This window comes from Saccopteryx bilineata, chromosome 3 (assembly GCF_036850765.1).
Source record: "Saccopteryx bilineata isolate mSacBil1 chromosome 3, mSacBil1_pri_phased_curated, whole genome shotgun sequence".
In the NCBI taxonomy this organism is placed as follows: domain Eukaryota; kingdom Metazoa; phylum Chordata; class Mammalia; order Chiroptera; family Emballonuridae; genus Saccopteryx; species Saccopteryx bilineata.
The window spans coordinates 278,291,217-278,434,346 of record NC_089492.1 but is presented as its reverse complement, the minus strand read 5'-3'; the positions used below and the strand labels follow the sequence as shown (position 1 = coordinate 278,434,346).

The 143,130-nt window shown below is 50.2% G+C and overlaps 1 protein-coding gene across 5 annotated transcripts; it reads right to left on the bottom strand.

The window, feature by feature from the left end:
• Positions 1–23,854: 23,854 nt before the first annotated feature.
• ECE1 (endothelin converting enzyme 1) lies at positions 23,855–137,688 on the bottom strand. Of its 5 annotated transcripts, XM_066270197.1 has the most exons (20): positions 137,545–137,681; positions 105,487–105,540; positions 85,372–85,458; positions 76,489–76,630; positions 70,920–71,132; positions 60,434–60,555; positions 59,700–59,846; positions 58,167–58,232; positions 56,872–57,063; positions 44,878–45,020; positions 43,742–43,856; positions 41,758–41,868; positions 40,337–40,435; positions 39,651–39,728; positions 37,832–37,935; positions 35,070–35,180; positions 34,321–34,388; positions 33,344–33,534; positions 26,954–27,049; positions 23,855–26,289 (listed from the first exon to the last, which is right to left on the bottom strand). In XM_066270197.1, exons 3-20 carry the CDS (start codon positions 85,456–85,458, stop codon positions 26,113–26,115), a joined length of 2,262 nt encoding a protein of 753 aa, XP_066126294.1. In that variant the 5' UTR covers positions 105,487–105,540; positions 137,545–137,681; the 3' UTR covers positions 23,855–26,112. The 5 variants fall into 5 exon arrangements, with proteins under 5 accessions (XP_066126294.1, XP_066126293.1, XP_066126295.1 ...); XM_066270196.1 differs by lacking the exon at positions 105,487–105,540 and having other exon boundaries at positions 137,545–137,688; XM_066270198.1 differs by lacking the exon at positions 105,487–105,540 and having other exon boundaries at positions 137,495–137,638.
• Between the last annotated feature and the right edge of the window lie 5,442 nt (positions 137,689–143,130).

Below are 143,130 nucleotides of genomic sequence, written 5' to 3'. Positions count from 1 at the left end.
TTGAAACTTGAAAATATTTTTGCAAGGTGGAGTTCTATGCCTCCATTTTTCCTCCTGGGGGACTGGCCTTCTAGCATAAAGACAAGACATGTTATGCCAACAGAAGCCATCTTTCGTAGCCACAGAGGGTTTGTGTAGGGTGCTTCACTCTGAAACGTGTAAATATCCCCCAAGGCCTGATGATGAGGAACAGTTGGGCATGGATGGACCTGGGTGGCCCAAGATCCAGATTCCAGGCAGGTAAGACAGGGATGGGAGGCCAAGAGGGTTTAAAAAAAAAGAGGAGGAGGAAGAAGAAAGACTGATGAAGGACAGACCAGAGACTGGAGGCCACCCATCTGAAGCAGGTGTAGATAGAAGAGAAAGCGAAAAGCCCCAATGGGAAATGTAAAGAAATATTTTGCCCCATCCCATCCCCTATCCTGCAGGATGTTCGTAATCTGCCATGCTCTTTAGGCTAGAGCTGTGTCCGCAGGTCCTTGCCAATATCACAGAGCCCAGTGGCATGTGGGGATGTGGTTCCTTTCAAAGGCTGTAAACTTTAAGACAGGTCTGAATTCTAACCTTAGACTAGCTACCCTACGCCTAACTTCTTTGGTCCATTTGCAAAATGAAGACAGGACTTAAAGGAATTTGTCTCTAGAAAGCATCTCCAGAGCCTCAGGCATAGTAGGTCCCCCTACAAAACCTAATTGCTCCCCTGTCCCCTCCAAGCAAAGTTGTCACTTCTCCTGGGGCCAAGTTCTCCTACCCCTTCACCCTCGGTGTGGGTTATAACCCTCTATTTTTCAGCTATTCCTGGAGGTGACCAAAGCCCTCACCAGCCACTGTGGCTGCAGCTCCAGCTTCATTCACCAAGATGCAAGAGGCAGCAAAAAGTATTATCATAGAATGGTTAAGATAGTGAATTTTGGCCTGACCAGGCGGTGGCACAATGGATAGAGCATCAGACTGGGATGTGGAAGACCCAGGTTCAAAACCCCGAGGTCTCTGGCTTGAGAGTGGGCTCATCCAGCTTGAGTGAGGGGTCACTGACTTGAGCCCAAGGTCGCTGGCTCGAGCAAGGAGTCATTCGGTCTGCTGTACACCCCCCCCCAAATCAAGGCACATCTGAGAGAGCAATTACTGAACAACTAAGGAGTTGCAACGAAGAACTGATACTTCTCATCTCTCTCCCTTCCTGTCTGTCTGTCCCTATTTGTCCCTCTCTGTCTCTCTCTCTGTCTCTGTCACAAACACCAAAAAAAAAGATGATGAATTTTGTGTTATTTGTATTTTACTACTGTTTTTAAAAAGTATTATAATAGAGTCTAGTCAGGACTATGGGATAGAAGCCAGAAATAGGAAAGGATTCTTTCAAGGTCATACAGCCAGGACTGAAACTCATGACCTCCCTTCACGGCTAGGCAGTGGTGTTTAGATAAAGTTAAGTAAGATGTGCCTGCCCTGTAGTGGCACAGTGAATAGAGCATTGACCTGGAACACTAAAGTCCCAGGTTCGAAACCCTGAGGTCGCCAGTTTGATTGCATCTGGCTTGAGTGTGGGATTATAGACATGACCCAAGGGTCATTGGCTTGAGCCCAGAGGTTGCTGGCTTGAAGCCCAAGGTCACTGGCTTGAACATGGGGTTACTGGTGTGGCTTTAGCCCCTTGGTCAAGGCACATAGGAGAAGCAATCAATTAACAACTAAAGTGACACACTACAAGTTAATAATTCTCCTCTGTCTCCCTCCCCCCCCTTTCTCTCTTGCTAAAAAAATTAAAAAAAGAAAAGAAGTAGGATGCGACCCTTCTGGTATTTTCCCACTTCAGGCATTGGCCCTTCCTCCCCTGCATGTCACTTCAGAGTCACAGCCAATCTTCATAAATCATTTAACAAGCATTTACTGAGTGACAACAATGTACTGTGTTGGGCCCCTAGAGAGGAAGATGAGACCACATCTAATGGGAAAGAGAGATAGGTAACAGACCTACAAGTTAAGTACTCCTCATAATTATTTATGTTATAAAGTTAGAAATATGTCACATCTCTGCTTGGAGCCCCCTACTGTCTCCCCTTCTCAGTTGGAATTAAAATGTCTCTTGTTATATTTAATTGATGACTTTTGGAGAGGCCCTGGGGGATAGTGGAGAGGGGGTTGGTTAGGGAATCAGGGACCCTGCAGACACTTTCAGCCTTTTTTTTTTTAATATTTATTTTATTTTATTTATTCATTTATAGAAAGGAGAGAGAGGGAGAGGAGAGAGAGACAGAGAGAGTGAAGGGGGGAGGAGCTGGAAGCATCAACTCCCATATGTGCCTTGACCAGGCAAGCCCAGGGTTTCGAACTGGCGACCTCAGCATTTCCAGGTCGACGCTTTATCCACTGCGCCACCACAGGTCAGGCACTTTCAGCCTTTTGTATAGTGCATTTTCACCAATGAAATAAAAGTTGGTTTTGCATCTCATTTGCATAGTTGAACATCTTTCTTTGACTTGTCGTTTGCTTTTCTGATGTTCTTGTTTAATAAAAAAAAAAAAAAAAAATCAGGCCCTGGCCGGTTGGCTCAGTGGTAGAGCGTCGGCCTGGCGTGCAGAAGTCCCGGGTTCGATTCCCAGCCAGGGCACACAGGAGAAGCGCCCATCTGCTTCTCCACCCCTCCCCCTCTCCTTCCTCTCTGTCTCTCTCTTCCCCTCCCGCAGCCAAGGCTCCATTGGAGCAAAGTTGGCCCGGGCGCTGAGGATGGCTCTGTGGCCTCTGCCTCAGGCACTAGAATGGCTCTGGTTGCAACAGAGCGATGCCCCAGATGGGCAGGGCATCACCCCCTGGTGGGCATGCCGGGTGGATCCTGGTGGGGCGCATGCGGGGGTCTGTCTGACTGCTTCCCCATTTCCAACTTAAAAAAAAATCAAAGCTTTTTATTGCTTCATATTCATTTTGAAATATTCTCTAATTTTTCATAGCAGTATACTTGATAGATTAGAGGGTTGGAACCTTCCGTCCCACCTACTGACCTATGGGAAGGGAATTGGGGCTGGAGATTGAGTTCAGTCTCCAATGGCTAGTGATTTAATCAGTCATGACTATGTAATGAAGCCTCCATAAAACCCCAAAAGGATGGGATTCTGAGAGCTTCCCGGTTGAATATGTGGAGATGCCGGGAGAGGGCATGGAAGCTCTTCACCCCTTTCCCTGTACCTTGTCGGATGCATCTTCCATCTGGCTGTTTCTGAGTTATGTCCTTTTAAAATAAGCCGGGGATCTAGTTAGTAACATGTTTCTCTGAGTTCTGTGAGCCACTCTAGCAAATTAATTGAACTGAAGGAAGGGGCGTGGGAACCTAGGACCTATAGCCAATTGGTCAGAAGCACAGGTCTTACCACTGAAGGAGGGAGAGCAGTCTGATAGGACTGAGCCCTTAATCTGGGCTCTGATGCTATCTTCAGATAGGTAGTGTCAGAATTGAGTCAAATTGTAGGACACCAAGTGGGTGTCTGAATTGCTTGGTGATGTTGGAAACAGAACACACGTCGGAATGCTCAATAAATGTTTATTGACTGATCAAACACGAAATAATGAATACCATGGGTGCACAGGTCATGGGAGTCAGGGGGAAATAGAGAGGATGGAGCCCAGAGATCATGCTCTGACTCTTCAGCACTCCATTCTCTGACCTGGCTTGGGCAGAATTAGCCTGTCCTGCAAGTTGAGCATCACATGCAAATGCCCATTTGGAAAATAGAATGAATTTTGTCTGGGTGTGTTCATCATCAAGACACTGCTTTTCCTTCAGCTGGTCAGTTCTGAACCAAAAATGGACAGCCTGCTCCGAGAAAGGAGAAAGCAGATCCAGGGGCTTGTCCCAGGGAGTTCTGGGGCCAAAGAGACCTGATCCTGATCCCAGCTCTGTCCCCCGCTTTTTTTTGCAATTTCTTTACTATAATAAGATAAACACAACCTAAAATTGATGGCTCTAACCATTTTTAGGCATATAATTAAGTGGCATTCACATTCAGTGGCATTTACATTGTTGTGCAGTCATCACCGCCATCTCTGGAATTTTTTCAGCCTCTCAAACTGAAACTGCATCCATTAAACAGCAGCTTCCCATTCTCCCTGCCTCCAGCTCCTGATAACCAGCATAGTACTTTCTGTTTCTCTGAACTTGATTACTCTAGGTACCTCGTATAAATGGAATCATGTGTCTGGCTTATTTCCCTTTGCATATTTTTTTTTTTTTTTAAGCAAGCGAGAGAGAAACAGACAGGAAGGGAGAGAGATGAGAAGCATCAACTCATAGTTGTGGCACCTTAGTTGTTCATTGACTACTTTCTCATATGTGCCTTGACGGGGGGTGGGGGTATAGCAGAGCAAGTGACCCCTTGCTCAAGCCAAAGACTTTGGGCTCAAACCAGCAACCATGGGGTCATGTCTGTGATCCCATGCTCAAGCCAGCGACCACAGTTAAGCTGATGAGCCTATGCTCAAGCCGAAGGAGACTTCGCTCAAGCTGGCGACCTTGGGGTTTTGAACCTGGGTCTTCTGTCTCCCAGTCTGACGCTCTATCCACTGCGCCACCTCCCGGTCAGGCTGTTGTTTGTTTTTTGTTTTTTTTTTAATTATATTTCAGAGCTTTATTTTTTTTTTTTATTCATTTTAGAGAGGAGAGGGAGAGAGAGAGAGAGGAGAGATAGAGAGAGAGGAGAGATAGAGAGAGAGAAGGGGGGAGGAGCTGGAAGCATCAACTCCCACATGTGCCTTGACCAGGCAAGCCCAGGGTTTCGAACCGGCGACCTCAATATTTCCAGGTCGACACTTTACCCACTGTGCCACCACAGGTCAGGCCCGGTCAGGCTGTTTTTAAGGTCCAGTCATATTGTAGCATTTATCAGAATTTAATTCATTTTTTAAGGCTGAATAATAATCCATTGTATAGATATGCCATATTTTGTTTATCCATGCATATGTCAATGGATATTTGAATCATTTCCACCTTTTGGCTGTTGTGAATAATGCTGTTGTGAACATGGATATACAAGTATCTGTTCGAGTTCCTTCTTTCAGCTAATTGGGATATATACCTAAGAGTGGAATTGCCGATCACATGGTGATTCTCTGTTTAACTTTTTGAGGAACTGCTGTACTGTTTCTCACAATGGCTGCATTATTTTATATCCTCTAGCTATACACAAAGATTCCAATTTTGCCACACCCTTACCAACAGTTGCCTCTGTTCTTTCTTCCTTCCTCTTATTTCTTTCTTTCCCTCTCTTTCTTTTTCCCTTTATTTCCCTTCTTCTTTCTTTTCCCATCCTTACCACTTCCCATATTTGAAGTGGTATTTGCATTGTGTGGTTTTATTTGCATTACCCTAATGATTACTGATGTCAAACATCTTTTCATAAGCTTATTGACCACTTGATACCCTCTTTTAAAAAATTTTTTTTTTCATTTTTCTGAAGCTGGAAACAGGGAGAGACAGTCAGACAGACTCCTGCATGCGCCCGACCGGGATCCACCCGGCACACCCACCATGGGCGACGCTCTGCCCACCAGGGGGCGATGCTCTGCCCATCCTGGACGTCGCCATGTTGCGACCAGAGCCACTCTAGCGCCTGAGGCAGAGGCCACAGAGCCATCTCCAGCGCCCGGGCCATCTTTGCTCCAATGGAACCTTGGCTGCGGGAGAGGAAGAGAGAGACAGAGAGGAAAGCGCGGTGTGGAAGGGTGGAGAAGCAAATGGGCGCTTCTCCTGTGTGCCCTGGCCAGGAATCGAACCCGGGTCCTCCGCATGCTAGGCCGACACTCTACTGCTGAGCCAACTGGCCAGGGCTTGATACCCTCTTTAGAGAAATGTCTACTCAAGTCCATTGTATATTTTAAAAAAATTTTTTTTAATTTATTCATTTTAGAGAGGAGAGGGAGAGACAGAGAGAGAGAGAGAGAGGGGAGAGACAAAGAGAGAGAAGGAGGGGAGGTGCTGGAAGTATCAACTCCCATATGTGCCTTGACCAGGTAAGCCCAGGGTTTCGAACTGGCGACCTCAGCATTTCCAGGTCGACGCTTTATCCACTGCGCCACCACAGGTCAGGCTCAAGTCCATTGTATATTTTAAAAATTCATTTTATAAGGGAGAGAGAGAGAGAGGGAGGGGAGGAGCAGGAAGCATCAACTCCCATATGTGCCTTGACCGGGCAAGCCCAGGGTTTCTAACCATTGACCTCAGCGTTCCATGTCGACACTTTATCCACTGTGCCACCAATGGTCAGGCCTATTGCACATTTTTGAATTGCATTTTTTATTGCTTTTTTTATTTTTTTAATGACTTTTTTTTTTTTTGTACTTTTCTGAAGCTGGAAACGGGGAGAGACAGTCAGACAGACTCCCGCATGCGCCCGACCGGGATCCACCCGGCACGCCCACCAGGGGCGACACTCTGCCCACCAGGGGGTGATGCTCTGCCCCTCTGGGGCGCCGCTCTGCCGTGACCAGAGCCACTCTAGCGCCTGGGGCAGAGGCCAAGGAGCCATCCCCAGCGCCCGGGCCATCTTTGCTCCAATGGAGCCTTGGCTGCGGGAGGGGAAGAGAGAGACAGAGAGGAAGGAGGGGAGGGTGGAGAAGCAAATGGGTGCTTCCCCTATGTGCCCTGGCTGGGAATCAAACCCGGGTCCCCCTCACGCCAGGCTGACGCTCTACCGCTGAGCCAACCGGCCAGGGCCGCTTTTTTATTTTTGTTGCTCATAGTTACATAACCCTACTGTGCCTCAGTTTCCTCACCTGTAAAAAACAATTCTTTAAAAACCCATTAACTCCCAGCCCTGGCCGGTTGGCTCAGTGGTAGAACATTGGCCTAGCGTGCGGAGGACCCGGGTTCGATTCCCGGCCAGGGCACATAAGAGAAGCGCCCATTTGCTTCTCCACCCCTCCGCCGTGCCTTCCTCTCTGTCTCTCTCTTCCCCTCCCGCAGCTAAGGCTCCATTGGAGCAAAGATGGCCCGGGCGCTGGGGATGGCTCCTTGGCCTCTGCCCCAGGCGCTAGAGTGGTTCTGGTTGCAACATGGCGACGCCCAGGATGGGCAGAGCATCGCCCCCTGGTGGGCAGAGCGTCGCCCCATGGTGGGCGTGCTGGGTGGATCCCGGTCAGGCACATGTGGGAGTCTGTCTGACTGTCTCTCCCTGTTTCCAGCTTCAGAAAAATGCAAAAAAATAAAAAATTAAAAATAAATAAATAAATAAATAAATAAAAACCCATTAACTCTCACTTCCTAGAATTGTTGTGAAGATTCAGTAAAATAGCAAATGGGCAACCTGGCCAGATATCTCAGTTGGTTAGAGTATTATACTGATACAACAGGGTTGTGGGTTTGATCCTCCATCAGGGCACATACAAGAACCAATGGCCTGGCCTGTGGTGGCACAGTAGATAAATCATAGACCTGGAAACACTGAGCTTGCTGGTTCAAAACCCTGGGTTTGCCTGGTCAAGGCATATATGGGAGTTGATGCTTCCTGCTCCTTCCCCTCTTCTCTTTCTCTCTCTCCTCTCTCTCTAAAATTGAATAAATAAAATCTTTAAAAAATTTTTTTAAATAAATATATAATTTTAAAAAGAATCAACCAATGGACCTGACCAGGCAGTAGTACAGTGGATAGAGAGTCAACCTGGGATACTGAGGACTCAGGTTCAAAACCTCAAGGTCGCCTGACCTGTGGTGGTGCAGTGGATAAAGCATCGACCTGGAATGCTGAGGTCGCCGGTTCGAAACCCTGGGCTTGCCTGGTCAAGGCACATATGGGAGTTGATGCTTCCAGCTCCTCCCCCCTTCTCTCTCTCTCCCTCTCTCTCTCCTCTCTAAAAAAATGAATAAAAAAAAAATTAAAAAAAAAAAAAAAAAAAACCTCAAGGTCACCAGCTTGAGTGTGGTCTCCCCAGCTTGAGTGCAGGGTTGCTGGCTTGAGCATGGGATTATAGGCATGACCCCATGGATGCTGGCTTAAGCCCAAGGTCACTGGCTTGAATAAGGGGTTGGTCACTTGCTCTGCTGTAGCCACCACCCCCCCCCCCCGTAAAGGCACATATATATGAGAAAGCAATCAATGAATAACTAAGGTGCCACAACAAAAAATTGATGCTTCTCATCTCTCCCTTCCTGTCTGTCTCTGTCTGTCCCTCTCTCTTACTAAAAAAAGAAAGACAGGAAAAAAACCCTGACCTGTGGTGGCGCAGTGGATAAAGCATCGACCTGGAATGCTGAGGTCACCGGTTCGAAACCCTGGGCTTGCCTGGTCAAGGCACATATGGGAGTTGATGCCTCCTGCTCCTCCCCCTCCTCTCTAAAAATGAATAAATAAAATCTAAAAAAAAACCAAAAAACCAATGAATACATAAACAAGTGGAACAACCAGTTGATGTTTCTCCCTATCTCTCTCTCTAAAATCAATAAATAGCCTGACCAGGCAGTGGCGCAGTGGATGGAGCGTCGGACTGGGATGCAGAGGACCCAGGTTCAAGACCCCGAGGTCGCCAGCTTGAGCGTGGGCTCATCTGGTTTGAGCAAAAGCTCACTAGCTTGGACCCAAGGTCACTGGCTCGAGCAAGGGGTTACTCGGTCTACTGAAGGCCCATGGTCAAGGCACATATGAGAAAGCAATCAGTGAACAACTAAGGTGTCACGATGAAAAACTAATGATTGATGCTTCTCATCTCTCTCTGTTCCTGTCTGTCTGTCCCTGTCTATCCCTCTCTCTGACTCTCTCTCTGTCTCTGTAAAAAAATAAAAATTAAAAATAAATAAATAAATAAATTTAAAAAACTTAAAATTCAAACAGAAACCAAACATTAGCGTATCTGGCTGATAAAAATAATAACATTTATTGAGTACTTCCTATATGCGAGACATTGGGCAAAGCCCTTTATATGTAATAACTCATTTAATCCTCATAACAGCCTGACCAGGCGGTGGCGCAGTGGATAGAGTGTCGGACTGGGATGCGGAGGACCCAGATTTGAGACCCCAAGGTCGCCAGCTTGAGCGCGGGCTCATCTGGTTTGAGCAAAGCTCACCAGCTTGGACCCAAGGTCGCTGGCTTGAGCAAGGTGTTACTCGGTCTGCTGAAGGCCCACGGTCAAGGCACATATGAGAAAGCAATCAGTGAACAACTAAGGTGTCGCAAAGAAAAACTGATGATTGATGCTTCTCCTCTCTCTCTGTTTCTGTCTGTCTGTCCCTATCTATCCCTCTCTCTGACTCTCTCTCTGTCTTTGTAAAAAAAAAACAAACACAAAGAAACATAATCCTCTTAACACCCCATAGAGATCTGAGTACTAATATCTCCAAACAGGGGCTTCCTTCCTCTCTTGTCTGACTGTTCACCCAACATGCTCAGGATGGTGGCTGCTGGGTCTGGGGACAAGGCAGCCTTTGACCTTGCTGATACCAGGCCTTATTACCACAACCCCCTACACATCAAATCTACTAAGCTGTCCTGTTACTGAGATCAGCCTGCACCGCCGCCAGGCCCAGCTGGGTCAAAGTTCTCTCATACCCACCTAGCAGGCCTCCAGCACTCTCTAACCCAAGTGACTTCCCACAACTACCCACGCATCCCATCGTGAATATTGAAGCCACATTTTTCTACCCTGGGTGGCCCAGCCTCACCCGGGCCCTTCTCAAACCTGATGCCATTTAATCATCCTGCCAAGTTTACTGCCTTGGGAAAATCCTGGACTCTGATTTCCCCCCTATCTGATGACTGGAAGAGGAAACTGGATTTCCAGATGCCCACAGCTGGTGCCAGGCACCAGGCTGGCTCCGATGATCTCCGTGGGAGCCAGCCCGCCCCCCTGGCCATGCCTGCCGGCACTCAGACACCTGGAAGGAGGCTGAGGCTCATTGCTACGCTTTGCCTTTCCCAGCGGCCTGAGGATGAAAATAGCAGCAATTCAGAACTAATTCTGCAGATGAACATTTTTCAGTTTCCCAAAATTGGCAATCATGCTTTCTCTTCCCTACCGTTATCACATGCCTTCTCTTCCACTTGAATAGAACACTTGAAGAAGCTGCTTGTTTCTCACCCTTAGGCAGGGGAAGTGGGGGCCACTTGGAGTCCAGGTTCCTTGGCCAGGTATCCAGGGCTCTACTGCATCTGGCACTTGCCAGTCTCTGCAAGTGACACTTGCAGATTCCGTTCCTGCCACTGACACGCGCCCCGAAAGGCCGGGTGCATGTGCGTCTCCCCATCTCCATACACTGTTCTCTCCACCCGGAGACTCTGCTGCTCCTGGTTTGCCCAGGAAGCTCCTGCTTATCCTTCAAAACCCAGCTCAAGTATCATTTTAGGAGACCAACTTCCTTTGATTCCCCTCCTTGTCTCTCAGGTTTAATTTCTGCCCCCTTCTGCTTCTTAGTGCTGGGACATTATTTCCTCGTGATTCTGTCGCACTAAATTCATAAGGGGCTTATACAGTCTTATACCTGGCACGTAGTAAACATTCAATAAATGTTCACTTATTTATCTTTTTGATAGAGCTATAAAAGGCTCAGGGTTGCCCTGGCCGGTTGGCTCAGTGGTAGAGCGTCGGCCTGGTGTGCAGAAGTCCCGGGTTCGATTCCCGGCCAGGGCACACAGGAGAAGCGCCCATTTGCTTCTCCACCCCTCCCCCTCTCCTTCCTCTCTGTCTCTCTCTTCCCTTCCCACAGCGAGGCTCCATTGGAGCAAGGATGGCCCGGGCGCTGGGGATGGCTCCTTGGCCTCTGCCCCAGGCGCTAGAGTGGCTCTGGTCGCAACAGAGCGATGCCCCGGAGGGGCAGAGCATCGCCCCCTGGTGGGCAGAGCATCGCCCCCTGGTAGGTGTGCCGGGTGGATCCCAGTCGGGCGCATGCGGGAGTCTGTCTGACTGTCTCTCCCCGTTTCCAGCTTAATAAAAATTCAAAAAAAAAAAAAAAAAAAAAAAAAAGGCTCAGGGTTAAGTATTACAACCTGCTCTCTGAACATAAAATAGAAACCTCTTTCATTTCATGCCTTAGTGTGGCCGACATTCAGCTTTAACCAAAAGCACTAAATTATATTCTTGACCTTCTCACGCCAAAGTGTCAGGAAAGTCCCCCTTAAATAAATGTGAAACACCCACATCAGTTATCAGCCCAGGCCCAGTAAGTCCCTGTCATACGTATTTGTCTCATGCCTGTTTCTTACTAGAAAGTGAGCTCCAATGGCAGGACCCTGACACATTCATTGCTGTAAATCCGGTACCCAGACTGAGACCAGCACGTAGGAGGCGCTCTATAGCCATACCTATGGTGCCACAGTGGATAAAGTATCAATCTGGAATGATGAGGTGGTTGGTTTGAAATTCCAGGCTTGCCCTGTCAAGGCACATATGGGAAGCAACTACTATGAGTTGCTGTCTCCTCCTTCTCCTCCCTGCCTCTTTCTCTGTCTCTCTACTTTCTCTAAAAGGTGAATAAATCCTGACCTGTGGTGGCGCAGTAGATAAAGCATCAACCTAGAAGGCTGAGGTCGCTGGTTAAAACCCTGGGCTTGTCTGGTCAAGGCACATATGGGAGTTGATGCTTCCTGCCCCTCCCCCCTTCTCTCTCCACTCTCTCCCTCCCTCTCTCCCTCTCTCCCTCTCCTTCCCTCTCTCCCTCTCTCCCTCCCTCATTCTTTCTCTCCTCCCTCCCTTTCTCCCTCTCTAAAAAATAAAAAAATAAAAAGGGAATAAAAATAAAATCTTAAAAAAAGGAAGAGGCACTCTAAATAATTGAGGGATGGATGGTGGTTGAGTTACTGAGTGGAACCTTACTTTGGGAGGTTTTGGGGAGCAGCCTCTGTTGGGAGGATTGGAGCCCTCCACCACACCAGAGTTCCTGAGTGGCCATCCCTGCTCCTAGGAGTACACCTGGACACCTGTCTTCAGCATCAGAACTGAGACCTGTGGAGGAGGGGCCCCAGGCAGTGCTGTCCTGCTCCTACAGCCTAGGGCTGCAGTTTTGGAAAACAACAGGTCTGGACTCAAATCCTAGTTCTGAGCCTTTTGTTAAATCATTTCACCTCCTGGGCCTTGATTTCTCTCATCTGTCTGGAAGGGATGAGAGAAGTTCCCATGTTCTAGCAAAGCTATGAGGTGGATAGACCCAGCGCAGCCCTCGACACACAGGAGACAAGAGACACATGGGGACCTTCTTCCCTCTCCATCGACAACTCACCTTTCACACATTGAGGCTTTTTGGGGAGCAGAGCATCCACATGGCTGGGCTGTAGAATCACACCCATGTAGGACTAACTCATGGACCAGAAAAGTACGGTCGGTAAGCCCCGGCCAGATCGCTCAGTTGTTTAGAGCATTGTCCTGATGCACAAAAGTTGCCAGTTCAATCCCCAGTCTGGGCACATACAGGAATAGATTGATGTTTCTGTCTCTTTTTCCCTTCCTTTCTCTAAAATCAATAAAATAAAATATAAAAATACAGAAAGAAAGGCACACTAGCCAAGAGCTCAGGCTCTGGAAGCAGGCTCCCTGAGTACAAATAGCTCATTAGCTATGTGATCTTGGGCAAGACATTTAACTTCTCTGTACCTCAGTCTCTTTATATCTGCCATACAGTGATGATAATATAGCCTCGATCTCAGAGGACTTTATAGTTAAGTAAGTGAAGAGAGTGCCTGGTGCACAGCAAACCCTCACAAAACCAAAACATAGCCAGCTCTTATATTCAAAGTGAAGGTAATATTTACACAGATTCTGTTCAGCCATACTCAGAGCCACTCGTGATTGGATCTGCTGCAGTGATTTGGGGTTTGTGAAGACTTAAATTCCTGGTCTGTCACTCCTGGCTGCCCTGCACCCCGACTTCTGGCCCAGAAGTGAGGGGAACCTGCTACGGAGAGTGGTCCAGGGGCACAATAGAGTGGGGAAAGCCCAGGCTCTGGAGTCAGGCCCCACTTGGCCTTGAACCTCAGCGTTGTTACTCCCCGGATTGCCCGCTTTTCCTCTGTAATCCCAGTTTCCTGCTAAGAACTACAATGTCTGCCTCACAGGGTGGATTCAGAGATTACAGCAGGTAACATATGCAAAGCACCCCGGATGGAGCCAGGCCCAGAGTAGCTGCCGGTGAATGGTGAATCCCCTGCTGGCGTCCTGCCCGCTCTCAGCACTGGCACTGACTACTGAGTTCAAAAGCGGCTGCTGCAGCTGTCGTGTCTGAAAATACATTCCCTAGCTGCTGTTTTCCTTTTCATCCAAGTCTTCCCCAAAGCCTTAGGCATTCCTAAATCAAGGTTTAAAAAGACAAAAAACACCCCAAGCTGACCTATCCTCACTGCTAGTTGGCAAATGTCCCAGAGGATCTTACTCTGCCAGTCACCTAGCTTGACATTCAGTTCCCTCAGTCAAATTCACTCACATCTGACAAGATCAATGAGAAAAATAGGCAGCAACGATCAAAAGGGCCAACAAAGGCTCAGGGGGTAGCTGTCCCAGCAGGATCTCGAGCCACACAAAAGTGCATGCAGGGGGTGTTCCACAAAAGCTCCTGCACTCACTGGCACCCCTCATGCCCAGAGACACCAAAAAATGGTTCCCATGACGACGCTGCTTCAAATGTTATATATAAATGTGTGTGTGTACACAGCCACACAGAGATGCACAGAAATAAACCCTTGGCACGGTGTTTTCCTGTTCCAAACATGAAATAACCTGCAAGGATTGACTGCCGGCAGAGAGGACAAAGAAGGTTTTGTACAAACGTGCTGCAAGCGGTCTGGCTTGCAGTGATGGCACCTGTTTTGATTTGGGTCTGTTCTGTTTCCTGCATCTAGAATACTATAGTAGATACTCAATAAGTAATCGGTGAATGAGTGAATAAATGATAAACGAGTGGAAGAAGGAAAGGAAGGGAGGGGAGGGAGGGGGAAGGAAGACAGAAGCAGCCTGGAATGTCAGGCTGAAATGGCTCCTGCTGAGTATCTAGTCTCATCTAACACCCTATTTTTCTGTTGGATACACTGGGACTCAGAAAAGGGAAGGAATCTTGCCAAAAGCCATGAAACGAATTACGAGCAGAGGCCCAGTCCTGGAGATTCATTAAGTCAGCACTTAATGAATGGGAGTCAAATTTCTACCTGAATAATAAACATACGTGAAGCAATTGTTTTGGACCAGCAACTGTGAGAATTTAGGAACATTCTCTTAATTTGCAACCATGTCAGAGGTGTGTGTGGAGGGCTTCCATTTAACAGAGACGGGAAGCAGGGCCCTGAGAATTAAACTCACTTGACCTAGGTTATGCAGCTAGCTCATGGTCAGAGCAGAGATTGAAGCCAGGTTTCAAATAGCAGCTTCTGAGCCCCTGCGTTACAGACCCTCTCTCTGAAATGAGGGCCCAGGGCCTGGGTCGCAAGGAAAGGCTAAAAAGGCAACAGTGGCAGGGACTGTTAGCTTTGTTTTGCAGATATTGGGGACTCCAACAGGTGAAGTAACTTGCTTAAGTCAGGGATCTGTGGCGAAGGTACTAAAACTCACATTTCAGGCTCCCAGTCCAGGATTCATTCACTTTACACACTGCCTGGTAACAAAACACCGAAGGAACTGAACGCTGGCTCCTGTCAGCCATCGAAGTGGGAAAGGGAGCAGACTCCCCGCCGGCTTCTCGGAGTCCTAGGGATTCAGTCCCAGGGAAGTTGACTCAGGGCCGATTTTGAGTGTCTCCTTAGGGTTTTGCGCCCTCTGGTGGTCATGTCTTTTTTAAAAAATTATTTTTCTTCTTTCATTTTAGAGAGAGACAGAGAGAGAAGGGGGAGAGGAGCAGGAATCATCAACTCCCATATGTGCCTTGACCAGGCAAATCCAGGGTTTTGAACTGGCGACCTCAGCGTTACAGGTTGACACTCTACCCAGTGTGCCACCACAGGTCAGGCCTCTGGTGGTCATGTTTTAAAACTGGAAAAAAAATGGCTAACTGGAACTCCTGGCAAACTCTCTCGAACCAGGTTTTTACCCTCTGTGCTCTGGAAGGAAATGGAAATGGTACACAGGGTCCAGGTGCAGGCTCCCCGCTGGCCTGGATGAGCCACCCTCCCCTTTCTCCCTGATTCCTGACTGATCTCCCTACTTCCACTCCATCTCTCCTGCAATCCGTTCTCTGCATTGGTGGCCTAACTGGGTTTAAAAACCCCAAAGCTGATTCACTTCACTACCCTGTTTATACTCTCCAGTAGCTTTCCATTGATCTGGGGATACAACCCAGACTTCATTATGGTCCAAACGATGCTGCCAATGGTTACTGCAGCTCTCTCTCTCCCTCTCTCCGCCCCCCTCCCTCTTCCCTCTTTCTCTCCCTGATCTCTAGCCTCACTGGCCTGCCTGTTGCTTGTATATATATGTTGGAACTTCTTCCTAATTCAGCTGTTCCTAACATGCGCTGTTTCCTTTGCCTGGCACACTCTTCCCTGCCCTTCACCTAGCAGATTCCTGCTTGTTCTTTGAGTCTCAGCTCAAGGGTGCTTCCTCATAGACACACCTTTGTACTCCCCTGCCTGTACTTCTGGGTTTACAGTGCTCCTTACAGTTGCAATTTCTAGTCCTTCATTGTCATATTCTTCCCGCACCCAGGTCCTCAATATTTCTTGAATGAAAGAATAAAAAATAAATAAAAATTAAGAAAAAAAAGCAACCCTGGCCAGTTGGCTCAGTGGTAGAGCGTCGGCCTGGCGTGCGGGAGTCCCAGGTTCGATTCCCAGCCAGGGCACACAGGAGAAGCACCCATCTGCTTCTCCACCCCTCCCCCTCTCCTTCCTCTCTGTCTCTCTCTTCCCCTCCTGCAGCCAAGGCTCCATTGGAGCAAAGATGGCCTGGGCGCTGAGGATGGCTCTGTGGCCTCTGCCTCAGGCGCTAGAATGGCTCTGGTTGCGACAGAGCGACGCCCCAGATGGGCGGAGCGTCGCCCCCTGGTGGGCATGCTGGGTGGATCCCGGTGCGGGAGTCTGTCTGACTGCCTCCCTGTTTCCAACTTCAGAAAAATACAAAAAAAACCCCAAGCCTTACCTGTGGTGGTGCAGTGGATAAGGTGTCGATCTGAAACACTGAGGCCACCAGTTTGAAACCCCAGGTTTACCCAGTCAAGGCACAGACGACTATGAGTTGATGCTTCCCACTACCCACTCATCTCCCGCCTTTCTTTTCTCCCTCCCTCTCTCTCTCTCTCTTTTTAACACTTTTTTGAATGTTTGTTTATTTATTTATTTATTTATTTATTTATTTATTTTTATTTTTTTTGCATTTTTCTGAAGCTGGAAACAGGGAGAGAAAGTCAGACAGACTCCCGCATGCGCCCGACCGGGATCCACCCGGCACGCCCACCAGGGGTGACGCTCTGCCCACCAGGGGGCGATGCTCTGCCCATCCTGGGCGTCGCCATGTTGCGACCAGAGCCACTCTAGCGCCTGAGGCAGAAGCCACAGAGCCATCCCCAGCGCCTGGGCCATCTTTGCTCCAATGGAGCCTTGGCTGCGGGAGGGGAAGAGAGAGACAGAGAGGAAGGAGGGGTGGAGAAACAAATGGGCGCTTCTCCTGTGTGCCCTGGCTGGGAATCAAACCCGGGTCCTCCGCACGCTAGGCCGACGCTCTACCACTGAGCCAACCGGCCAGGGCTGAATGTTTATTTTATTGACCTGTGAAAGAGAGGATAGAGACCGGAACATTGTTCCATTCCTGTATTATGTGCCCTGGCCGTGGATCAAACCCACAACCTTGGTATATTGGGTGATGCTCTAACCCACTAAGCTACTCAGCCAGGTCCATCTTTACTCCTTTATCTAATTTTTACTCTCTTGGTTGTTTTCCTGCTTTTCTTCAATGTCCTTTATTATATTCTTTTGAATCTATTATCCATGGGGTACCTTTTAGTTTTTAATTATGATACGATACTTTCTCCTCTGAGATCAATTCTCATTTAACAAATTAATTAATTTATTGGTCTCTTTTTGTTAGTTTTTATATTTCTGATTTGAAGTGTTTTTTCCGTATCTCCCTAATGCTTAATTTGAGGATATATGATTGTTTGGAGTGTTGTATTACAGTTTTCTTCAGCTTTATGCTTGCTTTTAGAGGGAGACTTTTTATCAGTTGAAATGCTCTAACAGTAGTTCTGAATACAAGAGATGTGCCTTTTTCTGGTCTTGCTTGTTCACAGACAAGACTCCCCATCCAAGTGCGCCCTCTGCTGTCTGTCATGCTGTCCTTCATGAAAGGTGTGGAGAGGAGGAGAGGCAGGCTTTCATTTCTCATTTGTTTGTTTTTTTAGCATTCTTTTTTTTTTTTTTTTTTTTTACAGGGACAGAGAGAGTCAGAGAAAGGGATAGACAGGGACAGACAGACAGGAACGGAGAGAGATGAGAAGCATCAATCATCAGTTTTTCGTTGTGACACCTTAGTTGTTCATTGATTGCTTTCTCATATGTGCCTTGACCGTGGGCCTTCAGCAGACCAAGTAACCCCTTACTTAAGCCAGCGACCTTGGGTCCAAGCTGGTGAGCTTTTGCTCAAACCAGATGAGCCCGCGCTCAAGCTGGAGACCTCGGGGTCTCAAACCTGGGTCTTCCGCATCCCAGCCCAACCTCTATCCACTGCGCCACCGCCTGGTCAGGCAGTTTTTTTTAGCATTCTTAATCTCCCCTTCTTTCCCTCCACTACCACATCTATAAGGGTACCACCTCTACTCTATCAAACTGATTCTCTCCAAGAGTTCGTGCTTCTCCATGGCTGCCCTTTCCATTCTTTCCAGAATCTTTCCTGTTGCTGGTGCTACTGGTAGCTATTTTGCCCCAACTGTACTCATTATTTTGGCATTTGATGTTGGATATTCTGAGAATGATTCTGTCCATGACCATCTAAGATTGCCTCTCCCCTTTACCAGTTTTCACAATCTCTCTCTTTTTTTTAAATTCTTTTTTATTTATTCATTTTAGAGAGGAGAGGGAGAGACAGAGAGAGAGAAGGGGGGAGGAACTGGAAGCATCAACTCCCATATGTGCCTTGACCAGGCAAGCCCAGGGTTTCGAACCGGCGACCTCAGCATTTCCAGGTCGATGCTTTATCCACTGTGCCACCACAGGTTAGGCTCTCTCTCTCTCTCTTTTTTAAAAAAGCATGGATTCTTTTTCTTTTAAATTTCTACTTAGGAAGGAGGAGAGACAGAGTGAGACAGGAACATCAACCTGTTCCTGTATTCCGATCAGGGATCGAACCGGCAACCTCTGTGTTTCGGGATGATGCTCCAACTAACAGAGCCATCAGCCAGGGCCACAATGTCTTTAAACCTCCTCTCTGTCACTTTCTGAGCACATAGGCTTGCAGCTGCATACAGTGGGATTTCTGTTGGGATTTGAATTATTTCTCTACTTCAGGCAACTCTTTGTTGATTTATATTCTTTTGGGGGGGGGCTGAGTGGGGAAGATTAGAAATTAGGAGACTATTTTTCCTCCCAGCATGGAAGTCCTGGTAAATGCCCTTTATATTTGGTAAACATTGTCAAATTGGTCCTGGCAGTGGGTGACAACACCTGGTTTCCTACATCCTTGCCAACACTTATATCAAACTTCATCATTTTTGCCAATCTGATGAGTGAAAAATATTATTACCTCATTGTGGTTTTAAATACATTGCTCATATGATAAGTGAGATTACCTTTTCAAAAATTTTTCTTTAGTCTCTTTGTCCTTTTTTCTTCTCTAGGTGGTCTGTTTAAATATTTTGCTGTGATTCACATGGTTGGTTTCTGTCGGTCTATTCCAGATCATTAGAGATGTATGTTGCATTTTATTTCTCTTCCAATCTGTCACTTGCCTTTTAATTTTACTTGCTGCCCCTTCTTTACAAAAGAATTTTTTTTCAGATTCTTTTTCAAAAATTATTCTTAACTATAACTGACATACAATATTTTATTATTATTCAGGTGTACAACATGGTGATTTGACATTTATATCTTTTTTTTCCATTTGTATGCTTTTTTTTTCAGAGACAGAGAGTCAGAGAGAGGGATAGACAGGGACAGAGAGAGATGAGAAGCATCAATCATTAGTTTTTCGTTGTGCATTGCGACACCTTAGTTGTTCATTGATTGTTTTCTCATATGTGCCTTGACCGTGGGCCTTAAGCAGACCGAGTAACCCCTTGCTCGAGCCAGCAACCTTGGGTCCAAGCTGGTGAGCTTTTTGCTCAAACCAGATGAGCCCACGCTCAAGCTGGTGACCTCTGGGTCTCGAACCTTGGTCCTCGGCATCCCAGTCTGACACTCTATCCACTGCGTCACTGCCTGGTCAGGTGACATTTATATCTTATGAAGTGATCACCTCAACAAGTCTAGCACCTGACATCATACATAGATATTATAATATTATTGACTGTATTCCCTGTGTTTAGTTTATATCTATTTTTATAACTGGAAACTTGTTCTTCTTAATCCTTTATCTTTTTCACCCAGTTCCCTACCTCCCTCCCATCTGGTGACCATCAGTTTGTTCCTATGCCTTATAGAATAGTTTGATATTAGGTAGCATGATACCTACAACTTTGTTCTTTTTTTTTCAGTATTGCTTTGGCTCTTTGGGATCTTTTGTGGTTCTATATAAATTTTAGATTATTTGTTTTAGGTATGGAAAAAATGCCATTGGTATCTTCGTAAGGATTGCAATGAATTTGTAGATTGCTTTTGGTTGAAAATAATTATTTTGATGTTGTAAAATGTCTTATGGTTTTTTTCTCCTTAGTTTATGTTTATTTTTTATTTTATTTTATTTTTTGTATTTTTCTGAAGCTGGAAACGGGGAGAGACAGTCAGACAGACTCCCGCATGCGCCCGACCGGGATCCACCCAGCACGCCCACCAGGGGCGACGCTCTGCCCACCAGGGGGCGATGCTCTGCACCTCCGGGGCATCGCTCTGCGCGACCAGAGCCACTCTAGCGCCTGGGGCAGAGGCCAAGGAGCCATCCCCAGCGCCCGGGCCATCCTTGCTCCAATGGAACCTTGGCTGCGGGAGGGGAAGAGAGAGACAGAGAGGAAGGAGGGGGTGGGGGTGGAAAAACAAATGGGCACTTCTCCTATGTGCCCTGGCCGGGAATCAAACCCGGGTCCCCTGCATGCCAGGCCGACGCTCTACCGCTGAGCCAACTGGCCAGGGCTTGTTTATTTATTTTTTATTTATTTATTAATTTTAGAGAAGAGAGAAAGAAGGGGGGAGGCACAGGAAGCATCAACTCCCATATGTGTCTTGACCGGACAAGCCCAGGGTTTTGAACCGGCGACCTCAGTGTTCCAGGTTGACGCTTGATCCACTGCGACACCACAGGTCAGATTCCTTCATTTATGTTTTTTTAAAGACAGCTTTAGCTACTCAAAGTTATAAATATATTCTGTTATACAGGGTCGGGCAAAAGTAGGTTTACAGTTGTTCCTATGGAAAATAATGCAATAGTTAATAAATAAGAATGAACTGTGTTCTTGGACTTAGAATTGTAAAACTACTTTTCCCCCACCCTTTATTTTATCTGATACTTTTATGGTTTTTACACATTTAGTTCCCTAGTATATGTAGTATTTATTGTTGTGCATAATGTGTGAAATTGTGTGAGGGAGGCAGGATCTAGATTCATTTTTCCCCCCAGGTGGGTATTCTAACACCACTTATTAAACAGTTCTTCATTTCTCAGCTGATTTAAAGGGCTTCCTTGATCCTAAATTAATTCCTACATACACACAGAATTGTTCCTGGCTCTCTAATCTATTCCAGTTGTTCAGTTTCTCTATTCTTATGCCAGCACCACACTATATTATTCACCATAGCTTTGTAACATATTTTGGTATTGCCAGCTCCCTCATGGTTCTTTTTCAAAATTATCTTGGCCATCGTGCATTTTTTCTTCTATGTGAATCAGCTTTTTTGTTATCCTGACCAGGATGCACCTGGCAACCCTGTCTAGAACCAATGCCCAAGTACCAAGCTATTTTTAGCACCCGAGGCTAACACTCAGACCAACCAAACTATCCTCAGTGCCTGGGGCCATGCTCGAACCAATTAAGCCACTGGCTGTGGGAGAAGAAGAGGGAGAGAAGGAGGAGTGAGAGGGGAAGAAGCAGATGGTCACTTCTCCTGTGTACCCTGACTGGAAATCGAACCCGGGATGTCCATACACCAGGCCGACACTCTATGCACTGAGCCACTGGAGAGGGCATGAATCAGCTTTTCAGGTTCCATGAAAAAGTATCTTGGAGGTTTGGTTAAGAGTACCCTGAAGTTATAGATTCATTTGGGGAAAATTAATCTCTTTTGTTTTATTGAACATTTCCATCCATGGATAGGGTAGTCACCTGCATTTATTCAGGTCTTCTTTAATGTTCTTCAGTAAAATTTTCTAGTTTTCTTTGTAAAGGTCTCGCCCATTTCTCAATGGGATTATTATCGTACTGGATTCTTTAGCATTTAGAACCTTCTCTAATCCCTTCCTTCCACAGCTCCTCAACACTTAGAGAGCCTCTGCTGAACCCTTTGCTTGCACAACTAATATTAGAGGTTGCCTACATTTCCCAGTAGTTCTCAAGTTGCATCTTGCAAGAGCTCTCATTCAACTGCAGGATAAACCCTGAAGGGCCAGGCTGGGGTTTTCAGTTTTCATTCCTGTTTGAGGAGGGGGTATGTATTGAGTTGGGGAGAGGGTCTGTTGCTAACAAGGGAGGAAGAGAAGAGGAAAGGGGGTGGGGGTGGCCCAGGGTTCAGAGTGGTGAAGTGGAAGGACGTGTTCCCTTGGTCATAGGGAAACAGGAATGCCAGGAAGACATACCTCTGCAGGAAGGTGGTGCCACCCTCCTGCACCTTCAGCCTGTGTGGTAACCTCCTGGCGTGCGTGCGTGCATGTCTAAGAGAGAGGGAGAGCCAGTCATGTGCACCACCCCCATCACCACTATTCCTTAGCAGCCTCTCATGTATTCCCATGCAGCTCCTTGCTAGTCCCTGGGTTCAGAACCCAGCTCTGCCACTACTCCCCTGTGATCTGGGTGAGAAAATTGCTGTGAGCGCTGGGGGGGGGAGCAGCACACAGCCTGTAGGCTTGCAATGCCTGGAAGCTCTAAAAAAATTCATAGTCACTGGTTCAGAGCCCTGGGCTTGCCTGCACAAGGCACATACAAGAAGCAGCTACTGAGTTGATGCTTCCTGCTCCTTCCCTACCTTCCTTCTCTCTCTCTCACTCTTTGTAAAATCAATCACTAAAAAAAAAAAAAACCCTTAAAATTTTTTTTTAAAAATTCATGGATTCAGGCCCTGGCCGGTTGGCTCAGCGGTAGAGCGTCAGCCTGGCGTGTGGGGGACCCGGGTTCGATTCCTGGCCAGGGCACATAGGAGAGGCGCCCATTTGCTTCTCCACCCCTCCTCCTTCCTCTTTGTCTCTCTCTTCCCCTCCCGCAGCCGAGGCTCCATTGGAGCAAAGATGGCCCGGGTGCTGGGGATGGCTCCTTGGCCTCTGCCCCGGGCGCTGGAGTGGCTCTGGTTGCGGCAGAGCGATGCCCCGGAGGGGCAGAGCATCGCCCCCTGGTGGGCAGAGCATCGCCCCTGGTGGGCGTGCTGGGTGGATCCTGGTCAGGCACATGCGGGAGTCTGTCTGACTCTCTCTCCCCGTTTCCAGCTTCAGAAAAATAAATAAATAAATAAATTCATGGATTCATTGGCAAGGGTGTGTGATCGTTCCAATCTGAGGGACAGGCAGGAAAGGGCTTAGGGGAATCCGGGGCAGGCCAGCGGGGCAGGCTCCAGGCCTCGTTGTGTGTGTGCACTGGGAGCTGGTGAAGGGGCGTGGCTTGGTTGACACGGCTGCTCTCCAGCTGTGGAAGCAGGTCACATTTGTGGTGCTGAGTTTTGGCAGCCCAGGCACTAACACTCCAGTAGTGGAGGGAAGCCCGAGTGAGCTCACCTGATCTGGACTGGAGTCCCGGAGGGCTTCACAGAGGAGGTAATGCTGAGCTGGGCATTGAAGGATGGGTAAGAGTTTATCAAACAAAAAAGTCAGGGTAGAGGCCCTGGCCGGTTGGCTCAGTGGTAGAGCGTCGGCCTGGTGTGCAGAAGTCCCGGGTTCGATTCCGGCCAGGGCACACAGGAGAAGCACCCATTTGCTTCTCCACCCCTCCCCCTCTCCTTCCTCTCTGTCTCTCTCTTCCCCTCCCGCAGCCGAGGCTCCACTGGAGCAAAGATGGCCCAGGCGCTGGGGATGGGTCCTCGGCCTCTGCCCCAGGTGCTAGAGTGTGTCTGGTCGCAACAGAGCGACGCCCTGGAGGGGCAGAGCCTCGACCCCTGGTGGGCGTGCCGGGTGGATCCTGGTCGGGCGCATGCGGGAGTCTGTCTGACTGTCTCTCCCCGTTTCCGGCTTCAGAAAAATACAGAAAAAAAAGTCAGGGTAGAGCAGTGTAAGCAGAGAACAGAACATATGTAAAACCCTGGAGGAGGCAAGAGTGTGTGTCAGAGACACTCCTAGACCTTCTTTGAATTTCCGCACTCTGGCCTGTCCTTCCCCAGCACCTGAGGCCTGCAAATCCACTGTGAGCATCCTTTGCTCCAAGATAATGGAAAAATTATTTTTACCAAGAGTCCCCTTGGGCCCTGGTGGTGACATGCATCATTCTCACCAGCAGGGAGTGCTCACACAATCATGTCTTTCATGGAAGAGTGGCCAGGTGGGCACAGGCAGAGCGACCTGTCATTTGTCAGGATCGGAGGCTTCTGTTCTGGGGAGTAGGCACAGCGGGCCCTGACGACACTGTGCGGGGTGCCCTCCCATGGCCCCACAGATCACACACCACCCTGAGAAGACACTCAGTCACACAGCCCTCAGTACAAGTACTTTATTTCAATTACAATAGTGCCACACCAAAACTACAGTAGCACAGAACATGATACAAAAAATAGATTCCCAGCTCCAAAACTCATGTCTCCTGGGCCTAAGGGGAGGGGTCTCTCTGTTCCTCCCTGTACCCCCACCCCCATAGCACACCAGGAAGCAATTAGTGTAGTGCAAACTACATTCCCTCTGGCTACACCCTCAGCCCTAGGGCACGTGCTTCTGGCTGGAGGGTCCCAGTCCCTGGTGCCAACAGACACCCTCAAGGACTGGGACCTAGGGGAAGGCTGAAGGCAGGAGGGCCGGCAGGGGTCAGGACGGGGAAAGCCTACTCTATGCGGCAAGGTGCGTGTGGCAGACTCTAACTCTAGCTCCTTGTCCGGCTCCCATCCTGCTTTGCTCTGAAGAGCTCCCAGGAGGCCTGCTGCTTGCAGGGACCAGGGAACCCACTCCCCACACCCCTGCCCCAGCCCTGGGGTTGATCTGAGGTGGGTGAGGCAGTGGCTGAGCTATCGCTGCCATTCGGCAAGGAAGATCTTGCGTAGTGGGCAGGGCAAGTCAAGGGCCTGGGCAGGTGGGGCCCAGCCAGGCTGCCTAGGCTGCCGATACGGAAAACCGTGGTGGGCACTGGCTGCTCTTGCCACGTCACAGGTGCCTGCTTCCCCAGAGGGCCAGAGTGGGGCTCCAATTAGCACCACCTGGGGGAACTTCTGCACTGTGGCCTCGAGGAAAGGATGGCATTCCTGGTCCGGACACCACAGGGCAGGCTGAAGGCTGGGGAAACTCTCCCGCAGCTGAGAGCATTTCCCAAGGAGAGGAGCCATCTAGCTAAAGGAATTGTCTTGATTCAAGCCCAGCTCCATCCCTGAGGGTGGGTGGAGCCAGGGCAAGTGCAGGAGTTTCTGACTTCTGACCTCAGGGGCACTGGCCTGCAGGCCGGGGCTTCTGCGCTGGTGTGAGAGGCAGTTGTGGGCATTGGGAGTAGGGGGCATGGCCTTATGTTCCAGACAGGACACTTAGGGGCTTCACTGAGGTGGCCAGGGGGCTCTGGGGGACAGGGCTGCCTCCCTCAGATAAGGCACTAGAGAAGAGAGGGCAAGGACTGCTGGATCCTGGGAGCCAGGCCCTGGCCGAGGGGTGGAGGGCAGAGCTCAGAGGAAGGACCAGGGACCTCTGAGACCTCTTCTCTCTTTTTCCTCCTCTGGGGAAGAGGGCTGGCAAAGTGAACTCTGAAGTGGATAGGGTAGAAGTTGCTGCAGAGGTGACGGGCCCCCCAGGATAGACAGAAGAATGGCCAAAAGAGGAGGGAAGAGAGTCCGGGAGAGTATATCTGATGGGGGCATGTCAGCCTCACAAAGCTCCGGTGGTCCAGATCCAGGGTACTTGGGCACCCCAGACTGGGTTTGAGGGCCCTGACCTGGCCTCCTGTTGCTACAGCTATCAGTCTCCTGCTGCGGCTTTGGGGATCAGACCTTCCTTGCTGGGTTCCCACTGCTGGACTCTGGGAACAGAGGCAAGTTCACTCAGAAGGGTGGTGCCAATGAGCTGGGCCTCCCTCTGCCTGGCCTCCGCGCCTTTCCTCTGCACCGGGTGAGATCGGGTATTCCAAGGGCTGAAGCCGCCCTCTGGGGACCTGCTCAATGGCCCGGGGGTCGCTGCCTCAGCTCAACCTTGCAGTGAGCGAGGAAGAGAGACGGGTAAGTCAGTGGGACTTCCCATGTCCACAGGTTATTTAGAAAAACAGAACATAATAAATATACTAAGCCTTTCCTTTAAAAAAAAAAAAGTGTTTTCAATGTATTATTTCCCTGAAGATTTCCAGTGTATTCCACAATGTTTAAAAAATAGTTTCCCCAAAAATATATATTTAAAGCATTTGACACAGTGGCATTTGTGGTGATTCTGGCACTGGATGTAGGTGTGGGGCTGTGTCCACTGCCCTTGTTGGCGTGGGGCCCAGGCCTGGTAAGCCACCAGCCTGAGACCCAAATGCCCTTCAGAGTCGGCACACGCGTGCCTGGGACAGCAGGGTCTTCGCAGGGGATCAAATCTCGGATTATGCTGAGAACCCACATCGCAGGCTCAGTTCCGGCTGAAAACCCTCCAGTGTGGGGTAGGGGTCTGGGTGTCCGGGGGGCTGGGCGACACCCTGGGCACTGGATGGAGGGAGCAGCCTGTTGGCTCCACCCTCAGGGCTCGTTCTCGGTCCCTCCCCCTTCTCCGTCTTGGCTCTTGGTGCTCTGCCCCTCACCAGACTTCACACTTGTGATGTGGGTTCATAGGCGAGCCCCGTGGGCAGTGGAAGTGTTCCGAGAACTCCTTCGAGTTGGAGACAGAACCGATGACCCGGAAGCGGGAGGGGCTGTGGGGGTCGGTGATGAGGCCCTCATGGGTGCTCTCAGGCGTGCGGACGGAGCACCAGACCTTTGTGAGGGTGACAAGGGAGAGGCCGACGTCACTGTGGGGTCCTGAGGTGGCCAGACTGGCCCCGTGCACCACAGGAGAGGAATGAGCCCCCCCACCTGGTTCTAAGACCCCCCCAGGAGTCAGGAGGGCCTGCTAAGTGGGTAGGAGAGAAACAGCGGGCTGGTATGCTGTCTCCAGTTGGGTTCCTGCAGCTGAGCGACATCTCCCTGTCCAGGCCTCTGTGCTAGATTTCATCTGAACACAGGATCCGGTCCCCAAACCACTCTGAAAATCTCAGATTGAGTCCACATCACTCACTTCCTGGGCAGGACCACTGTCTAATGTTCCGGTAGCACCAAGTGCCAAGAGAAGGTTATACGCTGAATGCCATCTCAAAGTACACCCTGGATATTGAGTTTAAGAAACTTCTAGAAGCCCAGAACCAAAAGGCCCGTTAGTGATCACCTTGTCCTCTCAACTACCTGATACAGTAATCTTTAACAGCACTCTAGGTCCTTCCTCGACTCTAATGACAGGAAGTTCACCCTCTCACAGGGTCCTCCCCCTTGCACAGTGAGCTAGAGGCTCTCAGCTGAGGGGAACGTGCCTTTGGCTCTCAAAGCTCCTGGAACACCAAGACACCAGAATGGGCCTGAGTTTGGCTTTTTCTTATTGCACTCACCTGCGCAAACCCCAGGAAGAAGAGCTGGTTGTTGGTGAGACCCAGGGTGGGCAAGGTCTGCTCGGCCCCGTTCTTCTTCACCCAGTTCTGGTAGGCCTGGGGGCAGAGAACACAGAGCTCAGGGCTCCCATGGCACAAGAGCGGGCCAGGTGGTGACGGAGGGGCTAGTGTGGGAGATCTCGGGATGTTCTACCCTGTAGAGATGGTTTCTGGGGTTTGGGCCTCAGCTCCAATGGCCCAGCTCAGCCCAGAGAAGCCATCTTCTCTGCTTCCTCTCATTCCAAACACAAGCACATTCAACCCTATGGCTCTGAGTACCATCCACATGCCGATGGCTCTCAAGTGCATGCTTTGTATACTCAACAATCCCAGCCGGACCTCCAAGATGCATCTCCAACCCAACAGCACAGACAGAATGAAACACACACACACACACACACACACACACACACACACACACACACACACTCCCCATCACAGTAAATGGCACCTAGGTACCGCCAAGATGCATCTCTAACCCAACAGCACAGACAGAATGAAAGACACACACACACACACACACACACACACACACACACACTCCTCATCACAGTAAATGGCACCTAGGTACTGAGGCACAAACCCCAGAACTCCTCTTTCTCTCCTCCCTTCCTCCCTCCCTCCTTCCCTCCCTCTGTCTTTTCCTTCCTAATTTTTCCACTGATTTGAAAGAGAGAAGAAGAGGAGGGAGAGCAAGAGAGATGACAAGGGAGAGAGAGAAGCATCCAGTCATTGTTTCACTCATTGATTGCTTCTTGTATGTGCCCTGACAGGGGGTCAGATCCACAATCTCTGTCGCTCCGGGTCGACGCTTTATTCACTGAGCCCCCCAGGCCAGGGCCCTCTGACTCTTTATTTATGAAAAAAAAAACTTTAAATTTATTTATTAATTTTTAGATTAGAAACCTACTCAGAGCCATAGGGTTGAATGTGCTCAGGTTTAGATTAGATTTAGAGAGAAAGAGAGAGAAGAAAGAAGAAGAGAGAAAGAGGGAGAAACATCGATTTGTTGTTCCACCCACTTACACATTCACTGGTTGATTCTTATAAGTGCCCCGACGACGGATGGAACCTGCAACCTTGGCACGTTGGAACGGCATTCTAACCAACTGAGCTCCCCAGGCAGGGTCTCTGATTCCTCTCTTCCAGTAAGAGCAAACAGCCCAAATCTGACTACTTCTCACACTTCCCATGGCTCCATCCCATTTCCTTCCTGCCTGGACAACCTCAGAACACCTCTCTAACTAGTCTGCTTGACTCAGACCGGTCCAATTCCTATTCCAACATAGCAACTTAAGTCATCCTCATAAAGCAGGGGTTGGCAGACTTTTCCTGCAAAGGGCCAGAGAGTAAATATTTTCAGCTTTGGAGGCTAACCGGTCTGTTTCCACCACTCAGTTCTGCCGCGGTATTGTGAAAGCAGCTACAGACATCATCGAAACGGACGGGCCTGGCTGCACCCCCCCACAAGTTTTATTTACAAAAACCGGCTGAGGGCTGGATTTGGCCAGCAGGCTGTAGGTTTGCTGACTCCTGTTTTAAAGGATAAATTGGACTATGCCATTGCTTTATTCAGAGGCGGATTAAGGTTGGTTGAGGCCCTGGGCGCAGAAGAAAATACTGGGCCCCTTACATTAGAAAAAAGTGTCAAGTTGGGGTTTTGTAGGGCCCTTCAGAAGGGGGGGCCCAGGGCACGCACCCAGTGTGCCTGCATCTGGCTTTATTTAAAAACCCTGCAGCATACTCAGAAATCAGAGGCATTTTTATACACCAACAATGAACAGTCAGAAAGAGAAATTAAGGAAACAATCCCCTTCACTATTACAACCAAAAAAATAAAGTACCTAGGAGTAAATTTAACCAAGAAGACTAAAGACTTGTACTTGGGCCTGACCAGGTGGTGGCGCAGTGGATAGAGCGTCGGACTGGGATGCAGAAGGACCCAGGTTCGGGACCCCGAGGTCGCCAGCTTGAGCGCGGGCTCATCTGGCTTGAGCAAACAGCTCACCAGCTTGGACCCAGGGTCGCTGGCTCCAGCATGGGGTTACTTGGTCTGCTGAGGGCCCACGGTCGGGGCACATGTGAGAAAGCAATCAATGAGCAACTAGGAAGTTGCAACGCACAACGAGAAACTGATGATTGATGCTTCTCATCTCTCTCCGTTCCTGTCTGTCCCTGTCTATCTCTGCCTCTGTAAAAAAAAAAAAAAAAAAAAAAAAAGACTTGTACTTGGAAAATTACAAAGCATTGATAAAAGAAATCAAGGAAGATACAAACAAGTGGAAGCATATACCGTGCTCATAGTTAGGAAGAATAAACATCATTAAAATGTCTATATTACCCAAAGCAATCTATAAATTCAATGCAATACCAATTAAAATACCAATGACATACTTCAAAGATATAGACCACATATTCCAAAAATTTATATGGAACAAAAAAGAACACGAATAGCCTCAGCAATCTTAAAAAAGAAGAATAAAGTGGGAGGTATCACACTTCCCGATATCAAGTTATACTACAAGGCCATTGTACTCAAAACAGCCTGGTACTGGCATAAGAATAGGCATATAGATCAATGGGACAGAACAGAGAACCCAGAAATAAACCCACAGTTCTATGGACAACTGATATTTGACAAAGGAGGTAAGGAAATACAATGGAGTAAAGACAGCTTCTTTAACAAATGGTGTTGGGAAAATTGAACAGCTACCTGCAAAAAAATGAAACTAGATCACCAGCTTACACCACTCACAAAAACAAACTCAAAATGGATAAAAGACTTAAATGTAGGCCGTGAAACCATAAGCATCTTAGAAGAAAACATAGGCAGTAAGCTCTCCGACATCTCTCGGAGCAATATATTTGCTGATTTATCTCCACGGGGAAGTGAAATAAAAGACAGGATAAACAAATGGGACTATATCAAACTAAAAAGCTTTTGCACAGCTAAAGACAACAAGAACAGAATAAAAACACAAACTACACAATGGGAGAACATATTTGACAATACGTCTGATAAGGGGTTAATAACCAAAATTTATAAAGAACTTGTAAATCTCAACACCAGGAAGACAAACAATCCAATCCAAAAATGGGCAAAAGAGATGAATAGACACTTCTCCAAAGAGGACATACAGATGGCCAATAGGCATATGAAAAAATGCTCAATATCACTAATAATTAGAGAAATGCAAATTAAAACCACAATGAGATATCACCTCACACCAGCCAGAATGGCGCTGTCAGCCTAACCAGGTGGTGGCACAGTAGATAACACGTCAAGCTGGGACCCTGAGTACCCAGGTTCCAAACCCTGAGGTCACCGGCTTGCGCGTGGGCTCATCCAGCTTGAGCTCGGGGTCGCTGGCTTGAGTGTGGGATCATAGACATGACCCCAAGGTCACTGGCTTGAACAAGGGGTCATCAACCAAACAACACAGAATAAGTGCTGGCGAGGATGTGGAGAAAAGGGAACCCTCCTGCACTGCTGGTGGGAATGCAGACTGGTGCAGCCACTGTGGAAAACAGTATGGAGATTCCTCAAAAAACTGAAAATCAAACTGCCTTTTGACCCAGCTATCCCACTTTTAGGAATATACCCCAAGGACACCATAGAACGGCTCCAAAAGGAGAAATGCACCCCCATGTTTGTGGCAGCATTGTTCACAATAGCGAAGATCTGGAAACAGCCCAAGTGTCCGTCAGAGGACAAGTGGATTAAAAAGCTTTGGTACATATATACTATGGAATACTACTCAGCCATAAGAAATTATGACATCGGATCATTTACAATAACATGGATGGACCTTGATAACATTATACGGAGTGAAATAAGTAAATCAGAAAAAAAACTAAGAACTATAGGAATCCATACATAGAAGGGACATAAAAATGAGACTCAGAGACATGAACAAGAATGTGATGGCAACAGGGGTGGGGAGTGGGGGGAGGGGGGGATGGGGCGAAGAAGAAGAGAGGGGTTGCGGGAGGGGAGGGACACAAAGAAAACCAGATAGAAGGTGACAGAAGATGATTTCACTTTGGGGGAGGGGTATACAGCACAATCAAATGTCAAAATAATCTAGAGATGTTTTCTCTCAACATATGTACCCTGATTTATCAATGTCACTGCATTAAATTTAATAAATAAATAAAAAAAAACCTGCAGCAGCCTAACCAGGTGGTGGCACAGTAGATAACACATCAAGCTGGGACCCTGAGTACCCAGGTTCCAAACCCTGAGGTCACCGGCTTGCACGTGGGCTCATCCAGCTTGAGCTCGGGGTCGCTGGCTTGAGTGTGGGATCACAGACATGACCCCAAGGTCACTGGCTTGAACAAGGGGTCACTGGCTCTGCTGTAGCCCCCCGCTCAAGGCACATATGAGAAGACAATCAATGAACAACGAAAGTCCTGCAACCATGAGATGATGTTTCTTATCTTTCTCCCTTCCTGTCTCTTTTTCTTTCTCACTTAAATAAACAGCCTGACCTGTGGTGGCTCAGTGGATAAAGCGTCGACCTGGAAATGCTGAGGTCACCGGTTCAAAACCCTGGGCTTGCCTGGTTAAGGCACATATGGGAGTTGATGCTTCCAGCTCTCCCTCCTTCTCTCTCTCTGTCTCTCTCTTCTCTGTCTCTCTCTCTCCCTCTCTAAAAATGAATAAAAAAATTTTTCTTAAAAAAAAAATTAAAAATAAACAAACAAACAAAAAAACAAAACCTGGCAGCAACTCCCACTGGAACCAGAATAAAACCCAAGCTCCTTGCTCTGGGTTCCGCCACTCCCCCCAACATCACCTCCCCAACTTGGCCCTGCTCTCCTCTACTCTGCCACATCCTTCTTCCTGCCCTTGAACTTGCCAGGTGCATGTGTCCATCTCGTGGCCTTGATAACATTATACGGAGTGAAATAAATAAATCAGAAAAATTTCCCACCTTTTCCTGCCTCTTCCTCATCATTTTGTTCTCAGCTCAAATAACCCTTCCAGAAAGCTGCCCCCTCCCCCCTCCCCCACTAAATGATCTTATTTGTTTCAGTGTGCATGGCCTTCCTGTCCCCTCCCTGCCTTACTACAGTTGTGACTTTGAGAGTGGGACCCCTGTCTGTCGTAACCACAGAAACTCCAGTGTCCAAACGACGCATGGTGGGCAGGTTCGCAATACATGTTCATTGGCCAGTGAGCCTCACACAAGTTACCGAAGGTCTCTGGGCTCCGTGTCCTCAACTGCCAAACGGGGGCTGTGAGGCCTCACTGTGACGTGCTGGGGGCACGGAGCGCAGAGCCCAGCACATGATGAGGCCTCATAAATGGCACGGCTCTGTCATTCTGCCCTTCCTATCGAGGTGAGGAGGAAGCTCTGTGTCGCTCTGATGGGTACCTCGCCCTTTTCTCTCGTGGCTTCTGCTATCGCTCCCACCCAACTCAGCTACTGTTTTTCTTTTTTTCTTTTTAAAAAGATTTTACTTATTGACTTTAGAGAGAGGATAGAGAGAGAAAGGAGGGGGAGGAGCAGGAAGCATCAACTTGTGGTTGCTTCTCTTATGTGCCCTGACCAGGCAAGCCTGGGGTTTTGAACTGGCAACCTCAGCGTTTCAGGTCAGTGCTCTATCCACTGCGCCACCACAGGTCAGGCAGCTATCATTTCTGAATGTCAGTCTGGTTCAGGCCCTGTGCCCCAGCTGTCACATGTCACACACCCCAGTGATGCAGGAATTAGGGACTCAGCCAAGCCTGCTGAGGCTCAAGGAAGCCAGGTGACTTACTCCGGAACCAGGACTCAACCTGGAACTGGCTCCATGACTAGTGTCCCTGTCTTCCCCTTCTGGGCCCACTGCTGCCCGAATCAGTGGTGGCTTCCCCCGCACAGGGAAGAACAGGCAGGACTTCCAGTGGGTCCAACCCAAGCTCTTTCCTGTGTCTCTGGCAGGCTGGACTCAAGAGCAGCAAGCCTTCTGTGTGCTGAGCTCTGTGTCAAGCGTTGTCACAGACACCCTCTCAATTCGTCCTCACTACACCTGGTTCACAGGTGAGGACACTGAAGCTCACAGAGTGGCTGCCACCTGCCCGACTGTCTATAATGTCCCAGACCTGGGCCTGGACCGTGTGTGGGGGCTTACCCGATAGGCTGTCCGTAATGGCCCAGACCTGGGCCCGGACCGTGTGTGGGGGCTTACCCGACAGGCTGTCCGTAATGGCCCAGACCTGGGCCCGGACCGTGTGTGGGGGCTTACCCGACAGGCTGTCCGTAATGGCCCAGACCTGGGCCCGGACCGTGTGTGGGGGCTTACCCGACAGGCTGTCCGTAATGGCCCAGACCTGGGCCCGGACCGTGTGTGGGGGCTTACCCGATAGGCTGCCTTGAGGCCCCCGTTGTCGGCGATGTTCTCCCCGAGGGTGTGCCGGCCGTTCACTGGCTCCCCATTCACGCTGTAGTTGCCATACTGCTCCACCATGCACTCCGTCTGCCGCTTGAAGGCCTCCACGGACGAGTTCTTCCACCAGGGCCGGAGGTTCCCATCCTTGTCATACTCCCGTCCTGCAGTATCACAGGGAAGCATCAAATCAAGGGGAAGAGGCAGATGGAGCCTGTTGCTGCTGCTGCTGCACCCCTCCTCCGGTGAAAAATGGAGGCATCCATCTACACCCATGACCACCCCACGCTGGAGAGACGGTGCCACTGAGTACTAAAGGGCGGGATGAATTAGCCAGTCTGGGTGGTGGTGAGGACACGCAGAAATATGATCCAAGCAAAGGACCAGCATATGTCAAGTTTCAGTGGTCAAGGTTGCTAAGAACCTCTGACCCTGAGCCCAAGAGGGGTAAGTGGAGCTGGTGGCACTAGTCACAGCCTCTGAGGTCCAGCCTCCTTCTTGGCTTTGGGGTCCACAAGGCAAGAGGCAATGGGGAGGATACTGAATGTTAGCTGCCGAGGAGGGGAATGCCCTCAACTCCTGTGACTGAGGTCAGACCAGAGGAGTCTCTGGAGTAGTGAGCAGGGGTATGTTCCCACTTAGTACCCACCCCCGAGGACTGGACCCCTTCCTGGAGCAGGGTGCTCCACAGTGCATCTGACACAGTCCTCACAGTCACCAACCGAGGCTGGGATCACCATGCCCATTTTATAGACAAGGAAACAGAGGCTTGGAGAAATGATGGGACTTGCTGAAGTTCACACCATCAGCGGGAGGCAGAGGCAGGATTTGAACCCAGATCCTTCTGTCTGAAGGTAAAGACCCTGAGATGTGAAAGAAGCTAAAGCAGAGTCAGGGGGGGCCAGGAAGCTGGTGGGCCCCACCTGAAGGGAACCCTAAGGAGCCCATACCTTGATCATCAAAAGCATGAGTCAGCTCATGGCCCACGACGACGCCGATGCCACCAAAATTTAAGGCACTGGAGAGGAGGACATGAAGGTGAATGTGATGCTATGAGGGGAGGGATCATCACTTCCCAGGGCTGGACACATGACACAGAGCAGAGCTCCAGAGCGCCCTGTGGGGACGTGGCTGCAGCCGAGCCTGAAGCCAGTCATTAGCGGGTAGGTAAGCCGGCCCCGGTCAGCCTGTGCCCACTAAATGCCAGGCACTGTGCTGCATGCTCCACAGAACTGCACTCTTCTCTTTGGTCATCTCAAAAGAGTTAGGCATGAGTGACCGACTCTATCAACGAGCAAAACAAGGCTTGGAATGGTACAATCACTGTCCAAGGGCCACCCGGTCAGTAAAGCGAGGCCCGTGTGGGTTTCCTTTCTGAAGACAGCGCCCTCACCCTTCCCAACTCCCCAGCTGTGACTGTTCTAAAACACCATGAGAGGCGCATTCCCCCACACTGGGCTCCTCCACACCTTTCCCCCAGGTTCCCTCTGTGCAAGGGCTTCTAGAATTGGGAGACGCTGGAGAGAAGAACAGGGGAGTAAGGATATTCTCTCTGCAACTTCTCTGAATGTCCGTGGGGCAGATGGTGCTCAGTGAGACTGGCTGAATCGTGTTGTCAGCTGTGGGCCACAGGGCTGGGCCGGGGGTCCGCTGAGGGGTGGGGGAAGGAGACAGCACAGGAACACCAGAAGCATCGTACTTGGGTGAAGAGCGGGTGTAGAACGGGGCCTGCAGGATTCCGGCCGGAAACACAATCTCGTTCTTGGTGGGCGAGTAGTAAGCATTCACCATGGGAGGAGTCATGCTCCACCTGCAAGCAACATGCCCGTGAACAAACAGGACAGCTTGGGGGAGGGAGGGTGGGGACAGCCCACTGGGAGGGTGTCAAGTGCCTTAAAGACATGGATTCCCCTTGACCCCAGGCCCAAGTGCACACCAGTAAAGGGACATCCACAGCAACACTGTTTTTGAGAGGGGCAACTGGGAAACACCTAAATGTCTTATATTAACTAAGGGACCGGTTAAACCTGATGTCACACCACACAACCGAACACCAAAGCTCTTACAGAGAGCCCGGTGGACTATTATACAGTATCACTGTCTCAGCTCACATTGTATCTATCCATCAGCAGTTTTCAAAACATGGTCTGTGGATTCCTGGTGGGCGGGGGTGCAGTTCAGTTCCTTTTCAGGGGTCTGTGAGGTCAAACTATTTTCATAATAACATTAAGACGTTTTTGTCTTTTCCACTGTGTTGACATTTATACCAATAGCTTAAAAATAAAAGCCATTTTCATTGAAGAACATCCTTGATGATGCAGCATAACCATTCATTTTATTAAAGCTAGACGCTTGCGCATAAGACCTTCAATACCGTGTGACCACACAGGAAGTCCGCCGCGGTGTCTCTGGTTTTTTCCCCAGAACACTAACTGTACGTGACAGGATGGCAGACAAAATGGGACATTTCAAATGTGGGTCTTGGGCAGACATTTTCTTGAAAATGAATAAAAAAATGAGCTCGTCACCTCAAGGAAAACAACTGACACCATTTATCGCCAATGATACAAATTTAAGGTTTCAAAAAAAAAAAAAAGAAAGAGATGTTTCAAGCAAAAATCAAAATTCTGAAAAACTTGTATCAGTCACCGCAATTGTCAGCTTCCAATATGTAAAGACTTTTCTCAGGAGGTCAATGGTGATGTTTACAGATGTGGCTTCTCTGTGATGTATAATGGAAGTGAGCAGGACGGGTGGATTTTAGTGTAACAGAGTATGAAAAGTTCATGGGTACAGTTTCCGATTCCACAGTGCAAGCAGCCTTTAAGAAACTACCACTACTTGAGTTTTGGTTTAATATCGATAAAGAAGGTGCACTAGTATCAGAAAAGACTATTAAAAGACTCCCCCTTTTCCAGCTACACGGCTCTGTCAGACTACACTTTCTTTATATATTTCAAAATAATACACTGCAATAAACTGTGACACAGCATTACAGCGTATGAATAGGCTGTGTGCAATAAAGAGGCAGAATCCAGTTGTCTCCAAGTAAGCCAGACGTTAAAGAGATTTGCAAAAGGTAAAACAATCTCTTTTTTTCCTCGTTAGACTGACAAAATAGTTCTTTTTCATAAACTATGTATAAAAATTGATAATAAACTTCATTAAAAAAAGCTCTCTAGGTCCCATCATTTTTCAAGTGGAGAAGGACCCGGACGGTACATAGTATTGACACATCTGGGCCCTGGAAGATTTTTCTGGTGTGTAGGGGAGGGGCCCGTGAAGAGTGGAGCAGGACAGAAGAACTATCTCTCTTAAGAGCCCAGAAAGCCACTCTGTCTCCGCCAGGTGAGCCCCACAGAGATGTGTGAAGGGGTGCCTGCAGCCATGAAACGATACTGAGAACCTGAAAATACCATACGGGGTGGGGCAAAGGTAGGTTTACAGTTGTTAAGTACGCGAAACACAGAGTTTATTCTTGTATTATTATTTATTAATTATTTTTCATACAAACAACTGTAAACCTACTTTTGTCCCAACCTGTATTTATATGTAGTAATCACGAATACACATCAATGGGTAGGAGATAACATTTGAGTGAAAAATTTTAACCTGATTAAAAGGCCAGGTAAATTCACAAACGATGGCAGTCTCTGTGCCATATTCTGGAGATAAACGAAGGTTTTCTTGTGCATTTTAGGGGTGGGTACCCTGGTTGTAGAAGGGAAACTTAGAGGAAACAAAGATGTTCAAACCCCTGTTGTCCACGAGGGGGCACCAGAGGCAAAGAGAAGTTGCTTTCTCCTTTCGGTAAGATTTAGTCTGCAAAACGTTTTAGGCAGAGGGAATTTAGTCTGAGAACTACTAGTATTGGGATGACTACATCTGAGTTATTTGAGGAGACTTAAAAAAAACAACGGATACCAGGTCTCACTCCAAATTATTTTGATTTAAGGTCTGGGGGACAGGCCAGAAAGCTGTCTTTTAAAAACATACCCCAGAGACTCCTGATGTGCAGTGAGGTTTGGGAATCCCAGCTGTCAGGGGCCTGAACAGAATGCTCTCCAGGCATCTGTGGGGGTCGGCCCTGAGAACCCACCCCTCCCGTTAGTGAGGAATTGGAGGAAACCAGCCCTAGCTGAGGGCCTCCTCTGTGTGACACTCCTCAGAGGTTCTCGCACACCTGCCTGTCACACCAGCTCCGAGGGCTTAAGTGGAGGAGCTGGGACATGATGCCAATCACTCTGCCAACAGCCCGGCACTGGGGGCACACAGTCGACTTATCTCAGCTCCGGCCTGAGCAACACTTCCTTGACCCCTGAGTTCTTCATCTGAGAAGTGGGATGACGGCACGGTTATATCGGCACACGGTACGTGCGCCACAAAGGCGAGCTCAGCCCGGAGCCCCCCACCCCACCCTGTGCCGGGAGCCAGCACCTTCCCGGCGAGGCCCGGACTCACTGGTCTCTGTTGGGAGCCTTCCTGAGCTGGTCGGCAGTGACCCTCCATGAGAAGTTGAAAAAGCGCATGGCGTTCTCGAAGTAGAGGTCCGGGACTGCAGTATACTGGACGAGAGAGCGGTCACGGTCAGAGCACGCCCAGGCAGGAGTACCCCAGATACTTGAACCCAAGCCCTTTTTCAGAAACTGAGGGGCCACGAGGTTAAGGAACTGTTCCGCAGCATGGAGGCTAGCACAAGGAGCTCGGGGCTGCAGGCTTGGGCTCTTCCCTCGGCCCTCACCCTGCTGGGGACTGGCACCCTCTCTCAGTCAAGGGCCCAGGGAGCTCCCCCCATTGCTGGCAACCCCCAGCACATTCACAGGCCCTGTGGCAGTGCATAGGCCCCAGGCAGGTCTCTTCGGTGTTGCGGTGATGGACATGTTCCATGTCTGTGTTGTTCAAAATACTGGCCACATGTGGCTGAGCATTTCAAATGTGGCCAGTGGGACTTTTACATTTCACTTCATTTTAATTAGTTAGCCAGCTATGGCCAGTAACCACCATACTGGACAGCACAGATCTCATCCAGCAAGCCAGGGCTGTCTCAGAAACGTCAGGGGACAGGCATTACTGAGCATCTTCCTCACCCCTCCGCCCGGCCTCTCCGCTCTTTTCGGGTGCGAGGTCCTTCCTTGGGTCCTCCCCCCAAGAGCATTCTGGCTTCATGGCAGGGCTCTAGGAAATGCTGGGCCCTGGTGGCCAGTGCTCTGGGCCCATTGGCTGTTTCCAGGAGCCCCTGGTTTTCATGACACTCCTGAGCATCTTAAATGACTCACAAGGAAAAAGGCTGCAGAATGAGCCTCACGTTCTCAGAAGTGACTTTAACCCTTTGAGTAGTAAGAAATTCATGTATGTCCTTGTGCTCCCTGACCATCCAGAGTACACATTTTAAAAATGTATAAGGCAACATTAAAAAAAGGCAAATGTATGTTCTTCTTGCTTCCATAAATTGGTTATCAAACATGATTTTAAGTCAATAAAACTGGAACTGGAACTAACTTCATCTTTTGAAAAAAAAAACCTCATTCCTGGGGGTCAGCGAGCATAAAAAAACTCGCTACTCAAAGGGTTAATATTCTTAGGTTTGAAATATAATCGTGACAAGAGGTGATTATACTTGAATTTATACATTTCAACCAGAAAAAGGTATAAAAATTTACCTTTCAGGGGAGAAGCACAATCCATTTAAAGGAGCAATTTGCCGAGTGAAAGTTCTAACTACTCAGCATACATCAACTACCTTTGCTGCCGAAACAAAGGTTCAATATGCACTTGACTAGATTGATGCTTCCTTTTTCCCATTAGCATTTCAAGGGCCAAACCAGGGGTCCAGGTTTCTCCAGGAAGGTGGGGAGGACCCTGGGACAGGAGGTAACTCGGGCTGGGAAGGAGGAGGTGATATGAGGAGCTCCATGCTGTCCTCTGCCCACTGATGTTTTAGAGGCACCAATGCTCTCTGCACCTGTTAGGGTCCATTCCCCCCACTGTTTCCCACTCATTGAATGTAGCTGACCACCTCCAGTGGGGGCATGTGGCATTGTCCTGGAACTGACTGCTGGTGGCTCCAGGGAGGCAGGGGCCTCTTGCTGGCTCAGGAGATGAAGGAGCCGGCGACAGCTTCCTCGTGCCTGATCCGTCCCACAGCACATCCTCTCAAGATGTCTTGACAATCCTGGTGCCTCCAGGGTCCCATCCAGACCCAGCCTGCTACTGCCCTTTCCCAAATGGTGACCCCCAGGGATATTTGGGAATGCAAGGGGGTGGGGTGGGAATCACTTACGTCGTTGAATACTTTGTCAAGTTCCTTGGGGTCCATGATAAAGCTGGGGTAGCCTATCATGTTGTAGATTGCGTCTGCCTGGACAGGGGAGACCCAGAGGACAGTGAGTGCCCAGCAATGCTCTGTGGGCGCTGGGCTGATGGGGCCAGGCTCCTCCTACCCCAGGGCTTTCACATCTCTTTCTGGAAACATTCCTCTCTATCTAAATTCTACTTATCCCTTGGGCATCACTTAAATGTCACTTCCTACAGGCAGCCTTTCCTGGTCACCACCCCACCAGACCACATCAGATCCTTCAGTCTCCATTAGACATGTCATGTCTTCCTCGCCCAGTCAGCTTAGTTTGTTTACTTTTTAAAAATTTTTTATTTTAGAGAGAGAGAGAAAGAGGAACATCCTTCTGTTTCTCCACGTGCCCTAACTGGGGATCAAACTGGCAACCTCTGCACTTTGGGTCAATGCTCTAACCATCTAAGCTATCCGGCCATGACATGGTCTGTTTGTTTTCACACAGCCATTAATGCAATCATGTGCTAAAGGCTGTCCCTCCATCCTGCCGGACTGTCCACCCTTTGAAGGGAGAACAGCATCTGGATATCGTCTCTCCTTCATCCACCCTCGATCTGTGGCTGCCACCCACGTGCAGGAAGCGTCGGTCACGTCCTTCGAGCGCCTGCGAGCCTCACCTTCTCCTTGGCTGACTTGCGTGTGTCCTCATCCATCCACTTCAGCGTGCTCAGGCTCTCCTCAAACGCCTTCTTGATCTCCTGGATTATCTCGCTGGCCTGAGGAGACAGGGGTTGAACCTGAAGGTCGGGGCAGTGGACGGGGCCCCAGGCAGGAGGACGAGGCCAGGCCAGAGACTAAGCTCGGGTCTTGGCTCAACGCTTCAGGCTCCCGGGTGTTGGGCTAAGGGGGCGGGGCACAGTCACGTTCCCCAGACTGTTCCTCAGAACACTGATATCCCATAAGACAAGACTAGACTTCCATAAACCGGGCTCCATGGTCACATACAGTGAGGGCAAGCTCCGAGAATGCAGGGCAAGTCTCTTTGCTGCGGGACTTTCCAGCGTTTTTAAGGTGCACCACGCCGCAGTGCAATTCTTTTTGGAGAGGCCAGAACATGCAGCCTCTCCCAGACTTACTGGATCGTGGATTTCCATTTTGATGGAACTGGCTTTACAATCTAGACAACTCGAGTTCTTAGAAGCAGTTTCAGAAATGCTCTAGTAAGGCCGAAGAGGAATGGCCGGCCATTCTCAAGGGCAATGTCACGGGCAGACCTGTCAGCTGAAGATCTGAGACCGGGGAAGGAGGAGTTTCGCATCAGAAAGGGCAGAGGGGCTGATGGCCGGCAGGTGTCGACTCAGACTCTGCATCAGCCCCTCACAGCGAACTCCTCAGCATCCCAGGCCGACGCTCTATCCACTGCGCCACCACCTGGTCAGGCAACAGCGAACTCCTATAATAGGTCTGGGTCTCCCTTTGCTCACCATTGTCTGCAGATGATGTCTATATGATTAATGTAAATAAAAACTATAGCAACAATATAAGTTACCTTTTACTGAACCCTCATTTTGTGCCAGGTGCTCTCATGTGCAGCATGTCATTAACTTCCCCCTGTGGGCGACATCCTCCCGCTCCACGTGACAATGTGGTGAGAATACTGTCCCAAGTCACCCAACCAGGAACTGGTAAATCCAGGATCCGATTTGGTGCCTGGTTGTCTATACATGCTTATAGCTTATGATGTTCCTCTGCCTATCTAGAACAAACTGTCACTATGGAGTGAGAAGAATGTCACACTCTAGGCCAGCACTGCCCTGCCAACATTATCGCGCTGGGTCCTCCGTGCCCATGGAGGTGGAGATGGCTAGACTGCAGAGAGGGTTAAACGAGAGAATTCACCTAAAAGGCCTGGCGCTCAACAACTACTGTGAGTAACTCACACTATTCAAGGCTTTAGAAAACGAGACCTTGGAGCTAAGGCTGGAGCCTGGGCTGGAGAAGGGGAGGCCCAGAGCAGACCAGAGTGCGGGCGGTCCAAGTTCATGAGCAGCCGTCGCTGGCGTGATGTCACAGCCTGTGTCCAAGGGGAGGCACTTACCACGTTCTTGCTGTCCTCCGCGAAGGTCTCTTTCACAAACATGGGCCCCAGGGCAAAGCCCAAGTTGTTTTCCGTGTCACTCACGCAAAACTTCCAGCGAGGAAGACAGGTCTGTTAACATAAGTGGAGTGGTTTGTGAGTCCCTTCCTCCTTCTCAATCCCTGTTCGTCTGGGTGGTAACATCAGCTGGGACCCCTTCTTCCTTCTAGAACTTCAGGGAGAACATTTCTGACCCAGAAGTTATTTTAGGTATTGGACCAAGGGGCCACAGAACATTCCTCATCATGGCCATTGACTGTTTCCTGAATGCAGGCTCCGTGCACAGCAAGCACTTCACAGATGCTACCTTGTCAAGCCATCAAAATGAGCCTGGGAGGCAGGGACAATGGGTGCTTGACAGACAAGGACACTCAGCACAGAGAAGCCTCTGGTCTAGGGTCCTGCAGTGACCGGAACTCTGCTACGCCTGATTCCACACCCATGCACCCACTCGTACCCTGTCCTACCTCCTGGAGGAGACTCGGTATCCTGGTGACAAAGAACCTTGGGGATCTACCTTGTCTGCCCCTGAGCAGCAGGAGAACCTTCCCAGAAGGCCAGGATCCCAGCTGCTCACTGAGAGACTTTGAAGCACCCCTTTGCCCTCAGTCTCACCCTCAAGCCCACTAGCTTACAGGCCCCTGTGCGAGCTAAGACAGGCACCCCGGGGGCTTCAGCCTCATAAGGAAGAGACCAGGCTAGTTTTTGTCCCACTTGCTCCCCTACCCAGCAGCCTTCTGTGGACAGTCTGTATGACCCCCAAGTGGAGGCCCTGCTCCCAGAAATCCCTCCTGCTGCCGAGTTCTCTGAACCCTGAACAGCAGGTGGTAAAAACACCCCAGGCTTAGGGCAGCCTGCTTCATAATAACCCTCAATGGAGAACAACACAAACTCCCATCGACAGGCAGATGGATAAATAAAACATATTTTCATACAACAGCATGCTCACTACTTGGCAACAGAAAGGAATGAGCTATCGATACATACAACACAGACACATGTCACACGCTTATGTTGAGCAGAAGCCAGACACAAAAGGGCATTTAGAGTGTGATTCTGTCTACACCCAGCTATACCCACCTGGGGGTGCGGGGTGGGGGGCTAATGGGAAAGGGGCACAGAAAACATTCTGCTTCGAGGATGCTGAATAAATGGGGTGGTGGTTAAATAGGTGATTTCATTTCGTCAAAGCTCATTGAACTATGTACTTCATGTATATATTTTACTGCACGTAAATTATATACCTTAGTTAAAAATACTTTCTTCTAAGCAAGAAGGGAGAAAAAGACACTCTAACCTCTAGTGTAGTAGTCGCCAGCATTCTTTTAAACTCGCCCACCGTCCCCAGGTGTCCACCTGGATGTCCCCTCTCCCCCCACCCCACCCACCCTTCCCCAGGGCTAAAGCCTCCAGCTGGACCCAGCTTGCACCTGGGCGAGGCTGACCACATAGGAGGTGAGGCCCGGGTGGGGGGTTCCTGGGGGGAGGGCAAGGGAGGGCTCTGGGACCTCTGGAAGAATGTGGGCCACTCAAGTCTGGGGCCTGGGAGGATGACAGCATCAGCGAACACCTGTGTCACATGTCCATGAGCCAGGTGCTGCTCCAGGTGTTTTGTGTTTACGGGGAAGTAGTACAGGGGTCACCTGTGCAAAGGGGGGATGATGATGGAACCCCACCTCACAGGGGATACAAAAGCCCGTGAATTACAAAAGGAATGCATTTATCATCCTCACCATTGAAAAGGAATCAGAAGGGAGACAACAGAGGTGCTACTTTTTGCTGTAAGTTAGCTCAATCCCTAAGACTCTTCTTTAAGATCCTAGAAGCTTCTACCCACCCCACTCCTCCTGGCCCTGGAGGGTCCGTGATCATGCCAGCCCCCAACCCAAGGCCTGGCACAGTCAGTACTCAACACCTGTATGGGAGTGCACAGTACTAGGCTTACCTTCTTGGTCCCATACATGACTTCCATAAACTTCTCGTCGGCATCCTGAAAGCGCTGATCAAGGAAAGTACTTGTCTTCCGCACCAGGTTCCAGATCATGTAGTTGTTCAGCAGGCTGGGGCAAGGGAGACAGGACACGCTCAGGAGTGCCCTGGGCCGGAAGCATCACAGCACTTTCCCCACTGACCACTAGGGGGCGCTGAGACCTAGCGGTCCAATCCCAGGTGCCTTTTCCACACCTGTCTCAGTCTATCTAGTTCTGCTCTCCAAGCACATGGGCTGTGATTTCTTCAAGGGCAGAGCCTGGGTCTTCTATTGAAAAGCCCTCGGTGCCTAGTGCCATGATCTGTCCACCACAGTGTTCTGTAAGGGCTTCTTGCAAGCCTCAAACTGGAACCAACAGGGGAAGGGGTGAGTAAATAATCATACACGTTCCCAAAGGAACAATATGTAGCCCTGAAAAAGTAGGTCTGCAGAGGGTTTGGGCTGGCGTGCAGAAAATGTTTGTGATTAAAGTTCAGGAAAAACCAGACTACACAGCTAGTCACAATGATGAGGGAAGGGTGGGACTGTGTATCCACGTCTGTCTCTCACGTGTGTGTCTTCTCTCTCCACATCTTTCCACATATGCGCGCACGCGCGCGCACACACACACACACGCACATCCCGTAAGAACAAGAGTCATGTTCTGGGTCATTATATTTTTTTCTGTAGTTTTCAAAACTTTCTACAGCAGACCTTTAAAATGTAAAAAAAATCATAAATATTAACTAAAAATGTTAGCTAATGTTCACTGAGTTCCCTTCCCATCAAGGCACTCCATGAAAACACTTCATGTGGATCATCTCACTCAAGTCTCCCAACAACCCTACCTGGGAGGCACTGTTTATGGGTGCAGAAAACAAACTTAAGGGGAAGAAACGTGCTCAGCGCTATAGAGCTGGCAGGAGGAGGAGCTGGGATTTGAACCTGCGCCCATAACCAGGATGCCCCACTGCCTCTAATAGCCAGCCCCAGGGCCCGTTTTGCTGAGTCAGCCTGTCATCGCTCACCTGTCCTGCCTAAGGGGAGGGCAGCAGGGTGTGACCCGAAGGCTGCCTGCGAGAGGCCCGTCCCAGTCCGCCAGGTGTCCTTACCACTTGTCAGTGTTGTTGATGAGGGTGGAGACTTGGCTGAGGTACTCCTTGTCATAGACGACAATGGGCTCAGATTCATTGATCTCCACTGGGTAGAAGATGCTGTTGAGGAAGGGCAGCCAGTTGATGGCAGGTGCCAAGGTCTGGAAGAGAAGAGAACAGCATGACTCAGCATGCAGGTCTCTGACGCATCCTTCTGAAGCTGTCCTTGAGCTCTCATTGTGCCTTCCGTCCTCAGACCGAGCAAAGAGCTGGAAGCTGTCCAACAATGTACCGGGCAGATGTCACACAAAGGCTGGCTGGCTTTTATCAGAGATGCTGTACACACAATTCTTTTTTAAAAATATATTCATATAATTTTTTTCTTTTTTTCTTTATTCATTTTTAGAGAGGAGAGAGAGAGGGAGAGAGAGAGAGACAGAGAGAGAGAAGGGGGGAGGAGCTGGAAGCATCAACTCCCATATGTGCCTTGACCAGGCAAGCCCAGGGTTTCGAACCAGCGACCTCAGCATTTCCAGGTTGACGCGTTATCCACTGTGCCACCACAGGTCAGGCCAATATAATTTTTTTTATTGACCTCTCTGTAACATGTCAAAATTCATATGGCTAACTTTCCATATTACAATATTGCTCAATGTGACAAATTCCTAATATATATATATTTTGTGAGAGACAGAGAGAGACAGAGAGAGGGATAGATGGGGACAGACAGGAAGAAAGAGATGAGAAGCATCAATTCTTCATTGCGGCACCTTAATTGTTCATTAATTGCTTTCTCATCTGTGCCTTGACCAGGGGCTACAGCAGAGCGAGTGACCCCTTGCTCAAGCCAGCGACCTTGGGCTCAAGCTGGTGAGCCTTGCTCAAACCAGATGATCCCGCGCTCAAGCTGGCAACCTCAGGGCTTTGAACCTGGGTCCTCTGCATCCCAGTCCAATGCTCTATTCACTGCGTCACCGCCTGGTCAGGCTGACAAAAAATATTTTAATGTAGGATAGCAGCATGTAAATGTTATATTTAGGTGGTAAAATTCAGGTTACAAATATAAGATAAATATCTAACAATATCATATTTCAAGTTTAATGGAAAACATAACAGTGTGACCATCCTGCTTAACATCTTGGTTAAGTAAAGAGAAAAATGGGCAGGGGTGTTGAAAAAGTATGTACATAGAATTCTAAGGGGCAAAACCTGAACTTGACATGGAACTAGGACAGGACAGAGGGGATGCAGCAGCAGTGAGAAGCTGCTGTTGATCAAGCCCCTCTCAGTCCAGGTGCCAACTGGTCATCAGGACAAGCCTAGGAGGTAGGTACTATTATTTCAAGTTCACTGATGATGAAACGGAGGCTCAGGTGGGAATGAACAGATATGTGTGTTGAGTCTGGAGCCAGATTGCCTGGGTTCATACTCGAGCTCTCTCACTCACCACCAGCTGTGTAACCCTGAGAAAGATGATGAACCCCTCTGTGCCTCGGGATCTGAAAAGTGGGGACTACCATAGTAACAGAATGCACCTCATGGGGTTCGTGTGAGAATTAAATAAGTTACTACTGCCTGTTCAACTCAATACACACTTCTGTAACATTAGCTTCTATCTGATGGGCCTTCTATACAACTGCTAAATTCAAGAACGACAGGACCTAGAAATAACACAACTGAAAATTGGAGGCAGACAACACCAACCTAGACTCAACCAGCCCTACAAACAACACACTCAAACACACAGACATAATGAGAATACAGAGAAGTGCAATCCAAATGAAACCACAAGAGAAATCTCCAGGAAAAAAACTGAGTGATATGGAAATAACCAAACTGCCAGATGCAGAGTTTAGAATAATGATTGTTAGGATGCTTAGGGATCTTAGAACAACAATGGATGGTCATTATGAACACCTAAATAAAGAGATAGCAAGTATAAAAAAGAACATTGAAATATTAAAAAAGAATCAGTTGGAGGTGACAAATACAATATCAGAAATAAAGACCACAATGGAAGGAATTAAAAGCAGGATGGATGAAGCTGAGGATCAAATCAGCGAGTTGGAGGACAAGATGAACAAAGGCACAAAAGCAAAGCAGAAAAAAGAAAAGAGACTCAAAAAGTCTGAGGAGACTCTGAGAGAGCTCTGTGACAACATGAAGAGAAATAACAATCCGCATCATAGGGGTTCCTGACATAGCTGAAAACTTCCATAAATTGATGCAAGGAAGGGTCTCACAAGTTCAAGAAGCACAGAGAACTCCATTAAAGAGAAACCCAAAAAGACCTACACCAAGACACATCTTAATTAAAATACCAGAGCTAAGCAATAAAGAGAAAATATTAAAAGCTGCTAGAGAAAAGAAGGCTATCACCTACAAAGGAGCCCCCATAAGGATGACACCCGACTTCTCAACAGAAATACTTGAGGCCAGAAGGGAATGGCAATTCAAAGTAATGCAGAACAAGAGCCTACAACCAAGACTACTTTATCCAGCAAGGCTATCATTTAAAATTGAAGGAGAAATAAAAAGCTTCCCAGACAAAAAAAAAAACCCTCAAGGAATTCATTACAACCAAACCAATGCTGCGGGAAATGTTAAGTGGCCTGTTGTAAACAGATCAAAGTGGGAAAAGAATATAGCAAAAGAGAAATACAGGTTTAAAGAATAATATGGCAATAAACAACTACATATTAATAATAACCTTAAATGTAAATGGATTAAATGATCCAATCAAAAGACATAGGGTAGCTGCTTGGATAAGAAAACAGGACCCGTACATATGCTGTCTACAAGAGACACATCTTAAAACAAAAGATGCACATAGACTGAAGATAAAAGGATGGAAAAAAAAATATTTCATGCAAATGGAAATGAAAAAAAAGCTGGGGTAGCAATACTTATATCAGACAAAATAGACTTTAAAACAAAGACTATAGTAAGAGATAAAGAAAGTCACTACATAATGATAAAGGAAGCAACCCAACAGGAAGATATAACCATCATAAATATCTACGCACCTAATATAGGAGCACTTAAATATATAAAGCAGACTTTGATGGATATAAAGGGTGAGATCAACAGCAATGCTATAATAGTAGGGGATTTCAATATCCCACTAACATCACTAGATAGATCCTCAAGAAAAAAAATTAACAAAGAAACAGCAGACTTAAAGGACACACTAGATCAACTTGATTTAATAGATATCTTTAGAACCTTTCACCCTAAGGCAGCAGAATATACATTCATTTCAAGTGCTCATGGTACATTCTCTAAGAGAGACCACATGTTAGGACACAAAAGCAGTCTCAACAAATTTAAGAAGACTGAAATCATATCAAGCATTTTCTCTTACCACAATGGCATGAAACTAGAAATCAACCACAACAGAAAAATTGAAAAATACTCAAACACATGGAAACTAAATAGCACGTTATTAAATAATGACTGGGTTAACAATGAAATCAAAGAAGAAATAAAATATTCCTAGAAACAAATGATAATGAGCAAACAACAACTCAAAATTTATGGGACACAGCAAAAGTAGTCCTGAGAGGGAAGTTCATAGCACTACAGGCATTCCTTAAGAAGCTTGAAAAAGCTCAAATAAACAACCTAACCCTTCATCTAAAAGAACTAGAAAAAGCACAGCAAGGAAGGCCCAGAGGTAGTATAAGGAAGAAAATAATAAAGGTCAGAGCAGATATAAATGATATAGAAGCTAAAGAAACAATACGGAGGATCAATGAAACCAAGAGCTGGTTCTTTGAAAGGGTAAACAAGATCGATGAACCTTTAACAAGACTCACCAAGAAAAGAAGAGAGAGGACTCAAATAAATAAAATTAGAAATGAGAGTGGAGAAATAACAACTGACACAACAGAAATACAAAATATTGTAAGAAAATACTATGAAGAACTGCATGCCAAAAAATTAAACAACCTAGGTGAAATGGACAAATTCCTTGAAACATATAATCTTCCAAAAATCAATCTGGAAGAATCAGAAAACCTAAACAGACCAATTACAACACAAGAGATCGAAACAGTTATCAAAAAGCTCCCAAAAAACAAAACTCCTGGGCCTGATGGCTTCACTGGTGAATTCTACCAAACATTCAAAGAACTAACTCCTGTCCTTCTCAAGCTATTTCAAAAAATTCAGGAGGAAGGAACACTTCCAAGTTCCTTTTATGAGGTGAGCATAATTCTGATTCCAAAACCAGGCAAAGACAACACAAAAAAAGAAAATTATAGGCCAATATCCCTGATGAATTTAGATGCTAAAATCCTCAACAAAATATTAGCAAACCGGATCCAGCAATACATGAAAAAAATCATACATCATGATCAAGTGGGATTTATTCTGGGGAGGCAAGGATGGTACAACATTCGTAAATCAATTAATGTGATTCACCACATAAACAAAAGAAAGGAGAAAAACCACATGATAATTTCGATAGATGCAGAAAAAGCATTTGATAAAATCCAGCACCCATTTATGATCAAAACTCTTAGCAAAGTGGGAATACAGGGAACATACCTCAACATGATAAAGGCCATCTATTACAAACCCACAGCCAACATTATAATTAATGGAAAAAAATTAAAAGCAATTCCCCTAAAATCAGGAACAAGGCAGGGGTGCCCCCTTTCACCACTCTTATTCAACATAGTACTGGAAGTCCTAGCCACAGCAATCAGACAAGAAGAAGAAATAAAAGGCATCCAAATTGGATAAGAATTAAAACTATCATTATTTGCAGATGACATGATACTGTATATAGAAAACCCTAAAGTCTCAGTCAAAAAACTACTGGACCTAATAAATGAATTCAGCAAGGTGGCAGGATATAAAGTTAATACACAGAAATCAGAGACATTTTTATACACGAACAATGAACTGTCAGAAAGAGGAACTAAGGAAACAATCCCTTTCACTACTGCAACAAAAAAAATAAAGTACTTAGGAGTAAATTTAACCAAGGAGGTTAAAGACTTATACTCAGAAAATTATAAAACATTGATAAAAGAAATCAAGGAAGACACAAACAAGTGGAAGCAAATACCATGCTCACGGTTAGGAAGATTAAACATAATTAAAATGTCTATATTACCCAAAGCAATTTATAAATTCAATGCAATACCAATTAAAATACCAATGACATACTTCAAAGATATAGAACACATATTCCAAAAATTTATATGGAACTAAAAAAGAACATGAATAGCCTCAGCAATCTTGAAAAAGAAGAATAAAGTGGGAGGTATCACACTTCCTGATATCAAGTTATACTACAAGGCCATTGTACTCAAAACAGCCTGGTACTGGCATAAGAACAGACATATAGATCAATGGAACAGAACAGAGAACCCAGAAATAAACCCACATCTTTATGGACAATTGATATTTGACAAAGGAGGTAAGAGCATACAGTGGAGTAAAGACAAGTCTCTTTAACAAATGGTGTTGGGAAAACTGGACAGCTACCTGCAAAAAAATGAAAGTAGACCACCAACTTACACCATGCATAGAAATAAACTCAAAATGGATAAAGGGCTTAAATGTAAATCGTGAAACCATAAGTATCCTAGAAGAAAACTTAGGCAGTAAGCTCACCGACATCTATCACAGCAGTATCTTTGCTGAATTATCTCCACAGGCAAATGAAATAAAAGACAGGATAAATAAGTGGGAGTACATCAAACTAAAAAGCTTTTGCACAGCTAAAGACAATATGAACAGAATAAAAACACAAACTACACAATGGGAGAACATATTTGACAATACGTCTGATAAGGGGTTAATAACTAAAATTTATAAAGAACTTGTAAAACTCAACACCAGGAAGACAAACAATCCAATCAAAAAATGGGCACAATAAATGAATAGACACTTCTCCAAAGAGGACATACAGATGGCCAATAGACAAATGAAAAAATGTTCAACACCACTAATCATTAGAGAAATGCAATTAAGACCACAATGAGATATCACCTCACACCAATCAGAATGCGTTCATTGACAAAACAACACAGGATAGGTGCTGGCGAGGATGTGGAGAAAGGGGAACCCTCCTGCACTGCTGGTGGGAATGCAGACTGGTGCAGCCACTGTGGAAAACAGTATGGAGATTCCTCAAAAAATTAGAAATGGAACTGCCCTTTGACCCAGCCATCCCACTTATAGGAATATATCCCAAGGACACCATATCACCGACTGAAAAAAAGAAATGCACCCCCATGTTTATGGCAGCATTGTTCACAATAGCGAAGATCTGGAAACAACCCAAGGGTCCATCAGTGGACGAGTGGATTAAAAAGCAGTATACATATATACAATGGAATACTATGGGGCTATGAAAAAGAAGGAAATATTACCTTTTGCAACAATATGGAGGGACCTGGAAACTATTATGTTGAATGAAATAAGCCAGGCAGAGAAAGAAAAATATCATATGACCTCACTCATTTGAGGAATCCAATGAACAATGTGAACTGAGGGACGGAACTGAGACAGAGGAGGGATCAAAGGGACCAGAGGAAAAGAGGACAGAGGGAAAGGGGATGATAGGATGAGATAAACCTGAAGGGAAGGGGGGAGGGTGCTGTAGGGAGGGGGACAAGGGAGATGTTGAGGGAAATAGGGGGGAGGGGGGATGCATTCGGGGTGAGTCTAGAATCTATGTAAACACAATTAAATTTTTTAAAAAAGCAAAAAAAAAAAAAAAAAAAAAAAAAAGAAAAGAATGACAGCAGTATAACATGTCAACTGTTTTGGTCCATAGGTGATTTTTCTCAGGCATGGCATTCAGGAGAAGCAAGTATGATAACCTTCAGCCAGAGAGGAAAATCCCTCTGCTCAGCTGATGCATCCACAGGAAGCCCATCAGATCTATTTTAAGGTAATTTAAAATGAGCACCTGCCCAGGGGCTCCCTCCCCTCAGAGACACAGCCAGCTTGGCATAACCCTCAGCTTGGCAGGGTTCACTTGCCTTTGGCCCACCTTACGGGCAGCCCCACGGCTCAGAGCCCCCGGCTGTCTGCAGGGTCTCTGTCCACAGCCGCGTTTCCACCTCCCAGCAGGCGGCCTCCGCCATGCTGTGCGCTCTCTCAAGGTCTCAATTATTGTTTTGTGAGTGTTTTGATTACAAAGTTACACAATGTTTATTTTAAATTGTGGTAAGACTAAGCATCTACAATTTACCATCTTAACCTTTTTTTTGAGAGAAAGGGAGGGGGGAGAGAGGGAGAGAGAGGAAAAGGGAGGAAAAGGGGAAGAGAGGGGAAGAGAGAGAGAGAGAAGCATCAACTTGCTGTTCCACTTAGTTGTTCCATTTAGTTGTGCACTCATTAATTGCTTCTCATATGTGCCCCGACCGGTGATATCAGGATTGAACCTGGTGACCTTGGCACTCTGGGATGACGCTCCATCCATTGAGCCACCGGCCAGGGCATCTTAACCCTTTTTAAGGGTACAGGTCAGTCTGACCAGACGGTGACACAGTGGACAGAGCATTGGGCTGGGACACAGAGGACCCAGGTTTGAAACCCAAGGTCACTGGCTTCAGTGCTGACTTATCCAGCTTGAGCATGGGATCACAGACATGACCTCATGGTTGCTGGCTTGAGCCCAAGCTTGCTGGCTTGAGCGAGGGGTCACTGGCTTGGCTATAGCCTCCCAGTCAAGGCACATATGAGAAAGCAATCAATGAACAACTAAAGTCTTGCAACGAAGAACTAATGCTTCTCATCTCTCTCTTTCTGTCTGTCCCTATCTGTTCCTCTTTCTCTCTTGCTAAAAAAAGGGGTACAGTTCAGTGGCACTAAGTACATTCACATCCTTACCCAACCATCAACACATCCATTCACTTATTTCATCTTGCAAAATTGAAACTGTACCCCCACTCTATGTTCTGTCCCTACGAGTCGAGTCGGCCTACTCTAGCTACCTCATATAAGTGCAATCATATAGCATTTGTCCTTCTGTGACTGCTGTTTCACTTAGCGACACACCTGCTCTCAAGCAAAGCTGCACAACTTTTGAATGGTCTGCTCCTGACCTATTTTCCCATCTGTCTTGTTATTTATAGTTATTGGTCCTGTATTCTTACAGAATGCAAGGTATTTTTTTGGGGGGAGGGACTACATGCCTGTGTTATCGCAAACATGCCTGTATGTGTCAATCAGGAAGGTATCTGGCGCTCAGCAAGTGGTCAGTATTAGCTATTGTAATCACTGCTGAAAGTCTCCCAAGAGCGGGCCTGGGCTCGTCCCATTCCAAATTCTGTTCTTTGTTCCCTTGAAAAAGGGAAAAATGCAAGACAAAGGCAGGTGAGAAATGCATTATAAATGGCCTCCCCATGGTAAGATCCATCAATGATGTAAGACCAGTCCATAACATCACCTGAATCTATGACCCGTTGGTAACCACCTATGGTGTCCTCAGTGAGAGAGGCAGCCACAAAAACCCTCCACTTAACAGATACTGAATTTGCAGGTCAGCTACAGTGACAGGTATAAACCCAGGTTGAAAACCCAGGTGTACTCATGTGCCCAGTTTTAATGGACAGCTCGGCTGCTGGGGAACAAGGACCTCAGAGGACAGGGGAGGGCAGCTTCCACAGGCAAGGGTCTGACAACCTGCTCTCAGGGGTGGGGGCTTCGGTTTGTATTCCCACCATGACCTACTGCAGACTTCCCACAGAGTTGGGAAGAGCTGTGCCCAGTGGGCTCCTGCAAATGCCTGCCTGCCCCACAGCGAGACGAGCTGGTGAGAGCCCTGCACTGGCCTGAGAAGACCCAGCCTTCCTCTACAATGGGGACAACGAGCCCCACCTCCACTCCAGGGCTGGCTGCTCTGCACCTGTCTGGCAGCGTGCTCAGCAACCCTTTCTCCCTAGCTTCTTCCTTCTGCTCTCTCTTCCTGGCAGGAGCCCCCCGGCAGGCAACCTCTGGGGCGTCCCCTTAACATTTCTGTGGCTGCAGAACTTGGAGGTGTTTAGGGAAGATGGTTGAATAGGGCTCAACACTTAGAGCCACCTGTTTATGTGACCTGCTGGCCAAGATCCCTGGGAAATTGGCCACATTGACAAAACGTCACTGTTTATACAATTAACAAGAGCTTCATAAACTGCATAAATCGGAACTCTCTGATCAGGGCACAGATACCAGGAGACTGATCTCTATGTAGTTGACACAAGCCTGTTCCTTTAGGGACAGCGGCTGCTCTGTGCAGGTGAATTCCCACAACTCTGAGACAGGGTGTGTACCGAACCAGGGTTTCCACATTTTCACTCCCTAGTCCTTTAAAGAATGCCAAACTGAAATGCATGTCTAGGTCCGTCTCCAAGGGGATGCCTGTTTTAACCACCAGGACGTTCCACTTGTGACTCCAATCCTTTGGGGCACACCAAAGAGCTCTATTTTCCATACCTGCAGCCAAAGAGCATGGCTGGTCACCAGCCGCCCAGCTCGAGCAAGGAGGGAGAGAAGAGGAAGAGGCAGTCAGGTTCCATCTCCATTGGAGGTTTTAAATGGGGCTCATTCCCCAACACCTTTTGGTGTAGAAGGTCCTAGAAAGGAATGGGAGAGCCCTCAGGCCCCCAGGGAAGTGACAGGAGGATGCCTGATTCAGTGTTCTGCATTCAGACGCTGCAGGGGGCTAGTCTGGAACTCCCTGAGTCACCGGGAGTATGGAAAACCAGTTTCCAAACACCAGGGAACAAGACATTCTCTAACCAAGGGTGGAATGAGTCAAATTAGTTCAGCGCTGGGGATATGAGCTGGGATCCCTAGTAACAAAGGAATAATGCAAACGACGGGCACTAAAATATATTGAATAGTTGAACTGCATATATCAGTTTATAAAAAGAAACCTCATCCTTTGCTCCATTGTATCCTCTCACAAGTCCATGGGCAAGCCAGGCACGATTCTCACTCAGCAGACAGGCTTAGGGGTCCAGGACGCCTTTAAACATGCCCATGTCTTCTGAGAAACACTCCACAGTTTTCAATTTGTTCTCAAAGGACTCTTGTGACTTGAAGCTGTGAGGGTGGGGTTGCTCCTCAGTTGTGGCGGTGCTCTAGCACACAGCAGGTGTGAATGAGTGAGTGAGCAAAGCCCTATTTTACAAGGGAAACCCAGGCTCAAAGGAAGGGTCCTGTGATTTGCCCAACGTCACGCGGCTCATGTGGTGGCGCTGGGCCAGAGCAGTGCTCTGACTATGCGCAGGGCTCACCAGCTCCGGCTGGGCTGCCCCCCTCTGCTGAAGTCCTCCCTGCCCTGAAAGCTCTGCAGTTGAAGGGGGATGTGGGGGGAGGAAGCTTTCCTTTCTTGCTTGGGAGAACAGAACAAAAGCAATGGTGATAAGGGTGGCTGGGGACAGAACCTGATAGCCAGGCTGGGGCTGATGAGCCCAGGACTACTGTGGGTAGTGAGTGGGCATCATGGCCACAGTCGGGGGCACTGCTCAGGGAAGGGGGGCCCTCTCTCTCTTGAGCTGAGAACGGGCAGCAGGAGCAAACCAGATGCTGCTGCACAAACAGCGTCTCCCCTGACCTGGCCTCAGAGCAGAAAAACAGCGCCAGATGGTGCCCAGGCTGCTGGTGTTCCGGACGATTCACCCAGCACCACTGGCCCCGATGTCAGCTTCTCTGGGGACCTAAAGGGCAGCAGGCACCCAGAAGGAGGCCGGGCTTCGCATGGGCTAGCTCTCCACCTGCGACACCGGTCTGGCTGGCTGCTGCTCACGCACGAGCCAGTCTCGCCTCCTCGACTTCACCCTACCCGGCCCTAGTGCCCTGTGTCTTGTACTCAAAGCCCTCAGCGGTGAATTTGGGGTGTTTCCTCGTCGGTGGCCCTGCATACACCCGTCAAAGGGAGGAAGGGAGGAGAGAAGAGTTGGGACTTCAGTGTTCTTCCAGAAAGAGAGGAAATGCGCCAGACTCTAATGCATGGGCAGGACTTGGCTGATCAGAGGATAGAGAAGGGAGGAGACATTTTAGTGGTGTCCCAACACAAGTGGCCCAGAAATCCTCCCCAGGGGAGCAAGGCCCAGCCCAGCATTCCTGGGCGATGGCAGGGAACAGAAAGATTGGCTGAGGCCACTCTGCTGGTTTCTATGTGACCCTGGGGGACCTGGGCCCCATGAACTGGAAAGAAGGAACTTGGCAGGCCCTCTCATGACCTGCAAGTCCCAAACAGCCACCAGGGGGCAGCCTTTATCAAAGGCTGAGCTATGGAGGGGGATATCTGCTTTTCAAATGGGTTCCAGTCAGTAGAGAGCCTCACAGCTCTGACCCCAACAGATTCCACCTCCAGGAGGTCACTGGGGTCATGGTCAGAAGCAGAGCGTCAGTGAGCCAAGCCTGAGTCCAATGCCCAGCTCCCCTGCCACTTAGAGGACTGTCATGGCCTTAAACATGTCCCCTAATCTCCTGGCATAAAAAAGTTGTGAAGACAGACCCACACTTCACATTTACTGTTTGCCGTGTACACCAGGCTCAATGAGCTTGGTGCTTGAGAGACTGGAAATGCCATCAATGTGAGTTGTTATCATGACCACAGAGTCTCCACAGGCAAGTGTTGTTACAGAAAAGCAACCTGGCGCCTGACCTGTGGTGGCGCAGTGGATAAAGCGTCGACCTGGAACGCTGAGGTTGCTGGTATGAAACCCTGGGCTTGCCTGGTCAAGGCACATATGACAGTTGATGCTTCCTGCTCCTCTCCTTCTCTCTCTCTAAAATGAATGAATACAATCTTAAAAAAAAGGCAGCCTGGTGTAGGCAAGAGACGTGCTTTGCAGTCACCAGCTGTGTGGCCTTCAGCAGGTAACGCCACCTCTCTGTGCCTCAGTCAGTTCTTCCATCTGTGAACTGGATGTAACAACCAGCCCTGCTTCACAGGGGCTGTTTGAGGGTCTGATGAAGTAGCTGCAACCCCCCAGCCCAGCGCCCTACGTCCTGAAGCCCTGTGGCTGTCCCAGCCGGAGCTGAGGTTACCTGTAGCTCGGCTGCTGTCACTTTGTGGTAGATGAGCTCCTCGTCTCGGCGTTTCTCCTGGGGGATGGTGATGTTGGCCAGCGTGGTCTCAAAGTCCAGGATCTGCTGCATCTGTGGCCGGACGGTGTCCTCATCCCCTCCGCCCAGCAACTTCCCCAGCTGGACCATGTAGTTCAGGTACCCTGTCAGGACCTGTGGAACCCAGCGCCCCCAGGCGGTCAGTGGCTGCCACCCACTGTCCACTGGACAAGGGTGGCAGGCCAGCTGTGGCCCAGCACAGGGTGGGAGCAGCTGGGTGCTTTATGCAAGAACCCACTGAAAACCGGCTCCTAGAATGATTTTGGCATGTGCTGCTTCACTGGCTTCCGACGGCCCTCAGGACTAAGGCCACAGGTCCCCCAGAGCACTGGCCCCTGCAGTCCTGCTCCACATTCCCTCCCACATGCTCGTCCTATGAGAGCCACCAATGGGGCCGACTTTCAGTTCCTAGAACTCACTTTTTCTGAACTGTTCTCTGTGCCCCAGATCTGACTCAGGTCCCCAGGTTACTTTCCCAGCTCACCCTTCACTTATCACAATTTATCATTACACCTCTCACTGGTGGTCAGTTGATGAACGTCTGCCTCCCCTCCAGACACTAAGCCCCACGGGGCAGGGGCCAGGCTGCCCTGTTACCACCCTGTCCCCAGCCTCAGGCTCTCAGGAGGTGCTTGCTCAGTACAAGGGGGTGGAATGACAAGTGGATAGAGGATGAACCCCAGGCAAGGTCTCCCTGGGACATCACGGGACGCAGTCATGGGGACGGAGAGGCGTGGAGTTAGCAGTTCTGGATGTGAATCTCTATCTCACCACCATCTAATCCTTAATCAGGTCACTTACTGTCTCTGAGCCTTGTGCCCCCTCTGGAATAGGCCAGGTAAAATAACACCCATGTGACAGATGAAGCGAATGAAGTTCAGAGGAGACGTTCAGCATATGCAGGGTAACTAGAGGTGGCCTCTATAAAAGGCCCAGCACCCACGAATGGCAGTGGCCGTATCACAGACACCTATTCCCTGCCTACTGTGTCCATGACGCCCAAGTGTGAAACAGCCTCACTTTAGAATAGGGACATAATGACATCCCTCCTCTGCCAGGGACTGTGTGTCACCTATCAGGTAAGTGACACTTCTGTGTTCCTCTAGCTCAAAGATCTGTACAGGTGTAAACATTCAGGGGACACTGGGGGTGGGGACAAACCATGAAGAGCAGTGGGCTGGGGTTAGGAGCCACTCTCTTTGAAGAGGTCCACTCACCTTCTCATTTTCGGTTTTGTTCAGGTAGTAGTCCCTTGAAGGTAAGCCCAGGCCAGACTGGTCCACCTGAAGGAAAGGTGAGAGTGAGAGGGAATCTCCTGCTGCACACACACACTGCATGGCCTCCGCCAGGTACCCTGGGGACACCTGGCACAAGGCAACAGAGGGCCAGTTCGGGTCCCAGCAGGAACACGAGCTGGTAGCTGAGGCTGCCCTGCGATGAGCCCTCTTGGGGAGGGAACAGACACATGGGGGCTGGATTCCTGCTCATACACGTGGTCAACCGCAGGGATGCTGGGCCCTTCTGAAGGGCCAGAGCCACTCTCCTCTTTAAATACTGCCTAGGCCCAACAGAGCACCTCTATTTCATAAAACACTTCCCATGGTGGGGCAGTGGCTAAGAGCCATTCATAAGCTGTATAACCTTGGTCAAGTTATTGAACCTGGGCCCTGGCCAGTTGGCTCAATGGTAGAGCATTGGCCCAGCATGTGGATGTCCCAGGTTTGATTCCTGGTCAGGGCACATAGGAGAAGCACCTATCTGCTTCTCCATCCCTCCCCCTCTCCTTTCTCTCCCTCTTCTGCAACCATGGCTTGATTGGAGGTAGTTGGCCCTGGGCGCTGAGGATGGCTCCATGGCCTCTGCCTCTGACACTAGAAGAGCTAGGTTGCTGAGCAACAGAGCAATGCCCCAGATGGGCAGAGCATCGTCCCCTAGTGGGCTTGCTGGATGGATCCCGGTTGGGGCACATGCAGGAGACTGTCTCTCTGCCTCTCCTCTCACTGAATTAAAAAAAAAAGTTACTGAACCTGTCTGACCCTCAGGTTATTCATCTGGAAAACAGGGAACATCTAATCCTCAGAGCTGGAAAGGGGGTTCAAGGAAAGAACACCAGGAAAGAGGCTTGATGAGTATGGGGCGGGGCAGGTGAGGATGGTCAATTTCCGACAGTTCCTATCAGAGCCTTATGACTACAATTTGTCAGACCTAGAGTAGGTGTTACTATAGTTTACTTGAGTGGTAAGCAAATTGCAGCTCAGAGAGGTTGAGGCACTCACCCAAGGTCACACAGTAAGAGAGTAGCAGAGATGGGTAGAAACTCAGCCTTCAGGACCCCCCCGCCTGGCACAGGCTGTGGCAGGGAGAGATGGACTCAGCCATTCCAAGCAGAGCTACAAAGGCTGGAGGCTGAAGTAGGGGAGGGACCAAGATGTGGCTCCAGCTATACCTGGGGGTTCACATCACTCCTGGAGCCCACAGGGACCAAGGAGAACCTGGAACACTCATCAGTGCTGCAGTGACCCCCACCAGCTACCCCAGGGGACAGCCTGCCCTTTCAAAACTTCTTGCCTGTAAAGATCCCGTGATTGGGAGCCTCTAGCGATAGCCCAGGCTCCGAACCAGAAGCCTGTTTGCTGGCCAGAGCAAGTCCCTCTCCATCGGCCCCAAGCCGGCCCCAAGGCAGCGCTTCATAAACTCAACCCAGGCCCTGAGGTCCTGCCCCTTCTCCCCGGGACTGCAGGGCGGTTTACCTGGATCACGTTGCTGTTGGAGTTCTTGGAATCGGCGCTGACGTAGACGGAGAAGAAGGGCGAGGTGCGGTAGTGGGAGGTGACCAGCTGCAGGATGTCCTGGAAGTTGTCCTTGTCCCAGGGCCCTGTGATGTTCCAGCCCCCGAGCTGTGGGGAGGGAGAGGAAACAGGTAGATGATGAGGTGGCAGGGAGATCTGAGAGCGAAATGTGCTTCTGTAGCTGACATGCTCTGTGACCCCGGTGTGGTCAGCTGACCTCTCTGAGCCTCAAAAGCAAATGAAAGGGCTGATCTTCATGAGGGGTTTCTGACCAACAAGCCAGAAATCCTGAAGGGGGCAAGATGTGCCCTGGACAAGTGAGCCATGAATCCGTATGGCGGCTGCTCCCTGAGTGGCGGGGACGGGAATGGGAAGATGACTTCTCCGGTACATTCTTTATTTTTTGGATACTAAATCACTTGCATGTCATTCCTACTGAAGCATTAACTCAATTGTGCCCAAAGCTCTGTATTTTATTTACTTTTCAAGTGTACTTTACTTATTTTTCAATTAGTTTACATTCAACACGTACACACACATGCATGCACACACACACACATACTCAGCCCAGACACACATCAGCACACAGTCTCTCCCCTCCAGCTGGGCACTATGGCTGGAGGTGTGAGGTAGCCAGCCCCAGTGGCAGCTGAGAGCTGGGACAGAAGCCCCAGAGGGCAGCAGGTGGGACTCACCTTCTCAATCAGCTCCATCAGGGGCTTGGCCTTGAGCTCCTCGATCTTGGTCTCGTTCATACACGCACGGTAGTATACCTGGGCCTTCTTTTCTGCTTCACTCACACTAGCTGTGGAGTTTTCTGGAATGACAAGAGGCAGACATTTGTGACACGCCCCCACGTGCACACTCTGGGCCCTGGGTGGTCTTTCTCAGGGACCTGGTTGTCAGGTTAAACAGCTAGGTCGTTGACTGTCAGGATGGTGGTGAGGAACTTGGTCAAAGCAGGTATGTGAGCGCCCCTGAGCAAGCCTGGCAAACTGGAGGTGCTCCCTGCTTTCAGCTGACCATGTTTCTGCCCCCTGGTGGCTGGGTTTGCAGTTGTGGCCCTGCATTGGCAGCACAGGCCACCCAGCGGGACAGTCTGCTTTCCCCGCTGGCCAACACAGGGCCCAGACATCCCGCCTGGTGCGTGGGACGGAGACTGCCTTGGTTTTCAGATCCAGGGAGGCCTTTCTTGTGATAAAGACTGGAGCTGGGTGGAACCCTTCACGGCCCCATTCATTACGAATTTGATTCCAGCCCGTTCCTCAGAGAAGCTGGGCATGCTCATCAGACTTCCAGCCGACTCAGGGGCCATTCGCTATTTCCCTTTCCAAATCGGGCAAGCAGCATCTCAGACCCTTACACTGGGTCACCTGGGAGACTGTCCCTTTCTCCCTGTCCTTGGGGCCCTGGGGTATAGGTGCCACCTGCTTAGGGCCATGGTCCTATATGTGTGAAAGCGCAGGGCAAGGTCCCATCTGCACCCTGACAAGGTGACTGCTTCCTGCCACTCAGGTCACAAAGGACCTACTATGTGCCTGGGCTCCCATGTCTGAGCTTTTGCCGTATAGCCCCACTCCATACCCCGCCAGAGTCCCCGACCCCCTCAGTTCCCTCCCTGGGGAACTCCTCACTGCTCCAGCCACTTTTTCTCATTTCATATTTGTCTTTCCGGATCCCGAAACTCCTTCTTGTGCTTCCTTCAAAGAACTATCCCCCAATCCCTACCTCCCTCATAAAGACTTTTCTGGCAGAATGTTATCCATTCACCCACTAAACAGATGCTGACTCTGTGCTAGGCTCTGTGTAAGCTCTGGGGATGCAGACGACCACATGCTTGTCCTCATGGAGTTCCCTTTCCAGCATGAAGACATGGTAAACACATCGAGAAGAAGCCCACCCTGGCTCTTCTGTGTGGGATACTGTCACACTCTCCCCAGCCTTCAGGCCCCTCTCTGGGGCCGTCTTTCCCAAGAGGTTCACTCATAAAGGCTCTCACCACTGAGCACCTACTGGGTGCCAGGCATTGGGCTGGGCACCAGGTTTTACAGACATGAGTAAGACCCACTCCCTACCCCCAAGGAGCACAAGGTCTAACAGCGAACACACATGCACTGCAAAGAAACGACCACGAGGCGCCAAAGTGCTTTGATTAATGCAAATTGGTTTTGGAACCCAGAAAAAAGTCACATCCTTGGGTGGGGTGGGGTCGGGGGGGCCTCCAGAGGACATCCTGTTTGAGTTGCTTCTGAAAGATGAAAAGCTATTCGCCAGGTGGAAGTGAGGGGAAGAGGGAACTGGGTTTGGGGGAGTTGGAGAGAGGGTGAGGAAAAGCGAGGAAGCACGCGGTCTGAAGAACTACACTTGGCGTAGCCAGTTGGTGCAAAGGGCACGAGTCACTTCCTGCCTAGTCTAATCAGCTTTCCCAGCCTCGCCCTGAGCTCCCCTGCCCCTCAAGTCCTTACCCTGAGCAACGTCAAGGTTTTCACTGGTTAGAGAGCATCAGCTCCTGCACTGAAGTCAGGGTGACAGTCCTGAAGAGGGGGTGGGGTAGTCTGAAGGGCGATATATGGTGACAGAGGTCCAAGGACCGCCATTACAAAGAGCTATGGAGGGTTTACACAGCCCTGGAGACCACAGGCTGGCACTGCCCAGCCTAGCAACACCTGCATGTCCCCTGTTCCCCCTGCAGGGGAGGGCAGGGACTTATCCCTGCTCCTCAGATTCACAAAGCAGAATACCAGGAAAAGCAAAGGAGTCTTCCCCACCCTCTCCCAGGGGCTGTTTCTATGACAATGCCTCCCAGCAGCTAGACTCCTGGAAGGGAAAGCCTGGATCCTCACTCCATGACAGATTTGGGAAGCAGCGTCTGGCCAGTCACCTGTGGCTCTGGCCGTGACCCTGAAATGTCAGGGCCAGCTCCAGGGGAGGCGAGCTTGCGCTCTGGCCCCTTCGAGGGACTGCGCCTCCCTCCCCCAGTGCCCCAAGGCCACTGAGATAAGAGGCCCAAGAGAGGCTCCAGGGAGAGACTGGCTGTACTCACTACAGCAACTTCCGGGCAGCCCCTTCTCTGAAACCTGGTCCAATCCCCAAAAGGTCACTGGGGTGAGGGGGAAGCTTCCAGGCCCCTTCGCTCTTTCATGGAGAGGCTGTCCCTGAGGAGTTCTCTTCCTCCCAGCTCCACACCTTGGGAGTCACGTCCACTCATTTCGCCACAAATGTCAAGTTCTTGTGGTTTGGCGGTTGCCGGGCTGAGTGTGGTGCCCATAAGGTCTACAATCTGGTGGATGAGACAGACAGACAGACAGCCACATGATGGTCACGAAGGCCTCTGACTGCACAGTGGGGCGAAGGCCATGAGAACGAGCATGCCCGAGGCCTTGAGAGGGGATGGCGGGGGAGGCTGGGATCCCTGCCGGAGCGCCAGGATGAGCTCACTGTGGAGCAGACGCAGGGGCTGTGCCTGGGATGCCTCTTACTAGTCCGTGTGCTGGTCGTCCCTGTCCTCCAGCACCTGCTGGGCACACAGAAACGCTCAGCAGTTTGTTGAAAGCACAGAGCCCATGCCTGCCTCTGAGGAGGGATACCGTATCTGGGAGCCGAGAGGGTGAGGAGGCCGGTGCCGCTTGCACAGGGAGGCAGGCGGGGCAGGAAGGGACGGGAGCAAGGGTCCTACCACGGGTTAGCGTTCATACCCCCACATTCCCATGCTGACGCTGCTGGGGCGGGACCCCAGGGGAAGAGACAGCCCCACCTCCCACCCCTCCGCCGCCCTCTGGCTGAGAGCCTACCAGGACCGCTGTAGCCCATTCTCCCGCCTTGTCACAGGGCACCTACTGGCAGGCACCGGGGACAAGAACTGAAGGGAGATGCCAGGTGGGAGGGCACTGTAACAGACCATGCGAGCGAGCGGCAAGGGGGTCCGGGCCAGGTGGCAGCGGAGAAGGGAGGAGAAGCAGTGAGAGATGGAGAGAGAGGAGTCAAGCACGCGGCCAAGGATCCCTGGCCTGAGCAGGGATTGCTGCTGAGGGGGTGGAGCACAGGGCACACATGGGGCAGGATGGGGGGTGGAATAAGCCACTCAGGTTTAGATATTTTATGTCGAAGATGTCTATTAGGCATCCAAGTGAACTCTGGGTAGGGATTTATAGAGCTGTGTCTTGAGCTACTTGGAGTCCCATTAGACAGAGGAGTATACAAAATCCTTAAAACTGCTGAGGCCCCAGACGACTCATTCTCAACAGGGGCAATACTGCCCCCAAGGGGAAGAGAATTAATTCTTAGGGGGCAGAAACAACTTACTCTGTCTATCTGTACATACAGCGTATCAGTGTTTTTCAACCACTTGGTCAGTATATGGTATGTTTGTGGTATGAACATTTTAGGAGGAGGCAATAACGAAAAAGGTTGAGAAACACTGCTCTGGATGATCTGGGCCTCGCCACCTCCCAGCTGCTGCCTGTCTCCTGCTCCTTTCCCCAGGGCCACCGTGCTCACTGTTCCTGCTGCCTGCCACACTCTTCCCCTCACATCCATGTGGCCGGTTCTCTCACTACATTCAAGTTTCTGCTCACACATCCCCTCCTCGGAAAACCCATCCCTTCTGGGCCTCCTCTTCCCTCTCAGGCTCTGCGTCCTCTTTGATTTTTTTCAAAGCCCTAACTCATCACACTCATATTATTTTTTTACTCATTTATTTGTTTACCGTTTCTCACCCCTGCCGGAATATAATTCCACAGGAAAAGACTTTCTCATCCCTTACGCAGCGCCCAGTACCTAGTGATGTCTGGTACACAGTGTACAATATATAACTGCTAGTGAATGAGTGAGCATTATGGGTGCTCCACAGAGCTATCGATTGCTTTGGCCTGAGGGAAGAAGCTCGGGTTCCAAGTGAAATCAGCCACAGCCTGCTTTTTAGGAGAAGCTTGCTTTCAAGACACCCTTGCTAGGTTTACTTCCCAGAAGAATGTTTCATGGGGTCATGCAAGGAGGACTCGACAGGGCAGTTCTCGGGAGTGAGTCCAGACAATGTTTTGGAGATGGTGGCACTGCCAGAGCCCCATTGGTATGGAAATAGTTTGGCAGCCCAGGGCCAGGCAAAAGGGCTCCCGGTTGCCTGGGTACTTCCTTTTAGGGACCCCGAGTTCCTGAAACTTCCTCAGTCACTTCCCCAAAGTCCCCATGAGGAAACACAGCACACCATTTAATCGGCCCACTTCTTTGTCTGGGAGTTTATATCGGAACAGCCTCTCCCACGTCACACCAGGGAGGAAACCAATGCCCAGGCAGCTGCCGAAAGGGGGGTCCCTGGGAATTCTGGCCAGGAGCATGGGGCCCCAACTCCACACCAGGGCAGGACCAGTGTTCGCCTGAGATAAAAACCAGACTCAGCTCAGACAATCCCAGCCCTCAGGAGCCCCATCCTGTGAGGGGATGTGGGGAACAGATAAAAAGAATGGTGCCTTTTTCTGAAGAATCAAAGGACTGATAATAACCATCACCATTTCCTGGTGCCTATGTCAGGCTGGCGAGCCTTGTGCTGAGATCTTTTCATTGCCACGCTGACACCCCGAGGTGCATATTATCACCTCATTTCAGGGAACAAGCCTAAGGAAGCAGGGCTCCTGTGTGTGGCACTGGCAGGTTGGAATGTTAACCCAGGCATTCTTCAGCCTCCTTGAGAAAATGAACTGCTTCCTCTGTGTGCCCGTGGCTGTGCGTGCCCGTGGCTGTGTGCGCGCGCGCATCTTGTCATAACAATTTCCACTGGTGGCTGTTTTTATCATGCCCAGTTATAGGCAAGAGGTTGGGTAACTTGTCCAAGGTCACCCATGTGAGTGGCTCAGGCTGCCAGGGCAGGAGCCTGACCTCTCCCTGCCTCCCTGTCCCTGTCCTTGCCTGCAGGCCGGCTCGGAACCCAGAGGAAGCCCTGAAACTATGCAGCCCCTGCCTGGAAGTCCTGGACACCCGCGCCCACCCTCAAGGGCAGTTCATTCATCAGTCCATTTAGGCATTCCCCACACAGGAGAGGGGGGCCCATGGCTGCAGACACGATCCTGGGTGAAAAACCTTTCCCAGAGTTCCCAGATTGCACAGGAAGGTAAAACTACACCCGACAGTAAACACTGGAAAGGCAAATCACAATAAAAACATATGAGATGTCACAGGATGACGTGCTTAACTGCGCAGTCGCTGACATGGACAAATTTAACGCTCCTGGGATGACTATGCGTTTCTCAGGGAGACTGCTGTCAGGGGTGGAAGAAAGGGAGGCCACTAACTTTTTTTTTTATGGAATCTGTATTTGCTCACATTGTTACAACAAGCAGGTATTAAAATTTTTTTGCATGTATTAATCTTATAATATGAGATAGAGTAAATCCAACAGGAACACAGAATGTGACTGTAGCTCAAGCCAGGAGAGGCTTTCCCTTTGGTAGACAGGGAAAGCATAAGGGAGGAAGCAAGTTTCAGAAAAGTCTTGCAGGACTGAGGGTGGGGATGGGGGGGGGGGGGTTAAGTACGCAGGCCAGCAGAACAGTCTGTGCTAAAACCACAGGCTGGAAAGCCGAGGGCAAGGCCCAGCCTAAGAGGTAACGCTTTCCCTAATAAACTAAGGCCGCTCTCCCGTCTCCCAGGACGACAGCCCCAGCTGGCAGCTTGCTTGGGTGGGCAGCAGCATCTCCTGGATGAGGCATCAGTGTCTCATGCAGCTGAGGCCACTTTGGCCTTCCAGCCAGCAGGCTGCAAGGACATGCCACAGTGGCCCTGGGCCTGGCTCAGCCACCTGCTACAGATCTGCCTGGACTTCCTCTGAGGAAGCTAGGGTGCAGTCCCTACTCAGAGAAAGGAGAGGTCCGCCCAAGGTCACGTGTGAGCTGACTGCAATAGCTGTTCTGCGTGGCCAGCTGACACAGCGCTCACCAGCACCCTGAATGTCCCCTCTCTGCCTTCCACCTGGGAAAGCCCTCCCGGCCAGCCTGGACAGCCTGGAAAGCCCCTGATGGTTCCAATCCCCATCAGCTCCCTCCTGCAGCCTGCCGGCTGACCCCCGTGCCTTGGGGAAGCTGAAACCAGCCGGGCCTGAAGCCCAAGAATGCAGTGGCCCACGCTCTTGAATTTTTTGTCTCCCACTCACCTGCCTCCTGACTTTTCAGCAGTTTCCAGGTTCCAAGGCCCACGGGCAAGGGGCCATTTCCGGACTAGGTCCCGGGAATGGGCTTACAGGGGAGGGGACCCCAGGATGTACCTTCTGGGGAAGTTCCTGGTCAATTCGACATGGGGTGGCCCTAGCTACTGTGTCCACCAGGCCTGGGGAGCTCAATCAAAAGCCACAGGGGAAAGGAGATGAATGAACCACTGTGGCCGCTCCGTGGCCTCTGCGTGGTGAATCTGACTCAGCTGAGTCAGCACAGATGGAAAGCAGATTTGAGGCCCCACAGCCCTGGGGCTGAATCCCAGCTCCACTATTGCCTAGATAATACATTGCCTTTGTATCTGTGAGTCTTATCTGTAAGACGGGCTTATACAGCCTACACCACGGCTTTAGTAAAATACAAGTAAACAGCCCAACACAGTCACGAGTATGCCCCACACCTCCTTCTCTGACAACTGGTGCCCATCAGTGCTTCCATGGGAAATAAAAGAAGCCCGGGCAGGAACTCATCTACCACACAGAGAAGGGCAGCTCTGCCTTGCTGAGGGCACTTACCGGGAGCCAGGCTCTGTGCTAAGCACTCTGACCATCACAGGCAAGTCAAACTCACAGGAACCTGGTGTGCTAGGCCGCATGGTCATTCCCATTGCATAGATAATGAAACTAAGCTGGGCAGAAGCTGGTTCATTTGTCTGAGGCCAGGCGGGTGATAAGCTAGCATGCCAGGACTGCCTGACTTCAAAACCCTACAGTGTGGCCTCCAGTAAGACCAGACCCTGGCCCTGCGTCCGGGGCCTGACACATAGGTCTGGCTGTTCCATGCCTGCTCAGTGCAGCTCCCTACCCCAGACCTTGACCTTCAGAGACAGGGTGAATGGAAGGCCAGAGCCCAAGATTTGAGGCCACTCCTCATGCGCTCTGCCACCCAGGGGGTAGACCCGGTCTGGCACAGAAACAAGGTCCGCCTAATAAGAACCAGCCCTAAAACCAGCAGGATCAGGCCCCACAGGGACCATACACAAGAGTCAGTTCTGGGCCTAACCGGGAAGTTGCAGGGCCTGCCCATCCGCTTTCTTCCCGTCCCATCTCGGGGCTACCTGCTCCCCGGGGCTGGAAACCCTTTCCATTCTGACCGGCAGTGCATCTTTGGCATAGTTACTTAACTTTTCTGAGCCTCAGTTTCCTCATCTATAAAATGGGAACCACAGTGCCTACATCCCCGGGTAGCTGTGAGGACAAAGGCGGTGGTGGGTCGAGCCTGTACAGTGCACAGAACCCAGCAGACACAGAGCAAAGGTCAGTCTCTTTCCCCTGTTCCTTCAGACCCTCCACGCTCCGAGCTCCCTGCAGGCTTTCTCCAGCAAGGTGGGAAGGGACCACACCTCTCCCTGGACTCAAAGGAGGTGGTGCAGACAGGGGACAGGACACATGACCAGAAGTGAGGCAAGCCCCAGCTCTCCCACCTACTAACCTATGTTGACGACCTGTTTCCTCATCTATCTAGCGCTTCCTAGGTTCTACCCTTCAGGATCAAATGGGATGATTTATACAAAAACCCCTCTGTAAACTATAAAGTGCTGTGCAAAAGTCAAGGGTGAATAACAGTGATACCAACATAAACAGAGCTGCCACAAGAGGCCAGGCCGATTCAAACAAAGCACTTTTATGTATTTTTCCATTTAATTTTCATAACCTGAAGAAGGCATAGTCCCCATTGTACTGATGAGTAGCCCAGAGAGGTTATATAACTGACCCAAGGTCACACAGAAAGTGGAAGAGCCAGAATTTGAATCCAGAGGCACTAGCCCATGTTGTTATCTTACCTGGACTATTCCCCCTCCTTGGTTGACAGTGCTTGCCCAGTTCCTGGCTGTGTCTTTAGGCACTGGGGAATGAACATCCCTGAGTTCCAGTCCGTCTACCACAGATGTATTTGCCTTTTAAGCTTTTAGTTCTGAAGTGAAAAGCTGTGTCCTCTTCCAAAGGCACTTGGGTGGCAGAAAGCAGGCAAGGGCGTTGCTGTCCCTGACATGCAGAGTGGCCAACATCTCCATCAAGTACCCTGCTCTGACCCTCAGGAAGACAAACAGGAGGCTGTGCCAGCGGGCACTGCCATGGGGTCCTGCCAAGGAGCTGCTGGGGGACAAGAAGAAATGGTGGAGGGGCTTCACCCAGCTACAGTGTTGCCCCCTGGGCTGGGAAAGCAAGGAAGGCTCCCCTTTTATCGAAAAGATACAGTTGCCTGAAATTTTGAACTGACAAATTGGAAGTTTTCTGTCCCTTTTTGAAGACTTGTCCCCTTTTAGGCATTTTCTTCTATTTTACCTATTTGTGAGTATCTTTCTTTTTTTTTTTTTTTTCATTTTTCTGAAGCTGGAAACAGGGAGAGACAGTCAGACAGACTCCCGCAGGCGCCCGACCGGGATCCACCCGGCACGCCCACCAGGGGCGATGCTCTGCCCACCAGGGGGTGATGCTCTGCCCATCCTGGGCATCGCCATGTTGCGACCAGAGCCACTCTAGCGCCTGAGGCAGAGGCCACAGAACCATCCCCAGCGCCCGGGCCATCTTTGCTCCAATGGAGCCTTGGCTGCGGGAGGGGAAGAGAGAGACAGAGAGGAAAGCGCGGCGGAGGGGTGGAGAAGCAAATGGGCGCTTCTCCTGTGTGCCCTGGCCGGGAATCGAACTCGGGTCCTCCGCACGCTAGGCCGACGCTCTACCGCTGAGCCAACCGGCCAGGGCCGTGAGTATCTTTCTTAAGGGTTCTTTTTTTTTTTTTTTAAGACTTTGTAAGTATTTGTCAAATCTAAGTTCCTGTATTGATGGATTAGTTGACTGGCTTTTTTTTTTTTTTTGTATTTTTCTGAAGTTGGAAACGGGGAGGCAGTCAGACAGATTCCCACATGCGCCTGACCGGATCCACTCGGCATGCCCACCAGGGGGCGATGCTCTGCCCATCTGGGGCGTTGCTCTGTTGCAACCAGAGCCATTCCAGCGCCTGAGGCAGAGGCCATAGAGCCATCCTCAGCGCCCGGGCCAACTTTGCTCCAATGGAACCTTGGCTGCAGGAGGGGAAGAGAGAGACAGAGAGAAAGGAGAGGGGGAGGGGTGGAGAAGCAGATGGGTGCTTCTCCTGTGTGCCCTGGCTGGGAATTGAACCTGGGACTCCTGCCAGGGCCAGTTGACTGGCTTTTCATGATTTACCTCTCCCACCATTTAGGGTCCCAGAATGGGGTCAGCAGGAGAGAGCTGGCAAAGTCTCAGCAGCTAAAGGTTCGAGTCAGGACCTCTTCTTGAGACAGCACTGAGTGTTATGGTTTCACGTGGAGGACCCCAAGGGGCAGATGTTAATTCAACAAACATTATCTAGGGATACAGCTGCAAACAAGATAGATGTGGGATTCTAATCCATGCATAAATGCACCAACACCCAGGGCCACTGGACGAAGGCCTCACAATGGACAAAGAGAAGAACTTTGATTAGAGGCTTACCTTGCAAGTTCAATAATCAGGAGGCCAAGGAAGACTGCTGCCTACAATGAATAACTCTCGGCTAAACCACTGTTAGAACTTTTATCTGATCACAACCTTAAAATCTGATCTAGTATGCTCAGCCTTGATGCTTTTTGCTCACAACTTACAAAAATCAGAGTCAAGAATACCAGTCAACAACTAAACTGCAGCTTGAAGCTGCAAGAGCAAGGATCACAACTGCCCGTATTTGTGCACCTACCACGTGCATACACACCATGTTCACACTTTACATGTGTGCGCTCTAGTTCTCAAAGCTCTGCAGTTTGGGTATTAGTCCTGCTTTACAGATGAAGAAACTGAGACTCAGAGAGGTAACGTACTCAGGATCACACAGGTGATGGGACAGGCATCCTAACCCATTTCACCTACTCCAAAGCCTGTGGCCCTCCCGTTCTGCCGAGCTCCTCCTTTGACTGGCCTGGCCAGGTGGGTCCGGCTGACAGGCCTCCTCTGCAGCCCATTCACTGGTCCCCCCGCCGGGTGCTTACCGAGGAGGTGCTTGATGATGGCTTGGTTGTGTTCCCAGAGGTTGCTGAACGTCCCCCAGCGTGAGTGGCCATCAGGCACAGGATTGGCTTTGATCCAGCCACCACAGGCATAGGTGAAGAAGTCCTGGCAGGGGTCCACCGTGGGGTCCATGGAACTCAAGATGGAGCTGGTCACTGAGACACAGGCCTGGCTGAGGCACACCCGGGGGGTTCCTGGCAGAAACAAGGACAAGAAGCAGGTGAAGGGTGGGCAGGGAGGAGGCTGCAGGAGTACAGGGCAGGTGGCCCCCCCTGCCCCTACCCTGGCCCTGACCAACAAGATTTGGAGCTGGATGGCCACTAGACCCTGCCAGAGAAATGACCTCAGTAGATTCACGATGTCCTGGCTTATAAAATGAGACTTCTGTTTAGTTGTCTAAAATCCTTTCAATGAAATAAGGCGTTTCTCTTAATATTCACTGACTTTTTATGATTCCCTGGTGTTCAACAAATTCATTCACTCATTCATGCATTCATTTGTTCAACAGGAAAACTACTTAGTATCTTCCAGGTTTTTTGCTGAGGGCAGTGTGTGTGTATGTGTGTGTGTGTGTGTGTGTGTGGTGTCTGTGTGGTGAGTGGTGAGGGATGTAAAAGCCCTTTTCTTCAAGAGCTAATCACTTAGTTGGGGTTACACACATTATAAAGGAAAAGTAAAAAAGACAACAACAGTAGGAGGAACATCTGTCATTCATTCTACAAACACAAACTGAGTATATTCAGTATGTGCCAAATGGGTAATGCACATACTACAATACCTGGACTTAGGAAGAAAGACTTTCAAGAATAGAAGGAACGATGAAAAATCATTTCCACTGAACACAAGGCAGGAAAGTGACCTCACTGAATCCTCAGAAAACAAACAAACAAACAAACAAAAAACAACGCAACCCTAACAGATCATTTTGCTTACAGTCGTTTTTACATAGAGGAAACTGAGGCACAGAGAGCAAAGCACCCCGCTCGGTGGCCAGTCGCATCTGAACCCCACCCTCTCTCTGCTCTGTCTGCTCTGGGCCTGGAAGGGAGCTCTCCTGGTGAGAAGCCCGCAGTGAACTGCCAGGAGGCAGGGCAGCCCCACCTGACAGGAGCAGCCTCAGGAGGGATAATAGTCCTCTGAGCTGGTTCTCACCAACATGGGTAGAGGTGGGAGGGCTCTCTGAAGGCCAGAGGCAAGAGCTGGGGGCTGGACCTCTGCCTCAAGCTTGATTGGTGGGCTCTAGCCAAGGAACCAAACTGGGAGCAGTCTCTGTGGTGGCCGTGGCCCAGGCCCAGGTAGCGAGATGAACCCGACTCTGCAGGAGATGGAGGCCAGAGATCCAGGCCGGTGACTCAGAACAGGCCCAGTGGAACTGTCTGTTGACACAGCTGTGCTGGTGATAAGAGGGACTGTGTACTGAACTCAGCCCTGCACCAGGTACTTCACATGTGCGTGGTCTCATTCAGGCCTCAGAACAAGCCTGAGACACAGGTGGGATGCCCCATTTAAAGACGAGATAACTTAGGCTCTGAGTGAGTCAGGAAACAAGGCCAGGGAGCTGCGTGGCAGAGCCCAGACTGAAGCTAGCTCCGTCCTGCTGCAGTGACTACGGCGGGGGCTTCCGCCTTCCCTCATCGCCTCTTTGCTGGTCACACCAGGGGCTGCCGTGGCCCTTCTGGTGAGTTCGGCCTCTCCCCTGCACTGGGAGGAGTGAGGCAGGGGATGGCGCAGGTGCTGTGAGCTCTCAGACCCAGGTTCAAAGACCAGCTCTCTGCTCTGGCTGTGGGCCTTGCACTGGTGACTTCATCTCTCTGAGCTTCAGTTTCTCCATTTAGAAATGGGGAAGAACAGCAGGACCAATTTCCCAGGGACGATGAAACCACCTCATGGCTGAGCATGGGGGTTCAGCTCCCCCGTGTCTTAGGGACGAAGGCTGCCAGGCCAATCTTTAGAGAGCAGGAACAGCGCACCAGCCGGCTGGTCAGCCTGTAGGCTATTAACATCTGATGACAACTGCACAGTCCTGCAGGCTGACAAGGGTGCTGCACAACAGCACCAAACTCAGGGTGACTCTTCTGAGGTAACTACTTGTTTTGAGACGCCTGTACAACAATTCAAAATCATCTAGCCATTAGGTATGAAAACAGGGAAAGGAGACGGCAGGGAATAGGCCCCACTTTAAACACCTCTAAATCAGATCATCTTAAGCAAAGGTGCACGGCCCACTCCCCACCAGGGGAACGTACCAGAATCTTTATGGGAGGTGGGGGCAGGGGAAGAGAATTTCTGTGCAGTTTGAAAAAGCCTATTCACTATTACGATATAACTTCACATTTGGAAGAGGAAAAGAATACCTATTGTTTTTGTACAACAAACTACAGGAAGTAAAGGCTGACAAAATCTTGACTGCTGGGAATGCCCAGAAGACAGAGTATAAGAGGGTGATCCCCAGAGAGCGAGATACATCAGAATGTGTGTGGGGGCGCGCACACATGTGGGGGGAGGCGGGAGGGGAGAAAGATTGATTTGTAGTTATCAAAAAGGAATTTGGGTTCAAATCAAAGAAACCAGGCCCCAAGAATTAGCCTGAGTTCTTCACTAAGCACCATAAGCACCCAGGCGTGAGGTCAGGTCTCCATGTGGTACTTAGGCAATAAGCTTTGCTTGCAGATTCTTTATCAACTATTCCTGGCCCAATGAGTACTTGATGCATATTTGATTAAATGACTGTTCCCGGGCCCTTCTCATACTCAGGCTCCATCTCCTTGGGGAAACCTTCCCAGACCCTCATTCTTCCCTGTGCCCCTTGACCTCCCAGGTGTCAGAGAAGCGAGCAAAGACTAAGCTGTGTCATGGCCGTCTCCCTGTCTACCTCCCCCACTAGAGTGTACGCTCGAGGGCAGGGCCAGCATCTTACTTGCTTTTATACTTCCTTTGTCCAGCATTGTACTTGGCACTTAGCAGCTGTCCAATAGATGTTTGTTGAATGAATGAATGAGTGAGTGAATGAAAGAGCTTCGCCCAGGACTTGGAGACTACCTGTGGAAGCAGGAAATACTTCTGCCCTTTGGAATGTGCATGGACACTTGTCTGGACAGTACCTAGCATCGACTCTAAGACACGTCAGAATATTTTCTAGAAGAAGTTATTGTTTTGCTGCTGCTGTTTATAAAACACCTGCAAGTTTCTAGAAAGGAGGGTGCAGCAGGAAGGTGCATAAAGTGCCCAGATATAACTTAGAGGTAGGTCTTTCAGAACCCACAAAGAATTTGCTTTGTCTGGCCTTATGTTTGCTTAGATGTGGCCAGTGCCAGCACCTGCTGCTGGGTAATGAGGTTATTGTCAATATCTGTGTGGCCACTGCTTTCCCAGGCCCAGGCAGCTGATGAAAACACACGGGTTGACTCAAGGGCCACCTGACTGTGGCCCAGCTCCACCCAGAGTTCCTTTCACCTAGGTCCAGGCTGAGAAAACCCTTCTACATTCCTGAGAAGCTGGGACAGAGGCAGAAATGGATTCCTTCCTTGAGCCCCTTTGTGGCCCAATCACTAGGAGCCACCCCTTGGCGGTCCCTTTCGGTTTCTGGTGGAGAAACACCTTGGGAACTCCTGGGACAGTCTCAGGGCGACACTGGCTGCTGGAATCTCACCTGCTCTCCAGGCACAGGGCCTGAAGCTGGGCAGGTAAGGCTGGGCAGGGTCCACACTGCCCGGGCAGGATGTTCTGAACTAAAGCAGATTTAGGCCAGATCTTGCCTCAGGCAAGGTGGCAGGACAGGACAGGAGGACTCAGTGGAGAAAGGCTGTTCCCAGCTTTGTTCTTCTTGTTCCTTTGTCTATTCCATCACTTATTTATTTGATGTGCAAACTATTTGCACATCTATGGCATGTAGGCACTATGTCAAGTACATATGGTTAAGACCCTGAAAATCATTAATTAATCAAATATGCATTAAGCACCTGCTGAGCCAGGATTAGGTGGTAAAGGATCTACACTAGGGGTCCCCAAACTACAGCCTGCAGGCAGGACCGCATGCGGCCCCCTGAGGCCACTTATCCGGCCCCCCGCAGCGCACTTCCGCACTTCTGGAAGGAACACCTCTTTCATTGGTGGTCAGTGAGAGGAGCATAGTTCCCATTGAAATACTGGTCAGTTTGTTGATTTAAATTTACTTGTTCTTTATTTTAAATATTGTATTTGTTCCCGTTTTGTTTTTTTACTTTAAAATAAGATATGTGCGGTGTGCATAGGGATTTGTTCATAGGTTCTTTTATAGTCCGCCCTCCATCGGTCTGAGGGACAGTGAACTGGCCCCCTGTGTAAAAAGTTTGGGGATCCCTGATCTACACATCATGGAGGTGCTTGACATAGAGTAAGCACTCATTGAAGGTTTGTGGAATGAATGAATGAATGAATGAATGAATGAATGAATAGTGCTTGATACAGGAGGGATGTAAGGATGATTCAGATGAAGTCCTGCCCCCTCTCCAGGCCCCCAAACTTTTTCTGTATCCCAGTCCAGCATGGCCATCCGGGCGGGCCAGCAACTTCACAGTGGAGAAGGCTCAATAAAGCCTGGGGTGAACGCTCCCAGATCCTGTAAAGGTTCACAATCTCTCTGATGGGATGAGTGACCAGATGACCCAGTGTGTGGGGCTGGACCCTCAGAAGCAGTTCAACCAGGTGGTCAACCTGCTTTCGGAAAGCTAGATGCTGGGGCACAGGGGAGTGAGAGACCCTGAAATTGGCTGGACCCCCCACCCTTGTTTTTCACTTGGATCTGTCATTTCCAGTTCCATAAATGCCTACTGAACATCAGGTCTGTGTGCGGAGCCTTGGCTCTGGGGCCTAATGGCCTGTGGTTGAATTCCAGCTTCTTCAATCCCTCTTGCAGTAACCTCAGACCACTCACTTAGTCTTAACTGCCTCAGTTTCCTCATATGTAAAATGAGGCCAAAAGTAACCACACCTCAAAGGGTTGCTATAAAGAGAAAATGAGATTACATTTGTAAAGAAGAGGTGTGGTATTTGGTCCATGAAAAGAATTAAGTAAACAGAAGCCACTATGACTGTTTTGTTGGAACTAAGGATGGTGGACAGTGCCAGCCTGTATGTCTCACAGCCCACACATCCTAACAACAATAATACCCACAGTTAGGGTTAAAGAAATCCTAGTAGGCACCAGGTATGTGCTATACATTATCTCTAATCCTCCGAGCCATCCCCACACTGGGCACTGTTTTGCCATGCAAAGTAGAGAAGACACTGGCTCTGGGAGATTAAGTGACTTGTCCAAGGGCATAAGGATGCAAAGTTGCCAGGCCAGGATTTAGACGCATGTCCTTCTGACCCCGAAACCTTCACACCGCCCATACCGCCCACCTGCCAGGCCTCAGGCTATGTTAGCAATCCGAGTCCGCCAGACCGATGTCTGTCCGTGGCCTTGGGGGCCAGTCCAGTTCCAGCTCCAGCAAGGAAGCCCCCCTGCACAAGTGGACAGAGCTGAGGGCAGGGTGAGGCGAGCCCGTGAGGAAACACAGAGGCACCTACTTGTCTGGTACTGGATGCCCAGCACTGCCACACAGGCCACCAGTCCTGCCGCCAGAAGTGCCACCAACAGCACCAGCCGCTTCTCCACCTGGGTCCGCGTGGCCCAGCATCTCTGGCCACTCCCGGGGCTGTGGAAGTTCACCTGCAGTGAAGGAGGCAGGAGGGACGGGGAGGACGTGAGCCCAGGGCCCCCACACCCCAGGAGGAAGGGGCTGCGTGGCAGGCTCAAGCCGCGGGGAGACATCAGGGTGGCCCTCCTGCCTCAGGGGTGGTCTGGCTCCCACGGACCAGGTCCTAATCCAGGAAAGGAAGCACCACCCTGCTCAGCCACTCAGATTTACTCCTAAACTTCAGGGAGTCAAGTGGCTCAATCCAGTCTGGATGGTGTTTTTTTGTGTGTGTCATTTGATATGGGTGGAAGGAAAAAAACAGCTTTTCCCTGTTTTTCCAGTAAGGAGTTTAAAAAAGAACAGGATGTTTGGACTTGCAGGCATCCAGTGAGTGTCCAGCTGGGCTCTCCTCAAAGCCCTAGCATCACAGGCTGGGACAATACACCACAAGGATGACGCCACCAGAGCTCACACTTCCCAGGAGCGTGGACGTCCTCAGCTCATTAAACCCAACAACCCCAAAAGGGCTATTATTAGTTCTCTTTCTGACAAATGAGGACATGAAAGTCCAGAGAGGGAAGACCCTGCCTCTCATCACACAGCTGAATGGGCAAAGCTGGAAACTGACTCCACGTCTGTGATTCTGGAGCCATCGGTGGGTCAAAGATTTGAGTCTTGGGAAGATGTCAGGGGAGATGCTATGGAGAAACAGCTTCATCCAGGCAGGGTCCTCAAAGAAAAGAAAAATGTCCCCAGCCTCACAGTCTAGCTAAACAGGAAGGGAGTCACAATGAGAGGAAGTGGAGGGCGTGGCAGGGCCTTAGGGGCTGAGGAGGGACTCGCTAGCCAATAGCACTTAGGGACCTCAGCCTGGGGGCAGCTCAGGGGCTCCCCTCTGTTTTAAAAGGTTACTTCCTGCAAAAGCCAGGACCACGATACAGGAGGGGTCTCCTGAAGGTGGAGCTCAGTTCAGTGTCATTATGACTGTGTGTCAACAGCTGAGCACCAACTCAGGGCCATGTGTGTGGCAAAAACTGAGAGGAAGACAGACTCTTTCATTTTCAGGGGCTCACAGCCCAGCAAAGAGGCAGATAAAGACACAGACTGGGGTAGGCAGTCAGGGAAGGCTTCCTGGAGGTGGAGGATAACTGGGCTGGGTCTTGAAGAGTAAGATGGAGCTGGCCAGGTGAATGGGGAAAGAAAGGGGTATCAGGTGGCAAGGCTTAGATCCTAAAGGGCATCTATAAGCAGGTTTAAAGAATGTGGGCTCCAGCTAACCAGGCAGTGGCACAGTGGATAGAGCATAGGACCGGGATGCAGAGGACCCAGGTTCGAGACCCCGAGGTTGCCAGCTTGAGCGTGGGCTCATCTGGTTTGAGCAAAAAGCTCACCAGCTTGGACCCAAGGTCGCTGGCTCGAGCAAGGGGTCACTCAGTCTGCTGTAGCCCCAATGTCAGGGCACATATGAGAAAGCAATCAATGAACAACTAAGATGTTGCAACGAAAAACTAATGATTGATGCTTCTCATCTCTCTCCATTCCTGTCTGTCTGTCCCTATCTATCCCTCTCTCTGACTCTCTCTGTCTCTGGAAAAAAAAAAAAAAAGAATAAAGAATGTGGGCTCCCACCAGCTGGAGAGACATGATTAGATTTGCCCTTTGGAAAGGCCAGGGTAGAGCAAACGAGGCTTGGTGGCAGGGGGTGGGGAGGGAAAGGAGCCACCAGGGAAGCTGAGGAGACCCAGACTCTGACCTGTGAATAACCCACCAGCAGCTGGGGCTGGGGCTGTCCCGGGAGCTAGGTCACCAAAGAGTCTCACCCTGGCACTTGGGAACCTAAGGCTGGTTACCTTGGGGAAGAAAGGGCACTGAGTGGCCTCATGGTCATCATTAGATATTTTCTGGCCTGGAAATAACTAAAAATTGTGCTGTATCAAAGAAAGGGGAACATTTAAGAACTCGTGAAAAGGAAACTTGGGTTCTCAAAGCGAGAAAAGGAACTTGGGCCCAGTCATATTTTCCGTGGAGGTCCAGGAGGCTTAGAAACCGAAGCAGCTATGTCAGGTGGGGGAAGGGTGCCACCTTCTAAAATCCCTGAAGAACTTATTTTAAAATGTTGAGAAACAAAGATTCTGACCGCACTACTGCTCTAACGTTAGCGCTTGGGCTGAGAGGGCCTGGTGTGGAGACAGAGAGCCGGGTGGCGCTCTCGCGCTCACAGCACTGTAAGCTTTATAAAGTCTTCTTACACAGTTTCCCTTGTATTCAGAGGGGTCCCAAAGGATATGAAGCAGGCGCTGACACTTATCCCTAGTTTTCCTGCTAGTCCTGCCCTTGGACTTGTCTCACCTTCTGCCTCCTGCTCTAAGCCTCTCAGTGCCCCCTGATTATAGCTTAGCTCGTGGGGGAGGCGGTGAAAGGCAGAGAGGCAGGGAGGCCTCTGCCTGGCACTAGCCCTGGGAAGCTGGGGGGCACAGCCATCAGGCTGGGGGAAGCAGGAAAACCTCGCCTTATGTGGGCAGAGCCATACACAGTCCAGGCGAGGAATCTGAGGTGCAGGAAGAGAAGAAAAAAAAAATAATGAAAGGAAGGGAGACAATGAAAGGAACAGAAGGAAGGAGAAAAGAAAAAAAAACCCCAGAGTAATAATGGCAGCTAATATTTGAGTGCTTTCTGTGTGCCTAGCATCGTGTTCATTCTGTTTTGTTGCTGGGCGGTTCTATTCTACCGTTCAACATCCCTGAGAGGAGGTACTAGCATTAGGTCCAGAAGAAACACGAGAAGGGGCAGAGGAAGAGAGAGACGAGCCAGAACGACCATCTCCCAGAGCCCACAGCCTCAGCCCAATGGCCATGCTGTCCCCAAGGAGCAAAGTGGAGCTGAGTCTCATTGTTGGATGGCAAGCAAACACATGGTGTTCACTGTAAAATTTAATTAGATTTAAGTCAGAAACAAATTAGAAATTCATAGTTCCAGGAAGACATGGCAAATGGAATTTGAAAGTAGGGTTTTTATCCTTTGTGATGGTCTTTGCTCGACTCCTCCTGCCCAGCTGAGGGCCTCTGGGTTTTACTGGACAAGCCCCAAACCCATCTCTGAAGGTGGAAGGAGTCCAGAGGCACCCTCCTGGGGCAGCAGAAGTCACCTGGAGGCACTGTGCGCTGATCAAGAGCCCTCTCCAGGTTGGGGGTCCAATTCCCAGTGCCACGGATAGGGCTGGGGCCGCAAACGTGAGTGGCTGGCCGGTCCCTTCTCCTCTCTGAGCCCGCAAGGAGTCCCGTCCTGCCTCCTTCAGAGGACCCGGCAAGACAGGTCACAACAAGGGGAGGAGGCAAGTGGTTTCTCACGGCCCTTTTGGAAAGGAGGGCATGTCAATGTAAGGTAGGAGCAGGAGGGGCGGGCAGTCCACTCTACTCTGGGTATGTGACCATTGGCCAAGGAGCAGAGCTGACGCTTCGAAGACCATCACTGTAAATGCTCAGCTCATTAGTGGGTTTAATATTCCATTTATTGTCATGTGAGACAGAACAGAGAATGAGACAGAAAGAAAAGGGTGCCCTCAAAAGAGAGCGGTGGAGAGGGAGACAGGAGAGAGAGAGAGTGCAAGAGAAACAAAATGCGAGGAAGAAAAATAGTGGAGCTGTGCAGCCCGAGTTCCCAGGGTTTCCACGGCCAAGGGAACAAAGCCCTAATAGGGATAAATATTCAGTTACAGAAGGGAGCGCCCAGCTCACCTAGGCTTACAGCAAGAACGAGTTCTGCAGGCAGTGCTTCAGGGGAGATCGGGCTGCCACTGCCCGGGGCCCAGGAGACTAACCAGCAGCAGAAGGGGTGGGAGGCAGGCAAAGCCCAGTATTCAGACAAAGCAGGGAGTCAGGAGGGACGGCAGTGGCTGAACCACAGCCAGGCCTCCCAGCAACCTGGGCTTCATGGAGCAGCACACAGGAGTCAGTCTGGCTAAGGGGTTGGCAGGGAGCCCAGCCCCGGGAGCCCAGAAGCCTGGCCACCCCACGAGGGCTGGCAAGGCAATCAGGCTGCCTTTCTTAGAGTCAGTCTTTCAGAGCAGACAGATGAAGACAGCTTGGCCCTCCATGAGGGTGTTGGGTTGGGGAAGTTTCTTCTGGAAGTTTCCATATGGTGGACTTCTGGCTGAAGCCACTGGGGCCAGTCCAGAGAAAAACTGTTAAGTCCTCTGGTCCTCCCATCTCTTCTTGGTGCCCTACCTGTCCCAGGACCCCAGGCCAGACTCGCCTAGTGACTGATAACAGCCGAAAGGAGTTCCCGTTGTGGAGGACAGAACTTGAATCTTAGCAGGAATCAAAGTCTACACTCAGAAGGAGCACTCTCAGGTTCTCTTTGCTTCCCCGAGGGAACGCCCAGCTGCCAACAGCACAAGAGAAAGGGCACAAAACTGGGGAGTCAAAGGTCGCCCTTGACTTTACCGAGACCCTATGTGTGGCAGTGGGCCACCTCGGGGCCTTTGTCTCCTAGCTTTAAAGTGAGGAAACTGGATGAGGTCCCAGGTCTGACCATCTCAGATTCTAGAACAACTCTAAGGCCAAGTGTAAGTCTCTAACAGATGGCTGAAGAGGAAAGGACCTTCAGGTAGGTGGAGAGGTCTTTTCAAAGGATTGAGTGGGACTGTCCCTGAAATCACCTTTGAAAGATGGTCTTGTGCATGCCAGGAAAAAAAAAAAGAGAAAACTAACACTAAGAATTAAATATAAAATATAAATATGATATAAAAAAGCTTTTTTTTATTTTTTAATGTCTATTTTATAGATTTTAAAGAGAAGACAGGAGAGAGCAGGAAAGAGACGAGAACATCTGTTCCTATATGTGCCCTGACCAGGGATCGAACCAGTAACCTCTGCTGCTTCAGGACAATGCTCTAACCCAGTGGTCCCCAACCTTACGTGACCGAGACAAGCATCAAGAGTGAGTCTTGGATGTAACAGAGGGAATCTGTTCATTTTTAAAAAATAAAACATCGTTCAGACTTAAATATAAATAAAACAGAAATAATGTAAGTTATTTATTCTTTCTCTGCAGACCGGTACCAAATGGCCCATGGACCGGTACCGGTCCGTGGCCCGGGGGTTGGGGACCACTGCTCTAACCCCAATCAACCTACCAGGCCAGGGTGCTTTTCTTTTCCTTTAAAAAATGGATTGTTAGAAGTAACTGGATGAGTTCCAAAGGTTTTGGTAAATAGTCATGACCATTTACTCCCCAGTTAGGCTGCAGGGGTAACTTAGCTTTTTCCTTTTGAGGCGCTGAAATGGTGTGTGCCGGGGTGTGGGCAGGCCAGGCAGCGAGTCCAACCAGAGCACAGGCTTCCAAGAGAAAAGCTATGACATTTAGGGCATCACTGAGATATCACGCCTGGTGAGTTTGGATGATAACACCTGAATCCATTTTCTGTGCACTGTACCAAAGGCTTTCACCTGCATTGTCTCATTTCAATCTTTGCAACAGCTCCAAGAGGCGGATTAATAGTATTAACCCCATTTTGCATGAAAAAAGCTGTCTAAATGAGTTGCTTTCAGGTCTCAGAGCCCACGAGAGGCAAAGCTGGGGCTCCATGTTAGAGCTATCTGGTTTTAAATTCTGCACTTGGCCCTGGCTGGTGGCTCAGTGGAGAGAGCATTGGCCCAGCATATGGACAACCTGGGTTCGATTCCCGGTCAGGGCACACAGGACAAGCGACCATCTGCTTCTTGCCACCCTCCCCTCCCCCTTCTCTCCTTATTCCCCTCCCGCAGCCAGTGGCTCAATTGGTTCAAGCATGGCCCTGGGCACTGAGGGTAGCTCCATTGGAGCGCATCAGCCTCAAGGGCTAAAAATAGCTCAGTACTTGAGCACTGGCCCCAAATGGGGTTACCCGGTGGATCCTGGTCAGGGCGCATGCAGGAATCTGCCTCACTATCTCCCCTCCTCTCACCTTAAAAAAAAGAAAAATCTGCATTCAGTCCACAGTGACAAATTTTGGTGAATTGCAATGAACTTGTGCCTAAAATATGAGGTAAAGGAAAAGAAAAGTCCTTTAAGGTGAGGTACAGGTAGAACTTGGCTTCAGCTAAATTCCATACTTTGTCAGCGTATTCAGTATGAAAGGTGGCAAGTTTGACTAAAAGACGGGCGCTTTCATTTTCTAGCATCCGTATCAATAACTCTGGGGCTCCTAGAACCAGTTAGCTTCAAATTCTTGAGAAATCAAGTAGCTTATTTTTAGAGCTGCCCTGGCAAGAGAGGGGGGTTTGAGAAGACTGGCTCTTTTTCTAAAAGCCTAAAAGTGAGGAAGCAGTTGTGTTTCTAGCAACCAACTCATAGGAAATTATCCAAAAGGCTGAGAGATGGTCAACTGCAGTGCTGCAGTTATCGGGCCTGCTGTCCAACTCTAGTGGATTGACTAAATATATCATGATCTATTGGTGCCGTAAGGTAATATGGTTTTTAAACAACACAGAAAACTGTTTATGAAGTGGCATTAAATGAGAAAAGCAGGATGCGACATCGTGTCCTTTGAGTCAGCTCAGCTATGTTTAAAAACATATGCTACCTGCAAATGTGAAAAACCGGAAGTTATTACCTGAGAGCATTGGGATTACTGTTTCTTTTTTAAAAAATCTTTATATATATACTGGACTCTGTTTTTCCACAAATGAGCATGCAAAGTCTGTACATTGGACAGAAACCTTAATGATTAAAAACAAAACTTTCCTTCATAAATGAAGGTGGATGGGGTCACGACTCAGAGGAACACACATTGGACTAGTTCACATTTGCTTTGGGGAAGTTGTGGGGGCTTAAGTTAAGCCAGACTGGGTACCCACAGAAATGCCAAAGTCCTTACGGCAACCTTTTTTGGCTTTTCCTTTATAAAAAGTGGGGTAACGTATCCAGTTAGGGTTAAGGGCACCAACACTGCACTCCAACCCACAAGACAGGCTGTGACAGCAGGAATCTCCCTAACCCGCCCAGACTCAGCTCCCTCATCTGTAATAGGGCCACAGGGCCCTTACCTCATAGGTCATAAAAACAACAAGCATAGCAGGCCCGTAATATTCATTACATCCGCTTTCTCCAGCTCCCATTTTACAGATGAGGCAACTGCTGTTTAAAGGGATTAAGCAGCTCACCCAAGATCTTGAGAGAATTTAACTCTGAGCCCGGGGCTTCAGGGACTGATCCGCCTTCCCTCTGCCAGGCAGTCTCAGGGGGATGGACGTACTCTGTGACCTGAAAAAAGGCTATACGCATGTGGGCCGCTATTATGATGATAACAACATGGTACATTACTTTGTTGTGAATTCCAAATGCTTTTGTGCTGATATATTTAGAACCTTCTGTGGAAGATGAGACTGAAAAAGATTGCTGATTAGATTCTGTTTTGATTTGTGAAGGGAAAAGTGCCTGCCACAGAAATCTCATTTCCTGCTGGATTTAGCCTTTTACAAAGTGTCCACAGGGAAGAGGTTCTAGACAGACTGGGTTTGATTTCTCAGTCCCTGATTCACAGCTCTGTGACCTAACGGGGGTTATCTTCCCTTTCAGAGCCTCAGTTCCCTCACCTGTAAGTGGGAACAGTAACCCCTACAGCTCAGGGGATGGTCCTGAAGGTTAAGCAGGATGACATAGGTAAGGGTACCATATCCCATTCAGGGTCCAAGAGTTCAGATCTCCCTGGACCTATTTCACTAGCCTGAGGGAAGGACTCAGTCGATGCTATTTCCCTTTATTAGTATTATTAGTCCAGCTTGGAAGAGGTGTACCCGAGTAGGGTTGGGCCTGCCAGCCTGAGTTTCCATGCACCCTAACCTTTCCATCCAGGTGGGCTATGGTTTAGTGTTAGTTCAGCGGGAGGCCCCCAAACACCCCCCAGTGCCTCCCTCCATCAGCCTGGCGGAACTCCTCCTGGGCTGAGATGCCCCGGCTCTTCTCTCTGCCCCGGGTTTCTCAGGAGACAGACTGCAGAGCCCTGCTGGGCATCCTTGACATTTCCAACTCACTGTTACCTACCTGCCTAAATAAGAACCTAATTAGGGTCAAGGCCCTGGTCAAGACTGTCCCACTCAACCCCGCAGGGAGGGAAGGGCAGCAAGCAACTGTGCTCACTGTTGTGCCGCAGGGCAGGGAGGTGGTGGGCTTACTGGACCTCACAGAGGCAGATGCTGGAGGGGAGGAATCGGGCTGAAAAGTGTCAGGGAAAGGGAGCAGAGGATGGTTCACCCCCCCCTCTCCCCAGGAAATTCAGGCATTGGGTGGAAAAAGAATAGGGTAATGCCTGCCAGACAGGGTGACCAACTATCCAGTGTGCCCAGGACTGAGTAGGTTCCAGGGACGCAGGACTTTTGTGCTAAAACAGTTTTAGACTCTGCCAGTAATGGGCTATGTGACCCCCGGCAAGTCCCTCAGTGCTCAGGAACTGTCACTTCTGTGAAAAGGGAACTGGACCGGCTCAGCCCTGGAGGTGCAGGGAGGGTGTGTGCTTCAACTCTGCCATCTGGGCTGTAGCCCCATGAGTAGGTGGTTAGAAGGAATTAGGGATGGGCAGAGCTGTCCAGGGGAGACTGGTGGGGAAGCTCAGTGCCCCTGGGGCACTTGTGCCCTAGAAAGTCTTTTCTACGGAGCCCATGTGCTGCCCAGAACTTCGGGCAGGGGCTGGCAGGATGGGGGCGGAGGCAGTGGGGGGGGGCAGCATAAGCGCGCATGCCCAGCTCCCCCCACCCCAATCTCCTGCCAGGGTCTCACAGAGGGCTAGGGCTCCTACCTGCAGGTCGTTTGGGTAACTGTCCCCCTCGGAGAGTGAGTCCACCAGGTCCTCTTCATCCAGCGTGGCCCGCTTGTAGGTCGACATCTGCAAGGCCAAGTGCAGCACGGACTCTCTCAGCACCTCCATGGCTCTCGCACCCAAACGAGGAGAATGGGGAAGCAACCCGGGCGCCGCTGGCGCCACCACCACCGCCACCTCCACCACCTCCGCTGCTGCCGCGCCCCGCCCCGGCCCTGACACCAAGACCAGCCCACCGACCAGCCCGCCGTGGGGGAGGGGGTCCCGCCTCCCCCCACCTCCTGCGCTTAGGCAACGCCACCCTCACCCCCGGCGCGGACAGCGCTGAGGCCACTGGGTGCAGTGGCCACACACTCGGCAGGACATGCTTCCCCGCGCAACGCCAGGTTCCCCACCGTCACTGCCACCGCAGCGGCGCGCCCTGCTGGTCTGGGCGGGCTGTGCTGCGGGGCCGGGCATTGCACCACCTTCGCAGGCGGGGCCTGAAGAGCGCGGCTCCGTTTCCCTTCCTGGACCCACCGGAGACCCCCCAAGGCCCAAGCGTCCCTGGGAGAGGAAGCCTCCCTTGCCCAGAGGTCAGGGCACGGCCAGCCCTTCGCAGGCAGGAAGGGGCCTCACAGCAACCTCTCCTAAGAAACCTCAAGTCCCCCTTCAGTAATCCCCAGTGGCAGATAGCAAGAGTCAAGTGTTAGGAGGTGTCCCTAGTGTGGCCCACAACACTTGAAATGTTCCCCCCAGCATTGGCCCTTAGGTGTGGCAGAGGCCCCCCTCCCATCTGAACTGCAAAGATTAAGGGGAAAGAAAAGGTAGAGTGAAAAAGACAGGTATCTCTCTCATTTCCCCCTTCCTCCAGCTCAGGGGTCTTTAAGCCAGAGTTCACTAATTATTTCAGAAAATTCCAGAGAACTGCCCTGACCTAGAGAATGAAAAAATGATGTGTATGCATTTGGCTGGAGGGGAATCTGATGCTTGCTTCCAAGCTCAAAGGTGTGACTCTCCCCCCAAACAGCAGGAACCCTGGCTTCAGCTTCAGGCCTCCTCAAAGGCCATGTGACACTTCCTTCTCTGGAGTCAAGAGCCTCAAGCAAGGTGCTCCTTCCCTCCTGCACTCCTGAGGCCTCTCAGGGGCCCTGGAATAGTGGGCTTCCCCAGATGCGGGGTGCTCAGGTAAAGACTGTGGACACCCAGCCCTCTCCCTTCCATTCAAGACCCTAACTCAGTTTCCCAAAGGGCGCTCTACTTCCAGTGAGACCTGTGGGCTTTCCGGAAGCACTTCCATTCATTTCGGTATGTGGCTCTTACAATACACATAGTATAAAGTAACAGAGCTAGTCTCTAAAAAGGAAATTCTAATCCCTGGCACCTCCTTGCTTAAAACTCTCCCGGGACAGTTCCTTTACCAGCCCTGGGTGGCCCCTGCCCACCAGGTGCTACCTTGTGCTGCTCCCCGCCTCACTGTCCTAGACTCTACTATGTGGCCCTCATTCATTCCTCAGATTCTCCAAGTTCCTCCTCCCTCCCACCCAGACCTTTATAGCGCTGTTCCCCTTCTCTGGAATATTCTTTCCTCATCTCTACTCCTCCTGTGGTCAGCTCCTGCTTCAAATCTCAACTTGAACATCACCTCCTCATGTGTCCCGACTACCCTGAGCAGCCCCTCCCATCCTGCATTAAAGCACCCCGTCATTTCCCTTTATGGTACTTATTGCAGTCTGTTACAATTACCCTTCTGGTTTTTACATTTATCTCCCTCCCCCGCCCCAGAATCGTGAGCTTTATCAGGGCTGGGACTTGGTCTGGCAAAGGGAATCCCCATCATACTGTAGGTGCTGAGGGTGAAGTGACAAGTCCTCTGGGACAGTGCCTTTAAATCCTTATGCATCTAATGTGGCGGTGCCCAAGCACCACGGAAACATGGGTAAGGGGCCCAGGCCTGCAAGGAGGCAGAATACCATTGCAAGAATTTTAATTCTGGAGTCTTCTGTTTCCCTTCCATGGGGTGAAGGCATTCCCATTACTCACCTGAGAGAGAAAGGGCTCCCAGGCTTCTTCACTTTATGCTAGGTTACAGCTGGGCTTTTTCTTGAACTAGGACCCTTGGTTACACTAAGTAACAGGTGTCAACCACTCAAGGAAAAGACCCTTGAAAAAGAAGTTCAGGAGCCCTGGCCATTGGCTCAGTGGTATAGCGTTGGCCCAGCGTGTAGATGTGCTGCATTCGATTTCTAGTCAGGGAACACAGGAGAAGTGCTTGTCTGCTTCTCCACCCCTCCCCCTCTCACTTTGCTCTATAGCCCCCCCCTCCTGCAGCCATGGCTCCATTCAAATGAGTTGGCCCCAGGTGTTGAGGATGGCTCCATGGCCTCCGCCTCAGGTGCTAAGAAGAGCTCAGTTGCTATGCAACAGAGCAACATCCCAGATGGGCAGAGTATCGCCCCCTAGTGGGCTTGCCAGGTGGATCTAGGTCAGTCTATCTCTGCCTCCCCTCCTCTTACTGAATTAAAAAAAAAAGTTCCGTTCACCAAGCATGGCCCCAGCCTGGCATAGCAGGTACTATTTCCTGGACACCTAGGGGTATCAGCTATTTGTCAGGTCTTTTACACCCATCCATCACCTTATTTAAGCTTCTCACCCTCCCCTCTAAAGCAGGTATTACTGGCCCCTTTCACAGAGCCTAAAACTGAGGCATAGGGAAGCAACTTGCCCAGGGGCAGTGAAGCATCTCATTTGGGAGGCCATTCCTTCTGGGAAGTTCTCCTGACCACCCTCCCCGACTCCAGGGCATCTGGTCCCCTGCTCTGTGTTCCCCTGCTTCCTTATATGGAAGCACACAGCACTTTACACCAGTGGTCCTCAACCTTTTTTGGGCCACTGACTGGTTTAATGTCAGAAAATATTTTCACGGACCAGCTAAATGTATCACGTGACCGAGACAAGCATCAAGAGTGAGTTTTAGACGGATGTAACAGAGGGAATCTGGTCATTTTTTAAAAATAAAACATCGTTCAGATTTAAATATAAATAAAACAGAAATAATGTAAGCTATTTATTCTTTCTCTGTGGACTGGTACCAAATGGCCCACGGACCACTACTGGTCCGCGGCCCGGGGGTTGGGGACCACTGCTTTACACTACAGAGGGCTGAACCCTAAGGGCAGGGATTGAACCTGTGGGGCTGGAAGCTTATCCCAGGGGCCGAGGCCAGGCTCAGGCCGCCAGGCCTTCCATCCCGCTGCGGCCGGTCTGCAGACGGACGGCAAGGGGAGCTGGCTGCAGATGAGGAGGGGAGCTCACATACCTCCCAAGCAGAAATATGCAGAGATGAGAGCTGTTTATTTTTCAACATACAAAAGATGAGGGGCCCTTCCTGAACCGCCTGCCGGGGGCCCTGAGTGAAACTGAAGCCACCTCAGGCGTGGGAATGGCTTAGCTGGCTCTGTCCGGTGGGAGCTGGGGGGGAGGCCACGGGCCCCGGCAGGTGAGTGACAGTCTAACAACAACGGTAACCCTATCTCTGTGCTCGCCCAGAGCTGGGGTGGGGCCTTCCACTCACTGTCTTGGGTCCCCACACCTACCTAGAGCCTCGGCCTCAGCAGGTATCACTTCCATTTTACAAGAGAAGTGGAGTGGGGGGGGACCCAATACTTACTCTGGGCTGCCTGACAAAAATCTCTCCTGACCCCACAGTGCCCTGTGAGGTGGGGATCAGCACCTCCACTTTACAAATGAGAAGACTGAGGATTAGGGCGGAGGAAGGACTTATCCCATTCCCTCTCCCCCTCCAAAGTCTCCTGGCTCCACAGCGAGGGAACCAGGATATGTGACTCCTTGCCTACTGACCTCCTGAGGCTGCCATTAGAGAGCCCGAGCCACCCAGCTAGTAAATGGCAGAGCTGGGCCTAGAACCTGGGCCCTGGCTCCAGGTCCCGTGCTCCCTGAGGAAGGGGAGTCCAGGGGCCCTGAGCTGGCAGGGCAGCCAGCACCAGCTCTCCCTAATTGCCTCATTTGTGGCTGTGGGTGGCACAACTGGCTGCGAGATTCAGGGAAAGGGGAACGACTTCTGCTGTGTGGAGAGTCGTGATCTGCTTGTTCCTGTCCCATCCTGCCCCACCAGGCCCAGGAGGATCATCCGGGCACGGTGTTCATGAGGAGGGCTTGGTGGGGACTCAGGACGGAGGAACCACAGCTCATTCCTGGCTGCACAGTGAAGGTGGTGAAAGTCAGATGACAGTGATGGTGCCAGCCCTGGAAACCCCACCTCGTGGAGACAAAGGCCTGGGGTGAGCAGAAATGAGAAATAGAACCGCTCAGCTCAGGGAGCTCTGATGACAGAGGCCTGATGGCACTTGTAGCTGCTTTGCCCAAGGCAGGGGATCTTCAAAGAATTTTGGAGCATGTCAGAGGCAGGAAAGAGCAGCTCTGAGAGAAAGTCACAGGCCTGGGACTCCTTGGCCACACCCTTCAATCTGTTTTCATGGTGGATTTCTAAGCCTCATCTCTTTAGGGAGACAGCCCTTTGTGGCCAAGGGCCCTCCCTGTCAATGCCTGCCCTCCAGAGCTAGTAATTAGCTGGGATTTGTTAAATCCTTGTATGTCATCTCATACACACTCCAGTTGTATGTTAGTTAAACACTTGCATTTAACAGACAGGATAATATATAGTACAGTAAAGCTCTAGATCCCAACCTCAGTTCAGAACCCCACTGTGCCACTTCCCAGCTGTGTGACCTCGGGCAAGTGACTCAGCCTCTCTGTGCCTCAGGTGTTTCATCTGTAAAACAGGGAGCATAATAACAGTACCTCCTTCACAGGATTGTTGTGATACTTACATAAATATAAAGTGTTTAGAACAGTACTGGGCACACAGCAAATGACCACTAAGTGGAAGTAGTTATTTGTATAATAATAATAATAATAATAATTATTATTATTATTATATATATATTTTTACAGAGACAGAGAGAGAGTCAAAGAGAGGGATAGACAGGGACAGATGGACAGGAACAGAGAGATGAGAAGCATCAATCATTAGTTTTTCATTGAACTTTGCGACACCTTAGTTGTTCATTGATTGCTTTCTCATATGTGCCTTGACCGCGGGCCTTCAGCAGACCGAGTAACCCTTTGCTGGAGCCAGCGACCTTGGGTTCAAGCTGGTGGGCTTTTTGCTCAAACCAGATGAGCCGGCGCTCAAGCTGGCGACCTCGGGGTCTCGAACCTGGGTCCTCTGCATCCCAGTCGGATGCCCTATCCACTGCGCCACCGCCTGGTCAGGCTATTATTATTATTTTTTTACAGAGACAGAGAGAGAGTCAGAGAGAGGCATAGATAGGGACAGACAGACAGGAATGGAGAGAGATGAGAAGCATCAATCATCAGTTTTTCGTTGTGACACCTTAGTTGTTCATTGATTGCTTTCTCATATGTGCCTTGACTGTGGGCCTTCAGCAAACCAAGTAACTCTTTGCTCAAGCCAGCGACCTTGGGTCCAAGCTGATGAGCTTTGCTCAAACCAGATGCGCCAGCGCTCAAGCTGGTGACCTCAGGGTCTCGAACCTGGGTCCTCTGCATCCCAGTCGGATGCCCTATCCACTGCGCCACCGCCTGGTCAGGCTGTATAATTATTTCTTATAAAACACAGGCTTAAAAACTTCCCACTGATCCCCACCTCTTAAAGAACAAATTCCAAATTCCTTAGCTTGGCATTCAAGGACTCCATCTGGCCTAAACTTACCTCTCTAGGCTCACCTCCACAGCCCCTCTGGTGTGTGTGTGGCCATGACCCTTGACCCTGACCCCAGATCTATCTCTGTAGGTGTTGGACACTCAACAGGAGTTCTCTAAGCCCCTGATGCTTGTCAGGCCCTGTGCTGCCAGCTGAGGAGGTAGCTCTGCGTAGAACTCGGTCCCTACCCTCAAGGGAGCTGCACCTGATATCCCCTCTCTCAAGACTGTGAGTTCTGTGTCCCAACTACTTTCCACCTCTGACCTACCTCCTTCTCTCTCTCTCTCCCCCTTCTTTTCTAAAATCAATAAATAAAAATAAAAGAGTTTGATGACAATCAAGTAAGAGTCAAATAGGACAACTATAGCCTAGGGGCAAGATAGTAAAAATATGGCCATCATTCCTGAAGATGACACCCTGTGACATCTATTACTACTACATTATTGATGACATTGCTCAGTGTCTTTTAAATGTGAAATTTCCACGTGATTAATTTCTTTTCTGTTTTTTGGGGGTTTTTTTTTTTGTATTTTTCTGAAGTTGGAAATGGGGAGGCAGTCAGACAGACTCCCACATGCGCCCAACTGGGAGCGATGCTCTGCCCATCTGGGGCGTTGCTCTGTTGTAACCAGAGCCATTCTAGCACCTAAGGCAGGGCCACAGAGCCATCGTCAGCCCCTGAGCCAACTTTGCTCCAATGGAGCTTTGGCTGCGGGAGGGGAAGAGAGAGACAGAGAGGAAGGAGAGGGGGAGGGGTGGAGAAGCAGATGGGCGCTTCTCCTGTGTGCCCTGGCTGGGAATCGAACTCGGGACTCCTGCACGCCAGGCCAACACTCTTACCACTGAGCCAACCGGCCAGGGCCAGATTAATTTCTTTTCAAATTTACCATAAAGTTCCTGAAAAAATGAACTGCTTCTCTGCTTTCTGAACAGGAATCATAGAAATCACCCTGTATTCCTTTTTCCATTGGCTGCCAAGAAGCTCATAACCAAATCAGAAACTCACCTATGGGCTTTTTCCTGGTCTTTATTTAAGTCTTTCCTTTGTCCACATTTTCTACCGTATTTTCTCTGATCCCATTTTCCATTCCCACTGCCTATCCTTTTATTAAATGTGTTTTAGTTATCACCCATCATGAATAAAGTGAATTAGAAACAACCTGTATCAGGAACACCCCTTCCCTGATTGGTTCTCCTGGAAACACAGCTTCAATGTATTTATTCAACACTGGGAGACTGAGGCAGTAAAGACAGACCCAGGCTCGACCCCAGGTTCCCTGGCTGAAGTGACCATGTCATTTCCTCTTTCAGGCCTCAGTTTCCTCATCCGTAGAAAGGGTGTTGTGAAGATTACACGAGCTGAACCATGAACTTCCTGACATATAACATCTCATCCCCAAGTGACCTGGTACCTGATAGACATGCTGCGGCACCCACCTCTCACCTGCGTTTATTTTCCTTCACTACTTTTCTTCTTTTCTTCCTCCCTCCCTCTTCCCCCCTCCCTTCTTCCTCCCTCCTTGCTTTCCTTCCTTCTTTCTTTTTTTCTGAGCGAGAGGCAGGGAGAGAGAGAGAGAGAGAGGAACATCCCCCTGCTCCTGTACGTGACCTGACCACGGAATTGAACTGGCAACCTCTGCGCTCCGGGACGACATTCCAACCAACTGAGCTATCTGGTCAGGGCTTCATTTTCATTGATTTTTAGAGAGACAGAGAGAGGACAGGAAGGAGAGAGAGGGGAGAGGAAAGGGAAGCATTTGTTGTTCCACTCAGTCATGCATTTTTTTTTGGTTGCTTCCCGTGTGCACCCTGACCAGGGATCGAACTCACAACCTAGTTGTTTCAGGACGACGCTCTTAACCAACTGAGATAAGCAGCAAGGGCCCTTCACTCCTTTTCCATTTGCTTCTGCCCTTGTCCATATTTTCTGATCTTGGCCTTAGTTCAGCCAACATTTGGCATTAACCTGGCCCTGCTGCTGCACTCAGGGTAAAACTAACAGACTTCCCCGGGGATCAAGGTAACATCAAGAGTGATTAAGTCCAATATGACTTACCAATAGCTTGTACGCACTCATGAAATAAAGTGATATAAATCAGTGGTCCCCAACCTTTTTTGGGCCACGGACCGGTTTAATGTCAGAAAAATATTTTCACTGAACGGCCTTTAGAGTGGGACGGATAAATGCACAAAATAAAATTATGCGACCGGCATAAAAACTGTGGTATTTTTAAATATAATTGTTGAACTTACAAGACAAGCATCAAAGGTGAGTCTTAGACGGATGTAACAGAGGGAATCTGGTCATTTTTTTTAAAATAAAACATTGTTCAGACTTAAATATAAATAAAACGAAAATAATGTAAATTATTTATTCTTTCTCTGCGGGCCAGTACCAAATGGCCCACGGACCGGTAGTGGTCCGCAGCCCGGGGGTTGGGGACCACTGATATAAATGATACTTTACCTCTGTGGCCTTCCTCCTACAAACACATTACCCCAGTCTAATCATGAGAAAAACGTCAGACAAATCCCAGTTGAGGAACATTCTACTAAATACCTGCCTCCTACTCGTTAAAACTGTCAAGGTCACTAAAAACAACGCAAGTCTGAGAAACTGTCACAGCCAGGAAGAGCTTAAGGAGACATCACAACTAAATGTAATGGGGTGTCCTGGATGGGAGCCTAGAACAGAAACAGGATATTAGATAAAAACGAAAGAAATCTGAATAAAGTCCAGATAGCACTTTGTAATAATGTATCAGTATCAGTCAATTAATTGTGAGAAATGTGAGAAATGTACCATATAATACAGGGTGGGGCAAAAGAAGGTTTACAGTTGTTCATATGGAAAATATAATCATTAATAAATAACAACACAAAGAATAAACTCTGTGTTTTGCATACTCACAGCTGTAAACCTACTTTTGCCCGACTCTGAATAAGACGTTAGTAACAGGGAAACTGGGTGTGAGGGAACTCTATACTATCTTTCCAATAATGTTATAAATCTAATATTGTTCTAAAATACAATGTTTATTTAAAAAAAAAACTCCCCCCCCCCCCCCCAGAAAACAGAGTCTTCAATCCCAACACAAGCCCAGCACTGCCCATACATTTCTCAAGGCTCTTTTTTTTTTTTTTTTAAATGTTTTATTGAATTTAGAGCAGCGGTTCTCAACCTGTGGGTCGCGACCCCGGCGGGGGTCGAACGACCAAAACACAAAGGCGACCCCTGTGTTTTGGTCCTTCGACCCCCGCCGGGGTCACGACCCACAGGTTGAGAACCGCTGATTTAGAGGGAAAGGAAGAGTGAGAGAGAGACAGGAACATACATCTGTTCCGGTATGTGCCCTGACCAGGTATTGAACCAGCAACCTCTGTGTTTTGAGAAGATGCTCTAACCAACCGAGATATCTGGTCAGGGTTCCCAAGGCTCTTTTATACACTTATCTTATTTGTGTCTCATGATCACCCTGTGGAATAAGTCCTGAGATCCCCATTTTACAGGTGCAGAGACTGAGGCCAGAGAAAGGAGGCAGCATGTCAGTTAGCCACGGAGAGGGGCTCAACCCCAGACCCTCCTGAGGCTCTCAGGGCCCGCCCTCTTTTCTTGTGCCACTGTGGGGCCCGGCTCTCTAGACTGACCTCCTTTGGAGACAACAGGCTGCCCAATTTGAAATGTGGGCAATTGGGAGGGATATGACTGGGGGTGGGGGAGGGAGATTCCACTTTGTGCCACCAAAGGGTCAGATGGAGCTGGAAGCCTGGGCACGGGAAGGGGAAAGGCGGGCAGAGTTATGGGGAAGGGAGGCCGCACGGTGAGACTCCGGGAGAGGCTGGAAGGCCAAGGGTACAGAGCACACGTGTGAGGCCAAGAAGGAAGCAGCCCTGCCAGACAGTGAGTGGATCACTGTGGTCTGGACCCGAGTCCCAAGCTAGGCTCCCCTCATAATGTGAGCAGTCGGAGACTCGCCCACACATGCAGGGGGCTGGAAAACACCCACTTGGCCAGGTGTTGACTCACCTGACTGGGGGGCCCCTGGAAGGCAATGAAAGCCTTACCCAATTACCCAGTGCAGCCAACTGACAACCTCAGGGCCTGCTGAGTCCATCCCATACCCAAGCCCAAACCCGGCCAGCCACTCTTCCTTATTCCCTGGCCCGGGCCACTCACCACACCAACGACCGTCAAGCCCGTGCACGGGTCCCACCATGCCTCTCTCTACCTCCCCCTCCTGAGAGCCGCCCCATCTCTCATCTCTGCCCCTCTGTCCAGACCCACTGACTCTGTCCCCTTCCCCCAAATCATTCCCTGATTAGCTCCTGCCCCCCCATATCTAGCAATCACCCCCCCAGTCCCTCATCTCCGGGCCGGCTCCAAGCAGATCCTAGCTGATAGGATCCAGCCACTCTCCTTCACAGGCTGGCTCCCTAGAACTGGCAGAAGCAAGCATGAGCCTTGGCCTGGCTCCAACCCCCTCCTCCCACCCCCCAGGATCTGGCCCCTGGCTGCTCTCCAGCCTCCCTCTCACCACTTCTCCCTCACATGTTCAAACCTCAGTAAAATATGAGAGTGCTTTTTGCTTCCTGGCCTTTGCATATCTACTGTCCTCTGCCTGTGAGGCTTTCTTCTCATCCTTCCCCTGGCAAAGCTCAGCTCCATCTTCCTCCAGGCAGTCTTCTTGGATTTCACTGTGACCCTTCCTCCTTGCTGCTCCCCAGCATACCCTGCCTGGCCCTCTAGCATCTCATTCCAACAGACCACAGCAAAGTACAACTGTGTAACCTGGACAGTGATTCCACTTCCTTTCTGTGTTTTGGTTTTCTTGTCCATCAAACGAAGATGATAATGGTAGCTACCTTTTAGGGTCTTTATACATAGTAAGTAAAATAAGCCCCATAAAAGTCCTTAGCTCAGTGCCCCACAGATAAGCAACACTGATTAAATGTTAGTGTGTGTGGTGGCAGGTTTAGGGAGGGCTAGCTCTTCAAGGCATGCTAAGATTGATAGAAGATGGGAAGGGAAGGAAAAACCAGGATGACCTATGGCATGCCGGGTGCCAAGCCTGGTCCTGGTAACCTTGGCTCTTCCCTGTTGCATACTACAAAACAATTGTCATTCAGGTAGTGTTAGTAGTAACTTGCCCAAAGTCAAACATCTGGAAAAAAGCAAAGCCTGGATGGGGATGCAGATGCATCGATCCCCAAAGCTAGTTGTTTTGCCATTGCAACAAATAAGACGGCAGCCCCAACCTGCTCCACCCTTGTCACTCCGGGCATCACCTTCTGGCTGGGCTAAAGAAGCTAAGTTTGTCCATTCTGATCTCTGAGCACCAAGTTCGAGACAGGCCAGAAACCTACAGCTGGCTCTAAGCTGCGCGGGACGACCAGCTGAATAACTCCCAAGCTCGGGAGACGGAGTGTGCCAAACAATTTGCTGACCTAATCGCATAAAACTCAGGACACAGTTAATCTGTCTCACTTAATGCTATTTATGATGATGATGATGACAGAGCTAGCCGGTAATTAGGCTCCAGCAGGAAGCAGCTCATGGAAATGGTTGTAATTAGTATTTGTGTTATACAGGTGCAGGTGAGGGCTGGGAGGAGGAGGAGGGAGGAGGGAGCAGGCAGAGCAGGTAGGGGATTCCTTGGATCCAGGATCTGAGGGTGGCCAGGGACCCCATGGTTTGTGCCAGGCTCCATGCCAACCAACTCATGTGGAGGACCCTAATTAACTCTCATGATAACTCCAGGATGTTGGCCCTATTATCACTTTTCTAAGATGAGGAAGCAGGCTCAGAGAGGTCCATTCACTTGTCCACGGTCACAGAGCCAGTGAAGAACAGAGCCAAGATTCACACAGGCTTGCCCATCTTCCCCTCCAGCCCCAATGACGTCCTGGACAGGAGGAGGTGATTAGGGCTTGGGTTGGAAGGCAGATCTATATTCGGTCCCAGTTCCTACACTGTCTTGCCCTAGGCCTCAGCAAGTGACTTCTGCTCTCCAGAACACAAACAGGGGGATCGGGGAGCAGGCTCCTCGGATTCTAATCTTTAGGCAAGCTCCTTCACCATCTGAGCCTCAGTGTCCTCCTCTGTAAAATGGAGACGTTGTGAGGGTTAAATAAGTTTAAAAACGTAGAACAATGCCTGCATATTATTATCATTTACAGGGGGTTCATACAGGCGTTGGAGTCAGTTTTTCCGTTTGTAACGTGGGAAGGCAGTGGCTGGGTTAGACAGTGGTTCGTAAGCATATACTTTTTAAATCCCATTGAACCCTTTCTTTTCAACACTTAACATGGCAACCCAACTACAGACGAGAGACAAGTGGGGCTGCCACTCACATAGTCAACGACCCCATATCCTAAACCCGAACTTGGCTTCCTCAGGAATTCCAAGATGTGGAGTTTGAAAATCACTTCTCAACATTCCTCTCGGAACTAACAAAGGGCTCTAAAGCTCTGAGAACGAAGGTGTGGTGGATGCAGGTGCCGGGTGAGCTGGCTGGGACTGTGTTAGCCCAGCGGAGGTGGGCACGTGGGGGCGTGGAACAGGCTGGGCCATGCCCTGGTGGAGTTCACTGGGGCCTGCTGGCTGCCACCATTCAAGCTAGATAACTATCTCCCCAAGAGGCAGCTGACAAGCGGAAGGAAGAACAATGAACTTGGAGACAGGTGATGAACCTGCATTTCAGCCCAACCACATGGCCTTGGGAGCTCGTGTCACCTCTCTGTCACCTCTCTGGGCCTCCCTGTCCTCGATTGTAAGATGGGGATAATAACACTATTCTCATCTGGTGACATCAGGGCAAAACTGAGTCTCATGATGCATAGGGTTTGTAACTGTGAAAGAGAGCCCCAAATTAATATTTTCACTTATTTCTAATACATTATTATCCCTTCCCTAGAGTTTAAAGCCAGAGTATGGAGGTTCAAGTCTCAACTCCACCATGTACCGGCTGAGCGCCCAGGGTTCAGTCATCGAACCTGTGTCCCCCTGTGTAAAGGGACGGCAGGAAGGGTTTAGCACAGTGTCTGGCACACAGTGAGTGCTCAGTAGGTGTTTGCCGCCCTGGAATTTGGGGGAACAATAAAGGCAAACGTGCACCCTAGTGCCCTGGTCCAGAGCAGACACAGCAGAAGACGGTGAGTGTTCCTCGCCCTCCAAAAGCAGTGGTTTTCAATCACCAGTCACGGATCCGGTGCTGGTCCACCAGAAATTTGTGCTGGTGTGTGGAAGAGTTAACTACCCTGATGTTGTACGAAGATGATAGCGTCTCCAATCATTGGGTATACAATCTTCACACAACATCAGATGGTTAACTCTTTGCAGACTTAAAACCACTGCTCTACCCTGGCCGGTTGGCTCAGTGGTAGAGCGTCAGCCTGGCGTGTGGAAATCCCGGGTTCGATTCCCGGCCAGGGCACACAGGAGAGGCGCCCATCTGCTTCTCCACCCCTCCCCCTCTCCTTCCTCTCTGTATCTCTCTTCCCCTCCCGCAGCCAAGGCTCCATTGGAGCAAAGACGGCCCGGCCCAGGCGCTGGTAATGGCTCCAAGGCCTCTGCCTCAGGCGCTAGAGTGGCTCTGGTTGCAACAGAGCAACGTCCCGGATGGGCAGAGCATCGCCCCCTGGTGGGCGTGCCGGGTGGATCCCGGTCGGGCGCATGCGGGAGTCTGTCCGACTGTCTCCCTGTTTCCAGCTTCAGAAAAATACAAAAAAAACAAATAAAAAAACCCCAAAAACAAACAAACAAACAAACAGAACCCCCACTGCTCTAAAGCACTCAGGTTCAAACACAGTCGCTGGCATTACTTTGGTTCTCTGCTCAAGTGTGGCTCAAGCTATCCTGGGCTAGACTGGGGATGTGTCTGCCCTCTGTCCTTAACACACCAATTCAGTTCAATAGCTCAGTGGTCCCCAACCATTTTTGGGCCACGGACCGGTTTAATGTCAGAAAATATTTTCACAGACCATTTAGGGTGGGACAGATAAATGTATCACGTGACCGAGACAAGCGTCAAGAGTGAGTCTTAGACGGATGTAACAAAGGGAATCTGGTCATTTTTTAAAAATAAAACATCGTTCAGACTTAAATATAAATAAAACGGAAATAATGTAAATTATTTATTCTTTCCCTGCGGACTGGTACCAAATGGCCCACGGACCAGTACCGGTCCGCGGCCTGGGGATTGGGGACCACTGCAATAGCTGTTTCCTGTTTACTGAGCACCTGTCATAGGCCTGGCCTTCACCATAACCCTGCATGGTAGGTAGCACTCTCCCCATTTGCCAGATGAGAAACTGAGGTTCAGAGAGGTGTGGTGACCACCCCAAGGCCAGGGTGCCTGTTTACAATGCTTGGGATCTGGAGCCAGGTCCAGAGGGCTTCTTTGGTATGGAGGCTGCTGGAAGGTTTGTAAGGGCCCCTGGGTACCAGCCTACGTTATTTGGTAGGTGGCATCCTCTGAGTGAGGAGACCCAAATGGCAGAAGGTGTTACTCAGGAAACAACAATGACCCCAGGGAAACCAACAGCCTGAGTGGTGAGTCCCCAAAGCCCAGCCCCACGCTACCTCCTCCAGGAGGTCCTCCTTGACCTGCCCTTCATCCTTCTCTGGCCCACGGTTCCCAGTCCTGTGCTGTGCACCAGAACACCCCACACCCAAAGCTGATTTAACCTGCCAACAGCTTTCTGGCGGTGATCTCTACCTCTCCGAGCCTCGGCTTCCTCGTTGGTAAAATGGGTGATACTAAGGGAACATATCTCAAAATGGGTGTGAAGATCAAATTAGAAAAAACAACAACCAATAACGGCAAATGCTTATTTAGCACTTTACTAACAGACCCTGGCTGGGTGACATGGATAAGGGCCCGAGGGGTCTGCCCTCTCACTGCCAGGCTCTGGAACACTTCCTGCCAGTGACCACAGACCCTCTTTCCTCCTGCCAGTGACCACAGACCCTCTTTCCCCACAGCTCCTGGCCCTAAGGAAGGGAGCCAAATGGAGCAGAAAGGGCACTGGGCTGGGAGCAGGAGCACAGGTCTGGTCCTGGCTGTGCCCTCTCTGGGCCTGTTTCCTGCAGGGCCCGACCCGCAAGGTGGGAGGGGATGGTGGAAAGACAGTCTTGTTCTGCCAGGTGATCCTTATCTTCTCCTTCCCAAGTGATAGGCTTGTCTGGACCAAACACCATGGGGCGGGGATGCCCCCGCCAGCAGCTCCCCTGGCAGTGGCAGCACGGCCTGGCCCTGGGCTCCCCTCCCTCACCAGGTTCCTGCCACTCCTGCCCCCACTTGCCCAGGCTCCCTGACACCCTCATCAAGCACCAGCCAGCTTCCACCCTGCCAGCCCCACCCTTGGCTGCTTTCCCAGCGCTTCCTAAAACTGGGTTTCTACCCACTGACAGCCCAGGTGCCAGGACCTGAAAATTCTCGTGCACAGGCAGTCCCAGAGGGGAGGGCCGAGGCTCTTGCTGCTTGTTCAGGTCGGTAGCACCCTTGGCAGCTGGCAAATCTGCACCCCACTACACGGGGAGGACATGTAGTAGTTAGGAGCACGGACTCCAGAACCAGACAGTCAGGGTTCAAATCCCAGCCAAGCACTCACTCTGCAACCTTGGGCAAGCCACTTAATGCCTCTCCAGGCTCAGCTTACTCATCTCTAAAATGGATTATTAATAAATGGTTAGGAGGATTAAATGACTTAATAACACTGAGCGCTTAGACTAGGACCTGAACAAAGGAACCACTCAACAAACACCAGCTCTTAAGATGACTAGAGTTCTGAGTCGCCCAAGGCAGAACGCACCACCTGGCAGTCACTGTGTCAAGTCTGGCTCACGGGCGTGAATTCTCTGGCCCCCACGGTGCTGTAAAAGGCAGTGATATGCCAACATTTAGAAGATTTTACACAAAAATAAGTGTTTTCAGCTTTGCAAAAATAAAACGACTTGGCAATGCTGGGCCTACATTCTCAAGCGGGAGCTGAGGAGTGGCTGGCTCCTCGGGATAGGCCACAAGTCCCCAGGACACCACAGCCACCCCACTCCACCCCAACCCCTTCTTGTCTCCTCCTCACTGTGGCCTGGGGTCAGCCGCCACTTTTCATCACACTGGTGCTGTCTCTCGTAACAAAGAGAAAAGAGAAATCTTGCTTATACCCTTGTCCCGGTGGGAAAATGATTTTTTTAAACGTTTATTTATTTACTTATTTATTTTTAGAGAGGAGAGAGAGTGAGAGAACAAAGGAAGGAGCAGGAAGCATCAACTCCCATATGTGCCTTAACCAGGCATGCCCAGAGTTTCGAACCAGCTACCTCAGCGTTCCAGGTCAATGCTTTATCCACTGTGCCACCACAGGTCCGGTGGGAAAATGATTTATGTGAGGCTTAAAAACAGGCAGGACTAACGTATGGTGATAGACCAGAACAGCAATTGCCTCTGGGGACGGGACTTAACTGGAAAGGGGCCTGAGGGAACTTTCTGGGGGAATGAAAATGTTCTGGAAACTTCCTATATCTTGATTCCACTGTGGTGACACAAGCATCTGTGTTCGTCAAAACTCGTCAAACTGTTTGCTTCTGGCCGGCGTGTTTTATTCTATTTAAGTCACACCCCAATACGAAAAAAAAAAGTGGAAAAGTGGGGGGAAATAAAAGGCCAGGAGGCTCTCATGTTTCAAAGAAAACAGTGGCTGACTCTTTTTGTGGGTGTGAAAAAAATACCCATGAGTTTAACATACTGACAATTGTGAAAGAAGACACAACCTCAGGGGCCCCTGGGAAACCATGTTTGAGTTCAGACCTACAGTCTAAGACCGTGAATGATTAATCTTCAAAGAACTGTACAGATCCATGACGTCCAACACAGTGGCCATTAGCCACATGTGCTATTAAAGTGAAATTTAGCTCTGGACAAGTAACTCGGTTAGAGCACTGTCCCGGTATGCCAAGTTTGCAGGGCCGACCCCCGGTCAGGGCACATACAAGAAGCAACCAATGGCCTGACCTGTGGTGGCGCAGTGGATAAAGCATCGACCTGGAAATGCTGAGGTCACCGGTTCGAAACCCTGGGCTTGCCTGGTCAAGGCACATGTGGGAGTTGATGCTTCCAGCTCCTCCCCCCTTCTCTCTCTGTCTCTCCTCTCTCTCTCTCTGTCTCTCCTCCCTCTCTCTCTGTCTCTCCCTCTCCTCTCTAAAATGAATAAATAAAATAAAAAAAATTAAAAAAAAAAAAGAAGCAACCAATGAATGCATAAATAAGTGGGACAACAAATCCATGTTTTTCTCTCCCTTCTTCTAAATAAGTAAAGAAGTAAATAAATAAAAGTTAAATCCCTCATTTGCAGCCGCTACTTTTCAAGTGCTCAATAGCCATACATGGTTAATGGACAGCATGGTTTCGGAACATTTCCATGATCACAGAAAGCTCCACTGGACAGCACTAGTGTGCACGTCAGCTCAAAGCTGGGCTGACTTCTGGGTCGGCCACCAGGGCAGGCACTGTCCTCACTGCTGTGCAGAGCCTGATGGGGCAGGTGCTCAGTAAACATGAGCTGACTGAACGAATGAAGGTGGAAAAAGCTGAGTGTAAATCCCAACTCTGGCCCCAACCAACCGTGGGGCCTCCAGCAAATCTCCTCCATGCTTAGTCTCTCCCTCCCTTTCAGGAATGGACACATAAGGCCCTGGCCGCTTGGCTCAGTGGTAGAGTGTCGGCTAGGCATGTGGATGTCCTGGGTTTGATTCCCGGTCAGGGCACACAGGAGAAGCGCCCATCTGCTTCTCTACCCCTCCCCTTCTCGCTTCTCTCTCTCTTTCTCTCTCTGTCTTCCCCTCCTGCAGCCATGGCTCAATTGGAGCAAGCTGACCCTGGGCACTGAGGATGGCTCCATGGCCTCTGCCTCAGGCACTAGGAAGGGCTCAGTTGCAAATGCCTCAGATGGGCATAGCATCGCCCCCTAGTGGCCTTGCAGGGTGGATCCCAGTCAGGACGCATGTGGGAGTCTCTCTCCACCTCCCCTCCTCTCACTGAATAAAAAAAAAAAAGAAAAGAAAAGAAATGGACACATAAACCGATATCCTCAGGAATGCTCAGAGTCCCTGGGGCCAAGGACAGGCCTACAGGAGGACTGATGTGCTGGCTATCCTACCTGAATTCAAGAACAAGAGGGAGGCATGGCAGCAGTAGGAGGGGCAGCTGGGGAGCATTTCTGTTTGTGAGAGTAGCTTTTGAAAATGGACACAGGGTTGGGCAGTGTAGACAAAGCAGGCTGGGCCCAGCTCTGTGGGTTCAGGAGGGAGGGCTGCCTAGCACAGGGGAAAATCTACGTTAGCTCCCAGGGCTGGCTGCTGGAATCTGAGCTGGATCACAGTGTCAGACACCCTCAACCACTGCTGTGGTCAGAGTGGCTAGGACAGGGAGCCACCTCGATCCCCAGAGAGATTCCCCCAATCCCGCAGGGCGTGGACCTCCATCAGAGCAGGCCAGACTGGGACCCACCAGGGGGACTGCCTGGAGTCCAGAGGGCTGGCCAGGTCCTGAGACAGGAGCTGGCCCAGGTTTATCTTTCTAGCATCCATCCTCCACACCCACCTTACGTGGCCTGTTAGAAGCCAGGATCTGCTCACCTGCCCGCTCATGCATTCAAAAAAATATTTATTAGGCACCTACTATGTGCCAGGAAATCTGTTTCATGCCCAAGAGCTCAGGAGCCTGAATTCTAATAGGGAAGAAAGACAATAAACAACGTTGCTAAGAGTTATAATTAGCCTGACTAGGTGGTGGTGCAGTGAATAGAGCGTTGGACTGGGACGCGGAGGACCTGGGTTCGAAACCTCGAGGTCGCCAGCTTGAGCGTGGGCTCATCTGGTTTGAGCAAAGCTCACCAGCTTGGACCCAAGGTCACTGGCTTGAGCAAGGGATCGCTCAGTCTGCTGTAACCCCTCCCCCACCCGTCAAGGCACATATGAGAAAGCAATCAATGAACAACTAAGGAGCCACAATGAAGAATTGCTGCTTATCATCTCTCTCCCCGTCCCTATCTATCTGTCTGTCCCCATCTGTCCCTCTGTCTCTGTCACACACAAAAAGTTATAATTATAATAGCATTTAACATTTATTGCTTACCGTGTACTGAGCACTGTATAAGTGCTTTTTAGTGCATTTCTCATTTAATCTTTACAATAATAATATATTATTTTTTATGCTATTTTATAGGTGAGGAAACTGAGGCACAGAGAGGTTATAGACAAGATCACTCAGCTATAAGTGGTAGAGCTTGGGAGTTGAACTTAGCCAATTTGACTCTGAAGTCCCTAACTCTAACCAGTAGCACCCTGACTGCCTCGCTGCAGTGGGATTTGTGTTATAAGAAAGAACAGCAGAGCGGGTGGTAGAGACCATCTGGGAGGAGTCCAGGAAGGCCTCTGTGAGCAGGCAACATGGAAGCTCTGCCCCACCAGTCAGCTGTGCCCACATGGGGGCTGCTGCTCCTGGGCACTGGGCTCCAGACAGAAATGGAAAAGGGGCAAATGAGCCTTTGTGGAAGCCAGCCAGGCAGGTCCAGGGCCAGCCCAGGCCCAAGGTGAGCCTGAGACCCGCTCAGCATCCTCGTGGGGCAGAGATCGGAGACAAGCCAGAAGAAGAGAGGAGGATGGCTCACTGTTTTCCTAATAGCCCAATGGGTCACATCCCTTCTAGATGTGACCCATTGGGTCATATCTAGCTGGACCTAAAGGTCCAGACAGGTCACCTCTAGACACCTGCCTGCCTTACTCCTGCATGGACCCATAAGCCTCGTGAGAACTCTCCTGGAGCAAGCCTCCACTTCTCTACCTCCGGGCCTTTGCTTATGCTGCTCCCCTCACCCGGAGAGCCATGCCCCCTGCTGTTCCCCAAAGGCTGTTCTTTTGCAGCTCACCCTAAACAGTGTTCCCTTGCCCCCAGCTGAAGTAGGTCCTTTTTCAGAGCGTTAGTTTCACAACTAAGCATTTATGGAGGCTCTCAACACCAGCTGGCTTCCCCTCTCACAGATCCTGCCAGGGCTCGGACACAATCAAAAGCCTCAGTCCCCAATCCCTGCCCCAGAGGCCACTCTGTGGGACTCCTAGGGGCTGCTGGGGTCTTCCCTGGGAGGAGTGGAATAGCACTTCCTCATTAAGGAAAAATCCCTTCTGTAGAATTGGGGGTAAGAAACGGAAAGACGTCTTGTGGGAAGGGACAGGAGGCCTGAGGGAGCTCAGGACTGCGTTGCAGAAACCCCTCAGATCAGGGATGAGGTCAAAGAGGCAGGGGTAAGGCCATCCAGAGCCTGGGACTTAGGCTTAGGAAATATGGCTGTGTGATCTTGGGCAAGTAACTTACCCTTGCTGATCCTCAAACTTCTCACTTGTAAACCAGGGCTGACACTTCCTATGCCTGAAAATAGAAGGGAAGGGCCCTTGGCACCTGGAAGGTGCTTGAGCCTGGGGCAGGCTGGAGTCATGGACTGATGTGGACATCCCCAGGGCTCCATTCACAACAGTTCCCAGCACCCCTTTCCTTCTGGGCCTCCCTTGCCAGGAGAGGTTTTAAAACTCCCCAGCACCTGGCTAGAAGCCAGAGCTTCTTCGAGTTACTTACCTCCCATGGAGGGCTTAGCAGGACCCAGCCAGAGCCCATCAGTCACTGTTTCTGGAGATTATCACAGCTCACAGAAACAGCAGGGCACCTGGCAGGAACCTGGCCCTCGCTGCTTTCTAGCCTAGCTCGGGCTGGCAGTGGGCCAGGAGAGCACCCTACTTCCTCTGAGAGAATCCGGACACTCTCCCTCCCTGCCCTCCCCCCTGGCCCAGGCCACGCTGTGGTTCTGGGGTCACATCCTAGGCACCGGCACTGCAGTCTCTCTCGTCCCCACTGGGCCATGAGACATGGAGCTCCACAGAAAGAACTCAGGCCTGAAGTTGGAGTGGTCATCTCCACCCTGTGGTTAAGAAAATAAACTACTAAATACACCACTAGGAAAATAACCCTCTAGAGCCAGACTTCTTGGGTTCTAATGCTGGCTATGTCATTTACCAGCCAAATGACCTTGAGCAAGTTATTTAACCTCTTTGCATTTGTTTCCTCACATGTAAAGCGGTGAAGTCATGCTGCCTACCTCACTGGGTTATTCAGAGAATGGAACTAGTTCTTTGTAAAGTGCTTTGTTTTTTTTCATTTATGTATTGATTTAGAGAGAGGAAGGGGGAAAGAGAAACATCAATTTGCTTCCACTTATGTATACATTCATTGGTTGATCCCTGTATGTGCCTTGACTGGGGATCGAACCTGCAACCTTGGCATCTCGGGATGATGCTCTAATCAACAAAGCTACCCAGGAAGGTAGGTTAAAGCGTTTACAACAGTGCCTGGTACACAGTGAGAGTTAGATTGGTTGAATAAATGGGTGGACAGATGTATGTATATATGAATGAATGGGGGATGCATCCAAGCTCTGCTCCTAGGCATCTGAGGCCCTTCCAGGTCTGCCCAACACCACCACCTGCCATCCCCCAGGCAGGTTATAATCATGCCCTTCCCAACAGCCCCCTCTGCCTGTCACAAGCTCGCCATGGCCATTATCCTTAAGAACTCCAACATGTGGTTCAAATGTCACCTTCTCTGCGAAGTCTCTTCAGTCAAGACCCTCAGGATTGTAAGCGACAGAAACCCAGCTCTCACTGGGTTTGTAACAAAGCAAACACCCCCACTTGTACTGCCTAAAAAGGAGGGAGGGTCAGGCCTCAGGTAGGAGGAGATCCAGAAGATGTTATGATGCTGTTAAGTTCTCTCCCTCCCTAATCCTAGCCCTTGCTTCCTGCGTGTGTGACCTCACTCTCATCTCCTGAGTTTAGATGTCCTTCACGCCTGGAGAACTGGGCTCAGCCTACCACCTGTCAGCAGAAAGCCTTGGAAAAAAGAGCCCTTCTCACGCTCTATTTTGAATTATAAAGTCCCGTGAAGAACTCCCACTGGCCAGGCCTGGTTCATGTACCCTGTGAAAAGGTGGGGCAAGAGCTGTGACTGGCACCCAACCATGTCAAATGGGGAAGGGGCAGTTTGAAAGACAGTACCTGTGTCCATGCCAACACCCTGACACCTGGCCCTGCAAGTATTTCTTCCTCTGCTCTCCCACAGCACTCTGCACACACCCCCAGCAGAGCCTACTGGGTACGTGGCTATTCTGCCCACTGGTCCAAAAAGTCTGAAAGATTCAAGGCTCTGGTCAGCTTGGCCCTCAGCACTCTGCCCCCTGATCATAAATCACTTTCAATCAATAAGGAAAATGAGGCTCAAGAAGAGGGGGTCACTCAAGGGGCCAACAGGATGAAACTTAGAGTAGGTTCTTCTGACCCCATCTGGCAGCCTCCTCCCTCTGCCCACAATCATCAAAATCACCCCATAAAAAACTCTTTGATGGCCCTGGCTAGTTGAGCCCTACTTGTGGATGTCCCGAGTTCAATTCCTGGTCAGGACACACAGGAGAAGTGCCCATCTGCTTCTCTACCCCTTTCCACTCCCCCTTCCCTTCCTGCAGCTATGGCTCTATTGAAGCAAGTTGGCCCCGGGCCCTGAGGATGGCTCCATGGCCTCTGCCTCAGGTGCTAAGAAGAGCTCGGTTGCTGAGCAACAGAGCAACACTCCAGTTTTCCCCCTAGTGGCCTTGCCAGGTGGATGCCAGTTGGGGTACATGTGGGAGTCTGTCTCTGCCTCCTCTCCTCTCACTGGATAAAAACAAAACAAAACAAAACAAAAACCTCTTTGACAAGAAGGCTGTAACCCATCCCTCAGGAAGCAGGAGATGGGCCCTCAGAGCTGTGCCCCATGGGAAGGGAGCCCTGTCTTTGTAGTCAGTCGGACATATGTTCAAAATCAGCTTCTTCCAAAGACACTCGTGATGATTTTGGGCAACTAGGGCCATTGTGAGGATGAAATGAGAGAATGTAGACAAAACGTGTGTGTGGCACACAGCAGGGCGTAATGGGAACCACTGTTTTCAGAGTTGGTCTCCCTGGCCCTCTCAGGGCAGCAGTGGGGTCTGGCCGGCTGCCAGGACCGGAGGGTCACAACCCTAGCGCCTCCCCTCATCCAACGTGCAGGAATGTTCACAACATCCGTCCCCTCCTCCGTTCGCCCATTTATAAGCCCAGCAGGCCTGTCCCACATGCCAGCAACAGGAGGCTTTGAGGCGAGCAGCATCGTCAGTGCCACAGTGTCATTGACAGGCAGGACAACGTCGCAGTGGGAGCGTTGGGACCTGGGCAGCCCGGGTTCAAATCTCAGCTCTGCCCCCTACTCCCTGTCTGACTTGGCAAGTGACACCATCACCCTGGGCCTCAGTGCACTATTCCCACAGTGGCTATGAGGATTCATTGAGTTAAAATATGTGAAGCATTCTGAACACTGGCACTGCTGTTTACTTGATTTGCTCATGCATGTGAAGGAAGTACCATCACTGTCTCCCATTTTACAGAGGGACAGTGGCTTGCTTGGGTTACCGTGCCAGAGAAAAATAGAGCCAACCGACACTGGACACCAGGTCTGTCTGACTCCGATCTCCCGTTGTTTTCACTCTGCCTCTCTGCCCCCATTATTCCCTCCGGGATGAGGGAATAATGAGACAGGACTCCGAAATCCTGTCTCAGCGTGAAGTGCTCATCTCCACCTGCCACATCGCCCAGACGTCATGGGACGGCAACTCCCCACGTCCAGCCCCAGCCAATCAGGGTAGACCCTCGGCCAAACCAGATGCTACAGAGCTGGGGTTGCCTCAGTGACCAGGAATGTTCACATAACAAAGCCCAGGCCAAGCTCAGCTTCCCATCTGGTCCCCATTACCCCTCCTCACCACACATGTCAAGCTGGCCTGGGGGCCCAGGAGGGCCCGGGGAAGAAACGCCTGGTGGGGAGCTGGGATAAGAGGCCCAGTTCCTGCTGACAGCGGGGGAGCAATGGCTGTTTTGGCTCAAGAGGACACAAGCCGCCCACCTACAGTCTTGGTCCAGAGTGGTCCCCAGGCACAGGGCAGAGCCAGAGGGGGTTGGAGAACAAGGGACAGGGGACATGACAAAAAAAAAAAAAAAAAAAGGAGTGGAAGGGTAACTAGAGGAACAGAGAGCGCCAGGCTTAGATTTCCTGGGAACAGGCCACTCCCATCTTTGGAAAGAATAAGAGTTTTGGAGCAGACAGACCTGAGCTTGAATCCCTGTAATCTACTGTGTGACCCTGGGCAAGGGCCATCATCTCTCTTAACATGTTCTCTTGCCTATAAAATGGGGACATGCGAACCTACTTCCTAGGGCTGTCTGTGGTGAGATTAAGCCTGTGGGTACAGGCTGTCATGCTGGATGCTAACGTGATGGCACTGGAATGTCCTGGCTCATGGAGAGACAACATGAGCAGCTAGCACAGGGGTCGGGAAACTTTTTGGCTGAGAGAGCCATGAACGCCACAAATTTTAAAATGTAATTTTATGAGAGCTATACAATGACCCGTGTACATTACACATTATCCAATAAAAATTAGATGTTGTCCCGGAAGACAGCTGTGATTGGCTCCAGCCACCCTCAACCATGAACATGAGCGGTAGGAAATGAATGGATTGTAATACATGAGAATGTTTTATATTTTTAATGTTATTATTTTTTTATTAAAGATTTGTCTGCGAGCCAGATGCAGCCATCAAAAGAGCCACATCTGGCTCGTGAGCCATAGGTTCCCGACCCCTGAACTAGAATGACCCTGGGGTTCAACCTGAGCAACCATGTGGCCTTCATGGAGGTGGTGGTGACAATGGCATTGATGCTGCTGCTGCCAAATAACAAAAGCAGTAGTGACAAAAACCATCACCTGAACGACTTCATTCCAGGCCCTGCGCTCATTGCTTTCTGATTTAACCATCACAGCAATCCCATGTGAATGATGAAGACAGAGGCACAGAGAGGTTAAGCAACCAGTCCAAGGTCACACACCTGGTGGCAAGCTACAACTCAAACCCAGGTCTACCCAACAACTCTTAGGTACCACAGAATCCTTCAGAACCAAGTGGGAGTTCTGGGCAGGGATGCCTGACTAGGCCAGGCAGAAGTCCCTTCCTAGGACACTCACACAGTGGCATTCCCACACCCCGTTTCTGGGCCCCCGAACTCCTGGCTCTGTAGCCATCCAGCCTGGGCTCCTCCTTCCCTCTCTGGGGCTTGGCTCCTATACAGCCCAGCCCAGGTGCCAATTTGCAATTGCACAATTAACAGTTAGGAACAACTTTTCTTCTCTTCCAATGGAGAGAACAGCACAAGACTTAGTGACAGGATCACAGCAGGACTTGTGCCAGAACTCATGAAGCCTGTCCCCAGTCCTCTGCCAGGCTGGGAGGCTCCTTTCCTGACCCAGCCCAGACCAGCCCAGCCAGGAAACCAAGAATCAGGCAGCCCCTCTGCCTCTGGTCTTCCTTTCTCATTCCCTCTCCTTCCCCCCAGGAAGACTGCCCCTTCCAGTGGTCATCTGTTCCTTTGACCCCAACACCACTGATTTCTTTTTTTTTTTTTGAGAGAAATATGAATTTGTCATTCCACTTATTTATGCATTAATTGATTGATTCCTCTATGTGCCCTGACCGAGGATTGAACCCACAACTTTGACATTTAGGGATGACGCTCTAATCCAGTGGGTTTCAACATTTTTACACTTGGGACCCGTGAAAATAGAATTATTTCGGGGATCGCTAAGGCAGAAATCACCGTGAGCATAAGTGAATTCAACTAAGGTCACTGGATCTATAACCTTCATACAGTATCAGGTGGTTACCTCTTTCACAGACTGGCATGAAATTTTGGCAGACCGTCAGTTGAAAAGCATTGCTCTACCTGTGCTACCTGGCCAGGGCCCAACACCACTGATCTCGATTCTTTGTCTATTCACTCAGCACTATCTTCACAGGATCGTATCTCTAACAAACTGTAAGCAACTCAGATTTGCTTTAAAATATTTTTTTTTGCAGCCTGACCAGGCGGTGGCACAGTGGATAGGGTGTCGGCCTGGGACACAGAGGACCCAGGTTCAAAACACCAAGGTCACCGGCTTGAACGCAGACTCATCAGGCATGAGTGTGGGCTCACCAGCTTAACTGCGGGGTCACTGGCTTGAGTATAGGATCACAGATATGACCCCTTGGTTGCTGGCTTGAGCCCAACGGTTCATGGCTTGAAGCCCAAGGTTGCTGGCTTGAGCCCAAGGTCACTGGCTTGAGCAAGGGGTCACTGGCTTGGCTGGAGCCCCCTGGTCAAGGCACATATGAGAAAGCAATCAATGAACAACTAAGGTGTCGCAATGAAGAACTGATGCTTCTCATCTCTCTCCCTTCCTGTCTGTCTCTCTCTCGCAGTAAAAGAAAAAAATATATTGTTTTTGCAAGCGACACTATGATGTACCACTCAACACCAAACCTAGTACAGGATATACAGAAGTTGCTTGACCAATAGACTACTCCTTGGCTTTGAGAACTCCTATTCACCATTCAGAACCCATATCAAATGTCATCTCCACCATGAACTCTTCCTCCATGTGCTAAGCTGCCCCATCTGCACATATCTCTAGTAGAATATGGCTCTAGTAGAATATTCCTCCCTACTCTGTAATTAATAACTACTAGCCAGGCACTCTGTTAAGATTATTACAGTCAATTCTAAGTCTATCAATAATTCTGCAAAAGAGAGTCAATGTCCCCATTTAACAGATGGGGATGATAAGACTCAGAGAGGGTGAGAGACTTAACTAAAGTCACAGCTAATAAGTGGCAGGCCTGGGATTTGAACCCAGGTTTGTTCATACCCCAAGAAAATGATTCTTCAGCTGGGTCAGGATGTCTCTTCCACTGACGGCATCTGAATCCTGAGCCTAGCACAGTCCCAAGCATTGTGATTCCCTTACAGATCAGCCCCAGAAGTGAGATGTCACTCATCTACAACCACATGTGGCATTCCAGGCCAAAGATAACCAAGTAGGTGGGCCAACCTGTCTACCAGTCTTTAGGACAATCTCAAAAGCCCTAGGCACTTGTATTTCAAACCTCTGTGAATCTGCTCCTTTCGGTCAACGTGGGCAACCTCAGAGAGGCCTGGGCTCAGGAAGGAGCATGGACTCTGGAGTCAGCTGACTTGGGTACTGGCTTGGGACTTTGGGAACATGACTTAACTTCTCCGAAGCCTTAGTTGGCTTAGCTGTGAAATGGGAAGAAGTTCCCTCATAGAGGACTGATTAAGATCTTGAATGTCAAGTGCTTTCCACAGTGCCCAACACTCGTCCAATCATTCAGCCTACAGATATTTGCTGTGCACCTACTATGTGCCCAACACTGTTTTTGGTGTTCACAGCAGCAAAGCAAGGAGAACACCATTTCTGTCCTTAAGAGGTTTTTAACTCTGAGCAGGAGCCCCTAAAATTGTTCGTTGATCCTCTCAGCAGTCTTATGATACAGTGTGCTTTTCTGCTTCTACTCTGTAACATAAATAACAGACATACGGCTTGGAAACTCTCCTGTGATCACCAGGAGCCATGGACAAGGAAGTCCCACAGCATTGTTTAAATAGTGAATGAGAAACAACCTAACTGGCTGTCTCTAGTAGTCTGGATAAACCATGGTAGTTCCATGTGGTGGAATACTACACAGCACTGAAAATGAACTAGATACAATTCAGACACAACATGAAGAGAGAAAAGCAAGCTACAAAGCCTCCTTACCCAATCACTTAGAGTTTAAAAACTCCTGAGCAATACAATGTATCATTTGGGAAGTCAGAAGAATCAGAATAAAAGTAGCACTCTGGGCCCTTGGCTCAGTGGTAAAGCCTCAGGTAGGTGTGTGGATGTCCTGTGTTCAATTCCTGGTCAGGACATACAGGAGAAGCGCCCATCCGCTTCTCCACCCCTCTGCCTCTCATTTCTCTCTCTCTCTTTCTCTCTCTCTTCTCCTCTTGTAGCCATGGCTCGATTGAAGAGAGTTGGCCCCGGGCACTGAGGATGGCTTCCTAGGCTCTACCTCAGGTGTTATGAAGAGCTCAGTTGCTGAGCAATGGAGCAACGCCCCAGATGGACAGAGCAAGATCTAGTGGTCTTGCCTGGTGGATCTGGTCAGGGTGCATGCAGGAGTCTGTCTCTGCCTCCTCTCCTCTCACTGAATAAAAAAAATAAAAGAATAAAAGTAGCAAGGCAGTTATTCAAGAAAGTAGTTTTTTCTAGAAAAGGAGGAGGTAGGGAATGGGATCAGGAAGGGACATGTGTGGGAAATTCAACTGAATCTGGAAATGTTTTACTTTTTAAGCTGGACAGCTGGTTCACCCGTGTTTGTTTTTACTGAACTCTATGTTTTTTGTATGTCTGAAATATTCTGCCACACACCAAAAAAGGTGTGGGCTTTGAAGGCAGACAGACGGGTTTAAAACCAGACCCAGGCTTTGCTGCTGTGTGAGTTCAGTTTACTACTTTGTGAAGTGGGAATCACAGTACCCACCACTAGTTCCCAGGACTCTTCTGAGACTCCGACAAGGTTATGTTTGAAAGGGCCTGGAGCCCAGGGAAGAGGGTCTGGCTCCTGTGGGGGCGGACACGGTCAGGGGGCTGGTGCACAGCACCACTATTGTTCTTGCCGCTGTTGGGGGAATCTCCCAAATGGAACAGATGGAGGAGAGGGGACAGTCCACAGGCCTCAGATTAAGAGGGACAGGTTTATTCGGTCCAAGGCCAGGCTGGCCTTCAGTGAAACTAGTGATGCATCTGAGGTTCTGGGGATTGGGCAATCATGGTCCCTTGACTTGGATACATAACATCATGGGTGTGGGCTGGCTGGATTCCCTCCACCGCCCCCAGTCCTTCTCAGACTCCCTGCTGTGAGCTCGGTGTGGAAAGCTGGGTTCCCTCTCTGTCCAATTCACCGTGCTTCTCCTGAGACCCTGCTCCTCATTGTGAAGGTGGAGTCTTAGCCACCTTGTACCCCCAAAAATCTGCTGGAATGACTTTAGCAGGTCCCAGGCTTCAGCAGGTGTGGCTGGGAGTGTGGATCCCAGGTATCTGTCTTCTGGTTCAAATTCAGGCTGAGGGTGTGACCTCAACATTGTCCTCTACGAAGGGGGGAATCATAGAGGCCACCACTACCTCTGGTGGTGAAGAAAGCCTGCAGACAACAGGGTCTGCAGGTCAACAGGGCAGGGGCATCAGATGGCACAGTCCAGGTGCCCAGGCACTGACTGTGTTATAGTTAAATCACTCCTCCCAGCTTTGGTACATCCCAAGTGGCAGTTCTGTTAGACTCAAGGATAACCCAGTGTGAGGGGCAATGTGTGGGGACAGAGCAGGGCACAGCGTGGGGCAGAAAGTGGCAGGAAGTGGGAGCAGGGGGCCCCTGCACGGGCTCTCAGCCACCCAAACCCAATGAAACCATCCTGCTGGCACAAGCATAGGAATTTCTCAGCGTTCCCGATGGCTCAAGGGCACTTTTAGGGCACAGCTCACAGAGGCCGGCAGCAGGGAGTGGGACTGGCTGTGACATTTGATTTCAGATCATGACGCATCTGGGGAACATATTTACTGCATCCTTGTCCTTTTCTAACCCTGACCCACCCCCATTAACAAAGGTCAGCCTGGACACTAGAGGTGTCCTTGGAGACCAGGGCTCCAATTCTACCTCAGCCACCTACTGTGAGTCTTTTGGGCAGACATTTCTCCTCTCTGGGCTTCAGTTTCTCCATTTGTATAATGGGTGGGATATTATCTAAGGTCTTATTGATCTATGAGATCTACTACACAAGCCAGCAAAACTAGAGCCAGCCAAATTCCCTTCCCCACACGAGAAAGAGGCCAAATCCCTACGCTGGGTCAAACTGGGCCTCCTCAGCCTGGCCGGTCTGACACACAGTGACGTGCTAAAAAGTAAACCAGGGAGGTAACATAGAGCAAGACCTCCAGCTACCAGCAGGAGAGAAAGTGGATTAGGGCCCAAACAGAGTTTGCATGGACAGTGTGGCGTCAGCAGACACAGATGCAAAGGGAAACTGTCTAAGTTCACAAACCCATCCTCTTAGCAAATCAAATTCTGTGGGCTTTTGACAGAGCTGGCTCTGTATCGTCCCCAGGGTCCAGTTTCCTCATCAGCTAAGTAAAACTGATACAAGAGATCAAAAAAGTGTCTTTGTTGTAAAGAAGTGGTGAGATGTTGTACATACCTGACCTGGCATATACTAGGTGCTCAATAAAGGCTGGCTCCATGCCACCTCCCTGTCTGCCCATCAGGGAACCTCCAGCACCCAGCTGGCACCGGGAGGCCCAGTTGCTGGTTCCCCAGCTTGCCTCAGCCCCCCACCAGGCTGACAAGCAGTCCGGATGTTTACACTGGCCAGTCAGGGCCCCTCCTGCCTGGTGCAGGCTGAATAAACACGCGCAGTAACTGCTCCTGCCTCCGGTTTGGCTTCCCACAGACCACTCGCCTCCCAGCCAGTCTTCCACGGACACCCTCCACCCCACCCCAGATTCCATTTACAGATTCTCCTCACTATGATATTGGTGTTTACTGTGTCCAGCTGATACCTGGCAAGACACTCCAACCCAGTCCATGATGATCCCCAGAACAGCGGCAAAGTGAGAGAGCGCCAGGCTCTGGCAGTCAACACCTGTGTGGGCTTGTACAGCATCCAGCAGGCTCAGTTTCCCCATCAATAAAATGGGGATGGTAACAGCAAGGTTCTGAGAATTAAATGTGGTAATGTGATGAAGGCACTAAATGCCTGGCTCAGGAAAGGCACTGTGGAAATAGGCTCATAAAATTTTTTATTACTATCTTATGGGTAGTTGAGGAGTTTGACCAACAAATCAGTGAGTCCTGAGCACACCCTAAAAATAAATAATAAAAAATTCTCGGCCAGACTATGCCAAGCACTTTCCACATATTATTTCATCACTTCCACAAAGCAACCTCAGGAGATGTGATGTGTCATTATCCCTACTTTCACAGGTGGGGAACTGAGGTTCAGAGAGGTTGAGTCACTTACACGGGGTCACACAGCCCCTGTTAGGTGGAGGAAGCATGTACCTGACCCAGAGCCTGTGTTCAAACCTTCACACTTGCCCATGTCCCTGTAGGGGCCTCATCTGTCTCTTCCCTCCCAACCTACTTTCATTCTGGGAAGGCCTGCCGAGGTCCTGCCAGGAGTCCCCAACCTTTTTACACAGAGGGCCAGTTCACTGTCCCTTAGACCGTTGGAGGGCCACCACATACAGTGCTCCTCTCACTGACCACCAATGAAAGAGGTGCCCCTTCTGGAAGTGCGGCGGGGGGCCGGATAAATGGCCTCAGAGGGCCTCATGCAGCCCGCGGGCCGTAGTTTGGGGATGCCTGCTAGGCCATGAGGGTACTGGGAGCTGCCAGCAGCCTGAGGCTCCCTGTGTGACCCCTCCAGCCCATTGCCCAAGTGGTGATTTGACTGTCTGTGATGTTCCTTGCTTGCCCTGAGTCTGAGCCCATAGGATCCTGCTGTTCCCAGTTCAGAAAAGAGGTATGGAACTAGTGTTGACAGATCACTCACCCCGTGCCAGGCATCATGGGATTTTCTTGTGTAGTCTTCATGACCACCCTGTGCTGGAGGAACTATTGTCCCCATTTTATAGAGGGAGAAACCGAGGTTCCAAGAGGTGAAGGCACTTGCCTCCCAAGGGTCCCAAAGCCAGTGAGTGACAGAGCCGGGGACGCAAACCCAGGTCACTGACTTGAAACCACATCCTGGCATTCACTAGGCTTCTCCTATCTCCCTGGGAAAGATAAGACATGACACAAACAACCTAACACAAACCAGAAATCAATAAGGGCCTTCAGGAAGGCCAGATAACAGGCTGGGACATTTACAGAGTGGGGCTTGGCCTTCTTAGGTAAGGCTATGAGTGAATAATGCAGGAGGAAACTCCCCATGGGGAGGAGCACATCCTGGGGGTGCCTAGCAGCCATGATAAGAAAGGTGGGGTTTGTTGGGGACCCAGGCCCAGGCAAGCAGGGCTGACCATAGGAAATACCCCTCCCTGTACAGCTGTGGCCAGTCAGTGCCTTCACAGGGAATCAACACTTAGTGAATTGTTTTTTATTTTAGAGAAGGAAAAACCAAGGCTCAGAGAGGGAAGGATGCTTCCTTAGGACCATACTGCTTGGAAGGGGCAGATCTGTCCGATTCCCAATTTCCAATGAAACAGAGTTGTGTCCCTGGCCACTTCTCACTGGTCTAGTCCTGCTTCCCCAATTCCTCTCTCTGAGGCTCCCAGGATGGCTTTGCCAGGCTCCCTGACCACTGCCCTCACATGGCTCACGCAGGCAGTTAGGACAACTGAGGTTGGCATTATATTCCCATTTCACAGATGAGAAAACTGATGCTCAGAAAGAAGTCACAGCCTGACCAGGCGGTGGCGCAGTGGATAGAGGATCAGACTGAGATGTGGAGGACCCAGGTTTGAGACCCCGAGGTTGCCAGCTTGAGTGCAAGCTCATCTGGTTTGAGCAAGGCTCACCGGCTTGAGCCCAAGGTCGCTGGCTCGAGCAAGGGGTCACTCGGTCTGCTGTAGCCTCCCAGTCAAGGCACATATGAGAAATCAATCAATGAACAACTAAGGAACCGCAATGAAGAATTGATGTTTCTCATCTCTCTCCCTTCCTGTCTGTCTGTCCCTACCTGTCCCTCTCTCTGTCTCTCCCACAAGAAAAAAAAAAGAAAAAAAAGAAAGAAGTCACAGCATAGCTTCCCAATGAGATGAACTGTGGACAGGAGGTGTGTGGATGAAACCAGGAGACTTAACACTTCACCTGTGTCCAGAATGCTCTTCTCCTCTCTACAGATTGGGGACAGGTCAGCGCTGCCCACCTGTGACCTCCTAGCAGATGCTTCCCTTCCTATGACTGTGGGCATCCTGTGGGGAATTTGGTACCCTTCGTCCAGCAGAAGCCAAGGGCGTCTGGGTGCATAGTTGCCGTGGAAACACCTCAGAGGATGCTCTGAGGGTAGGAGACCAGTCAGTCTTCCTCACCTGGCTGGTGCAAAAGCACTCACCTCTGACCAGGTCAGATCCTCCTACCACAGGCACAGGTGGCATCAGGACCCTTGCCTGCATGGCATTTGTCACTGCTGCAATTTCATGCTTGCCTGAGATGATCTGACAAAGAGTTTTCTTCGCCTTCACACTCTCCTCACATTGGTTAATACGTATTTTTCAACCATTTACTATGCGCCAGGCACTGTCCAAAGTACTGCATGGACGGAAGATAACAAGCCACATATGGTCTCTACTCTCACGGAACACATTCTAATGGCAGGAAACAGACAGGGCGGGCACAGCATATGCAAAGGGGTCGACATAGAGAGAAGAGTCAGCTGCACGGGGAACTACAGTTGTTTGGCTGAAGCAGAGTGGACAGGGTGGGGAAGGCCAGAGGTGAGGTGGGACAAACAAACAAGGACTGGATTGTGAAATGCCCTAGCACTCCTACAGAGGAGTCTGACTGCTCCCAGGGTAACGGGGAGCTACAGGAGGGTTTTAAGCAGGGCAGTGACAGGGCTAAACATAAATTCAGAATGACGGCTGAGGCTGCAGTGCAGGGGAAAGGCTGGGGGGAGAGAAAAAGAAAGAGGCTTCGCCTTAATCCAGCAGAGAGGGTGTTCCGACAACTGAGGCCAGTGAGGGTAAGGAGTGGAAAGAAGTAGAAGTGAAGGCAGAATTTTCTTTTCTTTTCTTTTTTTTTTTTTAGCAAGAGAGACAGAGACAGAGAGAGACAGGAAGGGAGAGAGATGAGAAGCATCAATTCTTCGTTGCAGCACTTTAGTTGTTCAGTGATTTCTCATATGTGCCTTGACTGGAGGGTTCCAACTCAGTGACTGACCCCTTGCTCAAGTCAGTGACCTTGGGCTCAAGCCAGCAACTTTGGGCTTCAAGCCAGTGACCATGGGGTCATATCTACGATCCTAAGCTCAAACCAGCATCCTCACGCTCAAGCTGGTGAGCCCATACTCAAGCTGGCAACCTCAGGGTCTTGAACCTGGGTCCTCTGCATCCCAGGCCAACACTCTATCCACTGTGCCACCATCTGGTCAAGCCAGAGGCAGAATATTAATAGAACTTAGTCAAGGAGGTGTCTGGGTACTGCAGAGGGAGGTAAGAACAGTAGGCAAAGTGCAGGTCTGGGAGGGAGAAGGGCAGGTGCAGAGACGGCCTCTACCAGAGAAGGGCAGCATCCGTGAGAGAGGGGGCAGGCAGAGGGAAAGGCAGTGGCCTTGGGGACCACGCCATGCAGCTGAGAGAGGAAGGCATCACATACAGGCCACAGGACAAACCCACACTGAAGGACACCCTACAAAAGGCCTGCCCTGAGAAACTCCCAGACCAGCGGCGGCTAGGGAGACATGGTGAGCAAATGCAGTGTCCTAGATGGGACTGCGGGACAGAAGGACATCATCAGTGCAAACACTGGGGAAATGGGAGGAGAGTGTGGAGTTTAACTGTCAGGTACCAATGTTGGCTTCTTAGTTTTGACACATGTACCACAGTCGCGTAAGATGTCACTGTTGGAGGAACTGGAACAGGGGTATACAAAAACTTTCTATCATCTTTGCCACTTTTCTGTAAACCTAAAATTATTCCAAAATTAAATGCTTATTAAGAAAAAATGGTTGTAGTATTCCTGGCCCCAGGATGGACTCTCCTGAGAAAAAGAACTGGGGAGGGGGTGGTCCGGAGGGGAGGGGCCGGGCCCAGAGGGAGCTGTGCTTGGTCTGCAAGCCGGTGGAACTGTGTGTGTCTGCTGAAACCTTGGACGGGCTTGGGAGGGAGAGCAGCCCCTGGGGCGATGAGGTTGGGATCCTTTCCAAAACCAAGGCTCCTCACAATTTCCCAAAGGGTCCCAGAGAGTGATCCAGTACACAGGGGCATCTGGGGACACGGCTAAAAGCCTTCACTGAAGCATCAATTATTTTCACCTCAAAAAGTCATGCCAGTTCTGCCTTCTGCACCAAAACAGTACTTTTCATTTTTCAATTCCCACTGCATTCCCCAGGGCAATCTCATGCACTAGTATGAAACGCCCAGATATAAAAATTAAGCATGAAACCTCAAGAGTGGACAAGCTGACCTTGAGAATGGGGAGGAGAAAGGACTGAACCTTCCTGAATCAGAGCTGAAGAGAAGGAGGAGAAGAGAGGGGACCCAAAATACAGCTGGTCCCTATATCCGCCGGGCCCTGTGCCAGGTGCTCCCTTCATTCAGTCGTTCTTTTTTCACTTACTCATTCTTTTTACAGATATTTACGTGCCTACTATGTGCCAGCACTGTTCTAGGTGGAAATATTAGGGAACAAGTCAGGCAGAAATCTTCGTACGTCAGAGGAAGAAGACAGAGTAAGTAAAACAATCAAGTAAAAGGGGAGTATGTGCTAAGGAGCAACATCGGCAGGGAGGGGGGACCGACAGTGGGAGGGGCAATTTGGAGCAATTTTCCAGAGGGCAGCCAAGAAGCCTCTCTGAGGAGGTGACACCCGAGTCAAGACTCAAAGGAGACGGAGGCTGCTGTGCGGACAGTTCCTCATTCATTTTTCACAGCTGGGGGGGGGGGGTTATTCGCCCTGTCTCACAGATGAGGAAGTGAGTCTCAGAGAGGTGAAATGATTTACTTAAGGCCACCTGGAAAATACCGGGGAAATTGGAGGAGAGTGTACGACTGGACCCAGGCCATCGGTTCACTCTAGGGCAGGTGTTTAGGAGCACCCACACACACACACTCCTGTCCGCAGGCCCTGGAAGACATCACTAATTGATCAAATGCAGCACACCTCTCTTCCTGGCTGAAGCCAGGTCATCAGAATAGCCAATCGACAGGGTTGGCACAAGTGTCCCGGGGGTGGTTGAAAAGACCACAGGGCACTTAGCAGAGGAGGGCTGGGATGGGCACATCTTCCAGGTTATGAGGAACACTTTGCTACCCCCCACACCTTCTTAAGTTGACTGGGTTTAAGAGCTATCAAGGGGTAAAATGGACCCTCATGCCCCACTGAGAGCACTGGTGGGCAGAGGAAGAGAGCGGGCTGGTCCAGGGGACAGACCTTCCACCTGATTAGACCAGCACAGCTCTGTCCAGGGTGACCCTAATGGCTGTCAGAGCTGCGGTCAGTGACTTAACTGGGTCTGACAGGATGGCCCCATTCAGCAGTTGCCCTGGGGTCCCTCCCTCCACGGCCAGAGTGCACTTCCTAGCTGCAAAACAAGTTTGGAGGGACCAGGAGGGGTTACCCCACCCCCACTCCTTTCTCCCTTCCTTCCACAGAAAGAGAAACATTCAGGGTTGAAGAAATGACTCATTTTCCCCAGAGAGGGCGGAGCTGGGCTGAGTCAGGAAGGAGGAGCCTGCGGCTCCGCCTGCCTCCGCTGGCTGAGATGGCTCTGGGTCCCCGGAAGGCAGGGGACACAGGGAAGCTGAGGAGGCAGAGACAAGTGGCTAGCGGAGTGCGCCTGTCTCTCGTCACCCAGCCTCGCGCGTGTCACTGGGTGTCACCCAGTGCTGCTCAAAGGGAACCTGATGGAGAAGAGAAATTCCTCTGGACTTCCCTGATGACCTTTGTTGCTGACTCACTGCCACCTGGGGACAGCAAGAACACTCACAGATCACCACAGGAGGAACAGAAGTGTCTTTAACGGAGGGATCTGAGATCACTGGCAGAAATGCTCACTTGCATTTTGTTCAGGGTCTTGTTCTTTAAAGAAATGCACTGCACAACGGATAGGGCACAGAACTGGTTGTAATGTGCAGTCTTCTATATTACATTTGATTTCTTCACTAGCTGGCATTAAAGCGTAGCGATGTGTCACTAGTAACAGTATGACAATAAACTGACTCCCGGACAACCCACCCGGCATAGGAGAGCCTCTTGTCCTAGCCCTGTGAAGGTGCATCCTCTCTCCACTCATCTGCTGGGCACCTGCTGAGGGCAGGTATGCCAGGAGAACCAGGGTCTGCCCCCAAGGACCTCCCCTCCAGGACAGGGAAGTGATAGACACAAGTGAGTACCCGGAGGACAGAACAGTGCCAGCTCCTCATCTAGCTCGAAACTTACTTTCAGCTGCCTGAGCCCTCCCGACAGGGTGCCACCTGCTCCCGTCCTGACAGCCCCCTAGATGGGGTTCCAGAACCACCTTCTTCTCATCCTCCTTTGCTAGCCTCCTCTCTCTTCGCTGATGAAAGACGGCCCTTCGGAGCCACAAGCGTACCAGCCCGCAGCCCTGCAGTCGGACACCCCACAGGATCCCCCAAAACCAGGAACTCTGGAGTTGGCCCGAATTCTGGCTCAAAGCCGTGTGGCCTTGGCCAAGGCACCTTGGCTCAGCAAGCTTCAGCTTCCTCATCTGTTAAATGAGGACACAGCTCCTGACCTGTGGTGGCGCAGTGGATAAAGCGTTGACCTGGAAATGCTGAGGTCGCTGGTTCAAAACCCTGGGCTTGCCTGGTCAAGGCACATATGGGAGTTGATGCTTCCAGCTCCTCCCCCCTGTCTCTCTCTCCTCTCTGTCTCTCTCTGTCTCTTTCTCTCTCCTCTCTAAAATGAATAAATAAAAAGAAAAAAAATTAAAAAAAAAAAAAATGAGGACACAGCGGAACACATCTCTTTGGAGGTGACTAATGAAATGAGTCAATGCACAGGTTGTTCCCTCCCTTGTGGTTCCTACCTCCATGGAGCAGACAGGTAAGAGAGCATGAGGACAGGCGTTATGAAGAGCTATACAAGGACACAGGGTCCTGGGACCGTCCTGTCATCAGCCAGAGGCTCAAGGAGGTCCTGGCTTCTCTGAGAAGCTGTTAGTGGCTCTCTCACCAGCCCGTCTGGTTTCCAACCTGATGTCCACTTCCCACCAGTGCAATGGTTTCCATACCTGAGCTCCCTACTCTGACTTGTCCCAAACATGCCCCACCCCGACCCAAGCGGGTATCAGAACCAGGGGGTCGGGCCGGGAGCAGTGTTTCTCCTGCCCCTCCTCAGCCCTCATCTCTCACCCACCCAATGCTCTCCGCCAATGACAGCTGCGTCCCAGGCTCCACCACGTACAACACGCAGCTCCCTGAGCAAAAACACCCAAGCCGGGGGCAGCGGGACGCGCAGGAGGTTGCCTTGAAGCTGGGGAGAGTGGCGGGAGGAAGAGAAAACACGTCTCACGTGCCTAGCCTGAGTCAGGTAAACTCAGTTCGGGGTGGGGGGGGGGCATGGAACCTCAGGAGACTGTGTGTGTGTGTGTGTGTGTGTGTGTGTGTGTGTGTGTGTGTGTGTGTGTGTGTGGTGTGTTGTGGGAGCATGTGGTCTCCCGGAGAACGAGGGACCTAGTCCCCAGGGAGAAGTCAGGCCAGGGTCCCAGGGCCAAGGGCAATTCCCCAGGAGAAGGGTCCTGAAGGGACAGCAGGCTCTGAAGCCTAGTGAGAAAAAGGGGGACTGAACCCCAAAGAGAAAAATGTGGGACCAGATACAGAGAAGAGGTTGGCTCCCGGTAGAGGATGGCTTAGCCCAGGGTGGGAGGTGGGGAGAGGTCTGCCGAACTACAAGTCCATTTAATTGAATGTGTCAGAGGTCTCGTTTGCCAGACAGGGCCACTGGGGGAAGGAAAAGGAAATCTTAGATGGCAGCCAACAGTTTCCAGTTCAGGAGGCAGGGCCCATTCCTCTCCAATCCTCAGACCACTCCCCACCCCTGCGCAGCGAGGGGCTGTTTGTACACAGAGGCCCAGCCTCCAGCCCCAGCTCCGCTTCTACGGACTCCTTCAAAGCCCGGGGAGGCCCTCAGAGGCCCAGAGGTCACAGGGAAAGAATCTGGAGGTCAGAGGCAGCCCCCCTTGTTACCCTGCCTGTAAGGTCTCCCTTTCTCAGAAGCCCCCAGACCCTATGTGTGTGTGTCGGGGGGGGGGGTGAGGAGTGGGGAGCCAGGAGGCACGGGGAGGGGGTGCAGCCACCAGGAGGCCTGGAAGAAGGACTCTGCAAAAGCACTTACCAGGAATGTGGGCCTGGAGTCAGAGCTTTGCTCGAAGGCTCTGGGATGGGAGTCCCTGCCACTGAAGAGCTGTGTGATCCTGGCCCACGTCAGCTCACCCACCTTTCTGGGCTCTGTTCTCACCCGTCAAAGCAATGGGCTGGCTCCCCTGGCCCATCCCAATCAGCATTCCCTCTCAATTTTACCCTCAGTATGTTCACCTGTTTCCTCTAGCCACTAGCTGCCACGCCCACTCTTGTCCCCTCCCCAAGCTCATATCCATTCAGCAGCCAGAGTGGGTTTATTAAAAGGCAAGTCAGATCCTGTCATTTTCCCTGCCGGCACCCCTTCTAGGGCTGAGCGAACCCTCCACCCTGCCAGCTATACATGTCTGCCTTTTCTTCTTTTGCAGGCTTAAATGGGGACTTCTGGTGCAGAAGTTTATTGATTTGAAAACACACACACACACACACACACACACACACACACAGGCTTTCCACTGCTCTTGGGATAAAGTTCAAATCTCTCACCCGGTCTACATGGCCCCATTGTACCCAGTTCTTTTTTTTTTTTTTGTATTTTTCTGAAGCTGGAAATGGGGAGAGACAGTCAGACAAACTCCCGCATGCGCCCGACCGGGATCCACCTGGCACGCCCACCAGGGGGCGATGCTCTGCCCCTCCGGGGCGTCGCTCTGTTGCCACGAGAGCCACTCCAGCGCCTGGGGCAGAGGCCAAGAAGCCATCCCCAGTGCCCGGGCCATCTTTGCTCCAATGGAGCCTTGCTGCGGGAGGGGAAGAGAGAGACAGAGAGGAAGGAGAGGGGGAGGGGTGGAGAAGCAGATGGGCGCTTCTCCTGTGTGCCCTGGCCGGGAATCGAACCCGGGACCCCTGCATGCCAGGCCGACGCTCTACCACTGAGCCAACCGGCCAGGGCCTATTGTACCCGGTTCTTGATGACCCCTCAGCCTCACCTTGGCTCACTCCCACCTTTGCTTTCTGCTCCAACCACACAGAACATGCTACAGGTCAACCACCCCAGGGCCTTTGCACATGCTACTCCCTGGGCCTAGACCCTTATCCTTTCTTTTTACCTGCTTACCACTTACTCCCTTCTTGGTATAAATCCCTAATTACCCCAAATTCATCTAAGTCCATCCTTGCCTGGTGCTGGGAATACAGAAAAGGTAGGGGCCCTGTTCCAGCAGAAGTCTACCCAGTAGTAAAATCTAGTATGAGGCAGTTACTATATGGTAGATATGGATTCCTGCACTTTACAAGAATTATATAGCTTGTTTAAACCACTGAGTTTGGGACTACTATTATTCCCATTTTAGTTATGCAGAAACAGAGAATTCAGGAATTTGTCTGAGGTTGCTCAAGTAAATGGCAGAGCTGGGATTCAAACCAAGGCAGGCTGACCCCACAGCTCAAGCTCGTGATCTATGTCAGTGCACGGAGACAAGACAGAGTGGGAAAGTTCATCCGAGGTGACCTGCACTCTGCCAGGAAGGTGGTCTGGGGTCGGGGAGTGGAGAGGGGACTGAGCATGCATGCTGGGTGAGCAAGGGGATGGTCAGAAAAGTTGCTGAGAACAGCTTTGGAAAGAGGAAAAGGCCTAACGGGTTTGGGACACAGGTCAATGTTGTTATTAGTGACACCCACGTCTTTGGGTGGAGAATTGAATATACACCATTCATGCTCAGAGAAGCGCTCCCATTTAAAGCCTGCCACCATCCTGGGAGCAGGCTGTTATCCCCACCTCACAGATGGGCAACCCACAGAGAAAATGTTACCTGCCTTTACAACATATAAGTGGCGGGACCAGGGTTCGAGTTCAAGTTGATCCCACAACCCCTGCTCTTAACACCTAGGCAACACGGCGCAAACAGGAGTTAGTTAGTGTGTGCTAAGGGCCTGCTATGGAATGTGGGGAGCCACCCAGCTTTCCATCCTAGGCCTGCATTTAGTGCCTGTCTGCCCCATTCAACCCACCTAAGTCTTGTGTGTTGTGTGCACACACCCACGCCCACGTGTAAGTAGCAGTAAGATGAGCCGACAAAGAGAATTTTCTCACCTCCCTAACTGCATTCACCGGAACTAGAAAACCACTTGAGTGAGGATTAGAACACAGGCGTTCTTTGCAAGACAGCTGTGCAGTCTCGGGCAAGTCTCTTTGTTTTCCTCAACACTTCTGTCCCCACAAGGAAGTTGGTCTCAGTGATGACGTCTAAGTCCCACCTCCACCCACATCGGTGGCTCTGTGAACTTCCTTGCCCTCTCCTTCTCTCCGCCCACTAAGTGGGTGCTAAGTAACCACCCACTTGAACTCGGGGGCACAGAGAGATGAAGTACCGCCTTCTTGTGGCTGCCTCGTGCCCCAGATCAGCCCAGACACCCAGAAACCGCAAAGCCACAGGATTCCCAGAAGCCAGCAGTAGCAGCAGCAGCCCAGAGGGCAGAGGGGCCGGGCATCCCCTTGTGGCCATCACTTCCTCTGCCCTCACTTCTCAGCAGGGTGTGCAGAAGTCGGGGAGGCAGGCTTTGACTCTGTGCCCTTCTGGCCCCATTTCTCTGGGTTGCAGGGCCTGGTTGTGGAAATGTGGTCATTCTGAGAGAATCCCAAGCTCACCCTGCACGCCTGAGTTCAAGTGGAAGTTCTGAGACAAATCTGCCTGGCTCGAAAGGCAATCTGTGCCCACCGTGCTCTGCCGCCAGAACGCCCGGCAGCGTCTGCGCTGCCCTGTCCTCTCTTCCTCCCTCTGAAGTAGCTGCTAAAATCCCAGACCCTGGAGAAACACTCTCCCTGCTCTCGGGACACGTGGATGTACTGAGCCCACTCACCCGCTCCTGCCTCCCCGCCTCACTCCTGCCCCCCACATTAGTCCTCTGCACAGCAGCCAGGCCCTCCTAAAACTAACCACACCCAGTCATTCCCCTACTCAGAGCCCTGCAGGGCCTTCCCATCGCTCTTAGAATGAAATGCCAACATCAGCCATGCCTGCTAAGGTCCTGTATGGCCTGGTCCCTCCATGCCCACCTCTTCCTACTCCCTTCCCCCTGCTCCCTTTGCTCAGCCACATCGGCCTCCTTGCCACCCGTAGCATGCCAAATCCCTCATCCCTGTCTCAGGCCCTTTGCATTGCTGTTCTTCTGCTTAGAACTCTCTTCCCCCACATCTTTGCTCCACTGCCACCACTTCAGCCTTCAGTCTCAGCTCAGATATCACCTCCTTCTCTGCCTACCCCTCTAGGCAGCCCCGTCCCCAACCCCACAGCTGCCCTACAACCCATCGCTTCTATTTTCTTTCTTCTCTCTGAAAGCACCCTGTTGGCTGGCTTGCCTGTGCAGTCTGTGGCTTCCTCCCCTAGAATATAGCTCCAAGGGCGGAGGTTTTGCTGCCTCATCAACTCCAGTCCCCACAATGAGGCTGAATCTCATTTCGTCCTTACGACCCTGCAGATGAGGATGCTGGAACCCAGTGAAGCGAAGTGAGTCGCCCAAGGTCACAGAGACAGGAACTGGCAGAATTTACACCAGATCTACCTGGTGTCAAGGCCAGCTCTGTGAGGCCTCTTCCGTAGGTGGGGTCCCCCAGCCAGCCATGCTGGGGGCTCTCACCTGGGAGAACTGATTCACAACAAGGCTCTTAGGAAGGGTTCCAAGAATGAAGAGCCTACCCACTTTCTAAAATGGTCCTTCCTAGGACATACGGGACAGCTGGGGCTCTCCAGTGGGACAGGTGCCACTCTGGGGGAGGGGGGGGCGGACAGAGCAAGCAACTCTCAAATGAGGGGAGAGCATCAGAAACCATCAACCTACCCAATGTTTGGCAGGAGGGGAAACTGAGGACCAGGGAGAGGATGGACTTGCCAAAGATCAAACAACCAATCAGTGGTCACACAGCCTCATGGCCTGGCATCTCCAGGGCCAGGACCTCCTCCTGGTCTTGAGAGATGCCAGGAGTGACCCAAAGCCCAGTGTCTAGACAGAGGGCCTGCCCAGAGCTGGCCCAAAAGAGTGGATCTGAAGCATTAAGACAAAGAAAGGACTCAGATTCCTTCCTTCTTTCAAAAACATTCATCATCAGCCTGACCTGTGGTGGCATGGTGGATAAAGCATTGACTTGAAACGCTGAGGTCGCCGGTTCAAAACCCTGGGCTTGCCTGGTCACGGCATATACAACAAGCAACCAATGAACAACTAAAGTGAAGCAACTATGACTTGATACTTCTTGTTCTCTCCCCTCCTCTCTCTGTAAAATCAATAAATAAAATTTAAAAAACAAAAACAAACAAACAAAAACATTCATCAAGGGCTTCCTTTAGCCTTGGACAGCTGGGCAAAGAGCTGCACAACATACCCTGAAAATGGAGCACCCTTCCAACCAGGTGGCAGTTTCTATGAAAGTTAAACACTCGTGACCTCAGACCCAGCTCTACTCCTAGGTACCTTTCCAAGAGAATTGGGTGCTCAGGTCCAGAAAGACACACAAGAGTGTCACAGCAGCCCAGAATGAAATCCACCCAAATGCCACCCATGGATATTGACCTATACATCTATCCAGTGGGATACAAGGCAGCCTAAGAAAGAAGCAGATACTGGTCCAGGCAACAACATGGATGAACTAAAAATATTTAGGCCCTTGCCGGTTGGCTCAGCAGTAGAGCGTCAGCCCAGTGTGTGGAATTGCCGGGTTCGACTCTTGGTTAGGACACACAGGAGAAGCACCCCTCTGTTTCTCCATCCTTCCCCCTCTCCTTTCTCTCTATCACTCTTTCCCCCTCCTGCAGCCAAGGCTCCATTGGAACTAAGTTGGCCTGGACGCTGAGGATGGCTCCATGGCCTCCGCTTCAGGCACTAGAATGGCTCCGGTTGCAACAGAGCAACACCCCAGATGGGCAGAGCACTGCCCCCTGGTGGACATGCCGGGTGGATCCAGGTCGGGCGCATGCAGGAGTCTGTCTCTCTGCCTCCCCGCTTCTCACCTCAGAAAAATACATAAACAAACAAATAAATAAAAAAAATATTTAGTGTCAACTGAAGCTAAAGAAAACCAATTGGCCTGACCTGTGGTGGCGCAGTGGATAAAGTGTTGACCTGGAAATGCTGAGGTTGCCGGTTCGAAACCCTGGGCTTGCCTGGTCAAGGCACATATGGGAGTTGATGCTTCCAGCTCCTCCCCACCTTCTCTCTCTCCTCTCTCTCCCCCTCTCTGTCTCTCTCTCTCCATTTCTCTCTCCTCTCTAAAAATGAATAAATAAAAATTAAAAAAAAAAAAAGAAAAAAAAAAAAAGAAAACCAATTGATTAAAGCTAAAGAAACCCAGACCAGGAGTACAAGAATTCATGCAGATCGTGCCTGGCCTGTGGTGGCACAGTAGAAAAAGTGTCAACCTGGCAAGCTGAGGTTGCCAGTTCAAAACCCCATGCTTGTCTGAGCAGGCAGTGGCGCAGTGGATAGAGCGTTGGACTGGGATGCGGAAGGACCCAGGTTCGAGACCCTGAGGTCACCAGCCTGAGCATAGGCTCATCTGGCTTGAGCAAAAAGCTCACCAGCTTGGACCCAAGGTCGCTGGCTTGAGCAAGGGGTTACTCGGTCGGCTGAAGGCCCATGGTCAAGGCACATATGAGAAAGCAATCAATGAACAACTAAGGTATCACAATGAAAAACTGATGATTGATGCTTCTCATCTCTCTCCGTTCCTGTCTGTCTGTCCCTATTTATCCCTCTCTCTGACTCTGTAAAAAATTAAAACAAAACAAAAAAACAAAAAAAAACCCCATGCTTGCCTAGTCAAAGTACATATGGGAGTTGATGTTTCCTGTTCCTCCCCCCCTTCTCTCTCTCTCTTTTTCTCTCTCCTTTCTTCTTCTAAAATGAATAAATAAAATCTTTTTTAAAAAAGGAATTTATGCAGATCAAGATCAAAACCAGGCCAGATGAGAGTGACAGAAAGCAGGTCAGTGGCCGCCTGGAAGGGGGGACTCACGACGGGCACTCGGAAACTCTGGGGAAGTAATGTTCTATTTTTTGATCGAGACGGTGGTTCACACGGGTGTGTATATCTGTAAAAATCAAGCTGTACAAGATATGTATGTCTTAAGTAAGTCAATTACACCACAATTTCTAAACACGTACAGTCCTGCTCTCAAGAAGTACAGAGAGTAGCAGAACCAGGCCTGGCATGTGGTGCTTACTGCCATGCTAATGAGAGAGAGGCTGAGACCCACGGAGCCCCCTATGTGTGCCTGGAGGGAGCAGACCTTCTGAAACTGCGGCTGGTTAAACTCTTCCAACCACTGTAAGAAACAGGCTCCAAAACCTCCGCATTAGACATGAGTAAAACCAAGCACAGAGCGGTGGTAATCTACTTATCCAAAGTGACAGAGCAAACCATGAAGAAGCTGGGTCTGAACCCGGGCCCACTGGTCTCTGAGGCCCACTTCTGCTACATGGGCAGCCCATCACCCTGCCTTCCCCTTACCATACCTATAGGTTGCCAGTCCCCACCTCACGCCCCCTCCTCTGCCAGCTGGAGGAAACAGCTCATGTACTGGACTTGGAGCTTCTGCGAAAGCTGCTTAGGAAATGCATCCTTCCTCTCCTCTCCGCCTCCTCCACCCTCCCTCACCCCTCTCACTGCCACACATCTCTGAGGTCATTTCTGCCCTGGACCTGTGCCCAGGAAGAAGGAACCCCAGAAGCTGGGCAGCTCTGTTTGTGTGTGTGTGTGTCTGTCTGTCTGTGCACGCTCACGTGAGCATGCACATACAAGTGTGTTGACCAAGGGGCTTTCTCAAACCCCAGGCTCCCTCAGCCCAGCCTGTTGGCCCTCAATACCAAGAGGATTTGAGGTTACAGTCCCCACCCTTGGCTCCAGTTCCCAAGTGATGCAATCCAGTGTCCGAATTCAGGGAAACATAAAATGTTTATTTGGAATAACCACCGCCACCATTTATTCAGTTCTTAACCTGGGCCAAGAACTCTACCAAGAGTTATCTTATGAATCCTCACCAATGACCCTCCAAAATAGGTACCATGAGGATCTTGAGGAAGAAACCACAGTTCCACAGTGAGGAAGTGGTACAGGTGGGATTCAAATCCAGGTCTGGCCAAGTTCCAGTCCGCGCTCTGAGCCAGAGAATGATGTTTGTGATCCCACATGCCACTGCTGAAAAGGCCCCTTAAGGGAATCTGTTCTAGATGTGTCATTTTACAGATGAGGAAACTGAGGCTCAGGAAGAGAGCACGTCTTGCTCGGGGCCACATGAAACGTTCATGCCAGGGCTTGGGCTGGAAGCCAGTTCTTCACCCTTGGCCTTGCTTTCAATGACCAGATCAGAGTACCAGAGCAGGCCACGTGCACCTGGATGAGCAGCTCGTGGGAGGCAGGCAGGCAGAGAGGCGAGGCTCCGGTTCCAGGCAGAAGTAAATATTGACATGTCGGTGTTTACACTGTAACCCTACTCCTCCTGGCTGTCACCCCACACCCACCCTCCAGCCTTCCTCTCCCATGAAGCAAGGAGCACAGGGAGAGCAGGATGGGGGAGAGAAGGCTTCCAGGCCAGGGGCTACTCCTCATACTTGCAGGGGCATGTGTTCAGGAAGTCTGGCACATCTCCACTGAGGGGGCCACTGGCCACTTGGGCGGGGGCCTCTGGGCACTGCCAGGAGCTAAGGAGATCCGGGTCTGGGCTGGGAGTCCCAGGCATGGGTTTAAGTCTTAACTCTGCCACTAACTAGCAGTGGGACCCAAGAACAGCTGGTAAACAGAAAGAAAAGGACTTTGCTGTCAAGTGCTATGTAAAGGTGAAAGACAAAAAGAAAAAAATCAGTATTTCAACCTGGCCAATGTCCACCCCAATCATCAAGCAAGGTCTTTGGCCAGTACCTAACAGATTCATCCCTGTCTCCAGGGGCCTTACGCAGGAAGGCAGAGTTTCTGCTAAATTGAGTGGCAGCTTGGGACTGAAGCCAGAATCTTAAGAAATCAGGGAGCCACGGCCTATGTCCAGTCCCTAATTCCCTACGTGATATTTGAGACTTGGCTTTTATAACAATAGTGGTGATAAATCCACTTCCTGGGATTGGTGTGAAGATCAAACAGGTAACATTTAAGTGTCAGAAACCTGCTGGATGCTCTATCACCCCTCAGTCTTCCCATCTGTAAAATGGGGGATTTGAATTAGATGGTCATAAATCCCCTTTAACACAAGCACTCTGTTTTTAAGATTTAGCAGCCAGGCCTACCTCCCTGTCTCTGGATCCTGAAGTTAGATTCTCCCTCAGATGATTTTCTGAATGTTCTCCAGAAACTTGCTCCTTTGTTTACATGTCCCCCTCAGAAACCCCAGGATGGATATTTAAGCTGCCTCTGCTCAGGGCCCCCAGAAAAGGCAGAACCCCCAGGCTCTAGATAGTGGGGTTCAATCAGCATTATTTATTAAACTGTGCCTCTCAGACTGTAACTCTTTAAAGGACAGAAGAATATCTCTTTATTTTAATCTCTCCAAAGCTTGGCTCCTAGGGAGCATTCTGTTCCACTAACCCAGTGGTAGTCAAGCTGGTCCCTACCGCCCACTAGTGGACATTCCAGCTTTCATGGCGGGCGGTAGCAGAGCAACCAAAGTATAAATACAAAGATAGATTGAACTATAGTAAGTTTTTTTATAAAAATTTATTCTACCAAACTTAGCAAAAATTCGACATAAAGTACTTGGTAAGTAATTATTATATGCTTTAACTTGCTGTAACTCTGCTTTATAAATTTTATAAAGTAAAGTTACTTCCCTACTTTATAAATCACCATTACTGTGGAACCAGTAGGCGGTTAGAAAATCTTACTATTAACAGAGATACAAAAGTGGGCGGTAGGTATAAAAAGGTTGACTACTCCTGCACTAACTGAAGCTCAAATGCCATCTCTTCTGAGAAGCCTTCCCGGATACACCCATGGCCACCGTGACTCTGGAGCTGCAGCCTCAGGCTAGAACTTATCATTTCCTACCTTGTTCAGAGGCCTTTGGGAACTTGGCTTTTCTTCTCTACCCAACTGGAGTGCCTTGAGGATTATGAAAGGATGTGGGGAAGAAGGTCAGTGTCCACAGGGAGAGGGGCATTGTGGGGCCTCCAGGGTCACAGCCTCCTTCTCTCTTTACTGCCCACTCTGGGTGCATGATGGGGGTGTGGTGTGGGTTGGAATGGGCAGTCACCGGAGAGGGCAGACCACCATCGCCTCTGCCAGGACCACTCCAGCAGTCTCCCAGCTGGTTTCCCAGCCTCCAGCATCACCACCCCCCACCCCAGTTCTCCACAGAGCAGCCTGGGGGACCCTCTCAAAATGACCCAATCTGCCATGTCACTCCCTTCACTCTGAACTCCTGAGTGACTTTTACTGCTCTTAGGATGGAGCCCCAAATCTTTAAGACCCTCCCTGCATGCTCCTGCCCCTGGCCACTTCCCAAGCATTATCTTCAGAGCCTCCAGATGAATTAATTCTCGAACGCACAGTGTTTTGTCCCGTCTTGCTCATAACTGCTCCTTCTGCCTGGAATGTTCTTCCTGGTCCTATTCGGTCTTGAGGCCACAGCTGTAAGGTCATGTCCTCAGGAAGCCTCTGCTGGTCCCCAGGCCAGGTTCCCCTATCTGCTCTATAGCACCCTGCACGTCTCCTTGGTAACAGTAATTGCACTTGTAATTTCCTGTTCCATCTCTGCCTGTCCGCCAGACTGTGGAGGAGAGACCTGTTGGTCTCATTCACACTGACCACAGCCCCAAAGCCTTATATTGTGCCAGGCAGACTTGTTTGGCAAATGAATGAGTGAATGAATGAATGAATGAATAGTGAATGAATGGAGCACTCTCACTATAGCAGGGGTGCTTACCTAGTTAACCAAAAGAAAAGATTTGAGAGGAAACACAAAAAGTCAACAGTTGCTGATTATTTCTCCTTCACTGTAGACATCAAAGTGTGGACATTAGCTAAGTAGGTTCTTGGCTAATGTCTGAAACTTTCTGCCAAACCTACCATATAGCCTTCAAATCCTGTTCCTCCCTTGATAGGGCCTGGTCTCTCCAATTCTTCTGGGGAAACAATGTATTTATCTTTAACAAAAGTGGACGATATGCCTGTTTACCAAAAATCGTAGCAATGCAGGGAAACATGAGTCACCCAGTTATCAGCACAGACCTGGCTGACCAAGGAAAGGTACTCCTGTGCACTGACCCCCCTACAGACTGGTATGAGGCTGGCCTCACATCTTCAAATAGTAACACTTTCCCTCAAGTTCTTAATAGTCTGTGTTGCTACATTGTATCCTTATGAAAACCCACCCTGGTAGGAAAGGAAGTAGGTGGTATATCCCCTATTCAAGCCTAGATGCTGGACCCTATTTTACTCCACTTAGAGTAAAGATGATTCCCAACTCTCAGCCATGGCTTTAAGCACAGTCCTTAGCTTGGAATATGAAGGAACATTCTCAAGGTGCCACAACAGCAGACTAGGAACACTGGGTTGGACCTCTTACTCTCTGCCCGGTAACCCTCCAGCCATCCAGGAGGTTTGTAGCTGCTCTGGCATTATCGTGCTGTGTGATCCTGGCAAATTCCCTCACCTCTCTGCGCCTGCCGCTAGGTGGGATGAGGACAATTGGAGAGAGAAGATATAAAAAGCCTGCTCAGAACCGCATCCCAAGCCTGCACTGAGGGGTAGGGTGGAGGGGTTCTACTTGAGGCCTCAGAACAGTGCTGACTACCTGCCAAGGGGTTAGAGACCTGGGTGGGGAGCTGGGGACTGTCAGGAGAGATTCAGCCAGGACAACAGGAAATAGCGCACACACACTCTCCAAACAAGTCCTGTTAGGAACCCAGGGGCCAGGGGAAACTTGGCCACACTGGAAGGGAGGGAATGCTGGATTTGTTTAAATCCCATGGAACAGGAGATCCAAGGAATAAACACTTTAGCAGCCCTGAGTCACCCCCACCTCAGGAATGAGCACAGGGACCAGTGTTTAAGGGAAACCAAAATTGACAGTGTGTGTGGGGGGTGTCTGACGTCAGCCTCCACCCCACCACCCACATATCAACAATGCATAGTGCAGCTCCAACTCAGCCAGCCTAAGCTTTTGACTATGTGGGTCCATCAATGTCCCTTGCCCACTTTCTCTCCTCTTCCCTGGCTCTTTCATGCCCAGGGGCCGCATCAGCCCCATTCTGGACTTTCCAGAAGTATTTCCTGTACTCTCACACCTCTGGTCCTCTGTTCACACAGGTCTTCCTACCTCAATGCCCTTTCCAATTCAGATGCCACCTGCTCAGTGAAGCTCTCTCATTCTGTAGACAGGAGAGATCCCTGGCCTGGCATGCCATCTCTACTCTCCCAAACATATCTCACCTAGCCTGAGGGTCCATGCACATATTTATGGACTGGCAGAAGCTTCCTTATCACTATGTTTATGACAATTTTTCCCTCCCTAGCATAGGCTTGGCATATCGTATGTGGTAAGTATCCCATAAACCTTTGCTGAATGAATGACAAATGAATAATTCTGTATCACTGTCTGCTTCTTCTCCCACAACATGATAAATTTCCATCCTTCTTCCAGATTAACAAATAGGTTAGATATCAGGCAGAACTTCTCAATTTGAGTTTAATGCTGCACAGAAAGGAAACTAGGCTGTGTTTGAGCAAAGCACTCTCACTGGGTTATTTCACCGAATCCCCTCACCATCCCTGTGGGATAAGACTTATCTCATTTTACAGATAACGAAATGGATACTCAGAGGTGAGAATGCAACTTGACTAAAGTCTCTGTGGGGAAATGGAGGAGATGGAATTTGAACCCGAATCTGTTTGATGTCAAAGCCTAGGGTCTTCCTGATAGGCTGGGAGGAGTCTCAGGTTGTTAGGCTCTGGAAAGTGTCACCAAGGCAAGGTGAACTCTGGGGGGGGGGGTGTTAAGGAAGAAAAAGTTTTCTTTCTGAGTAACAGGTCAGGTTGGGTTTGGAGGCAGAGTGGATAATATGACCTGAAAGTCTCACCCCTTTTATTGTCCATGGGTCAAGAGCCAGTTCATAAGGAGTGAGCTCTCTGCCACCAAAACTGTCCAAGAAGAGCATTCCAGAGGAGAGGTTCCTAACCAATGAGGTCAGTTGGGTCCAAGATGATTTCTAAGTACCTTTGGGAGTGGAGTCAAGCCATAATTTCATTATTACTGACTCTGCAAAGGCAAGTCCTGATGGAGGGGATGTTGTAAGGGGACCCAGCTCAGGGTAGAGCAACAGTTGACCCTGAAGAGTCACTGGGGGATTCTTCTTATCCACAGGGGGGTCCCCTCCTGCCCCCACCTGGGCCCCTTGGCAGCATTGTCACAGAGAAGTGGTGGCTGTGTCTCTAGGACTGGAGGCCACCATCACTGGCATACGCCCTATTCAGGCCCTGTATAGTGACTTGTACCCACTTCACAGGGCACAGAACCAGACTAGGAGTGAATCAGAGGGGCCTGTCCACAGGGAAAGAATCCTGAGAAGTAGGTAGGTGGCCTTCGCCCCCATGACGGAGAGCTAATTATCAGGCCAAGAGGGGTGACTGAAATGTCTTGGTGTCCCTTCTAGTGACAAGCCCCTTCCCTAAAACAGCTCCAACAAGGCCAGCATGGACTAAATGGGTTTCTCCCCTGGGGCTTCAGAACCGCTCCGCCCCCATGAAATCTCCCTCCCCAACTCCCTTCTCCTTGATGCCATTGGACCTGCCTCTAAGGACCCATTACTGGGAAATGCTGGGGAGACCAGATTGCTGGGCGCAGGGTTCCCAAGTGTCCACGGGTCTCTGATAGCAAGCAACCTGGCTGCCCAGCCGCCACTCTCCACCTCCTTAAGCCACATTAGGATCGGCAGTCCCAAACTGTCCCGACCTACCTAGCCCTCTAAACGCGCTTGGCGCGGCCACGCACAATGGCCCAAGCCAAGCCTCAACCCCAGACCGAGCCGAAGTCCCGGGACACTCAAGTCCAACTGGATCCAGCCGTTTCGGAATTGTCCTCGACCCCCACGCTACGGACCCAGACTGGATAACCGGGCTCTTCAAGCCCAGTCGGGTCCAGGGTCTTCCGGACTCCCCAGACCAGAACCGCAACCGAACCGATTCGGCCACCCCAAGCCCTCCATAGCCGGCCTGGTCCAGCTGCCCAGAACTAAGCCCGGCGCGGCCGCCCCCGACGAAACCGAGCGCGGCGCCGCCCGGCGAGCCGAGCCGTGCCCGCGCGCCCCTGACTCCACGCCTTTCAGACCTGCAGCCGGCGCCCAGCCCCCCGGGGAACGGGCAGGCCCCAGGTCCCACCTGGGCGTCGCTGCCGGGGACTGTCGAGGCGGGGCCGTCGCAGCACTCACCATAGCGCGCGCTCCGCTCCGCACAGATCCCGGTTCCCAGCTCCCCGCCGCGCCGCTCCGACTGCGCCTCTGGCCGGCCCCGGGCGAGCGCGGCTGTGGCCCCGGGCCCCGGGGGGGGCGGGCCCGACAAGGGGCCAATAGCGGGACGCGGGGCCGGGCTGCGAAGCCAATCACACCCGAGGCCAGCCTGCCCCACCCCCACCCCCTTCCCGCCGGCTGCTTAACCCTTGGAGAGCCCAGCGGTAGCCCCAGCTGCGAGCAGACGCCCGAGCACTGGCGCAGGCGGGGTCCCGGCCTCTGGGTGCCGGGTCCAGCCCTCGCCGAGACCTGCTTTGGGGAAAGGCAGGTGGGACCTGGCAGTGGCTCGGCTGTGCCCCGTGCGGGGCGCCAGGAGCCTCGGCGACCTTTGTCTTCTGCCTGGCGCCTGCAAGGGAGTGTGACCCAGGGCGCTGCAGCTGCGTGTGTTTAAGTGGAGTGTATGCATGTGTGTGTAAGAGAGGAGGAGAGGAGAGAAGAGAAGACGGCAAAAGTGGGGGAGGGATGGATCCCGCCTGCCTGAGGGTTTATGTGTGATGGAGAGACCGACTGACTATATTTGGGGTTTGTTACTGCGTGTTTCTGTGTGTGTGTGTGTGTGTGTGTGTGTGAGAGAGAGAGAGAGAGAGAGAGAGAGAGAGAGAGAGAGCGCGCGCCAGAGCGAGAGAAGGCTAGAGAAGGAGATGGGGAGGAAGCAGAGAGAAGGACCAATGGCTCTGTGTTTGTGTGTTTGTATGTCCAGGGGAGAAACTGTCTCTACATGTATGTTGTGTAGGTGCGTGACTGGAGGAGGAAGGCACAGGAAAAAATGTGTTGATACATTTGTAACATTTGTGACCTGTGTGTACATGCATGTTGGTGTGGTAGAAAGAGACTTTGTTTCCTTATTGTAAACAGGTAGAGACCAAATCCCTGTGGTTTTGGTGTTGTGTGTGCTTGTGTAAGTGTGCACACACGAGGGGTATGGCTGTGAGTCAGTACACTGTGTATGCAGCCCAGTTTGCAAGAAAGAAAAACATTGTATGTGGTGAAAATGTGTGTGTTTATTTGTGTGACTTTGCAGTCATCTATATTTGTGTTGTGTTAAGAAAGAAACTAGTAAAATGTAGGAGGTGTAATAAATGATTGTTCAAGAGAGATGGAGACATCTTAGAAGACATGAGGTTTGGCCCTTGAAGGATGTATAAGATCATGAGGCCAGAAGGGAGACTGGGAATCTTGCCTATCAGCTATGGGGTAGAGGAGTAAGAGGGAGTTGAATTGGCTGGGGACAGAGGTGGTTTCTAGGACACAGGGCACCTACTGCCAGGAGGGGGAGTAGGAGCAGCTGACAATAACCCCTGGTCAGGAGATGGCTCAGGGTGACTCTGGGTATTCAGAGGAAAGCCATGTTCCAAAAGGGTCTGTCTGGTCCTGGGCAGTGTGTGTGACAACCTGGAGAGCGGGGAGGGGGTTCTGCAGAAATAACTCTTTCCCCTTCCATTCAACAGCACTCAACTCCTCAATGTGGGGAAAATACACAGGGAAGAGGGTCACGTGTTGAATAAAATGTGTTGAGTGCAAAACAGGGAAGCATGAGCCCTGGCCAGTTGGCTCAGTGATAGAGCATCGGCCTAGCATGTGTATGTCCTGGGTTCAATTCCCGGTCAGGGCACACAGGAGAAGTGACCATTTGCTTCTCCAACCCTTCTCTCTTTCTCTCTTTCTCTCTCTCTCTCTCTCTCTCTCTCTCTCCCCCTCCTGCAGCCATGGCTTGATTAGTTCTAGTGCATCAGTCCCGGGTGCTGAGGATGGCTCCGTGGAGCCTCCACCTGAGGTGCCCTGGCTGGATGGCTCTGTTGGTTAGAGCATTGGCTGAAGCACAGAGGTTGCCAGTTTGATCCCTGGTCTGGGCACATACAGGAACAGACTGATGTTCCTGTCTCTCTCTCTCTCTCTCTCTCTCTCTCTCTCTCTTCCTCTCTGGCTAAAATCAATAAATAAAATTTACAAAAAAATTTAAAAATTAAAAATAAAAATAGCTTGGTTGTGAGCATGGCCCCAGATGGGCAGAGCATTACCCCAGACAGGGGTTGCTGGGTGGATCCGGTCGGGGTGCATGCGGGAGTCTGTCTATCTCCCCTCCTCTAACTTGGAAAAAAAAGAAGAGAAACAAAACAGGGAAGCATGGTGGAGACGGGAGGGTTGGGCCATGCCCTGAAGGTGACCAGAGCTTCTCTGGCCAAGACACTCCATACTGGAGGATGGGTAACTTAAACCACCAGCTGTCCAGGCCTGGACAGGTTTCAGATTCCTGATTATTCCTCAAATATCTTCCTGGGAATCTCAGCTTGTCCCCTGCAGGGACATTTTGTGATCCAGGGAAACACAAAAATGAAACCCAGTTTTCCTGCTCTCCATTTGCCAGCAGTGTGATTGTAGGGGATCCTGTTTTCCTCTCTGAGCCTCAGTTTTTTCCCATGTAAAATGAGATATGTAATGCCTGCTCACCTCCCCATACTGATAGGAAGATTTGAGTTAATATACATGTGGGCCTTTGGCAAGCTTCAAAATACTGGAACATATTAAGCATCCATTCATGTATCAATATATAAAGTTCAAAAACAAGCACAACTAGCTTGTGCTGTCAGAAGTCAGGCTAGTGTTACCTTTGTGGGGGAAATGACTGAAGAGGGAAAAGCAGGGGGGCTTCTGTGTTGTTTCAGGATGGAGGGCACAGAGGTGTGCTTCGCTTGTGAAGTCTCCTGAGGAGCTGTGTGTGTTTCTCTATACATGTTATAGTCCAACGTGTTCAAAAAGAAAAAGGAAAGGTCACATACCCTAACCACGTTTTATTCGCTCACACACAGGGCATTCTGGAAGGCTGCATCAGCAAGGCAGGAACTGGGAGGAGTATTGGGGATACAGCCCTGAACAAGATGCGATCCCAGCTCTAGGAAGAAAACAGGAGAGAGGCGTGGCTTTCTCACTTCTGAAAGGGGCGTGTCATCAGTGGGGGAGGAGCTTGCCCAAAGCCCCTTTCTGGAATTGGCAGTAACACCAGGACTAGAACTGAAACTTCCCAATGTTATGGCTGCATCTTTTTCATCCCACTAGGCTGCCCCAGCGAAGGCAGTCCTGGCCTTATGCTCTCCAGGGGAAAACAAGTGAGGAGGTTTGCTGCCAACTCCGAGCATAACCCCCAACTCCTTAGGGATCCTCACATAGCTCACCTCCTCCAAACAGCCTCCTGGGATCAATTCTGTGTAATAGATCCTAAGATTCCTCACCCCACCCCTCTTATTGCAAGTGAGAAAAATTAATGTTCAGAGAGGGAAAATAACTTCCCTAAGGAGGCACTCCCCTGTGGGGATTCACTCTTTGCCTGCGTCAGGCTGCTTCTGTTGGCATTTGTGGACTCAACTGTGCTCTCAGAGAATATGTTTCCCTTGTCAGAATCCTAAAGACTGGGCAGTGAGGGGTGCTTCTTTAAAATACTCAGGTCTCTTTTGGGGGGGCAGAGCAGGGTACACAGCAACTGCTCAGTTGGAGCACCAGGGCTCAAACTGGCAGAAAATGCCACTTAAACTGGAACATACAGGGGTAGAGCTAGCATTAGGCATGGCTCCATCAAGCTCAGATGATGTCATCAGGATTCAGTGTCATTCTCTTTGTTTCTCAAGACTGTTTTGCTCTCTCCTGGCCTCATTCTCTGGCAGAATCTCTCCTCATGATCACAAGATGGCTGCCACCACCATCCAACATGCATCCTAGTCTCTCAACAACACTGACAGAAATAGAACTCTTTTCAACAGTTCCAACAACATTCATTTCCCAAATTCAGGCCATTGGTTCTTATAAAGACATGCAGCTGTTCCTCAGCCAATCACTGTGGCCAAGGGATCTGATTGGCCAGGCTGCAGAGAGTGAGGGCCTCAGAGGTGCCTGACATTTGAATTTAGATGTGGTTTCTAGCCAATCCAGCCTCAAGATTCACCAGGGTCCAAGAAGAATCCCCCAGACTAGTGGAGAGGCTTCTGTTTTACAGGCCTTCAGTAAATGGCAACAGTGATTATTGATATTCTTTGTCTGTTTTGCCTGTGTCATCATCTTGTACGGAATAGATGTTCCATAATGTCTAGTATACAATAAGTGCCCAAAGAATCTTTAGTGGTTGACTGATTTACTTTTTTTGAACTAGTATCATGTATGATACTTGTATATGATACTAAGTCATGAGACACATTATAAAAACTGTTTAATTTTTAAATTTTGTTTTGTCTTCTGTAACTAAACTGAAAGTACAGCCTAGCCCTCCCAGAGGGATCTCTAAACTCTCTAGAAACAAACTACACACACACACACACACACACACACACACACACACACACCAGCATGTCTAAGAGGATGTGATCAGGAAGACGTCAGAAAGAGCCCATTAGGAGGCTGGTAGGGAAGGGAGCAGGCAGAGCTTGTCAGACCCAATTAGACTATTTCTTGACTCATCCAACCCTGCAGAGAAGTCGCCTGGGCTGGGGTGAGGGACCAGCATGTCTCAGCCTGAGCTCCTTTCCCGGGCTTACCAGCTACCCTGATTCAACTGGGCAGTTTGAGTTTCTGTGAGGATTGAGGTTCAATAAGCCCTGACCAATAAAAGTCGCTGTTTATCAAGGGTGGGCCAGACCCCATACTGGGCATTTTACATGATTTAAACACAGGACCAATGGAATATGTTTTTGGATACTCACATTATCCCTGCTTTTGCTTTACTTTTCCTACTCTTTTCTCCCTTTGCCCCGATTTCCATATGTAATTTCAAAAGTAAAATAGAACAAATCTGTTTATTTTCTGATTTCAAAGGGAACTAATACATGCTTACTGTCAAATGATGTAAACAAGGCAGAAATGAATATCGCGAAAAAAGTCTTACTTCTCATATTAACCATGGCTAACTCCTTGATGTGATTCTGCATTTAGCTGTATTAACAGATGTGAGTCTGTTTCGTGAGAAGAAAAACATCATTAACTTGCTTGTAGCCTCCCTGCCTTCTCGGAGGAAGGAAACTTCGCAGGCCCAGCAGCTTCAGCGTGGCTTTGTTCTGCAGATCTGGGTAATGGGTGGAGGAGGAAAAAACAAGTTAGGAGAGACAGGGCAGAGGCTGCGGGTGGAAAAAGACAAGAGAGGCTGGGGAAGAGAGCAGAGGAGCTGAGAGCTGGTGCAGGCTGAGCTCTGAGAGCATGCTGCAAGGGACTCTGAACCCAGACGGGGCAGCGGGGCTGTGGTGCTGAGGGGCAGGGGGAGTGAGAAAACAGAGAGAAGAAAAGCAATGCTAGGAAGTTTTATTGAGTTTATGAATACATGTAGCTTTAACAATTGCAAAAGAATTGAAGAAATATTTAAATTGTTTTTCGATTTTTTTCTTTCTTGAGCGGAGGAGAAACTAGTGTTTCTTTCTAATTCAATCGGGATCTGAGACTGCCCTCAGGGTGGCTCAGCTTTATGGAAAAGCTCAGACTACTTTTTTTTTTTTTTTGTAACAGAGACAAAGAAACAGAAAGAGGGACAGATAG

Bases quoted from the DNA above. Each gene is read 5' to 3' on its own strand.
- ECE1 (XM_066270195.1), bottom strand. From the start codon at position 85,500: ATGGAGGTGCTGAGAGAGTCCGTGCTGCACTTGGCCTTGCAGATGTCG. The intron at 58,233-59,699 runs GTAAACCGCCCT...CCTTTCCTTCAG, and splicing joins CCAACAGCAACGTGATCCAG to GTGGACCAGTCTGGCCTGGG. The intron at 57,064-58,166 runs GTGAGTGGACCT...TGGGTTCCACAG, and splicing joins ACAAAACCGAAAATGAGAAG to GTCCTGACAGGGTACCTGAA.